General features: G+C 45.7%; 3 protein-coding genes across 4 annotated transcripts; 2 read left to right on the top strand and 1 right to left on the bottom strand.

Annotated features, from left to right (window-relative positions):
• The first annotated feature begins 16,624 nt into the window (after positions 1 to 16,624).
• On the top strand, positions 16,625 to 27,567 carry LOC146050210 (protein kinase C theta type-like). The gene is made up of 9 exons (XM_083167123.1): positions 16,625 to 16,934; positions 17,242 to 17,403; positions 18,790 to 18,881; positions 18,991 to 19,053; positions 20,320 to 20,458; positions 20,631 to 20,822; positions 21,330 to 21,458; positions 26,293 to 26,375; positions 27,211 to 27,567. The coding sequence occupies exons 1-8, from the start codon at positions 16,632 to 16,634 to the stop codon at positions 26,368 to 26,370; spliced, it is 1,158 nt and encodes a 385-aa protein (XP_083023249.1). The 5' UTR covers positions 16,625 to 16,631; the 3' UTR covers positions 26,371 to 26,375; positions 27,211 to 27,567.
• A 47,536-nt stretch (positions 27,568 to 75,103) lies between these two features.
• On the top strand, positions 75,104 to 130,163 carry PCNX4 (pecanex 4). Of its 2 annotated transcripts, none has more exons than XM_083166882.1 (12): positions 75,104 to 75,258; positions 79,040 to 79,092; positions 79,428 to 80,174; positions 80,820 to 80,999; positions 82,778 to 83,277; positions 86,853 to 86,953; positions 96,759 to 96,881; positions 107,706 to 108,069; positions 113,808 to 113,911; positions 118,253 to 119,301; positions 124,232 to 124,418; positions 129,593 to 130,163. In XM_083166882.1, the coding sequence occupies exons 3-12, from the start codon at positions 79,486 to 79,488 to the stop codon at positions 129,842 to 129,844; spliced, it is 3,549 nt and encodes a 1,182-aa protein (XP_083023008.1). In that variant the 5' UTR covers positions 75,104 to 75,258; positions 79,040 to 79,092; positions 79,428 to 79,485; the 3' UTR covers positions 129,845 to 130,163. The 2 variants fall into 2 exon arrangements, with proteins under 2 accessions (XP_083023008.1, XP_083023009.1); XM_083166883.1 differs by lacking the exon at positions 75,104 to 75,258 and adding an exon at positions 75,522 to 75,638.
• Positions 130,164 to 132,029: 1,866 nt separating this feature from the next.
• DHRS7 (dehydrogenase/reductase 7) lies at positions 132,030 to 141,985 on the bottom strand. Its single transcript, XM_083166884.1, has 7 exons — positions 141,540 to 141,985; positions 139,715 to 139,867; positions 137,636 to 137,742; positions 136,468 to 136,707; positions 135,920 to 136,042; positions 133,974 to 134,189; positions 132,030 to 132,776 (listed from the first exon to the last, which is right to left on the bottom strand). The coding sequence occupies exons 1-7, from the start codon at positions 141,670 to 141,672 to the stop codon at positions 132,735 to 132,737; spliced, it is 1,014 nt and encodes a 337-aa protein (XP_083023010.1). The 5' UTR covers positions 141,673 to 141,985; the 3' UTR covers positions 132,030 to 132,734.
• Between the last annotated feature and the right edge of the window lie 2,194 nt (positions 141,986 to 144,179).

The raw sequence follows: 144,179 nt of genomic DNA, 5'->3' as shown, positions 1-144,179 counted from the left end.
GCCTTTCCCGGTGAAGGTCTTGTGTGTGTCCCCCTCTAGCTCCAATGGCCAACGCGTTTCAAGACCACAATGGTCTCTTTTTCAAGGCATGTGGAGCTGTACATGAGTACACATATTTATACCCCCTTTCGGGGGAGCCTATTTCCAGACATGGATTACCTAGCAGCTAAATCCCTATGTGCTCCGCTGGATCAAAATGTCCATAATTTATCCCTCTCCCTCTGATCTTTATGTTACAATCAGCTGGCGCCCGTTACAGCTGAATTTCTCTGTGATGCGGGGCGGATGTGACGTATGCTTGTGTCCATCCGACTTGGAACGCAGCGCTGATTCTCCTGCGTTGGCGGAAGTGACGTTTTTCTCTCCTAGTTCCGCTGGCTGTATGTGACGCGATTTGCGTTCCATTTCATCTTACTTCCTGGTTAAACGCCAGTTCTGCGTTCCAGCTCTTTATAATGGTTCAGTTACGTCCAGTTAATCTCCAAAACATAAGGAAATGTGCATATTTCTCCGATGTTAATATAAAATGTAGAAGAAATATGAAAATTAGATACTTTCAAAACATTTTCTATAAGTATCTTAAAATGACTAAGTGCATCCACGAAATTCTTAAAGTGACAGCGTGCAATATAAAAAATATCCATGATATTCAGTAATAAATAAGTTAAAATGGAAAAAGGATAAAAACATTGATAAAAACCTTTTAAAATTTTTACTACATAAACCACTTTAGCTCGAAATCTTTGTTAATTAAAGTCATTTCACTCCTCGCTAATAGGGCTGCCATATCACCTCCTCTATTATTCCCCTCTATTTTTTTTAAAATATAGAAATTTGTTATACCTTTTAAAGTAAGGATGGGCGAACACCTCCGCAATATTCGCAAAGGATTGGAAACACATGCACTACCTATGCACTTTAAAACTCAGCACCAATCCAACCCTGATTGTATAAAAAATTTCTATATTTTAAAAAAAATAGAGGGGAATAATAGAGGAGGTGATATGGCAGCCCTATTAGCGAGGAGTGAAATGACTTTAATTTTTAACCTACAAACCCTTATCCCAGGTGGTCTTAACAAAGATTTCGAGCTAAAGTGGTTTATGTAGTAAACATTTTAAAGGTTTTTATCAATGTTTTTATCCTTTTTCCATTTTAACTTATTTATTACTGAATATCATGGATATTTTTTATATTGCACGCTGTCACTTTAAGAATTTCGTGGATGCACTTAGTCACTTTAAGATACTTATAGAAAATGTTTTGAAAGTATCTAATTTTCATATTTCTTCTACATTTTATATTAACATCGGAGAAATATGCACATTTCCTTATGTTTTGGAGATTAACTGGACGTAACTGAACCATTATAAAGAGCTGGAACGCAGAACTGGCGTTTAACCAGGAAGTACGATGAAATGGAACGCAAATCGCGTCACATACAGCCAGCGGAACTAGGAGAGAAAAACGTCACTTCCGCCAACGCAGGAGAATCAGCGCTGCGTTCCAAGTCGGATGGACACAAGCATACGTCACATCCGCCCCGCATCACAGAGAAATTCAGCTGTAACGGGCGCCAGCTGATTGTAACATAAAGATCAGAGGGAGAGGGATAAATTATGGACATTTTGATCCAGCGGAGCACATAGGGATTTAGCTGCTAGGTAATCCATGTCTGGAAATAGGCTCCCCCGAAAGGGGGTATAAATATGTGTACTCATGTACAGCTCCACATGCCTTGAAAAAGAGACCATTGTGGTCTTGAAACGCGTTGGCCATTGGAGCTAGAGGGGGACGCACACAAGACCTTCACCGGGAAAGGCTACAGGGACGCCTGGTTTAACCATCTGCCTACTTTGTCTGCATGCCTTGTGGACATTCGGAATCGGTGAGAGTCTGCTGATTTGACCCCCCTTACACTGTTGTTTTTATTATTATTTGCAAATAAAGCGGTATTACACCATACCAGCTTTTCTTCTCTTTTATATACACCACTGGTTGTGAAATTCGGATGAGGTCCGACGGTGACTAACCGCTCCCCCCCAAAGCAATTGAGGTCTGCCGTGAAAAGTAGACCAAAATACACGGTACGAGGCTGCTTGTTATTGTGTATATAAGAAATCAATACATTGTATCAAAGCGATATCACACCATGCCAGTGTATTAATTGTTTTGCATGTGGAAGCGAAATTGAACACCTGTGGATCTGTCGGTAAAAAGAACCGCTCCCCCCAAAGCCTGTTCGGTCTACCTATTAGTAGACCAGAATATAGGGTACGAGTCCTCCTGCATTTTATTTGGAAAAGGATAATTCTGTGTATTGTTTTATATCTCTAACGATAATGCACTATTGTGGTTTTATTTTTGTGTTTTGGGTACCTACCTGCTGAAAGACACATATAGGATCAGCGCTCAAGAACATTGTCGGTACCCCCTTTTTTACAAATTGTTTCTTGTATGTAAGGTGATACATACTATCTGACAATAATCTAGAGCAGCGATCATAGCGCAAGGTTAATCCAAAAACCATCTCTTTCTACTGTCACTGCGGCTGTCAAGCTGCAGAGGCAGTCCTGGCAGGCGCAGCCATCACGGCTGTAACACATGATGGCTGGGCACTAGGGACGCGGAGAGGCAGCAAATAGGGCAGGGAGGCTTTTTCAGACACCCGGATTCCGGGAGAATCCCGGAATCTGGGAGATTGAAAAAGCCTCCTGGAGGGTTGCCACCAAAATCAGGAAATTCCCGGAAATCCAGGAGAGGTGGCAACCCTACTTACAAAGCAGTCAGAACAGCCTTTGGCTCCGGAGTGCGCCGTGACCCTGCTGTGCACCGGTGGTGCCAGCTCCCCCCCGCGACCGCTGGGGCTGCCTACCCTTAGTTACGCCACTGTGCAGGAGGTACTGTAAAGTACAGGGGCGTAACTAGAACTTTGTGGGCCCCATAGAAAACTCTTGAAAGACCCTAACCCAACCATTGTCTGTACAGTGCCCTTTAGCAGAAGAAAGAGCAAGGGGAGTGAGTGACAAAGAGGTTGTTGGGCAAAGAAAGAGAGAGAGAGAAAAGAGAGTAGCAACAAAGAAAGCAAGAGAGGGGTGGAAAAAGAGGGAATAAGAGAAAGAGAGGGGCGAAGGAGGGGCAGGAGCAAGAGAGAGTAAGGGAGGGGAGTGAGCAGGAGTGAGAGAGAATGTCAAGGAGGGAGGGAGAGAGAAAGCAAGAGGGGAGCAAGAGACTGAGATTGCCAGGAAGAGAGACAAGGTGTCAGGGAAAGAGAGAGAGAGAGAGAGAGAGAGAGAGAGAGAGAGACAGTGCCAGGTAGAGGGGGGGGGGGGGGGGTGATGAAAGAAAAATAGAGGGAAAATAGTGGTGGGGAACAGAGCGAGAGAAGAAAAAAAGAGACTTTGTCCAGTGAGAGAGAAATTCAGAGAGGTGAAACAGAGATATGGAGGGGGAGTTAAGGAGGGTTGAGGAAAGAGGTAACAGGGTGAGAGAAAACAAAAGAAGAGAGAAAGAAAGATGAAAGAAAGCAGGGGAGTTCCGCTGTTCATCACCACCGGCAGTTGGACAGGCCAGGTGGGGAGGAGACAACAGCCACTGATGGGGTTGACTGTCACAATTGAAATATTCAAGAGGGTGCAGGGAATTGCCTTGCCCCCCACCAAGTCCCTAATAGCAGTTCAGAATAGAATAGACTTGAAAATTCAGCCAATCAGGGTCCGGTCCAGTCTTTTCAAAATCAGCAACGCTTCCCACCCAAATACCACTACAAGCTTCCAGTCGCCGCTGCACGGACAATAAAGGCGGCGGGGAGCTTGAAACGCTGTTTTTGAAAATACTGTCTGGACGCTGCCCGGATCCCTGCTGCCCCCCACCTGCCAAAGCAGCTCCCCAAGGCAGTACCGTCTTCCTCATAGGGTTTCCCCTACAATCCTTGGGCCCCTGGGCAACTGCCCATTAACCCCAATGGGACTGGGGATGGTCTAAGGTAGAAATATTGACTTAAGAATGCTGCTCTAACACCCGATGACAGACATGTCAATATGGTTTTACTCATTTTGCATATCACAATATGTGGTTATAATACAATAATATAATATTGTAAATGCATATTTTTGGTGGAATTCCCACTTCCTCTTTGTAACATGTAGGATATAAGAACAGAGAATACATCATTTTATAAGCTTTTCTAAAACGGAATCTAGTTTTCGGACTTGTGCCCGCTAGAAAAAAAATTCCAAGCAATTCAAACAACATTATAATAGAGCTTCAAGATAAAATTACCATTTTTTTTTTTATAAACCAATCTCAAGATTCATCAGCATAGACAATCAATCCTTTCACTTCAGCCATAATAGGAAGATTTCAAGCAATATCTCCTGATTGGAGTTGGACTTTAAAATGACTTAGCTGGGGGCCTTGCTTTAAATGTAACAAGCCTTGAATCTGAAGAGCAATTTTCATGCAGTCTCACAACAGAATGAGCCACTTGCCCCAGTCATCCTAATTGTCTGTGATTGCTGTTTGTGCTGCCCAGTTACTCCCCCATCTTCAAAATCACCTTCAAGGGCTCCGCTACTTTTTGACTGCTTGGTTTTTAATCAAGAACTTCTAAACAGCAAATCATTTGGCCATTACAGCAGTAGGGGCTTCTACCAGACTTTACATCGTGTTTATCTAATTCACCTTAAAGAGCATCCTGATAACATTGTAGAGGTCACATCACTGCTGCTTTCTGCATGTTAATTTTATGGTACCTTAACCATTTTATTTCTGGCACTTGCAGACTGCTGGGAGATGACGCAGAATAAGCCATAATCGCACCCCAAATTGCAGGCATAAAAGGCATTCACTAAAGATTGCAAAAGGACATGATAATAAAAAATGTGGCAACTATCGCAACGTGTGTATGATGGCACCAATGACATATGTGCCAGCTTTACACTATTCATACATAACATACACATGCTTACAAAATACTCATTTGTTTTACATTTGAACAGCTTCAGGATTACAGTAGACATAACCAGTGGAGGCCATACCTCCCAACTTTGTGAAAGGGGGTGGGGTGTATGTAAATAAGGGTGTGGTTTATGCAAATTAGCCATGCCTCCATTTTCTGTCGCGAATAGATGCTGTGCGCATGCGCACAGCGTCTATTCTGTCAGATTGGGGGGGGGGGGGGACTCCCAACTGCCCCCCCCCCCCGCAGTGGGACACTGCCGGCCGTGGGAGGGACGCGGGAATGTCCCCAAAAACCGTGACGTTCTCGCGCTTAGCGGGACAGTTGGGAGGTATGGTGGAGGCTGCATAGGTGGGGCTCCAGCACAGTTCAAAATTCATACAGGGGAACCACACCTCCTGCAAGTGAGTCAGTTGGAAAGGCAGCACTTAACAAAGGGCCTCATTCAGACCTGTTTGCTAGGCAGCGTATTTTTGCTGCCTAGGGAGCAGGTAAACACCTAACACCCATCCCTCCACCGTGCAAATCCCCACACAAATAGATGAGTAGGAGCAGGTAAACACCTAACACCCCCTCTCCTCCCCTGTGACGTCAGGAGGTCCTTTACTCCACTACAATTTAGACCTAACCTTAGAGGAATCGCCGGATTAAGGGCCTAATGGGCCTGGAGCTAAAGGGCTTATATGGAAAGTGGGGGAGTTGAGGCCATTGCCACTATACACCCCAATGTCTCCCTAATTATATAACAGTACACATCTGCCCCATTGTTAATCTGGCCCTGAAATAATAATAATAATAATAATAATAATAATAATAATAATAATAATAGTATAGAATTTTCCAAGCATATTTCTTTAACCACTCAGAGGTAGAGACAATGGTTCTGGAGGATAGAGTGTGTACACCTGGAGTTGGGAAACTAAAACCACTCACCACAGGAGAGCTGGCCAACCCCTTAGAACACAGGACAAAAAATATAAGTGGGAGGGGCAGAAAAGTAAAAAATATATATTTTTTTATATATTTATTATTATTATTATTATTATTATTATTAATACTATTATTCAGGTTTTAGCATGCTTAACAACAGCAAATAAAACATCATACAATAGATGCATGCAAAAATGTAAAAGAATATAGTCATACTGTATATAACAGTAATGGTGGCCATACACTACTGTAACTTTTTGCAGCATTGTATGGCCATCCGATCCCCCTTAAGACCGGCCGGAACAGGATCACATGCAATGTATCCCATCCCATGCAGTCCTTTTGCATGTGATGTATGGCATGCGATACCATTCCCTGAGGCCAGGAGGGGGTCTGAAGCAGAGGTCAGACCTGCTTGAGGGGCTGCGCCATGGATCAAATCAAATTACAAACAAATGCCATTTTGGCCCAAATCGCATACATTGCATAGTTTCATGGCGGCCCGCTCTGCATACACTACTTCTGGGTTCGCGCCTAAGCGGAGATTACGCCATGTTCGTACCACTCGTTTTAGCTATTTGCCGCTATTTAGCGTTCGTTTTGCCGTGACCCGGTCCCGACGATTCTACATACCGGATTTTGCCACTAACCGGCATTGACAATAGTGGTTTTTGCTCGGTTTTCAGTGTTTTTTACCCCAAGCACCCGCTTACGTGACGTGGACAGTGGGGGCTGCACCACGCTTTGGGCTGATGTCGATAGTGGGGGCTGCGCTGTCAGCGTAGCTAACGGTATTCTCAGCGCACCTGGAAGAAGTGCAACACAGTGCCGCCGTGAAACTAAACAAGTAACGAAAAATCTTTCTGTAAGATAGTAATTGAAATTAATCTTGATTGTTAAACAAGTGCATCTTCGCTTTTCTTGGTATATTGGAGCAGTTGAAAGTGCTAAAGGGTAAGATGCAGTCCTTAAATGTCCCAACGGTACTTGTTTCCTAGCACGGCACCCAGATTTTCTACGTACGGCACCGTAAGGAAATCGTATCACATGCGATGGGATGTGATTTTTTTTTTATTTATCTTTTTTAATGTATTCACTGACTTTGACCATTAAAAAGATAGGATGGTAAAACGCAAAACGCATCGCATGCCATACAATAATGGCATGCAATGCGATTTCACTACCCTGAATAGCCCACTACGCAAATGGCGTAGTGGGCGCCGTGCTAGGAAACAAGTACCGTCCCAACAATAATAAGTCTCCAGTGGGACTATATAGCAAGTGCGTGCAATAATGCTGATTTTAACAAATCCATCGACGTAGTCGCAATATAGTAATCAAATAGCGGTTGTTACCCACCAATGCCTGATGTCCAGACAGCCAGAGCCAGATTAAGGTCTAAATGGGCCTGGAGCCGAAAATGATCAAGGGCCTATTATGCGCAATAATAGGGGTTGTGGTCAGCACCAAATAATGTGGGGGGCGTGACCAGTGTTGTGGTTGGGTGGTCTGCTCATGGGTGTGTCTCTATTTATGTAAATACTTTCAACTAATTATATATGCCTGGAAAAGGCAGGGTGCTGGCATAGGGAAAATGTAAAGGGTTTAGTATAAGGTGTAAAATGGCAGGGAGGTTGGTATATGCCTGGCACAGAAAAGAGGGAAAATAGAAGCCGCAGATATACTTACCTTCCAGCAGCGTCTGCAGACTTTGGGCTTCACTGCCGACCATGTATCGCCAGCACTGAGAGCATCGGACGATATATATGCACACTCCCTCCAGCAAAAGAGTGCAAAGAGTGGCTTGAAAACAGTTAAAAAAACTGAAACGGCGCCAGATGGAGTAGTCATCTCTTTTATTCGACCTGTTTTGTTAGTCTGAGTGCCGCACCTCTACCTTGACTAATATATATATATATATATATATATATATATATATATAGGTCTCGGCTAAGTAACAATCAGCGGCACTCCAACGGACTTCAAAGCAGCAAACTTTTATTGCACAATAGTGACTTGGTCACTATTGTGCAATAAAAGTTTGCTGCTTTGAAGTCCGTTGGAGTGCCGCTGATTGTTACTTAGCCGAGACCTGCATTTCCCCCTGCCAGAAGGCACCCACGGCAGATGTACCAGCACCCCGGGAGTGCCAGGCTGACACCTTGAGTATATATATATAAATACACTTACCCCCCCAGGGTGAAGGAGTTCAGACCAGCACTCAATGTTGTAGTGAAGCAAAACAAAGGTTTATTTCAGGTACATCAGAAACAAACAGCAGCTGTCCCGACAGCTGTCTCTATATATATATATGAATATGGACTAATAGCGGTGGAAAGAAAAACATCTTCACAGCACAGCAGGTGGAAGTCATCATTAAAATCTTCAGACTTATTCTGTTTAATAAGTTTTTTATCTCTGTTCTGCAAACACGGGGCTGCGCAATGGGATCTAGCGCAGCCCGTGTTATGCTAACATTGTGATGTTTGCTATAGAAAAACTGTTTTTGAATAACATTGTTATGGCATCTAACATGCTGTCAAATAGTCGTTACATAGACGACCTGTTTGTGGTGTGGAAGGGACCCAAAGAATTATTTGAACAAATTATTTTTGACTATCATGCCAAGGAAGGTCCTATTTCCTTCACCTGCTCGATGAGTCAAACAAGCATGAATTTCCTAAACGGTCAAATTTTTGTCAAAGAAGGTATCATAGATACCACTGTATATACCAAACCAACAGACAGAAATTAGTTGCTCCAAGCCAACAGTTGTCATCCTAAAGCTCTGATTAGGGGCTTACCCATCTCACAAATGATATGCATCATGCATATCAACAATAATATTGAAGCTGCCACTTTGCAAATAGACAGCCTCATTGTCAAACTCAAAGAAAGAGGCTGTTCCGATACCATACTTCAGAATGCAAAAACCAAAGTTTTTAACAACCTTTTAGTTCCTAAATCTCCAGCTCCCCAGACTGTGTCAGTTATGCCCTGGGTGAATCGGTATAATACCTCTTCCCCTAACATACAGTCTATTTCTCAAAAGCATTGGCCCATGATTACCACAGACGCAGGGATGGATCTGTCCAATGCCAAGTTGATGCCATGCTACTCTAGAGGGAGAAACTTGAGATCATGGTTGGTCAAAACCGATATAGCCAGTTTAAAACCCAAAAAAACACCACATTCTTCTTCCTTTTTTCCACCAAAACGGTTGGGTTGTGTTCGATGTGGCTGCGTCACCTGCCAGTTTTTATTGGCAGGTGACACTTTTCAGCACCCGCATACAGGGCAAACTTATACCATAAGACACCGTTTCAACTGTGATTCCACTTTCACTGTATTCCAGATCATATGCCCATGTTGTATGGTGTACATCGGAAAAACAGAAAGAAAATGTAAAGAACGGATAGCAGCGCATCGCTCTGCCATCCGTAACGCCATCGCTGCAGGCAGCAGTGATCAGCCTGTAGCAAGGCATTTTGTGGCAGCAAGACATCCCCTCAACACCTTAAATCAATTGAATGATTGATACTGTGCCATGCTCACCTTAAGATATTGGATGATTGATACTGTGCCATGCTCACTTAGGTGGCAATAGAGGTCTTAAGCTAATACTGTGTGAAAATCGCTGGATCGCAAGATTGGATGTGTTACATCCTAGAGGTTTAAATGATCAGATTCATATAGTTGCTTTCAATGAGCACACCTCTTTGCATCCTATATATTTGATCTATATACTGTTTATTAACCTCTTTAATGTCTTATTAAGATGTACTGTTCTCTATTTTGTTTCTTATTTGTACTGTATAATGACTTTGTATGTTGCTGTTTATATTATGCATGTATATTTCACTGGTTGGTTTGTTTGTATTTTTCCTTGTAGATGTTGCAGCAGTTATTGGGTGTGCCAGTCTCAGGATATATATATATATATATATATATATATATATATATATATAGAAAACTGTATATCAAAAGATATAAAGAAGCAGCACTCCTTATTTGATTTTTAAAGTCCCAACAAACGGACAATTTATTCCAGTGGCAACTGAGCGTCAAACTTTTTGCAGCTTATCAATCGGCATTAGCATGCCTTTAACATTAGCGGGGGTCACAAACATAATCACCCATCCTAGTAGTGTAGGGAGAACACAGTCACAGTCGACGAATCCGTTTCAGTTCAACAGAACCTTTCTCAGAGACTGACTATATATATATATATGTGTAGAAAAAGTATAGAAGGAAGCGCTTCTTAGTGCATCAACGTTTTTATTAAAAGGCAAAATCGCCACTTAAAAAGGACAAAGGTAGACAGGTACTCGTACCCAACAATTCCAATAGTTAGCAACTCACCGTCAGTCTCCTCTGGAGTATTAAGAGCTGGGGGGCCACGCTGGTCCGTGCGTCTCTGTTTTCAGGACCTTACAGCAGGGCAGCGGCTCTCCCTCTCCTGGCCGGCGTCTGGTTGCAGTTAGCGTCTGGTGAGGCAGGCCCAAACGCGTTTCGTTATGGACTTCGTCAGTGGACTGTCTATATATATATAGCCAAGGTAGAGGTGCGGCACTCAGACTAACGAAACAGGTCAAATAAAGTCGATGACTACTCCATCTGAGGACGTTTCAGTTTATTAACTGTTTTCAAGATATATATATATATATATATATATATATATATATATACACACACAATATTTTCCTCGGCACTCCGGTGTCCCAAATCTGGGTTACCTCCTTAGGGGTGAGTCCATTCTATACGGTCGCAGGAAAGTAGGCAGGACACATAAGGCTCCAAACTGTGTATATATGTATATATGTCAACACAAAAAAACTCAAACTGCGCACACCGTATGAATAGCAGCACCTCTGAGGATCCCCTGTTAGATAGGACCCAAAAGAGTATTAGAGATAGAAAGAAAGAATTCAGAGTGCGCTATGAGTAATTACACACAATTAAATCAAAAATTAATAAAAGGACGCCTCATGGGCAATATAATGAAAACAATAAAATGTTTAAATTTTAAGATCCTTCAGAGTTTTGGTCTTTCCAATGGAGTCACAGGCCCAACGCGTTTCATCAAAGAGTTGACTTCATCAGGGGCTTTAAAAGCATTGGATTTAGCACGACTGATGTGCACTGTAAATTAGAATACAAATAATACAATTCAATAAAATACATATACATAGAGTGATTTCAGAAAAAACAATATGTAGGTAGAGGGTATGAAGAGGACAACAGGGGGTTGTGAATAATTCATTACTTTAGTAGTGAACTTTATTTACAGATCATTTAGGTTATAAAAAAAAAATTAAACGATTAAATGGTCAAAAATCGTATACAAATAATGGTACTTGTTTCCTAGCAGGGCGCCCAGATTTATTACGTACGCAAACGTCGTGAATTCGCATCACGTATAGTAGTAGCATGCGATGCGATTTTTCCCGTTCCCACTCCCTGTCATTCCTGCCCCCTGTCAGATCCTCTCAGAAATCACAGGTGATATTCTGTCGTGAGAAGAAGCATACCTCAGAGCTGGTGGTGATTTTTGGAGATTATTTGCTGTTTTATTAATATTATCGAGATGGCTGGATTTATTAATGTGTTCTCGCTGCTGCAGACGGAGGAGGAGGTTGGTGCCTTTTTCCAAGCTCATGATCTGCTTCCGGTGGCACAGAATTGCGCAATTGGGCACGCCATGCGCCGTTCTTTAAAGGAGTCGATGTGGCGCTGCCATGTGAAAGTGTGTCAGCTGAAGGTGAGCCTGAGAGCGGCACACTGGTTTCCAGGCTGCCGCTTGTCATTTGTCACCATGCTGCGGTTCATTTATTCATGGGCCCAGGAGCAGAAGTCTATCGAATATTGCAGCCAGCAGCTGGACATATCCAAGAAGATGGCTGTCCTGTATAACCGCTGGATGCGTGAGGCATGCGCCATGGATATAATGGGGCAGCCCCAGCGGAGGATTGGTGGACCTGGCCACATCGTCGAACTGGATGAGACTCTTTTTGGGTAAAGGAAAAACAATGCTGGCCGCATTCTTCCACAGCAGTGGATATTCAGAGGGATATGCCAGGAGACAGGCCAGTGCTTCCTGCAAATGGTGCCCAGGCGTGATGTCACAACGTTAATGGACTCCATCCAGCAGAATATAGAGCCGGCCAGGACAATATATACAGACTGCTGGAGGGCATATTCTACCGTCCAACTTGAACTGGCTGGATATCATCATTTCACGGGGAACCACTGGTTCAATTTTATTGATCCGGCTACAGGGATTCACATCCAAAACGTGGAAAGACTTTGGGGCGCATGCAAGTGGCGGAATAAGAGCCAAAGAGGCACTGCGCGTCATTAGCTCCAGTCATACCTAACGGAGTTCATGTGGCGCAAAACTTTGGGAGCTGAGGACCCTTTCCTCCATATAATTGAGGCCCTGAAGCTCCTCCCAAAGGACGATTAATCATGTTTTCATTTATTATTCTTGTTCTTTTTATTATTCTTGTTCTTTAATCATTACTGTTTTTGATTTTAAAGTTGTTAAATTTGAATTATTAATAAATGTTCTTAATTATTTATGCTACATTAATCAAATTATTTAAGTAAATTAGTTATTAGTTAACACATGTCATCATTACTGTGTCAGCTGAATGAATTTGCAGGTGTGAATGTGAACACCAGCACTATCCACGCCACCCCAAGGGGGGTGAGCACAGCGAGACCCGTGAGGGGCGGCGGAACGCGTCCTCCGACCTTTTCATACCCCCACTATCCACTTCGGCGTGGAGTTGATTTCATGTAGTGTGGCGAGCGCAGCAAGCCACCGACCCCAAAGCGTGGCGAGGAGATGCAGATTACTTTACATGTATTGCGCGTCCGCTCGCCACGCTTCGGGTTCGGTGGCTTGCTGCGCTCGCCACACTACATGAAATCAACTCCACGCCGACGTGGATAGTGGGGTCAGAGTACACGTTCCGCTGCCGCTCGCCACGCTTCAGGGTGGCATTGATACTGGGGGTGACCATACTAACCCACTCCTCTGGTCAATTTACTTGAAGTATCCCATTCCTCTACTAAGAGAAATGTATTAACACATTCAGTCATTGCAGGCCGCACATGGAGGGCAAACATTGTTTTGAAAAGTAACATTAAAAAACTATTATATATGATTCTTCCCATGTGCGTTATTTTGCCCTGCATGATTTTGCTACATGTACACCCTTATCACATAACTGACTTTATCCTGTTAACACAGTTCTTGTCACATTTAACAGTAGTCGACATGTGTCAACTCTCATACCTGTATGCAAAAATAAGCAATATGTCATTATGCATCTATACCATCAGACCCATAAGGCAACAATGCTGCCACTTACAATGCCATGTGTTCTGTGTGGTGGCACTGTTTGCCACCACAAAGAAGACAGCACAGCAAACCTGATTCAGGTAAATCGACACATTGACTGATATTTGCTGTTATGAGTGATATGTAGGTCTGATCCGCCAGATCGGACAACATACTGTATGTATATACCCAGCTTAAGAGGTCATTATGTATGTTAACACCTGCCATGTGTAACTGCTGCGTGCATGCGGTGTAGTTATCTTCCCTGCCCAAATGTGATGATGCAGATACTTGTATGGGTGTTAGCTGATCTTCTGAGGGTATTAGTTATCTTCCCTGCCCAAATGTGATGATGCAGATACTTGTATGGGTGTTAGCTGATCTTCTGAGGGTATTAGTTATCTTCCCTGCCCAAATGTGATGATGCAGATACTTGTATGGGTGTTAGCTGATCTTCTGAGGGTATTAGTTATCTTCCCTGCCCAAATGTGATGATGCAGATACTTGTATGGGTGTTAGCTGATCTTCTGAGGGCATTAGTTATCTTCCCTGCCCAAATGTGATGATGCAGATACTTGTATGGGTGTTAGCTGATCTTCTGAGGGTATTAGTTATCTTCCCTGCCCAAATGTGATGATGCAGATACTTGTATGGGTGTTAGCTGATCTTCTGAGGGCATTAGTTATCTTCCCTGCCCAAATGTGATGATGCAGATACTTGTATGGGTGTTAGCTGATCTTCTGAGGGTATTAGTTATCTTCCCTGCCCAAATGTGATGATGCAGATACTTGTATGGGTGTTAGCTGATCTTCTGAGGGTATTAGTTATCTTCCCTGCCCAAATGTGATGATGCAGATACTTGTATGGGTGTTAGCTGATCTTCTGAGGGTATTAGTTATCTTCCCTGCCCAAATGTGATGATGCAGATACTTGTATGGGTGTTAGCTGATCTTCTGAGGGTATTAGTTTCTTGATTAATGGATTCACTGCTTTCATATGCAGTAATACACAGAGCATTAGACGTCTGCTACATTTCATATATTTGCTCCAATACATTTTCAAAGGTTATTTCCAAAAAGAAAATAACTAGTCTAGTAATGCACAAAAACAAAGTACAGGGATACTGGACTCAGGTGTTTTTAACTCAAGACCTATGAAAAATGTTCTTATATTGTATAAAAAGTACTCTAATGGTAGCATACAACAGATACTTAGAATATTACTGTTACCTAAGAAATCTAAATAGGTTTTCATTATAATTCTAAGACATTCATGCATCTGGTAATGCTACATATTTCACTTAACATTCCATCGTGGAGGGTTCTTGTGACCGTATGTACTTAGTTCTACCTAGTTTGATCCCAAAAATAATAAAGGTTGAGGACTACAGATGCCAGTAAGGCCATTAATAGACGAGGAGGCTTTTAATACAATGGTCTCAAGCAGAATTATTTAGCTCTAAAATAGGTTTAACTATGTACAAAGGAATAAATAATTATTCTTCTATTTAGGAGGAGGCTAATGTTTACACCTTACACCTCTCTATTTGTCATATCTCACACAATGATTCAAGGACAACGCTTTGGCCTTAGCACATTGCTATCCTTTGTGACACCATTCATGTATACTTTCATGAATGATCTTTCCTTTGTGATTGCAAAGCAATGTTAAAATTATTCTGTTTACAACATAATGCAAACATGAGAGAGTTACATCTTTCTTCTTGAGATGTTAGCCCATTAACTGACATTATAACACCGTGTTGCTAAGTCAGGTCACAAAAAAGGCAGTAGGCATTGCTTGGTTTAAATTCCTTCATGGCTGAGTGAGTGGTATTGTTAATCTTTGTATTATTCTCGTTAGTGGGCAATTTGGAACACATCCATATTGTGTGTCTGACTAGCTATCATTGTAAGATTTTGTGCTTATTTGTTTCAGCGTCAATGCAATCGGGAAGCCAAGGATACCAACTAGCATATGATTGCATCCTTCCCCACATTTCACTTCCCGCTATTGGGGACCTCCTATGCATTCTTGTTAATAAATGTCAGATGGTACTTATGGCCCGATACAGCTTGGTTTGCATAGGATACGTTGCTCACAGCAGCTCATCCTAGGTGATCCTTTACAATGCAAATGCAGTAGGAGGTGCATATCACCCCCTGCCTGTATACCGCCTCCTGCCTGTATACCGCCTCCTGCCTGTATACCGCCTCCTGCTTGCATACCACCTCCTGCCTGCATACTGCCTCCTGCCTGCATACCACCTCCTGCCTGCATATCGACTCCTGCCTGCATACCGACTCCTGCCTGCATACCACCTCCTGCTTGCATACCACCCCCTGCCTGCACCCCCTGCCCGCATTCCACCCCCTGCCTGCATTCCACCGCCTGCCTGTATACCATCTTCTGCCTGCAGACCATCTCCTGCCTGCATACCACCCCCTGCCTGCATACCATCTCCTGCCTTCATTTGAATTTACATTAATCTGCTATGCGATCGCAGATTAAGAGGAACATTGCTACCATCGGTTCTCTGCGACTGCAGGCTGACTTGAACCTTACTCAGATGCAAGGCAGATTTCAAGGCCAAAGAAACTGTGCCTCACAGTGCAATATTTGACCTGGCCACTTCCAGAAAATGGGGAAGACGCAGAAAAGCTTCCAGAAACGTTGGCTTTACTTGCTATGCAATCGCAGGACCCATCCTGCACATTCATAATGGCAACATAATCATAATATTGACATGCTTGACATGTCATCATGTCAGTAATAATGACATGTTGACATGATTATAATCTCAACAAAATGTTCCTGGTGACTTATCTGGTTTGGCAGGTCCAGGGGATCCAGTGGTCCTGCCAAACCAGCCATGTCTATTGGTGCTTCCAGCGGTAAGCATATCCCTAAATCCTAATACTAATCCTCTCTGTAGTGCCTAATCCTAACATTCCCTCCTGCAGCCAAATCCTTAAGGTGCCCATACACTAGTAAGATTTATCTTCAGATCTGGCTGGTGGGAACAAAAACATGGTTATGGATGAGTGACAGTTTGTCAGTTTTCCAGCATTTCCAAGCAAATGGTCAACTGTCATTTGCTCTCATCCATAATCATGTTTTTGTTCCAACCAGACAGATCTGCAGATAAATCTGCATGTGTATGGCCACCTTAACACTCTTCCTTTAAGATCACAGAATGCACTGGCATATGTCTGTGTTGTCATGTCTATGACATCACAGTCCACAGCCACAGCAAATCTGCATGTGTTTGTCTCAGTCTATGGGTAAGTCTTGAGTGAGCGAGTCGTACTTGGTGGTTGTCGAGACTGTAGACATTGCTATACATTTAGCAGCGCTGTATTTTATCTCCAAACTAACATCTTGGAGCTTGCCATGTCTGATTATACAGACAGAAAAAAAATAAAAAGTCTGTGCCCCAAATCCACCCGGGTGCACCTGACTAAAATTGAGGCCATCCACAAAAGACAACATATGGATGCTCAATTTAATAATGCCAAACGGCATAGAGAGATTGATGGAGAGTGTGAGAAGGATAAAGGCCACAAGAAAGCCAGATATAGTAGCCCAGGGGAAGAGGGCAACAAGAGAGCTATAAATGAATCATCAACTGACAGGAAGATTGAGATTAAGGACATAGTAGTACATGCCACCCTTGGCAAAGGCTGTTTTGGCGAAGTAAGTGATGTTTCTTATCATAATAGATTAATAGCTACGCTCATTCCCAATAGAAAATAGAGTATAATTGTATATGTCTTCTTTACCCACCCAAATCACGTTGTGATTACCTAAACATATTTCAGGCTAGCCCAGACCAATTTCTATTACAGTCCTTCCTCAGGTATGGTGACTTATAGCAAATATGGAAATTGTTCTAATAGCAATAAGTGATAATAAAATATAAGCTAAATATCACATTTCATCATATTGATTAATTTATATCACTACTAGTAGTAGCACTAAACTCTCTCCTTGTCTTTCTCAGGTTGTCCTAGCATCTCACCCCTCGGAGAAAGAACTATTCGCTCTCAAAATAGTGAAAAAGGCTGCACATAACACCAGGAGCCTGCTGAGGGAGAGCCGAATCCTGAGGGAGGCACAGAGTTGCCCATTTGTCAGCAAGGCCTATTCAGCATTTCAGTCCAATGTACAGTAACTTCTCATTGCTCTATCATAATCTATAGGACATTGCTCAGTAGATGGTCCCCTAGTCTCACTGTGTCATCACCTTTTAGAATGTATGCTTTGGGGCTAGGGTGGGGACTCTGAGTATATGTCTCCGCGGTTGGGTGGGGTTGGGAATGTATGTCTCTGGGGTAAGGAGGGTAGTGTATGTCTCCAGGGGGGCTTTGAGTAGGGTAGGGAATGTATGTCGCTGGGGTAAGGAGGGTAATCTATGTTTCCAGGGGATCTGCGGGTAGGGTAAAGACCTACACTGGGGTTGAGGTATAGGGAGATGTACACCTCCAACCCCAGAGGCGCACTCCTCACCTTGGGGTAAGTGGTAGAGTATGTCTTGGGCTGCTGGTTATGTATATCTCTGGGGCCAGGGGAGTGTATGTCTCTGGGGCCAGGTGAGTGTATGTCTCTGGGGCCAGGGGAGTATATGTCTCTGGAGCTGGGGGAGTGTATGTCTCTGGAGCTGGGGGAGTGTATATCTCTGGGGCTAGGGGAGTGTATGTCTCTGGGGCTAGGGGAGTGTATGTCTCTGGGGCTAGGGGAGTGTATGTCTCTGGAGCTGGGGGAGTGTATGTCTCTGGGGCTAGGGGAGTGTATGTCTCTGGGGCTAGGGGAGTGTATGTCTCTGGGGCTAGGGGAGTGTATGTCTCTGGAGCTGGGGGAGTGTATATCTCTGGAGCTGGGGGAGTGTATGTATCTGGAGCTGGGGGATTGTATGTATCTGGGGCTAGGGAAGTGTATGTCTCTGGGGCTAGGGGAGTGTATGTCTCTGGGGCTAGGGGAGTGTATGTCTCTGTGGCTAGGGGAGTGTATGTCTCTGGAGCTGGGGGAGTGTATGTCTCTGGGGCTAGGGGAGTGTATGTCTCTGAGGCTAGGGGAGTGTATGTCTCTGGGGCTAGGGGAGTGTATGTCTCTGGAGCTGGGGGAGTGTATGTCTCTGGGGATAGGGGAGTATTTGTCTCTGGAGCTGGGGTGTGTATATCTCTGGGGCTAGGGCAGTGTATGTCTCTGGGGCTAGGGGAGTGTATGTCTCTGGGGCTAGGGGAGTGTATGTCTCTGGGGTTAGGGGAGTGTATGTCTCTGGGCCTGGTGGTAATTCTTGTCATAATTAAGATGCTGTTTTGCAAGTCTGTATATATGACACTTTGCACTGTGTACCACATGGTGATTACATGTATATGTGTTATATCTTTATTGTCTTTGTGTGGACATATTGTTCCTTTTTTTTCTCTTCATTATTGGCAAATGCACTCTGCAAATTTATGCTGTGCTCAATAAAAACATCTTTAAAACAATTCCGATTTGTTCTTTTGATAAATATTTTTATTTATGTGGATGTTTTCTTGTATTACAGGCGAATGCATACTTCATGATGGAGTACATCGGCGGAGGCAGCCTGAAAGGACTGTTGAATACCTGCGGCCCCATTGAAATGGATAAATTGCAGTAAGTAAATAATTACTAATGAGATAATGTAGTGAGGAGACACTGATGGGTAAATTTACTAAAGCTTCTAAAAATCACAGAACCTGACTTCTATTCTTCTCTTATTCAGGTTCTATGCAGCAGAACTAATTATTGGCCTGAAATATCTTCACCGCAAAGGGATTGTACATAGGTTAGTATAATAACTTATAGCTGGCGGCTACCTGCAATATCGGCAGTATTATTAGAAGTGTCTCATATAGCGAAGTTTAAGTTCTGTTGCACTTTACAATTAGAAAGAGTGATACAACAAACTGAGTAGTTACAGACAGTCAAGCTTACAATCTATAGGGAAATAGGCATTGATACACAAGGATAGGTGTTATCTATTGCTTAATGGTCCACCAGATCGTAAAGGTTCTTGGTGGGCCATATGATACAGTGACCCAGCAATGTTTGTGAGGATATATTTGGACTGATTTAATATCTTCATTTACTGATAGGAAACGCCCACATATATTTATGGCCCCTTTCACACCACACCTCGGACCTGGGAAATTGCCAAGTTGCTGATATAAAGATCCGGGTTGAGGGAATGTGAAAAAGCACCAAACCTTATAACCTGGGCCGAACAACCCAGCAATTTGACCCGGGTTATAAGAAGGGTTAAACCTGAGTTGCCTTCTGTATAATGGACGACCTGGGTTTACTGTGAATGCGCCTGACCCACTAGATCGTTCATGGAAACCGCACGTCGTTCAGCATTTCGTTCAGTGTGTGTACACAATATCGTTTGTCCAGGGAAATTGTTTAACAATATTATTCACTAAACGCATCGTCTAATGCAGGGGTCCTCAAACTATTTTGCTCTGGGACCCCATCAGACAATAAAAATAATGACAGGACCCCAGCAAGTTACTGCAGAAGGTCATCACATCACATGTGTAGTCAGCAGACAGCACATACAATGGCAGCACTGTGGAGGCACAAAATGATGAGAGGAGTCTAAAGTAACAGACAATTCAGCAGATATTTCAGACTCCTTGAATCACTGACTGAGATTAGAAAAATCATCAGCCTGATGGTCAGCAACATGGAGTCGCGACCCCATGCTGAGAAGTTCGGGACCCACTTTGGGGTCAGGACCCACAGTTTGAGAACCGCTGGTCTAATGTGTACAGGACTTTAGTATTTTATAGGGAACCTGACCGCATCACCTCTGGCCTATCGACATTTAGAAGTAGACAGTAAAGAACACGGAGCCTTGGGGAGCTGGCACTTTGCAGCCAGCATATGAGAAAAGTTGCATCGTTGTCTCCTGTGTCCTTGTACTTTCCTGTTTTTTCTCCATGCCCTATCTTCTGCCCAGCTCTCCTAGTGCTCAGCGATGTCACCTACCAGATATACCCAGTTGTTATATAGCAAACTCTCACACAGAAATCTCTTTATTTCACTGCAGGGATATGAAACCAGATAACATCATGCTGGATAAGGAAGGCCACATCAAAATAATCGATTTTGGCCTCGCCCAGGATAATGTAAATGAAGATTCACCCATCTACGGGCAGGTTGGCACATATCGGTATATGGCCCCAGAGGTACGATACAAAATATGAGAGATAGTTAAAAAGATATTTAGCAAGTGTATATTCCTACTAGGGGTATCCCCTGTTCCCCTTTGGGCCAGTCCAGCCCTGCACACAGATATAATATAGGAGATGTGATTACAGATAGTATTATGTATAATATGATCTATCACTTATTTCTCAGATTCTTCTGGATCAGTCATATGGATGTGCTGTGGATTGGTGGGCTTTGGGTGTCACACTTGCCAAGATGGCTACTGGAAGGCATCCATTTTACAGTGGCTCAAACCCTCAGAAATTATTGAACTCTGTGGTGCATAAGAAGCCAAAATACCAGCCAGGGCTGAACCCTGAAGCAACAGCCTTCCTGAATAAGGTGAGGACTTTTTTTTATATGACTGTATATTGTGAGGACACAGTATTGCAGCCATTCTGTATAAACAAATGGGCACACCACAAAAAGTCATTGAAATGGGTAACTTTTCATGTATTTCATATTTATACACACCACCCCCAGGGGGTGCGAGCTGAGATGCCGGCTCCAGCAGCCTAAGGTGCCCGAACAGAGCTACAAATGAAAAGAAAGATAAAAATACAGTTAACTTCATATCCAGTGGCACTGAGAGGGGGGAACAGGTACTTTTTACCTGGGCCCAGGTCTGCTGGATGGATGCTGGTCCTGCTCACCCTTCCCCTTTGCAGGATGCCAGGCAGAGGGGAGAGAGGTGACAAGCTGCCGCTGCAGCACAGCGTCTCTCCCCAGCTCAGCACATGCTGAACAGTGCCGTGTGCTGAGCTGGGGAGAGAGACCGCTGCAGCCGCAGTACAAATAATAATTGTATACAAAATGTGACGTGCCGCATCTGTTGTTTTACATTTACAGCTTCTGATGAAGAAGGCAGAACATCGCCTCAAGGCAGCACGGCACATCCGCAGAGACCCATTTCTGCGCTCCATCAACTGGAGGGATATGCAGAGGAGATCAGTACGACCCCCATTCCAGCCAATTGAGGTATGTAGATACTGCTTACAAAGAGAATTACCAATAGATGTTTATTCCAATGTGCAACCAAAAGAAACTATTTGTGCTGCACATGTGATGTGCATTGACATCAGGCAGATCCAGTAATGTGGCATTGGGGCATATAGTGATAGGTGATAGTTGCCTACTTTCTTGAAGAAACTGTCAGCTGCACTTTGAGAGGGGGGGGACGGAACCAGACATCATCAAGCACGCTATTTGCGTCATTTTAGCCATACACTCTCTGAAAGAGTCGCGGATCACGGGATTTAACCGGCGTGGTGTGGGCGGATCTGGGGGTATACTTGAGGCTTGCACTCAAATTTTTGTGTGTGTGTGTGTGTGTCTGGGGGGGGGGGGGTAGAAGGGGGACACAATTTTCGGGAGCTCCCAAATTTCGGGAGCTCCCCAGCCATTTCGGGAGATTAGGCAAGTAAAAGCGGGTTGGGATCATTCGGTCTATAGCATGATGGTCGACAGTCATTAGGTCGACACCATTAGGTCGACATGGGTCTAGGTCGACATGGGAAAAGGTTGACATGGTTCGAGGTCGAACGGTCATTAGTTTCACAGGTCATTAGTTCGACAGTGTCTAGGTCGATAGTCAAAAGTTCTACATTGGGTTTTTCACTGTTTTTTGACTCGAAATGTCAACACAGTCGATATGGACACAGTTTAAAGTGCACCGCATCCCCTCGCATCGCTGCTGCGCTTGCAATGCTTCGGGCACGGTGCCTCACTATGCTCAGCACACTATTTTATTCTCCCACCATGCCCTAGTGGATGGTAGGGCATGAAATACCGCCTGTCGGCACATATTGGCTAAAAAAAACAGTGAAAAACCCCATGTCAACCTAGACACAGTCGAACTAATAAGCTTTCGACTTTTTCCCATGTCGACCTTTTCCCATGTCAACCTAGACCGATGTCGACCTTTTCCCATGTCAACCTAATGATGTCAACCTAATGATTGTCAAACATCATGCTGTAGACCAAATGACCGCATCCCGTAAGAGCTACTGTAGTAAGAGGAATACATTGTATGCTGTGGTTTAAAATTTCATTTGTATTTATTGAATATCCCACACAGAAAATTGTGTACACAAAAGGGAAAAGGGGAGGGGCTAAAAAGACTGTGAAGATAGATAGATAGATAGATAGATAGATAGATAGATAAAGAAGGGGCCCGGCACTCAGGACTTATGGTGGAAGCTGTCATGTAACTGACTCCGGTGCCATCAAACGAGGTGGTATACCTCCAACATGTAATAGTAGAACAAAGCTGCACTCGGAGACTGGAACTTGGTGAAACAAGCAAATTAATTTTTATCCATGTGCTGTGTGTGAGAACGTTTCAGAGCACGGCGGCTCCGTCATCAGCGCAAGAATAATGCACTTTTCTTGGGCAGATGACAGAGCCGCCGAGCTCCAAAACGTTCTCACACACAGCACATGGATTAAAATGAATCTGCTTGTTTCAACAAGTTCCAGTCTGAGAACTGCTTTGTTTTACTAATATATATATATATATATATATATATATATATATATATATATATATATATATAGATTCCACTGCTGGTCGGCACTCGTTTCAATAGCAAAGTCCAGGTGCACTCTGCATAAGCAAGTACAAATCCAAAGAAAGAGGCACTCCGGTATAAATGGTCAAACGGGTTGTATTGATAGCGCCCATGGCGCTATCAATACAACCCGTTTGACCATTTATACCGGAGTGCCTCTTTCTTTGGATTTGTATATATATATATATATATATATATATATATATATATATATATATATATATATATATATATATATATATATATATATATATATAGCAGTGGGAAACAAGCGGCAATCAGGAGACTTGAGAAGCGGTAAAACAGCCACTTTTATTCACATATCCAACATGTTTCAGGTTCAACCCGTCGTCAGGTTGAACCTGAAACATGTTGGATATGTGAATAAAAGTGGCTGTTTTACCGCTTCTCAAGTCTCCTGATTGCCTCTTGTTTCCCGCTGCTGTATCTGGTTATCTATTGACCTAGGAGGGCACCGGAGCGCTTCACCTGATATTGGGAGTCGAGTGCCGGGCATTCCTGCTGTTTATATATCTATATCTATATCAAAGAAATAGCAGTGGTACTAGCGCCAAGAGATTCTCCCTAAAAGTTTTTGTTCAGAAATGAGTGGCATGGATCAGTTCCAAATAAATCCGCACAGTTCCTCTTTTCCTATAGAGTGGCAGCTCCATCTCCTATTGGTTCCTGTTCCAGGGAACCTTTCGGTGAGATATTTGATAAAAAGGATGAGATGGGCGCCTCCTAGTGCAGTATGTTGAAATAGCAAATCCCTTCACCTTTAGCGGAAAAAAAACACCCCACTAATTACAAGTGTACCGTTTTTAGTGGCCTCTAACCACTGTATTACGAGCTGAATCACAGAATGCCCTCGGATATCAGGAAACCTTGGTCTTTTTCAGTCCAAAGTTGTTATTCTCAGTGACCATATATGCAAGATAGGATAAGAATAGAGTAGCGTAATATTGCTAAAACAATTTATTATGCACGCCAAAATGACAAAAGTTGCCTGTACAATGTATTAAAAAAAACATGTCCTTATCTGGTGAATATGCAGTCTGTCATTCGTCACCATAGAACAGAGTCCCCTCAACGCTTTTCATCCAATTGCCATTAGGCAGGACTTCCTCAGGAGTGTGACTCTCTAAAGAGCTCCATAGTTTATATTTATACCCCTCTTCATGTATCGATTTCCGGAGTGGGAATCCCGCCATCGCAGATCGACAGATTCCGGCTCCTCTCGGGTTGGAGCTTCACTCCTCCCCTCTACAACTTAGGGGGGTATTCAATGTCTGTCGAGCTCCTTATTTTTGTCGAGCTTTGTTGTTTTCTCGACGAGAGGTTGGTTATTTACGAGGTCGCCTATTCATTGTCTAGTTTTCTCGACTTGTCGAGCAGAGCTCACCTGATTTGTTTTTTTCGGTTTGCTCGACTGTCAAGTTGAACATAACTCGGCTTGTCGAGTTATTTTGGGTAAAATCTGTCGAGATTATTCCTGCATCCTATTCAATGTCAAAGAATTCACCTGACCTCGACTGTTTGAAATCACTCTTCCCTCAAATTTAACTCGACAATTATTTCTGTCGTGACAAGGGAGTTTCTCTTGTAGCATGTTCATAAATTGTGTTAAATGTATATGCAGGATTGTACTAATGTTTGTAGTGCTTATCTTGACTTCTGTCTTTGTGATATTTTGCTAAATATTCCTCTTTTGAATAACTTTACATTTGCTGCATGTTTATATGGTATGCTTTAACCCATTATTCCATTGTCAGCATCAGTTTTCAGCTTGTATTATTACGCATTTGTTTAAATTATTCCATTTGGCATATAAGTAGTATTATCTTTTTTTCTGCTCACCTTTCACGTTCCCTGTGCTGCATTTTGCCCATTGAAAGTCTTCTGTATACATGTCTATTTATGTCTACTGGTTTGATCAAACACCTATGTTTAGGTCCCTTGTATCCATGCTGGGGCAGAATTACTCAGGATACAATGTTTGTTTGTTGCCATTCTTTTGTTTACTTCTACAATGCAATGCATTGCAATTTACCTCAGAGCTCTCATTCCTGTACTGTGACTTCAGGGAGATACCAGCATTGTGCAGTCTGCTGATTTGGAAATGGTTTTTATAGGAGAATTTTCATTTTTAACAAGATATCTACTTTTATATAATTGACTATAAAAATGAAGCCTATCTCTGACAATTGCCACTTTCCTCTCTAGGGGAGAACTGGACTTGTCGAGCAGGGAAGAACTCGACTTGTCGAGCAGATGAGAACTCGACTTGTCAAGCTAAATTTTCAATTAGCAAAATGAGAAAAACAAATGCAAATGCTCGACAATTCGGACTGTTACTGTTGGGATTGAAATTACAGTTTGAATAGGCGAGAACTCGACTTGTCGAGCTCAATATTCATGTCGAGCAAAACGAGAAAAACAAATGCTCGACAATTCGGACTGTCACTGGTGGGATTGAATACCCCCTTAATGTTTACATCCCAGTCGTCAGGGCAACTGCTCTCACTAGTCTTCCCTGCGACGGGGAATGTGTTTAATACTGATTAATATCGCGCATTTTTTTGCTTGGGGTCTGGCATGGAACACTTCTTTATATCAGAGAATTACTGTATAACAGAAAAGGGTCCTTTTGTTTGGCATACTGATGAGGTTTCTAGGTCACAGTGCCCTCCCATCAGGATGTCCAAACTTACTTTGACCATTTCTTACTCATTCCCTAGCAGCAAACATTAATTTAGGAAACAACAATTTAGCAGCGCAGAAAAGTAAATTCTTTACATATAATATTTCAAAAACACCTAAAAATAGAAAATACCTAAAAAAATACCAGTGCTGAGGTCATGGGTTTAATCCCCACCATGGCTCTAACTGTGCCAAGTTTGTATATTCTCCCCGTGCTTGCGTGGGTTTCCTCCGGGTACTCCGGTTTCATCCCACAATCAAAAAATATACAATTAGGTTAATTGGCTTTCAACAAAATTAACCCTAGAATGTCTGTGTGTGCGTGTACATGTGGTAAGGAATATAGATTGTAAGCCCCACTGGGGCAGGGACTGATGTGAATGTTAAAATATTCTCTGTAAAGCGCTGCGGAATATGTGTGCGCTATATAAGAAACAGTTAAATAAATAAATAAATAATATATACATACATTAAAAAAAAACTAATAATGAAAGTAAATACAGTGCATCTTTCTAAATCAATGTTTCCTATTTTTGTAGCACCAGGTGGAGCTGCAGACACTTCCTGGGCTGGAGAAAAGCAGTGGAAGCCGCCCAATACCAGGATTTTCCTTTTAAACACAGTAAGTCAGACTTTATAGACCTTGCAGTCTGGCCCTCATTAACAATGTCCTCCATCATCTCTATATGCAGGATGACGGAGGACATCGTTAATGACCAGCGCATCATTAACTACATAGTGCGTATACACTGGATGATATGAATGGTGATATTATTAATTATATCGTTAATGATATTGTTACTGTACATACCGGTAAATTGTACTATGTAGTGTGCACCTTGGGTCTAATTCAATAAGGCCTGCAGATCTCCTAAAATCACCATTCCAGAAGATCCGCACATGCACACAAATGCCAGTGCGCGTGAAAAAGCACTTAAACGGCAATTGTGTCATGATCGCAGTTTGAGTAGCGATGGGGGTGGAGACTTAACTGTTTGCGGGGTGGGATTGAGAGTTTTGTGGGAGCAATCAGGAATACGCAGATATGTCCTGATCTCTCGTGGGGAGGGCCACGTTGTGACATCACACGCAGCTGCTGCAACCAGAAACATGAATGACCTGTGCCTGGCTTTCCTAGGGGGCTGCCGGTGATGTGTGAGCATTTTGCTGTGTAGTGAAACACTTACAGGGCAGCCTTGCCCATTGCTGCCCCCCCCCCCCCCCCACACACACACACACCTACAGCCTAGCACCAGCAGTTGTAGTTTTGTGAAGTTTATCAAAACTGCAATTGAATATTAATTGGAATAATAACTGCACCTAATCTTCCATGAAGCCGTTAGTTACTGAGAGGGGGAGAGGAGTATTGCTAGGCGATTGTCTCACCCACTAGTATAGATTAGCCAGTTTCTCTACTGTTGTTTGTTTGTCTCACTGCAACTCTCTTTTTTTTCAAGTGTATAAAGGCCATCAACTGGGCAGCCGATTGTTCCCCTAATACCGCCTCAAATCGGCCAGCTCAACACACCTGAAGGCCCCTGGGAACATCCAGATAAAATCTTCTCTGTGGAATAATAATAAAAATAAAAAAAATCACGTCCTGGACCAAAAGTCTCCCGATGTCACCTTTGGAGACCACAAGCACCTGGCCTTAGTCTGACTGGCCGCCCTTCTCCTCACACATCGGCCAGATTGAATGAACTGAAGGCACCAGGCATTGCTTAGAATGCATTAAAAACGTTATTCTGCACCTACGGTTTTTGTGAAATATTTACAGTGAAATGATAAAGTAATATGTTGCAGTCAATCTCCACTTTTACAGAGGCCAAGCCACCTTTTTGGGGTTTATTTACTAAGATGGGAGTTCTATTGAAGATGGGATGTTGCCCATAGCAACCAATCATATTCTATATATTATCTTCTAGAAGGTGCTAAATAAATAAGATGTACAATCTGATTGGTTGCTATGGGCATCCCTACATCCCAACTTCCTTAGAACTCCCATCTTAGTTTTACCTCTAGGCATGCCTAATATATGAGAGTCACAGAGTGCGCCTTTACAGCAGGCATGGCCAAACTATGGCTCTCCAGCTGTTGTAAAACTACAAGTCCCATCCTGCCTTGCCACAGTTTTGCTATTAGGCATGCTGGGATATGTAGTTTCACATCAGCTGGAGGGCCACATTTTGCCCATGCTTGCTCTACAGCATTTATGTATATGTATTACTTCAGGAGCATTGGGCACCAAGCTCCAAGGCTTGTCCAGCCATAACATACCCATTTATTACAACCAAATATTTTCATTACCTTCTTTTTTACAGATCGACAGTGTCAGCAGCGTTGGTGTGAAAGCACACTGCTATAGAATTGCTATATCTTAACCCTATGGATGAATTAAAATTGGGCTTAAAGATTAATTTCTCGGTTTTGGTGGTCCATCAGCTCAGAACAGGGATCTTATGGAAGGGGATATGTTTAACTAATAGGATTGCTCACTGTCACCTCCCCGCAGTCTATCGCACAGATTCATGGCAAGATTCAGACCTGCTAGACTGCGTTCACTTGCTTGCATGCGAGGGGATGTGTCCGAGAACACATCCTATCGCAAGTGGCCGAATGGGAGACAAATCATTCCATGGTCACCGACCATAGAATGTGTCACAACTGAAGGGCTGGATGAAGTCGTGTGGTGTGTAGCAACCGGAGACGGACCAGAGGAGGAAGGATTAAATCGTGCAGGTTTAATAATAGAATTCATAAATGGAACAATACACACTTGAATACTTTCTTTAAGTGGCAGTTAGTGGTAATAAGAATTGAGCCAGCACGGCACTTTAAAAGAAGAAAAAGTTCATTTAAACAATGACAGTTCAAGCACTGCGGACTGCAGGTTGGGGTCTTGAGAAATGAAGAAATCCAGAAAGAGAATGTACTTGATGGTAATGAGGGACCCTTGAAGACTGAAAGAAGATGGATGATGACAGAAGAATGGGAAGTTGCTTGGAAGCAGACCGCTTGAAGAGCTTAGGCCAGGAAGCTCAGGGATGCAGGCAATGACCAGACTGTGAAGAGAACTGGCAGCGATGGGGTTAAGCTGAATCGAGACCAACACAGAGCACTGAAGCAAGGCACCAAGTCAGGAAAGGTGAGTCAGAGAGCCGGAGTTAGCTGGGAGCTGTGAACGCCTCTGGAGACTCTTTGTACTGACACTGAACAGGCCTAGGCAGATCCCCTATATCCCTAGAGGGCGGCTGCCATTGGCTGTCAGGTCAGTATGGGCGGAAACCTCAGACAAGGACCAATCTGCTATTTGCCCTTAACCAAGATAGTGGCGCCGGCCTCCCGGCGCCCCTACAGCACATACCGCTACACTTGCCGGCGTCCCACGCTGCCTGCTGCCCACCAGACTGCCGCTGCCTGCTGCCGCTGACCTGGAGACCACTACACGCTAGCCGACGGCGGGCGCGAATGGGTGAGTAGTAAGCCCGCCGCACACCGCAGCGGCTGCGTGTGACAGAATGATTTCTCTCCCCTCCGGTAATAAAAGTCAGTAAGAAAATACTTTTATTTCCATCGGAGATTGGTAAAAAGGCGGCGGGTACTAATGTCATGTGACGTCAGTTGCACGCCCCGAGCAAGAAATGCCATGCCTGCATTCCCAGTGGAACACCCAGTGTTTTCATGGGGACGCCCATTCAATGCTAGGTGTTCCCCTGATGCTCCCAACTGCCCACCCACCTCCATCCCCTACCTGTGCGAGTGTGATACTTTTACTGAAGGCATTCGCACAGGTGACCTGCACAAATACAGTACCCGCATGCACCGACCCCTAACATTGGAACAGGGCCGATTTTGAGCCCTTAGTGCAGTGACTTTGGCAAAAAATATATAGGCCTATTTCATACCTGCCTACTTTTTATAATCCCAGAGAGGTGTGAAAGGGGGGCGGGATGAGGATACATGTCAAGGCTGATGTCACCAAGCCCCGCCCCATGACAGCCAGCCGCGACAATTCATGGGTCCATGGATTGGGGGAGGGGCTAAAATGCCACAAAATGCAGTGATTTGCGACACTTAGCCCGCCCCCTCCACACTGCAACAGTGATGCGGGAGACTTCCCGATTTGCGGGACCCTCCCGGCCATTCCAAAGTATGGCTTATTTTGGTATAAACATAACAGGAAATGTATGGGACTTAAGTAGGACTATTGCTATTGTAAAGGGAATAGTTGCCATTTACTTCATTTAACAAATTTCTATAAAATAAAATGAATACTGAGGCTTTTTTTAATTCCTCCTGGCACGTCGTCATAACTTTTAAAATGTATGAGAAACACTATATTTGTCTGATTTAAAAAATAGAATAGAGTGTTTTCTTTTTATACGATACAGAGAACAGTTTTTTATGTCTATAACATTAGTTACAAGAACATCTATTTTATAAATATTAAACACCATTGAAACTCAGGATATTTCATTTATATACAGATGGAGCCGGGCTCCCTCTTGCTGGTGAATCGCCAGACTGTCTCCGCTGGCAATCCGCCAGCAGCCCGGCGTCCATCTGACTGAGACGCGCGTGCGTCTCACGCGCACGCGCGCCTCAGTTTCTGGGCGGCGGGGCGACGGGAACCCTGTCCGTCCCCGCTTCAGATAGACGGTCAGGGTTAGGGTAGGCGGTGGGGGGGTGCGGGGAGGCGGTGGGGACCCCGGGTGACCGCCGGCAAGCCAGCGGGGACCCGGGGAAAGCGCCGTCGGAAGTGGACGCGCGCGCATCTCGTGTGCGCGCGTCCCCTTTCGCAGAGCAGCTGGCGGCTGGCGATTCTGCCACCATTCCCTGCAAAGATAACCCCGGCTCCATCTGTAAATATGCCAGCATTATCATATGTAGTGCTGTACTAAAGAAAAAAAATTTACATTAACATACCTCCCAACTTCCGCAGATCAGCAGGCGGGACACTGCTGCTGCGCGCCGCAGGCGCGTCAAATTTTTCGGGGGCGTGGCCTAATTTGGGGCGTGGCCTATACTCACGGCTCCCCGCGAGGTCACGCCCCCATTTTGCCGCTATGGGGGCATGACCCAGAGGCTCTGTGAGCCTCTAGCCATGCGCCCAGCCCCCTGGCTGCGGGAATAGATGCTGTGCGCATGCGCACAGCGTTTATTCCCCGCTGCTTAGCAGCTGATAGGGGGGACTCCCAACAGCCGCCCACACCGCGGGACACTGCCGCCCGCGGGTGGGACAGCGGGACAGGCCCTGACAATCGGGACTGTCCCGATTGTTAATGGCGATTAAATATGACCAGAGAGACAATAAGTGAAAAGCGCAGGTTACGTAATAAGTCCGCAACCAACGTACCCTTTATACCTAACTACGTGCGAACAAAGCGTAGCGCAGCGTAGCGTACCTTTTATTGTATTATGTACACCAAGAACCAATACCTTAATCAGAGATTCCTTCGCAGTACTTTGTCTCTAATCTGCGAATATACCTTATCGGACAGTGTCCGTAATATACCTTATCGCTATTATGCGAATAAACAGATACGACCACTGTATAGAAATAAGGAGATAAGAACTCCGTAAAAAGGTTGTATTTAAGTCCCTAATGGACAAAAGGGGGTTACAGAAATAAGAATAAACAGGTATAACAAGTGATACAATATACTAACAATGAATACTAAACAGGCTCTGCTAGGGGGAAAGAAGACAGATACAAGACACAATCAGCCAATCAATACAATAAGAATAAATACCGTTAATGCAACCGTTACCGTTCTCATCAAATATGCGAAGCGCAGTCCGGTCAGAGCTCACTATCGTTCAGGGATGAACTATAGTCCGGTGGAAAGTCAGGGAAAGGTAGATGTGCCGAAGAGCCTTTGGCTGCTCTGGGTCGCCTATCTTATAGGGTCAGAAAGGGGAGGTCAAAGGCCGTTCTCATTGGTCAGAGGTCGTATGTCAGGTCAGCTGTGATTGGGGGGTAAGATGATACACCTGGTTTGGCTAGGTCCAGGGGAGTGAACTTTAAGAGTCCTTTGTCTGATGGTTTCGGCGTCAGCAGTGATAAGAACCGGTTTCATCTAGATTCCTTTGTTACATACTTTCAACAGAAACTGTCCCTGGAATATGGATTATGTCCATAACTATCGAGCCGTGTATATTGCGAAATATTCGCAATGACCGGAATACTACGCATAAGAAACGGAACGGAACGGTACTAAACATGATACAGACAGATGTGTGCAGGGCTAACTAAGCTATGTGTGGCGTTCTAAACCTTTAACTATATTTCATTTAGTGTAAGTGTGTTATTATGAATTTATGTGTGATAGTATGGCTACTCTTCTGGTCCACTTTGTCACACATACTCGGGTATGGAAACTTTATTTGCGCAACTCTGCGAACCAAAATGCTGGCCATACTATCCTAAAATGGCGTGTGTGTAACTCGACTTCCATAGTCCACCCTTTAACAGTAAATATAAAACTGTTACATTAAAAAAACATTTTACACGACAATACAGAAATTCATAATCCTAACAAAGAAATTGGGATTCATGAACTAAACATATAAGGGGAGTAAACCATCTGCTCTTGGCCGATCCAGGATCACGGATAAACGATGGGCCGCATTTATCGAACAATCTACTCAGGGTCACGAAGGATAATGTACAATTTTGGGATAAAAATAAAAACAAGGGTGGTTACAACATATACACGTTCACAAATATGGTTTCTTTAAAGGGAGGTGGTTTCGATTCTAAGGTCATATACCAAACCCTGGTCTTCCTCTGTATCTCTCGTTCTTACACTCAGGATTTCGGTACGTTTTGTCTTTCCCCGGGTCACCACCTTTAAACATTTGAACAATAGCACAAAGACTATGATGGCACCACCGATACAGAGAAGGAGTTTTCCTATGCTAGCTATGATCCCTTGCGCCCATTCTCCTAAACCAGAGAACCAGTGCATTGGATTCAACCAGGAGGTCCATTCGCTAACTTTGTTACCTATTTCTGCCAGGCTGATATTATGTTCCCTTCTAAATTCCCATTTAAGCTGAAGAATCTCATCCATCCGATGATCGATGATTTCTTCTGGGTCTTCAGTATTGTTGGTGATATATGTACAACATTTCACCCCAAACTGTGTAGAGAGGGTGACACAATATCCTCCTGTCATAGCTGTCAGATAGTTCAGCACCATCCGGTGTTGGACTAGCTCTCTTTTATATGCTTGCAACTCCTTCCCAGTGTATCTAAAGGTGTCATCATAAATCTCAGTGATGTTATCTACCAAGCTGGCTAATGCTTGTATATATTTAAAATTTATGACTCCTCTGGCGGTATGGGTGATATCTAAAGCAATGAGGAGTTGGATACCGAACGACTCGTGTATCATTTCAGAAGCTAGGGGTTCTTTCTTGATTGTTAAATCCCTTTTATGGATTTGATCATAATGGGTATGAGTGTAAGGAGGAGGTATACCTCTGTGTATGCTCACCATCTCATCATGTGTGAGGGTCATCACTTCAGGTAACACTCTGCCTAGGTAACAAATTCCAACGTAGTTCATGGAGAGCCATTTGTACGCCCTTCTACCACAAATATAATAAACATCGTCAGGGAGAAAATAAGGGACAGAGTATTTCATGATCTTGTCACACATTATCCATAAGAACATTCCCGTCCCCTGCTCCCTGACTTGTTCCTCACAAGTTTCTGGCTGTAGGGTCATATTACAGTAGCCGGCTGATACTCTGCCGGCCATCATTTTACTTTTCTTCACCGTGTAGACATATTTATAGTGTCTCCCACTGGTTCGGATCTTTAACAACAATTCTTTATCAATAGGCTCTCCATCTGGACGCTGGGAGTAAGTTATTGTCTGGTTATGCCATGTCACTTCCCAAGTACCAATCGCTCTGGAACTCGAGAAGTTCATACATACCAGGGATTTATCCACTTGGTATGGGTGTAATCTAAGACTAGGGGACCTGGTATACAGGTATCTCTTATCCAATGGCCTCCCCTTATTTAATACGCTTATCTCTGAAATATTAAGCGGGTATGGGACTAGGCCTACACTACTCCTTTTATGTAACACTTGTGAACACACCCAGCATTCTGTTTGGTTTAAGACCTTACCCACTAGTGAGTGGTAATCACTCAAAGGATGTCGGCCTGTAGTTGCCTTACTTGTCGACTGACATCGCTGGATGCATTCTTCTTCCATTTTAGGTTGACAATATCTACAGACACAGTACTCACCAGACAATAACTCATCACATAGCCCTTGAACTACGTTTCCCTCATACCTTTTACCTTCTCCTGTCATGGGCAAAGTTTCAAGCTGGTTTAGGGATTCTACCTCACCCATATCTGGGTCCATTATTACACTGTCAGAACTCCGCTCCGATCGCTCTAGAATGTGGCAGCCACCGAGTATCTTGGGATGAAGAAAAGAACACAGAAAGAAAACAAAGAAATATATGCATAACTGTGAACCTGTTGCTTGGAGTCCTTCCATCATCTCTACCAGGGGACTTTTATTTTGCTCTGCTCTTGGACCTTTGTTCGCTCAGGTTGCTCGACCTTGGCTGCTTCTCAGTGTTCCCGAAACAATGCTTCTAGCGACACTTCTTCTCTTTCGCTCTCTGCACACTGGGATTCTGGGTTACTGGCTTTCTTGCAGTGGGACGAATGTATCCAAGTCTCTCTCTCTGCGACTTTAATTGATGTAGTGCTGGTCAACAAAACTTGGTACGGTCCTTCCCAACGGTCTATCAAACAACCTGAGCGTAAAAAATTTCGGATCATGACAAAGTCTCCTGGTTTAAGATTATGACAATTCTCGGTAGGCATATCAGGGTTTAGTAAATTCAGCTGCTTTTGTTGCTCCCTTAGCTGTTTGTTTAGCTTTAGGATATACTGTACAGTTAGCTCATTGTTACATTTGAGATCATCCTGTGGGTCTATCATGATGTGTGGCTGCCGACCAAACAATATCTCGAAGGGGGACAAGTTGAGCGGAGTCCTGGGAGTGGTCCTAATGCTATACAACACAATAGGAAGTGCCTCTGGCCATAACAACCCTGTTTCAGCCATAACTTTACCCAATTTGTTCTTAATAGTACCATTCATTCTCTCAACTTTGGCGCTCGCCTGGGGACGATATGGAGTATGAAGTTTACTATTAATCCCCAGGAGTTTACACATGATTTGGAAGACCTCTCCTGTGAAATGAGTGCCTCTGTCACTCTCAATGACCTTTGGGATACCATATCTACAGACAAACTCCTGACATATTTTCTTTGCTGTAAATGTAGCAGTGTTGGAGGCAGCGGGGAAAGCCTCCACCCAGCTGGAAAACATGTCAACACAAACTAATACATATTTCAAATTTCTACAGGGTGGTAACTGTATGAAGTCGATTTGTATTACCTGGAAAGGGCCTTCTGTAGGAGGGATGTGGGATGGCTCTGTTGGGATGGCTTTTCCAACGTTCTTCCTCAAACAGGTGAGGCATGACATTGCCACTCTACCTGCTTGAGAAGCGAACCCTGGTGCACACCAGTAGGCCTTTACAAGCTTGCACATACCTTCCTTCCCAAGATGTGTCAGCCCATGGGCCGCCTCGGCTAGACTAGGAAGGTATGCCCTGGGGGCCACTGGTTTCCCGTGTCCATCTCTCCAAAGTCCGGTAGACTCTTGGCCACATCCCTTCGACTTCCATACTGCTCTTTCCTGTGGGGAACACAAATTCTGCATGTCTATCAGTTTGGATGTGGATACCATGTTCAGTGTACAAAGGTTGGTAGGATGGGTGAAAATATTTACAGGGCATGCGGCCCTTTTCGCTGCCTCATCAGCGCGGCTGTTACCAAGTGACACCGGGTCCTTCTCTGATGTGTGAGCTTTGCACTTGATAACAGCCACTCTGTGTGGAAGCTGAATAGCTCCCAGAAGTCTCCTAATGTATGTCGCATGCGCCACTGGTGTGCCAGCCGCCGTCATGAAATTTCGGAGGCGCCATAGGGCTCCAAAATCATGCACTACTCCGAATGCATATCTGGAGTCGGTATATATGTTAACTGCTTTTCCCTGGGCCAGTTCACATGCTCTGGTCAGTGCCACCAGTTCCGCTACTTGTGCTGAGTGAGGTGGTCCCAAGGGTTCAGCTTCCACAATACCTTCTCCATCTACTACCGCGTAGCCTGTGCACAGCTCTCCCGTGTCCGTCTGTCTATGACAGCTACCATCTGTGAATAAGGTTATGTCTACCTCACTTAGGGCCTTATTTTGGTTCATTCTTTCTGTCAAAATCCTTCTTAGATGGACAAAACCATGTGCACTGCAGGGGGGGCAGATGTAACATGTGCAGAGAGAATTAGATTTGGGTGAGTAATTTTGTTTCTGTGCAGGGTAAATACTGACTGCTTTATTTTTACACTGCAATATAGATCTCACTTTGAAGTAAAACCCCACCCAAATCTAATTCTCTCTGCACATGTTACATCTGCCCCACCTGCAGTGCACATGGTTTTGCCCATCTAAGAAGGATTTTGTCAGAAAGAATGAACCAAAATAAGGCCCTTAATGGGCTGTCGCTTATGTCAGGACGTGCTGTGAAGGTCTGATTCAGATAGGTCATGCAATCATGTTTGTCCTCACCCTCACTAAACTCTGCTTTACCATTTTCAGCAACATTCCCATCACCCTCCACCCTTTGTGCCTTGGAGGGCACATGAGGAAGGAATGTGGCTGGGTTTAGTGTGTTGCATCTTTTGATGGTAATATTTACTGGGGCCATCAGCGCCAGTTCCCACTTAGTGAACCGTGCTGAGGACACATGACGTGTTTGGGCAGAATTTAGGAGGGCAGAGACAGCATGGGGAGCATGAACAGTTAAATCGTGTCCCAACACTACGTCCTCACTCTTAGGCCCTTATTCTGATTGACGCGGACTTTACCGCGTACTTACGGATCGCGTCTTTACGGCGTCTGCGCATGCGTGGAGAACGCTACGCGCATGTGCCACGCCTTGACTCGGTACCAGTTCGGCCAAATCCCGTCCAAAACTGTTCACCGCTATCAGTCGGGAAATAGGGGCGTATTATGGGCGTCATGCGGAATGACACATGGGCGTAGTTTCAAAGTGGGCAAAACGGGGCGGAAACATGGGCGGACACGGGGGAGTACACTTATGTTGGGGGGCGTACATTCGGAAACCACTCCGAATGCACGCGATCAAAAAGGGCAGAAATGTGCGGTGTCCACAAGTGTACTATTGCTTTGCGGACACCACTCGTTCATGCGGTAGGCGAACGTACGCCTAATGACTACAACCATTAACACCTGAACCCAATAGAATCTACTCCTTTACTCATTACTCACTAATAGGACGCTTGTCAGTGCTTTAATTGAAACCATTGCACTTCAATTGCTGTAAGGGTTAATGTGTGCAATGCATGTGTTAGGCATGCTTGTAAGGATATATTGGCATCTAATTGATTCCAATTCCAAATAAGCAGTTTTTTATGAGGATAGGTAATTGAATAAGTGGGTCATGTGATGTATTGCAGAAGATACTTAATAGTGGGTTGTTTGGCGTAAATACTCCGCTTACGGGCGGTAGCACCGCTTGGCTCCCGTTCGGATGCGGTATTTCCGAGCATACTCTGTAATACTCTGTAATACCGTGCAGAATCGGAGTGTTTCTCCCGCACACGCATGGTTTGTATGTCGTCCGTAAACACGCCCTGTTCTTAAAGAGTCAGTCCGTCCGAATGCGGAGGACACGTGGGCGTTTCTACGGACGATGGCCGCATGCGGCAAAACACCGTGGCGTGCGGACCGCTCCGTAAGAATGCGGGAATATCCGCACCGATCAGAATAAGGGCCACACTTACTAGTTGTGCTATTGCAGCCACACTTCGTAAGCAAGTTGGGAGTGAGCGTGCTACTGTGTCCAGCTGGCCACTGTAGTACGCTATTGGTCGGTTGGCATCACCATGTTTTTGTACAAGTACTCCTGCCGCACACCCACCTGATTCAGTTCCGTACAGTTCAAAGGGTTTCCCATAATCTGGCATTCCCAGTGCTGGGGCCTTTGTTAGGCTCACCTTTAGTTCCTCGAAAGCCAGCTCAGATTCCACAGTATGAGAGACCCGATCTGGCTTAGTTGAGGAAACCATCTCTTGTAGTGGTAATGCCAGAATAGAGAATCCTGGGATCCAATTGCGACAGTATCCACACATGCCTAGGAACGTACGGATCTGATGCTGGGTCTGTGGCAGTACCATGTTCTGAATCGCTTGGATTCTGTCGTCGGTGAGATGTCTCAGCCCTTGGGTAAGGCAGTGGCCCAGATACTTAACCCTGGTCTGGCATAATTGCAGCTTATCCTTTGATACTTTATGTCCTGTCTCTGAGAGATGCATCAGCAGCTGTCTAGTGTCATCCACTGATGACTCCAGTGACTCAGAACACAACAACAAGTCATCGACATATTGTATCAGTATCGAACCACTCATGGGTTGAAAGGATTGTAAACAATCATGCAAGGCCTGGGAGAAGATGCTGGGGCTGTCTATGAATCCCTGGGGAAGTCGTGTCCAGGTATACTGTACTCCTCTGTAGGTAAAGGCGAACAGATACTGGCTGTCAGGGTGCAAAGGGACGGAGAAGAATGCTGAACACAAATCAATGACTGTGAAATGAGTACAGTGAGGTGGGATTTGCATTAGGATGACAGCTGGGTTTGGCACTACGGGGAATTGGCTCTCAACTACTTTGTTTACCCCTCTTAAATCCTGCACTAGTCTGTAGCCCCTCCCCCCGCTCTTTTTCACAGGAAAGATGGGACTATTGGCCGTGCTGGAAGTTCTAACTAGGATTTCCTGTTGGAGCAATCGTTGGATCACTGGGAATACTCCTAGCTCAACTTCAGGTTTTAAAGGGTACTGCGGTATTTTTGGGGCTATCCTGCCTTCTTTTAAGCGGATTTCTACTGGAGCTACATTTGCCATTAGCCCAGCGTCCTGTCCATCTTTAGTCCAAAGGGAACTCGGTATTTGTGCTGTAATTTCAGCTACCCTAGATGGATTTGATTCTACAACAGTGGAATACAACATTAGCCTCTGAGGACTGTCCAGCATATCTTGCACTTCTTGTGTAAGATTTTTAGGAGTGTCTAGGAATACCCCATCGGGAGTGCAATAGATGACACATCCCATTTTACATAGTAAATCTCTACCCAGGAGGTTAGTCGGGGCCGCTGCAGCCAACAGGAAAGAGTGTTTGGTATGCAGAGGCCCGATTGTAACCTCCTCTGGTTTCGTCAGTGGGTAATGTTGTATTTTTCCTGTTACCCCAATTGCTGCTACTGATTTGTTAGTGAAACCCAAGTGAAGAGGAGTGTTGAGAACAGATCTGGCCGCCCCTGTATCAACCAAAAAGGTTTGTCTTACTCCAGCTATGTCAACTTTCACCTGAGGTTCCTCTCTAAGGTGTTGTGTTAGTCTAACTGGCTGTAGGATACAGGTATGACCTGTTTCCTATTGTCTGACCTGGGTTGCCCTTAGCACAGTGTCAGCCATCAGATGGGGAGGAGGCATGTTGCGTGACCTGTCTGTCTCCTCCCATTGTCTAGGGGCTGGGTATCTTTGTGTCTCACCTTTGTGAGATTCCCATTCTCGCTTATGTGTCTGATAACTCCTGGGGTTTCCTGACCTACAATGAGCTGCGTAGTGACCTTCCCTATTGCAGTTGTAACAAATAATTGGCTTTCTACCTGTGTCCCTGGTGTTTCGTTGGTATGCAGCTTTGTTTGGGGCATTAGTAAGGGCTTGGATGCTAACCATCATCAGTTTGTCAGTTTGCAGTTCCCTGTGCTTCTTAATGTTGCGGTCGTGGTCCACAGCAGATTCCCGTAGGGCATCCACTGTCATTCCACGCCAGTTTGGGAAAGAAGTTTGGACTCTGGCTCTCAGGTTTTCCCTAAGCCCTTCCACCAGCACAGAGACAATCATCTCCCTCAGGTGGGGGTCGTCCTTAGGCTCGGAGACACCAGTGTATTTTGATACCTCCAGTAAGGCCTTAGTGAAATAATCAGCAGCAGTTTCGCCATCCTTTTGTTTGATGGTGAAAATCTTGCTATATTCCACTGCCGCAGGAAAATATACTCCCAATTGTAAGTTGATAAGGCGTATATTTTCCTGGTTGATCTCATCATTTATCTCCTTGTCCACTTTCAGTCCACTATCCTGAATGAATTTCGGGATGTCTATGTGAGTGGGGAGACAGGCCCTCAACATGATTCTCCAATCCTTGTTCGTGGGCTCATCAGAGTTTCCCAGATCCCTTACAAATTTCCGGCACAATGCTAGATCTTTCCTAGGATCAGGGAAATCTGAAATGATGGACCGCAGCTCTAACCGTGTCCATGGGTTTAGCATGGTCATCTTTCTGGTAGGTATCACACCCTCTCTGTCTGCCTTACCATAGGGAACCTCCAGTGTGCGCATAGGATATGTTTGTACCACATTCGCATTACTGGGACCTGCTTGGGAGTCGTCCGTGTCTGTGCTGTGTGGTGCATCATTACCTGAGTCCAATACTATGCTGTTGGCATCAGCCGTCTCCTCCTCCTGTGCTGGGGCCTCAACAGCGGGTTGAGCTTTTCCCTCAATCATATTAATTGCATGAGAGACGGCCAGTGCCAACAGCTGCTCGTTTTCCTCTCGGGTTTCCTTGTAAGGGGATAAGACAGGGTACAGGTTAGCAATGGATACATTATTACTTATGCCTTTCTTATGAGTCATTAACCCCTTCGGCACATATGGGGGTGGGGGAGCTGATTCTATTGTGGCAGCGGTTGCATTTATATTGTGGCTGATTGCGTCTGGTATTGCCAGACCTCTGATTCCCCATTGTTCCTGTCCTTCCTTCTGCCACAATTTAAGAATATCTATATGCTTCACTCTCTCCTTACGACTGGAGAGTAGGCATACTTCATCTTTTACTGCCGATAAGATTTCCGGATCGAAGCTACCAACACTGGGAAATTCTTTTTTTTTTCAGATAGTTTTTATTAAGTCAGAACAGTGAAACACAACACAACAAAGCAGTATGGTAAAATTGGATTACATGTAGTAACAGAAGATTAATACTATGTTCATTACAATCAGGTATCCAATATAGAAAAGGAATGAACTGACAATTTTAAAGGGCTATACAAGGGGAACATAAGAAAAGAAAAAGAAGAGAAAAAAAAAAAAAAAAGGGGAAGGGTGTAAGGGGAGTATACTTAACCCAACAGATCACAAAGACAGACACAGGGGGGACTAGACATAGGCCGGGGACTGTGGGGGGAGGGGGGAGAGGGCCCAAGCAACTCTACAGTCACTAATGTATCGAGCTAGGGGAAAGTAGCTGAGCGGTATCGACTTGAAACGAGACTCCAACAGGGAGGTTTTCTCTCTCCCTGTATGTGCACCACTTGAACCACTTTATGTGGATCGAGTTAGCCGAGGAGGAATATTTACAGTCTACTGTTTCAAATAGATAGTGCCTATGGATCTTACCCAGTATGTGTTGTGGGGTTGGGATGTCTGGGGACCTCCAACATTGGCCAATTGCCGCCTTCGTTGCAATCAGGATCTGGCTAATTAGGTACTTGTCATGTTTCGGAATAGATGGAGAAAAATGAAACAAGGCCGTCAGCGGGTCTAAGGGAAGCTGGATACCGACAATCTCCTTTAGGAGAGCGAATACGTCTTTCCACAACTGTTTTAATTTAGGGCAGTCCCAAAAAACGTGCACGATAGAGCCTACCAGACCACATCCTCTCCAACATAGGTTGGAGGTAGAGGGATAAATTGCGTGTAGTCGCTGTGGGGTAAGGTAAGCCCTATTACACAATTTGTAAAACATTTCCGCGTTGCTAAGGCATTTAGACATCCTGAAGCATGAGTTAATAATCTCCTCCCAGACCTCATCGGGTAGAGCTCTGCCAAGGTCCCTCTCCCATCTAGTCTGGGAAATTAACTTCTCTGGTTTTCGCGCCAATGTCTGCTCGGAGTACCATCTAGAGATTCCCCCTCGATGGTTAGGAGAGGACAGGGTGACAATTAGGTTTTTCGGGAAGGATAGAGGGATTGTGGACCCACCCGCGCAAGAGGAAAGCCAGTGCCTTACTTGCAAATATTTATAGAAGTCCTGGCGTGGAATGCTAAACTTCTCCATGATCTCAGTGAAAGACATAAGGGACCCTGCTGGGTATAAGTCTTTTAATGTGGATATGCCCCTGGCTACCCAGTTATCTAATTTCAGATTGGGTATAAGACCTGCTATAGTTGAGATAGCCAAGTTGGGACTGGGCAAAGTGGCTTCCTTATTGCTAGCTAGTAGTTCGTGCCAGGTAGAGATAGTATCTCTAATGGCAACACCCGGCCCATCCCACGAAGGAGTCTTCCCCTTAGGTAGCCAGAATAATTCTGATAGGGGAGGCCTAATCAGGAAAGACTGTTCTATCGCCACCCAAGGTTTCGTTTGTCCCGTTGCAAACCAGTCTCTTGCCTGGTTCAACAGGCAGGCCGAGGCATAATACTTCAGATCTGGGAAAGCCACCCCACCCAGGGGTTTGGGGAGAATCAGAATTTGCTTAGGGACACGGGGTCTAGAACCTTTCCAGATATACCTGGCGAACAGCTTGTTAAAGTCAGAAAGTAGTGACTTAGGGGGTGTTCTGGGGATGGCTCTGAATAGGTATAGGATCTTCGGCAGCAACACCATCTTAGAGGCAGCAATGCGGCCCAACCACGAGACTTCATGTAGGGCCCACTCACCTATCAATTTCTCAAAGGCCCCCAAGAGGGGTTTATAATTGCAGGCGAAGATATCAGAGGATCTGGTAATTTGTACTCCCAGATACTTAATGGAAGTCGTCCGCCAGGCATACCGGTATTGGTCTTTCAGCCGCCTAACCAACTCGGGGGGGATATTAATGGGGAGGGCTTCAGTCTTGGATGTGTTAAGCCTATAATATGAGACACTAGAGTACGAGGACAGTACCTTGTGCAATTCACGCAGAGAGAGTTCTGGGCTGGATAAGCATAATAGTACGTCGTCTGCGAATAGGCTAATCTTATGACTCAGGCCACCCAAGACCGGGCCCTGAATGTGAGGGGAGTTCCTAATTTTTTCCGCTAGAGGCTCCATAGCTAGGGCAAATATGAGAGGGGATAATGGACAGCCCTGCCTCGTGCCATTTGTTATTTTAAACATATTGGATAAACACCCGTTAGTGAATACTCTGGCAGATGGAGAGGAGTAGAGAGCAAATATGGAGTCTAAAAATCTGCCTCCAAAGCCGAACTTAATTAATACAGATCTCAGATATCCCCAATGCAATCTGTCAAACGCTTTTTCCGCGTCGAGAGACAGAATTAACAGGGGGGATTTTTTGAATTCGCAGACTTCCACAATGTTAAATACCCTGCGAGTGTTGTCTGGTGCTTGCCTACCAGGTACGAAGCCAACCTGATCCGCTGTAATAAGAGATGGCAGGAGAGGGTTCAACCTGTTAGAAATCATTTTGGCGTACAGTTTAAGGTCAGTGTTTAAAAGGGCTATTGGTCTGAAGTTTTGGACTGCTGTTGGAGGTTTGCCCGGTTTAGGGATGGTGATTATCCGTGCTTCAAGCATCTCCGCGGGGAACCTACCCGACCCCGATGCATTATTAAACACGTTCAGGAGGATCGGCGCTACGATTGATTTAAACTGTTTATAGAAATTAGTTGGGTACCCGTCAGGGCCTGGTGCTTTATCCTTAGGCAAGGCATCTATGGCCGCTTCTACCTCTCCTAAATTCCACGGGGCGCCCAGGGCGTCCACTACCTCGGGGTCCAGGCGTGGAAGAGAGACTTCCGCTAGAAACTCCTCAATCCCCGAGGCAGTGGGCTGGGGAGTATCAGTATCTGATTCCAGGTTATAGAGCCCCGAGTAGTAATCTGCAAAAGTGTTGGCAATTTCAAAGGGGTCGGAGACCTTGAGGCCCGACTTATTGAACACATTGTGTATCCTGGCTCTAGCTTGCCTGCCCCTGAGTTTTCTAGCCAGCAGGCGTCCTGCCTTATTGCCCAGAACATAGAATCTCTGGTTAAGTTTAAAGAGGTTTTTGGAGATCTCCCTAAGGGAGAGTGCATTATAGTTATCACGGGCTTTGCGGAGGGAAGCCGCAATCCGGGGATCCCTCGGATTTGCCTTATGCTCAACCTCAAGCTTGGACAACTCCTCTGAACACCGTTTGGCTTCCTCCGCCTGTGCTCGTTTGAGCCTAGAAGCAATTTGAATGATAGACCCCCGGACTACAGCCTTTAGGGTGCACCAATGGTTGAATATGTTAGTGTCGTCCGGGTTATTAGTGGTAAGGTATGTTAGTATAGAATTCTTAATGGCGTTGCTGGCTTCAGTGTTGGATAGGGTATGCGCTCCTAGACGCCAGGGGCTCGGGGGTATCCTGCGGGAGTTTGTATCATACTTAATGGCTAGTGGGGCATGGTCGGACCATGTCATTGGTAATATTCGCGCCCTAGTGATGGAATGTAAAGTACATTTGTCCGCCAGGACCAGGTCTATCCTAGAGTATGTGCGGTGTGGGTTAGAATAGAAGGTAAAGTCCCTCACTGAGGGGTTCCTGGCTCTCCACACATCGTACAGCCCATATTCCCCTAGCAGGTTACGAAAGCCTAAGGAATGAGAGGGAGAAGGGCGGGACCCAGGCAGAGCTCCCCCCCGAGTTGACCTATCAATAGCTTCATCTAATACCATATTAAAATCTCCCAGGATGAATACAGCACCCTTAGCATTTTGTTTAACTACAGAGCATAGTTTCCTGCAAAATTTAAGCTGTCCCGAGTTGGGAGCGTAGCACGAAACAATTGTTACCTCAACATCGTCTAGTTTACCAATTAGTACCAGATATCTACCCTCCGGGTCCGCAACCTGGGTCTCAACAGTGAAGGTGGTTTTGGAAGAGACCAGTATAGCCACTCCCGCCTTCTTTGCGGGGCCATTGGCCATAAAGCAATGTGGGAATCTATTGTCAAAAAATCTAGGAGGGGCAGATTTGATGAAGTGAGTCTCCTGTAGGGCAACAATATCAGCTTTCATTTTAAAAAAAGATGAAAGAGCTAGCCTCCGCTTATGTGGGGAGTTTAGCCCTTTAACATTAAGGGAAATAAGATTCACCATAACTCAGCCCAGGGGGTGCATATCGGCGCCACATACTGGTTCAGGCCCGGATACAGGTGAAGGGCAGAGGAGGAGGGGGGGGAGACATATCACAGTGGGAGGGGGAACACACACACAAAGACATAAATTTACGGCTCTATAAAGAGTCGACGTGGGACGCCCACCTAGAGGCGCCACACCAAGCATAACTACCGGGGGGTAGTGGCATTTCACCCCACGATGTCGCTCTCGCAGCATACTAGTGATAGCAATAAACCATACGACTCTTAGGTATTCTAGATATACATCTAACAACCAACAAACAACCCCCTGCCCGGGGAGAATGGAATGTATAATGATGTAATGGGAGACATTGTGCTTTCCTCCGTAACAGGGGGGCAGGGCAAACCAGCATAGGCAATAGTAAGACATAAACGGGTAGAGTGACCTGAAAAAGCCTAACTCAAGGCCATATAACACAGAAATGGAAGCATATTAAACCATGTATAAGAAGAAATAAAAAACTTGTGGAAAAAACAAGAGGCATCAAGGTCCCAGGGTAGGCACATCTTTGGGCTACAAACAAAAGCAACAGGCCTGTCACCCATACGTAACATTACTTAGTCCCCTCACTTCTCCACCACCGACCAGTCCTGCTGAAGTCGGCGGTCAGGGGAAGAGGGGGAGGATGCCGTCTCCAAGTTCCACTTACGGAGTAGTTTCACCCCCGCATCAACCTCAGATAGGACAATAGTAGAACCGTCTCTGGAGATGATCAACTTGGTGGGGAATCCCCACCTATAAGGAATGTTCGCTTTCCTGAGTGCACTTGTTACTGGGTGGAATGACCGTCTCTTGGTAAGAGTAGACCTTGAGAGATCGCCAAACAATTGCAGGGTACCCAAGGCTCCTGCCGTATCGGAGGACGGCCTAGCGGCCTTCAACAGGGCCTCTTTAATATGATAGAAGTGGACCCGCATTAGGACATCCCTAGGGGCCCCCTCTGGGGCACTCCGCGGTCTAGGAACCCTGTGGATCCTATCCAGGAGGAGATCAGAGTTAGGCGTCGATGGAAGAAGCTTCCTGAAAACATCAAGGGCATAATCATGGAGGCTACTGTTGGAGACAGTCTCAGGGATCCCCCTAAGTTTCAGATTATTCCTCCTCGATCTGTCCTCCAGGTCACTAACTTTGTCCCGCAGAGCCGCCACCTCCTCCTCCAAGGCCGCATGGGAGTCGATCAGCTTGTTATGCGACCCCACTACCTCCCCCATTTTGGTCTCCAGTGTGGCTGTACGATCTCCCAGGTCGTCTATCGACCTCTGGCACGCCTGGAATGAGGTACGAAGTTCAGCAGTCACGTCATCCTTGAATTGCTGGAGTAAGAGCTTGAGGGTCCCAACTGTGAGGGCCGCACTGTCCTCCATCCCGGGGGGTGCCGGGGGGCCTATCAGTGGTGTGCGGGAGGATTCATCCGTGCTGGTAGATGGGGGCCGCTCTGGGGTTAAATCGGTTGCGGTAGGGCCCTGGGCCTCAGCGCGTCTAGGAGACGGTTTGAAGAAGGGGACTTGCGGGACGGATTTCGGCCCTTTGATTTTTTTAGACGGCATAGTTAGACGGGCGTTGCGCCAGAGGTAGGTACGTAATGTGTGTCCAGAGCAGGATCACTTATAGGTGCCAGAGCCAAGTTTGGTCTTAGATGATTATTCAACAAGGGGCAGGATATAGACGTCAGATGCACATCATGCTGCAGGAGACACCGCGGGGCGTAGCGTGTTACGAAGCCATTACTGTAGGTGCCTAGTGTCGGCGGAACAGGTCATAGCAGATTGCCACCGCTGACATATAAATGAGCAACTCCTGCACGCTGGCGGGGGGCCCTGTGGCCTTTCAGCTAAGCGTCTCTCTCTCCCTCTCCACACAGAGGGCTCAATAATCAGAATAGGGTCAGAGGGATTCAGGAGGCTGCAGCACCACACCTGCCACCTCCAATATGGCCGCCGCCGTCTCCCAGCTGCAGAGGGCTGAAAGGGGGGGTGTATAGACTGGGGATGTAGGGTCTAGGGCAGGCGAGGGGATGCAATGGGGCAGCACAGAGTGGTGTCTGGGATCCCCTGCGCCCCCTGTACCGCTTGCAGGCGGTGGGAGAGCGCGCTCGCGGCTGGCCGGGCCTCCGCCAGTAACCAAGATGGCCGCCGCGTCTTCCCTGCCAGGTCCGCCGCTACTAGCCCCCTCACTCCTACCTCTCCGGCGGGGACAGCGAGCTCCACGCCCGGTGGGGGGGTCTCCAAGGGTCCCCCTGATCCCGGTGGTACCCTCCTCTCGCGCTGGGCTCCCTCGGCGGTACTCGGCGGTGCCGCGGGCCTCCTCCGGGCACACTGTAAAATCGAGGCCCCGGCTTCGGAGGGGTACTAGGCCGCAATCCGCAGAGGCCTCCTAATGAGGTCTCCCGACTCCGCGGCTTTTCCCACCTGTACCTCTGGGCTCCCTGAGTGTAGAATCGGCAGCAGATGGCTGGAGGTGCCGCCAGGAGCAAAGGATTGCTGGCGATTGTGCCTCTCTGTGCAGGAGCTCAGGAGGTAAGCGTCCTCTTTCTTCAGCGGCTAGGCCACGCCCAACACTGGGAAATTCTAACTTGCTGCCTTGTGTCATTTTTCTCCATTTATTTTGGTAAACAACTGCGCGTTCACCGTGCTTCCTGCACATAATAAAAGCCGCCGATCCTTTTGGCCGGCTTGCTTCCTCCCTAACATGCACGTTATCACAGCGTGACCCGTTATTACCCATAATTACAGGAATAAACGTTCACAGCTTAATAGATACCGGTGGGTTATTACTTGTCTGAGAGCTCCCCAAACACTCACTTCTACAGCTTCCTAGAACATCCCACAGTCAAGCAGGTGCGAAGGATACGAGGTATGATACTCAATCACCAAGTCTTTCAACTAGCAGCGAACTTCTAGCCAACTTGCAAGGTGCTGCACAATTTTTCCAGGGTACAACAAACTTGTTTTCCTGTACCCCCAAAAACTGGATTTCTAAAGTAGCTAATCGGATCACTGGGTTCCGATGTATCTTCTTGTACCCTCCTAGCGGATCAGTTCCACTGAAGGGGCAGTTCCTATGGGCACGTCGTCACGTACACCCTGTCCTAACTGGACTGTCCTACACTGGACTACACTGCGCTTGAGTCGTGCCGTCACACACCCGTTCGCCTCAGTTATTTTTCACACTGGGCGCTAGTTACACCTTGGTCTTATGCTTATTTTTGAAATATTTCTGTACAGAAAATCTTCCCAGGCCGGTAGCTTTTCACTAGATACTTATGCAGGTATAAATCCCTTATAATACGCTATAGGAATCTATTAAAATAATGCTTGAGTTGCTTGCTTATGAGAAAATGAACAAAAGAAAAAAAAAACTTATTTTCTCTTTATTAAATCACCGCCCCATCCACAGTATATTACTATACTGTTTTAAATAAGGCTAGTGGTTTAATACTGTTCACCTTTGAGTTCCTATGTGTGCTGCATGTGCAGTACCAATGAACAGCCACGTGTGTACGTGCGTTGCTCACAGGCCGCCGATGAATCGGCCACCCACGTGTTCTATAGTGTATTTGCAAGGTTGCGCTCGGGTTTCGCTATACGCAGTAATTGCGCCTAAATGTGGAATAAATCCCTTAACTCCGTCCGAAAGTTACGTATCAAGATGCGAAATAAATCCCGCACTTAATCCGTAAATCACGTACAAAGATGCGAAACTTCCCGATATGGGCACGTGCGCGCGCACCTTGCGTAATACACAATAGACGCTTTACGTTACTGCAAAAGGCCCAGGGCTTGTCGCCACGTGGCGGAGTCCCTGGTTTTGCAGTAACTAACAATAAAAGTTATAGTTTTGCACAGAGGGGATCCTCTATGTACTATAATAAACACAGACTCCACGTGTGCGAACCTTATCGCACGTGGTACATATACTGTAATGAACAAGCAACTCAAAACACTATACCCCGTTAAACTACTTGTGGCAGGCAGAAGTACAGTTTACTAAACACTTAATATATGCTTTAAAACACGTGGCTTTCACTTATTGTACTCCGGGTTCAGCGCTAGCACTTCCCGAACCCCGCACCGCCGCGGACTCGGCCTATCCAGCAATGGAAACAAATAAATACTTCCACCCTTTTGCTGGTATAGGTCGGGTCGCACGCCTGGTACTGAGTTCTGGAATGTGGAGCGGACGGACGATGCCCCCAATTGTTAATGGCGATTAAATATGACCAGAGAGACAATAAGTGAAAAGCGCAGGTTACGTAATAAGTCCGCAACCAACGTACCCTTTATACCTAACTACGTGCGAACAAAGCGTAGCGCAGCGTAGCGTACCTTTTATTGTATTATGTACACCAAGAACCAATACCTTAATCAGAGATTCCTTCGCAGTACTTTGTCTCTAATCTGCGAATATACCTTATCGGACAGTGTCCGTAATATACCTTATCGCTATTATGCGAATAAACAGATACGACCACTGTATAGAAATAAGGAGATAAGAACTCCGTAAAAAGGTTGTATTTAAGTCCCTAATGGACAAAAGGGGGTTACAGAAATAAGAATAAACAGGTATAACAAGTGATACAATATACTAACAATGAATACTAAACAGGCTCTGCTAGGGGGAAAGAAGACAGATACAAGACACAATCAGCCAATCAATACAATAAGAATAAATACCGTTAATGCAACCGTTACCGTTCTCATCAAATATGCGAAGCGCAGTCCGGTCAGAGCTCACTATCGTTTAGGGATGAACTATAGTCCGGTGGAAAGTCAGGGAAAGGTAGATGTGCCGAAGAGCCTTTGGCTGCTCTGGGTCGCCTATCTTATAGGGTCAGAAAGGGGAGGTCAAAGGCCGTTCTCATTGGTCAGAGGTCGTATGTCAGGTCAGCTGTGATTGGGGGGTAAGATGATACACCTGGTTTGGCTAGGTCCAGGGGAGTGAACTTTAAGAGTCCTTTGTCTGATGGTTTCGGCATCAGCAGTGATAAGAACCGGTTTCATCTAGATTCCTTTGTTACATACTTTCAACAGAAACTGTCCCTGGAATATGGATTATGTCCATAACTATCGAGCCGTGTATATTGCGAAATATTCGCAATGACCGGAATACTACGCATAAGAAACGGAACGGAACGGTACTAAACATGATACAGACAGATGTGTGCAGGGCTAACTAAGCTATGTGTGGCGTTCTAAACCTTTAACTATATTTCATTTAGTGTAAGTGTGTTATTATGAATTTATGTGTGATAGTATGGCTACTCTTCTGGTCCACTTTGTCACACATACTCGGGTATGGAAACTTTATTTGCGCAACTCTGCGAACCAAAATGGCGGCCATACTATCCTAAAATGGCGTGTGTGTAACTCGACTTCCATACGATAAAATCGGGACTGTTGGGAGGTATGCATTTACATCAACTATATAGAGATGAAGAAAATTAAATTCTAACAAAGTCTATTACTTTTAATCACTCATTAGATGTAATGTTAGTTACAGCAAGCTGTACCTGATGTTTGAATTACATATCAACTTTTTTTTCACTCATAAATACACATTAACTTCCACTTACCTTGTAATATTATATTTTATACTGTACATCTATTTTGGACTATGTAGTATTGTTCACGTAATGTGTGGTGGCCGGTGGGCGAAGGGAACGGGTTCCCCTTACTACTTCGGTGGCGGCGTAGGTTCGTCCGGTCTTCTGTCTTCCGGTGGCTGGAGGAGAGGCACCTCAATGAAAGAGGACAACGTTCGGTGGTACAACTCGAATTTATTAGAAGATAAAGGCCACCTGTGCCCACTGACCCTCTCGGCGGGGCAGCACTCAGGGACTTGAGGCACGTTCAGTGAATGGGAACAATATACCGCAATAACAGTGGAAGGGTAACTCAACATGTAACAGTCATAGATACTTAATCAGTATACACCCATACCCACTAGGCCTCTACCGACTCCAGGTGTTCACGGTACCGTGGCAGTACTCAGGGTAAAACACCCCCGCTTTAAGGCTACTATCGGGTTGACGAGTCGACATGATACCGTCAACACTGAAGTCTACCATCTGCATATTCAACTCACATTGTGCTTACACAAATTACAGCAGAGATACTTTTGAAATACTAAATTGGCTAACTGGTGCACCAGTGTGATTAACTTATTGAGGTGACGTCACCCTTGGGGAGCTCAGTCTCGGTCTACCTGTGCACAGGGGAGAGCGTGAAATCCACACAAGTGTCGGTGTAACAACAGAGGTGAATCCTTTAGGTGGAAAGGAACGTTAGCAATCAATCGACTGCATGAAGCCCTGGACAAGGGATTTCCTTGCTGGCAAAAGTAGATATCCCGCGTTTGGTCACAAGGTGGTGCTGTCCGCCACTGAGGTGTCTTATGAGGACCAGTATGTGAAGTCCTGTCCAACTAGAGTACGGGCAGCAAGGGGGTCCCTGGTGGTGACCCACCGATGTCACTAACTACTGTGGGCCCCAAACTGCTGGGAGCGGTTACTGATGGGGGAACACTGTTATAGGGGTCCCCTTTGCTTTAGAGTGCCTGTGGCACTGCGATCCTGAGGGCGGGTATTAACTGCCAGGGGGAATAGCTGCGGGTGAGGCCAGGACTTCAGGCGTGCTCCGGCACTGAAGAGGGTGTACGCTGGTGACCGGGGGAATGGCTGCGTGTGGGGCTAAGGCGTGCGGAGACAGTACCTTCAGCTGGTCACTGGTGCAGGCTCCCGCCCGTCACGCTCTGACTCTCCTCGCTGTCGGGATACCCGCTGGGCCTCGTCCGCTTCACCGGGCTCACTAGTGGGGGCGCTGCAGCCGCAGCGTTGCCCCACTCCGTGGCTTCCCCGGCTCTCTTCTTTTGGTCCTCTCGCCGATGGTACAGCGCTGCGGCGTCCAGTCTCCCTGCGCCGGGCTGTGTGAAAACGCGTCACTGCCCCCGTCTCCGCTCCTCCCTTCCAGGGGTCGGCGGGGGTCACACTGCCATGTGCTGCGGCTCCGGTGCCCTCTCACTAGGGCTGCGGCGAATCTTCCGACGCCGTCTCTCCCGTGGAGGTCGGCGGGGGTCACGCTGCTCCTGCACACCACACTTCCTCCCCGGTGAGTCTCTCCTTCCCGCTCTTCAGCCCCTCTTACGTTCTCTCCTCTCCGCCCATCACACGTTGGGCGTGAAGCTCCGAGGGCAGTCTTAACCCCTAGCGTCCCGGGCGTTAACCCCTGCATTGCAGGGAAGTGTTGGGGCACCACATTCACCCCTGCTTTTTCGGATGCGTGTCCCCGCGCATCATAACACCACAGTAACAATAACAGTGCTTTTCAGCTTACAATACATACATAACCGGTTATAGGCAAATATCTAATCCTGGTACCGCCGGGGGAAGTGTACCCCGAGTACTCCTTTCGGAGCGCCTTAGCTCAGGCTTGGGGGCCACCTCCTCGGCCGTGCGTAATTCAACTGGCGGCCTAGGCTGGGTCTGCCGTGGCATAATGGACCAGCCCACCGTCATTAATAGCTCGAGAGGGTCAGTGGGCAGCGGCGGTGAGAGGACCGTTTCACTCTTCGGCTCTTCATCCCCACCATCCTTTGGTGCTTCTTTTAGCTTCTGGTCCTGTCTTAGGCGGAGCCAACGCTGACTTCTATGGGCCGATGCTGGAGGGGCGCCGTCGAGCTCCGCGGTCTGGCCACCCGCCACTATTAACATGGATTCAACTGCGCTCGAGTTCAGCCCCCGTTTTGAGTTCACTTCGGTATGTGGCCGCTTCCTCTTCGTTGGTTCGCTTTGTACTTGAACCTGTGAACTCTGTTGGCCACATCCGTACGCTTTCCCGTTACTTCTTCCTACCCCATCTTCTGTTCCTTCGGGGTACACACCACTCCGTTGGGGCGGATCCTGCGGGGGGTAGTACCGTGGATGACTTCTGTGGCTCGGGTAATTCCAACGGCGCTCTCTTCTTGCAGCATATCGGGTGCCTCTGACTGGAACGCCACCAGGGCCAGTGACGTCGACTGCCCGGAGGCCCTTTCTTCCCCTGATGATGTCGAACTCCACCGGCTCCCCGGCTTCGAGGCTTCTGTAAAGATCTCTCGCATTCTTCTTTGGGATAGCTGTGAAGTGAACGAAGACATCCCTTTCTGTATCAGCACAATTGATAAAACCGTACCCCCGTCGTACATGGAACCAGACCACCCTTCCCTGGTTCTTTACGCGGGCTGAAGGGTACCGATCCGATGTGGCAGGTGATTCGCTCGCACTTATGTAGCATTGTCTGCCACAGGGCCGGCCTTAGGCATAGGCCAACTAGGCAATTGCCTAGGGCATTTGGAATGCCTAGGGGCATCAGCAGCTTCTGCTGATTAAAATGATATGCAGCATGCCTATATTCTGTGTGTGAGTGAGGCTGTATCTGCACATGAAATAGTGTATTAATGGAAATCACTGTAACATAGCATTCCGTATGCAGGTACAGCCACAGTCGCACACAGAATATAGGCATGCTGCATATCATTTTAATCAGCAGAAGCTCCTTGTGTGTGCTGGTCATAACAATGCAAATAAGACGAATTTTCAGCAAAAAAGGCACCGAATGGATGTGCTGGTTCTATTTAAAATATTGCGGGTAGGGACACCAAAATGATGACTGCTATGATGAGGGTTGATGGTGCTGGGAAAGGGGAGACGGAACTAGTGGCAGTGCTAGGGGGCAACAGTCAAAATCTTGCCTAGGGCGTAATTTAGGCTAGGGCCGGCTCTGGTCTGCCATAGCAAGCCTGCCCATCTTCTGGGGCTGGACCTAAGTTTCCCGTGCTCCCCGAGGTTCGGCCCTCGACCTCGGGGCGTTGGTGTTTAAATCTTCGTCCCGGTTGCCGTCTCTCTCTGTGCTTCCGGCCTCCTGGCTTCGGTAGTACGTTGGACGTCCCTGCCCCTCCAACCGGTCGGGAGGCTGCCGCCCATACTCTCGGGGCGGTTCCCACCTGCTTCGGGCCGGACTTTGTCTTTCGGTTTTCCATCTTGGTTCTGCATAGCTCGGTGCCGGTGCCCTCGCCATCCGACGCATTTCTCTCTGCATCTCCGCCATCCCAGCGGTCAGTTCCTCCATTTGCTTCTGGAGCGTCTGCATCGCCTCTCTGTCGGCCTGCTGGCCACCTTGCATCGCCAAGCCTTGGGTCTGTTTTGCCCTGTCGGTGGAACTGGCTGTGGCTCCGGTTGCGTTCGCTCCTTCTTTGAAGCCGATCAGTTCTGGATACCCCTCTTTCCTATTTTTAGGGTTACCAATGATGGCGAGGGCCGCCGTCTTGAAGTCCCGGAAGGTCTTGCCAGGTATCTGCGACCTCAACAGCCGTAACTGGACCTTGACATTTTCTTGGGCCACCCCTTCGACAAATTGAACTGTTAAGGCCTCGTCGGCGTTTCGCACCTCCTCCGGGTCCACTGCTTGGATAGCCTTTAACGTCTCCTGTAAGCTCAGGGCGTAGTCCCGTAGGGACTCATTTGGCTGTTGCTTGCGAGCATACAATTTCATCTTCAGCTCAGGGATGGTCTTTCGTTTCAAATGTCGTGAAGATTTTCTTTAGCATGTCTGTCGCACTTTTTCTATCTTCCGTCGACCATGAGGCCACTTCTCTGCGCGCCGATCCAGTCAGCTGCCCCATCAGCATTTCCACCTTCTGCCGTTCGCTAGGCTTATACATCCGGAACGTGGATTCTATGTTGTTCCTGAAGTCCGCAAATGGGGTTCTCTGTAGCTGGTCATCGTCTCCGCTATAGGTCAGGAGCCACGGGGCTCCGAAATAGTACGGTAGGGTGATGGCCGCGGCCGGTGTCGCATCTTCTGCGTCTTGAACGTCCTGTTCTTGATTCGGTGGGTTTGGCGGCTGTGCCGCCCTTCCGCCTTGTTGCTGCTCCATCTTTCACCGAGCTGTCACTCTCCTGATGCACCCGGATCCTGTTCTGTGTGACGCCAAAAGATATGTGGTGGCCGGTGGGCGAAGGGAACGGGTTCCCCTTACCTTACTACTTGGGTGGCGGCGTAGGTTCGTCCGGTCTTCTGTCTTCCGGTGGCTGGAGGAGAGGCACCTCAATGAAAGAGGACAACGTTCGGTGGTACAACTCGAATTTATTAGAAGATAAAGGCCACCTGTGCCCACTGACCCTCTCGGCGGGGCAGCACTCAGGGACTTGAGGCACGTTCAGTGAATGGGAACAATATACCGCAATAACAGTGGAAGGGTAACTCAACATGTAACAGTCATAGATACTTAATCAGTATACACCCATACCCACTAGGCCTCTACCGACTCCAGGTGTTCACGGTACCGTGGCAGTACTCAGGGTAAAACACCCCCGCTTTAAGGCTACTATCGGGTTGACGAGTCGACATGATACCGTCAACACTGAAGTCTACCATCTGCATATTCAACTCACATTGTGCTTACACAAATTACAGCAGAGATACTTTTGAAATACTAAATTGGCTAACTGGTGCACCAGTGTGATTAACTTATTGAGGTGACGTCACCCTTGGGGAGCTCAGTCTCGGTCTACCTGTGCACAGGGGAGAGCGTGAAATCCACACAAGTGTCGGTGTAACAACAGAGGTGAATCCTTTAGGTGGAAAGGAACATTAGCAAACAATTGACTGCATGAAGCCCTGGACAAGGGATTTCCTTGCTGGCAAAAGTAGATATCCCGCGTTTGGTCACAAGGTGGTGCTGTCCGCCACTGAGGTGTCCTATGAGGACCAGTATGTGAAGTCCTGTCCAACTAGAGTACGGGCAGCAAGGGGGTCCCTGGTGGTGACCCACCGATGTCACTAACTACTGTGGGCCCCAAACTGCTGGGAGCGGTTACTGATGGGGGAACACTGTTATAGGGGTCCCCTTTGCTTTAGAGTGCCTGTGGCACTGCGATCCTGAGGGCGGGTATTAACTGCCAGGGGGAATAGCTGCGGGTGAGGCCAGGACTTCAGGCGTGCTCCGGCACTGAAGAGGGTGTACGCTGGTGACCGGGGGAATGGCTGCGTGTGGGGCTAAGGCGTGCGGAGACAGTACCTTCAGCTGGTCACTGGTGCAGGCTCCCGCCCGTCACGCTCTGACTCTCCTCGCTGTCGGGATACCCGCTGGGCCTCGTCCGCTTCACCGGGCTCACTAGTGGGGGCGCTGCAGCCGCAGCGTTGCCCCACTCCGTGGCTTCCCCGGCTCTCTTCTTTTGGTCCTCTCGCCGATGGTACAGCGCTGCGGCGTCCAGTCTCCCTGCGCCGGGCTGTGTGAAAACGCGTCACTGCCCCCGTCTCCGCTCCTCCCTTCCAGGGGTCGGCGGGGGTCACACTGCCGTGTGCTGCGGCTCCGGTGCCCTCTCACTAGGGCTGCGGCGAATCTTCCGACGCCGTCTCTCCCGTGGAGGTCGGCGGGGGTCACGCTGCTCCTGCACACCACACTTCCTCCCCGGTGAGTCTCTCCTTCCCGCTCTTCAGCCCCTCTTACGTTCTCTCCTCTCCGCCCATCACACGTTGGGCGTGAAGCTCCGGGGGCAGTCTTAACCCCTAGCGTCCCGGGCGTTAACCCCTGCATTGCAGGGAAGTGTTGGGGCACCACAAATGGACAGTAGATAGTGTGGTAGAGACAGCATCTCGCCACATGAGAGTAATGTGGAGGATCCAGACCAGGTTTTGGAGCAGTAGCAGCAACAACGTTGTGTAATCAGCAGCAGCTGTGATTTCTTGATTCTGTATACTGGTTTCCAGGGCAGAGGGAAAATGCTCTTGATGATGGATTAGCTGCAAAAGTGATAGGCCATGGTGTGGACTACGCACAGTTTTGGGCGCCCCGTCAAGGGGGGTGCCCATACCCACCCCCCGCCGCCGCCGCCCCGTCAAGCACCCCCCCTGCCGCCCCGTCGCCTATGCTAACCCCCTCCCCCGCAGTCTTACCTATCGCGCTGTGCTGGTCCCGGCAGCTCCGTTCTTCTGCTGAGGACCACCACAAAATGGCCGCCCCCATACAGCAGACAGTTTCAGAGAACAGTGTGCTATATGGGGGCGGCCATTTTGTGGTGGTCCTCATCAGAAGAACGGAGCCGCCGGGACCAGCGAGAAACGTAAGTCTGCGGGGGATTGGGGGGGGGTAACTATAGCACCGCAGCCCCCGGCGCCCCCACATGCACAGTGCCCCCCCGCGGTGGCGGGGGCTGCGGTGCTATAGTTACGCCCCTGACTACGCAGTGGTGCAAGTAGAAAAAATGTCTTAGTGGTACTGTGCCTCGTGGTCAGGGGTGTGGTCAGAGATGTGGTCATATGACACTAGGGGGAGTGGCTACATGACAAAACTTTAGAACACGATGACATTTCTGTTTGGGCTTGTGCATTGCATCCTGCACACAAACTGTAGGAGCCAGATAAACTACAACAGGGATATTGCACGTCAAAATTTACACAGCAATGCCTGTTACGCGTCACACACCCAATACTGTGGGGGCATATCTGGCACTGTGGCGGCATATTATTAATGGGCATCAATTGTGCGGCAGCGGCGCAATGTGCATTATGGTGTGGGGCATAATGTGTAATGGGCATTATGGTATGGGCAGGGCTATTTTTCTGCAGGCTCCAGCAGGAACTGAGGCCCTTATTCTAGTTCACTCTTTCTGACAAAATATTTCTTAGATGGACAAAACCATGTGCACTGCAGGTGAGGCAGGCGTAAAACCCCACCCAAATCTAATTATCTCTGCACAAGTAACACCTGCCTCACCTGCAGTGCACATGGTTTTGTCCATCTAAGAAATATTTTGTCAGAAAGAGTGAACTAGAATAAGGGCCACAGTTCCTGCTGGAGCCTGCAGAAAAATAGCCCTGCCCATACCATAATGCCCATTACACATTATGCCCCACACATTGCGCCGCTGCCGCACAACTGATGCCCATTAATAATATGCCCCCACAGTGCCAGATATGCCCCCCACAGTGCCAAACATATATGCCCCACCCACTGGGGTACATAGTTGGGCCCCTCACCCGCTGGGGTAAGTAGTCACACTACAAATAGCTGCACACTCATCCGCTGGGGTAAGTAGCCACACTACACATAGCTGGGCCCCTCACCTGTTGGGGTAAGTAGCCACACTCCACATAGCCGGTCCCCTCACCTGTTGGGGTAAGTAACCACACTCCACATAGCCAGGCCCCTCACCTGCTGGGGTAAGTAGCCACATTACACATAGCTGGTCCCTCACCCACTCTGGGGTAAGTAGCCACACTACACATAGCCTCTCACCTACCAGGGTAAGTAGCCACACTACAATGGGTAAGTAGTCCCTTAGGTTAATAGACTGGCCATTGCCCCCAGCCTCCCTGTTGGTCAGACAGCCCCCATATATAGTGCTGGAGGGCACTTACCTTCTGTGTGGGGGTCCCTATGGCCAGCTCCAGGTAGTAGCCTCTCCCTGAGTCCCCCTCCAAGTTATCCGCCATCACCATGAAGTTGATCCGGCTGCTGTGGTATGAGGCCAGTGAGAGCCCCACTATATCCTTGGGCGCAGCCGGGGACATGGGCCGGGGCTGGCTGACCTGAGCTGGGGAGATCCAGAGCCGGAAGGAGAAGGTGGCGGAGACGTAGCAGCACCAGGGCCCCCAGCATCGTATCGCGTCCCGGGTCTCACAGAGGCTGGCTGACAGAGGAACACATGCCTGCTATGGGCGCACAGCTGAAGATTCAGCACGCTCCTGTCACTGGGTCCTGTGATCCCCACCATGCAGCAGCCAATACCCGGGGCCAGAATCCTGACAGGCGGATACAGTGGGGAGGACAGGGAGAGGCCATGCCCCCTGCCACTTACATATGCGCGTATGCGCAGTGCAGCTTCGGGGGGTATTTGTTATGGCGGTTCGGGGTACCGCCACAATATGTTTTACCGGTACGCCGTACCACCCCGTACCGCCATACTTACAACCCTGGGACTACGGTAGGGACCACTGGAGCTTCCAGAAGTGCTTGAAGGGCTATTTGCTATGAAAATAAAGACCAAGACTGTATCTGATCCGGTGTATGTGCTCCATTTATCACAATATGTAACATTAGTTACTTTGAAATGTATCACTATCAGTGGCGGTTTTTACCTATGGGCTGCAGCCCCCCCCCCCCCCCAAGGTAAAATCCGCCACTGTCTCTGCCTAAGCACAGACTGCTCTGGCTTCAATGTGATTGGTAGTGACTTCCTATTGGAAGTCCGACCTGCCAGTTACTCAAGGCAGTCCCATTGGGAGCTTTTCCTTCCCCCTGGGATGCCTCACTGTGTGCAAATGCGCGGCAGCCCCCAAAATGGGTTCTGTGCATGCGCAGTACCGTGGACCATACTGCGCATGCGCCGGACCCGGGAACCACATTAATCCTCCGGGGGGCTGCTGCAGCCCATGGAGGTTTGTGCCAGCGCAAGCACAGTATGTATGAAGTTACTGCACATGCGCTGGCCCCCTACAGGGGACCGATGGCCGGGACCAGAAGGTGCGAGGAGCACGGCAGCGGAGGGAGAGGGCGTATAGCGGCAGCCCCCCTCCTCCAAAATGGTAAGAGCCGCCACTGATAACTATAGACTTGCTAATTATTGCAAGTAAAGCTGCCGCCCATAGACAACCACCAGAGCCATCGCAAAGTCCTTAGCAAATGCATACACATAAGCAAAATTGATGCAATAACGAGAAACATCGAATCCATATGAGTCTGTAGTCACATGGACTAACCGTGGCAGTAGCGAAGTTGGCTGTTAGTTCCTCTGCATACACGATCGCAGCTGAGGCAGGGCCGTCTTAACGCATGGGCTTTATGGGCAGTTGCCCTAGGGCCCCACAGCGTTAAGGGCCCAAAGCCTTCCAACACCCCCCCCCCCCCTCCGGAGTCCGGCCGCAACAACAAGACAGTGTCACAGTATGTGCGGTGCCCGGGTGCCGCCGATACCCAACAGCTACCGCACAGCATTACTGGGACTTGGAGTATGGGAGGAGACGCTGTTACGCAGTGGCCGCCTCCCCGCCATTGGATAGCGCGGCCGCCGCGTGACCGCGACCCCTCCCACTCTCCCAGTAATCCTGTGCAGGGCGGGCGCAGTCCTGTCGGCAACGTGACCAAGGTGGTGTCAGAAGACGGGCTGCTGCAGGCTGCTTCTTCGTTCTACTGCCCTGGCCCCTGCCCAGTGCCCTGCCCTGCCCTCAGCCCTGTGGCACCTCATGTGCGCTCACGCTGTGCACGGTCACCTCTAGGCTCCACCACTGCAGCACCACGCGACGCGGCTCCCGGCACCCTGACCCTTCCTCATGTGAGTAAGTGAGAGTGTGGCTTCTGCTAGGGATGGGACATCGAACGAAAACATCAAATGATGTTTTTAAACATTGGTACTGTGAACCCGATGTCAACCGATGTTTCGATATTTTTTAAAATAAACTGGTTACCAAAGCATAGAATACACTAATAAGCTTCTGAAATGATAAATATTCCCTCTATTAAGTTTATCTTGTTGGGCTGGGTGCAGTTGCACTCTCAAATCCACCACTTAAGTATAAAAGATGCAACATTGCCAACATCAAACATATGAGCAACCCTATTGTTGCTTAGAATAACCATCAGAACAAAGATGCTGGAGCCAGTGCAACTGCAAATTAATGTTTGAAACACATCTGCGTTTGACAAACCAGCCCCCATCCCCTCCCTCAAATAGAAACTACTGTACCTGTCACTCAGTATCTGCGTCCGCTGTTACTAATAAATCACTGCACAGAAAAAAACTGTGCAAATGTCTGCATCCACAACTGAATCAGGCCCTTTGTAAGGTGCTGTGATATGCTTGCTGCATAATAATAAATCAATTGATAGATTGTAAGCTTGTGAGCAGGGCCCTCATACCTTTGTCTGACTGTAAATACCCAGTTTGTTGTATCACTGTCTCCTATTGTAAAGCGCAAGTGAATATGCTGTGCTATATAAGCAGGGCCGGCGCCACCACTAGGCAAATCTAGGCATTTGCCTAGGGCGCGGCCACTGGAGGGCGGCATTTTGTGCCGCCCGGGTACCTGTAATACGTCACTGCCTATTTAAATCTGGCGGCGGAGGCAGCGGGGGTCCCTGCAGTCCATTAAAAATCACGAGCGCTATCCGCCGGGCTAGCGGAAGCGCTTCTAGTGTGAAAACTCTGGCAGCACGGCGCACGCTGATCTCAGCCAATCAGCGTGCTGCCAGTGTTTTCACACTAGAAGCGCTTCCGCATAGCCCGGCGGATAGCGCTCGTGATTTTTAATGGACTGCAGGGACCCCCGCTGCCTCCGCCGCCAGATTTAAATAGACAGCGCTGAACGACAGGTACCCACCCACCCACCCTCCCCCCCGGCACCGGGGCGCTAGTTGTTTAGGTAGGGGCCCCACTGCACCTCTTTGCCCGGGGGCCCATAATGCTGTTAAGATGGCCCTGAGCTGAGGGCATGTTAAGCCATTTGCTAAGCAGCAAAAGACAGCTGCTTAGCAAGCGCTACTGAATTGCCCCCTTAGTGAAGTCCTTTTATCGGCCAACTGCCTGAAGCAAAGGTAGTACAGGTGCTATAACCATGAACATGTATCTCAAATAGCTACAGATGAAATTCAAATGTTTCCCTCACCTCTAGATTGGAAGACAGTGTCATCGTTATACTCTGTTTCATGCCATTGTACTGAATGTCTGAATTTACTGCTGATTCAATGTACTGTACAATGTTGAGTATTCTGTTGCCACTATAAATAGAAGATTATAATATTAATAGGTCTGGACGCTTGGATATCTTTTGACTCAATGGTTTGCCAGTCTCTTTTGATAATGTGGCACTATTGTGAAGTAACATGTAAGCACCTATGTTAGCCATTTATTATTTTCTGATCTATAAAGCGACAGACAGATCTAACATCACTTTGCTTTTGGGATAGATTGTCCTTGGCACTCATAGCATTCAATGCGAGAATAGTAAGTGACTGCATCAATGGATCTGTTTACAGTAAATTGACAGCTTGAAGTCTCTGCATCCACCACATTGACATGTCTTGCAGGAAAACATTTATTTCCTATATGTTTCGCACAGTGCTATGACACTCACACTATAGCCTAACATTTTTTTTTGGGTGGGGGGGTGGGGGGGGGTAGGGATATGGGAAATAGAGAGTGCAATAACATGATAAAAATTATATATATAAAGTGGCAATGCCATGGATCGGGGAAGGTCTTTGGGGTAAGATCAGAACATGAATCATGTTGAGGTACTAGAATGTGAACCTAATGCTTTAAATACAATCGTCTAGGGCAGGCTAGTGGCACACCAGCTGTTGTGAAACTACAAGTTCCAGCATTCCCTGCCAATGTTTTATTAGAGAACTAGCTGAGGTACCCAGCGTTGCTCGGGTTTTATTGTGCCATTGGCATTACTTGAACTTTATCCTTCTCTTGTTCTAAGCTTGACAGCTCTTCTAACAGACCCAGGAGATGGCTGCCTAGTGTTATCTGAAGCTCTCATCCAAATCCATTCAGCAGAAGGCCCTGAACATGCCCCCCCCCCATGCCCATGGTGTGCCCGGCATACACCGGCTCCTGGATCTGACCACATTTTTTAAATTAAACCCTTATGTCCTTTACCCCCTCCATGTTATGCAACGTTTCCATATTTTGCTTCCCTTACCCACTTTGTGTAGTGGCCAGACTCCTTTTTGGGCTTCTGGGATCCCCACACGGACCAGATTGGGAGTTCTAGTGGCCATGAACCTAATCTGGACCCACTCAAGCCACCTAGCATTGGTTTCGTCCGAATCGGTCCAACAGTGTCCGAATGCATACCGGACAAACAGCCAACTAACAGACAACATATATGTAAAAGATACTATACTGTGGCAATGCCATCTGGGATGTATTGTTCTAAAACAGCTGAAGACCCACATATTGGTCAGGCTTGCTCTAGCGCACATGAATCTATATGGATGTAGCATGCTCACTACATGGATAGACCTAATAAGCATGGCATAATTATTGTACAATATAGTACATGTACAATTCTATTCTATTATCCAAAAGGAATCTTCTATTTTATCTTCTTTTTAATCCTTGTTGACACCAAGAGTTTGATTGTTTGTAATTGGAAGAATCCTCTTCCATTGTCCTGTTCTCCGCTGAAATCGCAAATCTGGCATAGAGCAGCAAAGAGAAATATGACCTATTATCTTCATTACAGGGGTCATACATTTTATCAGGTGTGGGCTCTGTGTCTCTCCTACTAGGGTCCTCAATCACCTCTGCTCCTGCGCTTACTATCTCTGTTTGGCCCATGCACAATGGGAGGGATCTACCTCTTTGCTCTAATTCTTCCTTGTTGATCTGTACTTTTCTTCATTCTTCTTATCTTTTATCTTCTAATTCATGTGGCGCTTCCTTACACCCTCTAATGTTTCCTGCCCACGAAGCTTTAACTTCTCTGGTAGTCCTGTTCCCTGTTCCGATGTTAAACATTGTATCACAAATACTATGGAATAAAAAATAAAACCCTACTGTATGATTGATAATTTAGCAGTGGCAGAAATTAGGCAATTGCCAGCTACACAAAGAACAGGCGATGGACAGTTTTTTTTAAAGAGCTTTTGGTGTAAACACCATAAAATGTCCCTTGTAACCCTCTGGTCCTCACTCAATCAAGCTGTCATCACATCAATTGCCCCCTCTTGTCCACCAGCTGCCCTCATACCGTGATCACAGCAGATCCCCATGCCGTTGCTGTTGTCTCCCAGCTGCCTGATGACTGTGGAGTTCATATGCATGGATGGACAGGATGCTGGCCTGAGCGATTGCATTAATGGAGCTCTCTCTGAACCTGCGGTCAAACTCACCCCCAACGCAGCATTGTCCTCCAGGAGTACTCCCCTTCCCCCGGCTTTGCTTCTCCACTCATATACAGGGCGAAAGTGGCTGCTGCTGCGTTAGAATCTCCCCTTAAGCCTGAACAGATGCCTGCTACATCCTCCCAGCTGTCATTGCTCACCCTTGAGTCTGTTGTTCCCATTGCTGGTGCTGCCATGCTCGATTGGGCCCTTTTCTGCCTTCTACCATCTTGCCCACGTGGCCTCTGATCTCTGGCCCTGACCACTGTCACTATGCTTGTCCCACCACACCATGCCCATGATGCTTCTGAACTGTGCCTGCTTTTAAATTCCCTCTCATGCCTGTGGCTCCCCAGATCCACTCCTGGCTGAGCCTCCATGTGAACAGCTGGACCCACTCATAGTTTGCCGGAAACAATGGTAAGTGACCGTTATATATAGAGATTGGGGCAGACACTGTTCTGTGATTTTTTGCTACATAGGGACTGGATCTAGTGGAGCTGTATATTTAAATTCAAGCTCCTCATCGTTGTGTTGTTATTTTATTATTAGATGTATGTTTATGTTATAAAAAAAGTGATGGTTTCTACTAAGGGCCTAATTCTGGTTGGCTCAGTGTGCAGCGAAATTCGCTGCTAATCTAGTACTCCTACGCCACCCGACCAAATGACCCCCCTCCCACTGCCACCGAATCCCCTCACTACCATGAGAGGAACCCATCCCCCTGCATGTGGCCGCTAGCAAGGGAAATCATTTGATGGTTGCCGACCATCGAATAACTTCTCCTACCTTCGGATATGAAAGTCAGTCTGAACTGACTTTTATTTAATCCAGAGATGGCCGAATACAAGGCAGGCACTGGCAGCATGTGCCGTCAGCCACCTGCCCCAAGCAGGCATCGGCCTATCTGCGTTCCCAGGGGAGCACCCAGCGTTTTCATGGAGACACTCATAACACGCTGGACGTTCCCCTGCTCTAGCCCGGTTTCCGGAACCTGCCATCCCTCCCCACAATGAAAGGCACGGTTAGTGTGTAACTCGCCAAAGCCGTTCAGTGCTGGGGTTTGCACATGCACAGAAATGCGCATGCGCAAACCCCAACCATCCAACCACCTGGTTATTCAGTTTGTTGCTTTCACATAGCACCTCGACCCGGCAATAACCCAGGTTATAAATGGGACCTGAAAGGGGTATAATGGGCTCTACCTGGTGCAATGTGTACAAGTGGCACTACTATGTGGTGTGAATAACGGACACTACTGTGACACTATTATGTGTCCACGCAACTTTCCCACAAACTATACCCTACATTTTTGGTGCCCGCATTTGGTGCACACTGTTCCTATTTTAAGTATTTCAGGGGCCCTGAAGCATATTTTTGCACCTGGGCCCACAACTCGCTAGTTCAGCCTCTGGCTGGTATGAATGTATGTTGATATGATGCCAGCTACTGGTATTAATGTAAGTTTGAGTCTGTTGGCTTTGTGAAAGTTCTAGTAAGCACTGCGGAATATGTGTGCGCTATATAAATAACTGTCTGTCTGTGCTAATTTCAAAAACCACTGGACAAATTTCATAGTGTATAACAGGCTTAAGCCAACATTTTCTATTGGGGCATAGAATACACACAAAGGGTGATAAAGTCCCATTTTTAAAGGCCCCGGACAAATTGGACCTAGGGCCTGATTCTGGTTCACTCGCAAAAGCAAATGCTCTCCCTAATAGACAAAACTGTGTGCACTGCATGTGGGGCAGAGAATTTTTTAAAATTCTGCCACCGCTATCCGCACTGTCGGCTCAGCACTTCACGGACACAGCAGGCTGCCCACCCTGCCGCTGCACCCACATCCCCCAGGAGCTCAGCGCAGCCCAGACTCCACGCTGCGCACCCCTTTACATAGGTGTGTGCCAGCGGTGAAGCATAGAGATCAGATACAACACATCATGGGTGCTAAAAAGCACCCGTGATGTGCCGCTGATGGGTCCGATCAGACAGATCTGTAGGGTCCGACTCGTTGTGCACAGGACCGCGCATCAGGTCGGAGGGGATGTCAGACACATCCGATTTGGGCTGATTGAACCCATGAAGATGAAGGGGAGAGAGAGTGCCTACTAGTTCCGTTAATTATAAACAACACTCACAATTAATAATGTGTTTTGTAAGTACGTGTGCCAGGAGCACATAGTGCCGGCGTCCATTCTGTGCCTCTGAGGGGTGTGTATTCCGGCGACAGTAAATATAAGATGATGCTTGAAGGGTTAATCAGCCATCTTGTTTCCATTGAAGGGTTAATCAGCCATCTTGTTTCTCTATGTCTGTCCCTGCTGATTTCAAGGTGGTTATATCCTGGCTCTTTTCCAGTACTCGCTGCTATCATAAACTTTGTTATTTTCCTTAGACACTGTACATTCTGTGCTTTCTCATAACTAACGAATACTACACAAGGCGATGTATAAGCCACCCCACAAAGACACTGCTATTTCCCTACCTCTGCACCAAATATTAACCAATCATGTAATTGAACCAGCGTCGTTTGTTGTGTATAAATATGTTGTTTTCGTCATCATTAAATCAGAGTTCAACCTTGTATCTGTGGTCATCGTTACTGGTCATATCATATGAGGTTACACTCTCACGGAGCTCTAAGGGGTCTTCACACTGAGGTCAAATAAGGTAATTAATAGATCAGACAATCGATACATCGGCGTATGATCGATTCTCTTCAAGTGGGGGCTCGGCCACCGGGATGCGAGGTCCATTCCTACACAGATGTCATAAAGATTTTACAGTCTGCCTGAATCTGTTGTGAGGTTACGGACATACTCGATCCTGAACCTGTGACACCATGCCTGGGGTATGTTGAATGTCTTATATAGAAGTTAGAGTCTTCTATCATAGAAGTTAAAGTCTTCTATTTTTGTGCACATAACCTGATCTAGGATCAGATGCCGTACTTGGAGTACGAAGGAGACCTGGGGTCTTTAGTCTAAATAGTACCTCACTTTGAACGCCCATTCTTTATTGGCCAATTGTCTTTATTGTATTGTCTTAAAGTATAAGTTTTTCTTTCATTCAATATCCCTGTGTGATTGGTGAGTATACACACTCGTGATATCTGTATTTCCTTGTAAACCGTGCGGCTGGTAAGTTCACGCACAATAACTTCACCATTTGTCTAATCTGACTACTGTATGCCAACAGACTTGCGGACTTTATGCTCTCCTTCTCGGAGTAACGCAACGTGAGGCTTCACATACAGTTCTCAGCAACATAACAACAAGACTCTGTCCACCGTCACGTAGACGGTCTGTTGTTTCACTAACATTTTGTACTTTTATATTTAATGGGATGTATCTAGAGGAAATATAGTTCATATAATATTCAGATAAAGACCAACCCTCACAGTCTGCTGCCACAGGTCCCGACCTGCCTGACTGAAGACGGTGCCCCTGGTCTGAGTATTAAGAACTTTCCACGCTCCCATTCATAGTCAGAAATATTGATACACAATCATACCCCGACATGGGTGGAAATAATAGTAAGAATAAAACAGTCTATCCACCCCCATTACCTAGTGAAATATGTAAGGAGTATGTTGCCCACAAATTATTACCTTGTTAATCCATGAGGTGGACAATATAATAGATGGGACTGGAATCAAGTCCCCAGTATTAATACCCCGATCCCTGCAATATAGTAAACAGCTGCAGACTATCCCCTTAGCAAAGCACAGGAGATAACTGACATGTGGAATGAAATCACCGTACACCAGTTCAGCTTTGAAAGATCTATTTTCTGTTGAGCTCTCAGGGTGTACGGCGGATTCCTGCTAGGCTTCTGTGTCTTTGCTGGAAGAGGGGGGTCTGAGGGGGAAGCTGCAGTATTGGCCTCTCTCTCCCTAGCACTGAACATCGCTGCCTATTGCAGTTTCATGTAAATAGAAACCTACAGTCACTGAATTTTGGAAGAAATTTAAAAGATGCTGGACTGAGGAAACGGGACTATTTCTTGAAATATTCCCTTTACTCATTTCCACCTTTACCAATAACCTACACCCCTCCATTTCCACGCCAGTTAAACAAAGTGTCTCTTCCCGGACTTCAGACACCCTCCAGGAATTTGAGACCCATTTGTATGAAAAGGAGGCGGCTGGATGTTTTGATATGAAGAAGACTGTCGTCACTTCTACTCACAACTTCCAAAATAATAACAGAGGCCCACCAAATAGACCAAATAGGGGGATCCCACAAAATAACCAGAAAAGACCATATAGACCCCCTCAGGGTCCAACACCCCGTGCGCCTCCATACAACAGAGATTACAACAATACTGGTGCAGTACCAAGACAAACAACTTGTTTCAACTGTGGCCGGAATACACACTGGGCTAGGGACTGTCCACTCCCTCCCCAGAAACCACAACAACCTTACACTCCCAGACCCCAACAGGGACCATACAGACCACACTCAACATCAGTTCAAGACCATGTACGTTTCAGAGTGGACTGGTCTGACCCTGCACATTGACGGGGCCCGGAGGAGGGTATCCCATCTTTTGCACAGTTCACTACTCATTGGGAAGATTCACCCCTCATCACATTATATGTTGATGATAAAAAAACTGTCCTTTCTAGTAGACAGTGGGGCAACAACCAGTGTTTTGTGTTCTCTTAACTATGATGGTGAACTGCAAAAGACTACTCCTTCAATGGGAATCAACGGGATACCCACTGACACATACCTGACTGACCCAGTTATCATACGCTCTGACAAGGGAAAACACTTAGGGATACACCAATTCAGGATCATCCCAGAATGTCCTGTTAACTTACTGGGCCGTGACTTGTTTAGTAAATTCCACATCTCCATCTCACCCTCTCCACAAGGGAGTGGGCTCCAAGTCACCTCCCCACACTTTGTGTCACTACAAAATACTCTGGACAACTCACTTGATCAAATTGATGATAGAATTTGGGCCATTGGCCCTTATGACACTGGCTTCATACCTTGTACACCATACAAAGCCAAGCTCAAACCAGATACACAACCCGTGTTTTGCAGACAATATTCACTCTCACCAGAAAAGATTGAAGGTCTTAGACCTATGATACATGACTTCCTCGAACAAGGCATACTCAGGTACATTGTCTCACCTTACTCGACACCTATCAACCCTGTTGCTAAGGCCGATGGCTCTGTTAGATTCGTACAAGACTTGAGAAAAGTAAATGATCTCATTGTTCCTATTGCACCCATAGTACCTGACATCAATTCACTCATCTCAGCAATCCCTGCAAACGCAACCCACTTTAATGTCATAGATTTGAAAAACGCATTTTTAGCATTCCTATAGACACAGAGACCCAATTACTCTTTGCTTTTTCATTTGAAGGTAAACAATTAACCTGGTGTCGTTTACCCCAAGGCTATATTGACTCTCCAGTGGTCTATAGCATAATCCTCCAAGCCACATTGGCTCCATGGCACCCCCCCCATAGTTCTGTCCTGCTACAGTATGCAGATGATCTGCTTCTCTGTAGTGTCACCGAGGAGACCAGCCGGTTAGATGGAATCTCATTGTTAAACTGGTTAGCAGAATGTGGACACAAAGTGTCAAGAGAAAAATTGCAATGGTGTAAAACGCATGTCAATTACCTGGGTTTTGTACTCTCTGAGGGAGAAAGAAAAATCAGTCCACAACGCATACAGTCTGTATTGGGCCTGGTCACCCCAACTACCCAGAAGGATATGTTGTCTTTCTTGGGTATGGTAAGTTACTGCAGACAGTGGATCTCTGATTGTTCCTACTATGATAATATCTTGAGACAATGCACACTCAAAGACAAACCCAAGGTTATACAATGGTCAGATGAAATGTATTCTGCATTTAAAAAATTGAAAGAAATGTTAGTACAGAGTCCCGCGCTTGGTCTCCCGGACTATATGTTATCATTTCACTTGTTTGCAAGGGACACATGTACAACTATGGCGGGTGTACTGACCCAACTTCATGGAGGCAAAATGCGCCCAGTCGCATTCTTCTCAAAGGTAATGCCTGTCACTGTGCAAGGAATGCCAGCTTGTCTTCGAGCACTGGCTGCCTGTGCAATGGTTGTTGAGATGTCCACATCACTTACATTAGGACATCCTACTGTGTTACATACCACACATAATGTCCTCTCCATCCTCAAAGGTCTACACACACAACACATGTCTGCCCAAAGACTCAGCGGCTATGAAGTACTCCTACTAGGGAACCCTTCTCTCACTGTAAAATACGCAACAAACACAGAAGGACCTGTCCCTGTACTAAACGCACTTTTAGGTCTTAAAGGACCTGACGACGAGGCGCCGCCTCAACATGACTGTACTCTGACAATTGACTCAGAAACTTCACCCAGACAAGACATGTCGACTGTGCCTATCCCCGATGCCGACATAATATTTGTTGACGGCTCCTGCAGCCGTCCCAATGACAACACGTACCAGGCAGGATATGCAGTGGTTAAACTTCCAAACACCACCCTTGAAGCAAAGACAGTCCCCTTACAGTCAGCACAAGCTGCAGAACTCATTGCACTCACTCGAGCTTGTCACATTTACAAAGACAAACCTGTCACAATTTACACAGACTCCAAATACGCTTACGGAGTTGTTCATGATCATGGTATGATCTGGCAACGCCGAGGCTTCACTGGCGCTGATGGGAAAGGCATATCACATGCGCAACTCATCACAGATCTCTTACACGCAATTACATTACCATCTCAAATTGCCATCCTTCATTGTAAAGCACACACTGGAGGAAAGGATGATATCAGCAAAGGCAACGCTCTTGCTGATACCGCTGCTAAACGTGCTGCCACTATAGCAACATATAACCTCACTCTTGCTGTCATCTCGCCTCCTTCGTTAGATGATACATACCTACTGACAGAATTACAGGCTGCTGCCTCTAATTCAGATCTATCCGATTGGACATATCCAATACTGCAGAAGAATCCACGGACTGGATTAATCTGCAAAGAGGGGAAACCATGTATACCCCAAACCAGTGCTTCACTGTTTATAGCACATTACCATGGAATAGGACACCATAGTATAGTCACAACCACCCTACTCCTCTCAAACGATTTTTATATCACAAATGCAAAAGATCTCATTAAACAATACATCAGTAGGTGTATAATATGTCTCAGAAACAACCCAAATAACCCAGACAAAGCAAGACACCAGCACCTAGAATACCCAACCACTCCATTCACTCACCTGCAAATAGACTTTACACACATTAACAATGCAGGCAAACAGGAATACGCCCTCGTCATTGTCGACATGTTCTCACGATGGCCTGAGGCTTATCCCACAAAGTCAGAAGACGCAAAAACCGTAGCCCGCATACTCACGCGAGAAATCATTCCGCGATGGGGATGTCCGCTCCAAATCAATAGCGATAAAGGTTCAGCCTTCACAGCCAAAGTCACAGCAGAACTAGTCAAAGCACTGCAAATAGAATGGAAATTTCACATTCCCTATCATCCCCAGAGCTCAGGTATCGTGGAACGAATGAATAGGACTTTAAAGGATAAATTGAGAAAAGCAACAGGCGGCACCTTCAGCAAATGGAAGACAGTCCTTCCTATCATACTGGCTGAAATTAGAATGACGCCACAAAAGACTCTAGGTTACTCCCCCTTTGAAATACTAATGGGCAGACCTTTTCCCACGCCCTGGGCAAAGAAACCACTAGTTACAACTGAGGGAGATCTAGACGTAATAAGAGAAGAGTACATTAGATCCCTAATAGAGAAACTTAATGAGTTAGAACAAAATGTTATCTTTAAGAATCCTTCTCATCCACAGATACCCACTCACCCATTCAGGGTTGGAGACAAGGTCGTAGTGAAAGTGTTGCCGAGAAACAAGCACCCCGGAGATTTCACCTACGGTCCAGAAACAGAAGTGGTCGCGGTTACCAGGACGGCTGTCCTCACCGACGAAGGACCAACGTGGATCCATGCATCCAGAGTAAAGAAAATTCCACCTCCACCACACGTCAACACAGAGGTCGACACCGATCCCGAGACTGACACAGACGGGACGAGAGAGGTAATAACGGGAGCCAGTGGCTCTGACCTCCAACTTGGAGAAGACCTGCCGGCTGGAGGTGATGAGGAATCAGGGGTACAACATTCTGAAGCCGAGGACGACGCTACAGGATATGACTCCCCCCACCTTAGCCCTAGTGATTTTATTCGGGCTTGTTCTTTATAACTGTTTTGCTGAAGTTGATATTACTCAGAATGATGGACGTTTTACCTTCTGGTATAATTCTTCTAGTACAACTGTTGCTACTTTCATATTTTCTTATTGTGATATTGTATCTTGTTCAAACAATCAAGGCGGGAATCGAGAAGAACCACCGCTGCCCTGGCTGTGTAACATCCAACACACACCACACGCTGTAAGTCACGTATATATCTGTGTCACTAGTACTTACTGGGGAGATTCTTGCAACTCATGGGGGCTGTTGGGTGGAACACTAGAGCAGATACCACTGCCTTTGATATCAGCCAAGACTGGGGATATTACCCCGATGTTGGCATCCATAAATGGTCCAATGGTCGATCCTTACTAGCCCGTATGTCCCTACGAAAAAAGGGCACCTGCAATGGCCAATTTATCATTAACTTAGAAAACCCGGCCCCCGGTGATGCCGGACTATATGTCTTGGGTAAATATCAATCAGGGGAAAACGGGGGCCCAAGAGGAAAATTCCATTTAAAGGACATGTACGATAACCCAGAATACACCGCCCTCAAAGCCACTGTAAAACCTAAAACACCACCATCATTCCTTAAACCACATGTCACTACTTTTTATGATATGTTAGCCATTGATAATCCCACGTATGAAGATACCATGTCTATGGAAACAGGTTTCTCTGATGTAAACTATTGGTTAGAATGGATGAAGTATAATGCCCGCAAGGTTAATCAAACTGATTGCTATGTGTGTGGAAAGTCCAGACCCCATTTAGGTACTGTACCCATACACATACCACCTGAACAGGATAAATGCTTTTTTTTAGTTTATACACTGACACTGTAATAGAAGAAGCCAAATGTGAACAATGGAAAAAGGAATACCCCATTATGACAAAGAATACCAACCCTGGTAGTACTATAACTATTTACCCCGGCAATTACACTTGTTATTTCTCTAATAGTACTGATCAAAATGTTGTACAATTGAAATTATTTCCTGATGGGTATTGTGCTGAAAGAAGACATATCACCATACCCACCATGAAGAAATCTTTGGGAGATATCTATTTTATCTGTGGAGATATGAGGCTGAGGACAAAACTAGACAACCCTTGGAAAGGAGAATGTGCCCTGGCAAAGATTATCATGCCCATTCACATCCTCCCAGCCAACCTTCCTCGGCCTCCTCCCACAGGTAACACAAACACACACTCTAGAGCTAAGAGAGATGCCCCCAAGGAAAGTTTCGATCCACATGTGTATATCGATACTATTGGTGTCCCCCGGGGAGTTCCAGATGAATTCAAGGCTCGAGATGAAGTCGCTGCTGGCTTTGAGTCTCTGCTTCCCCAGGTGACAATCAATAAGAATGTGAATTGGATAAATTACATATATTATAACCAGCAACGTTTTGTGAATGATACTAGAGATGCTTTAAAAGGTATAGCTGAACAGTTAGAAGCCACTTCTCAAATGACTTTTCAGAATCGTATGGCTTTAGATATGATGCTTGCCGAGAAAGGAGGAACCTGTGTGTACATAGGTAAGATTGATGGATGCTGTACTTATATCCCAGACAACACAGGTCCTAATGGGAAAACTACCCTAGCTATTAAACATCTAGAAGATTTATCCATCGAACTCAAGAAGAACTCAGGTGTCACGGACCCCTGGAGTAGCTGGTTTGGATGGCTAAACGATTGGAAACACGCACTAACACAAATAGGCATGTTTATTCTCATTATAATTATTGTACTTATGATAGTAGGATATTGTGTCTTTCCCATATGTAAGAAGATTGGTTCCAAGTACCTGGATAATGTAACACCTGCTATGTACACTGATCTCGCCAAAAGCCTTCCCTCACCAGAAGATTATAGTGAATATGTTAAAATCCATCGTACCAAACAAGATGCCATCTACAAGAATCAAATTGTCTAAAAAGGACATTGATTCTAAGAGGGGATTGAAGGGTTAATCAGCCATCTTGTTTCCATTGAAGGGTTAATCAGCCATCTTGTTTCTCTATGTCTGTCCCTGCTGATTTCAAGGTGGTTATATCCTGGCTCTTTTCCAGTACTCGCTGCTATCATAAACTTTGTTATTTTCCTTAGACACTGTACATTCTGTGCTTTCTCATAACTAACGAATACTACACAAGGCGATGTATAAGCCACCCCACAAAGACACTGCTATTTCCCTACCTCTGCACCAAATATTAACCAATCATGTAATTGAACCAGCGTCGTTTGTTGTGTATAAATATGTTGTTTTCGTCATCATTAAATCAGAGTTCAACCTTGTATCTGTGGTCATCGTTACTGGTCATATCATATGAGGTTACACTCTCACGGAGCTCTAAGGGGTCTTCACACTGAGGTCAAATAAGGTAATTAATAGATCAGACAATCGATACATCGGCGTATGATCGATTCTCTTCAATGCTAATGCTCTCTGCTGATGGCTCTATATAGTCGCTCTTGTGTACAATGGAGTTCGGATTATTAGAACAGTTTTGCGCGCTCCCGCACTTCTCTCAGTCACGCGCTTCTGCTCGTCTCTCGTGGGGCACACTCCACCCCACCTCGGATGGGGGATCAGGAGGAGGAGGAGGTGGTGAATACCAAATTAGAGATGGTCAAAATGAGTCACAAAAAAGAGCTGGGATCAACTGAACAACCGAAAAAGATCCGGATCTTTTAGACTGATCATCGACTCACTTTGAAAAAGGGGGAAATTTGATAATAACGAAGCATAATTTGTTTTACAATATATTTCTTTCTTTCACTTGCAGTCACAGCACTGTACTGTCTCCGGAGTTAGTACATCTCAGCTGCCACAGGTGGCAGTGCTGAGCTCAGGCAAATGCATTCCAATGAAAAACGAAAATGAAAGTAAAGGAATGACGGTTCACCATTTTGGAATCGCCGGATCACTCTCTCTTTCGTGGGATCCGTCAAAAAAAGAACCGCTTCGTACGCGAACGACCCATCTCTAGACCAAATGCATCCTGTGTCCGCACCACCGGGGCTGGGAGCAGCCTGATGAGCGCCTCGGGCCTGAGGGGGGCGGGTGAGTGCAGCCAGGATGAGGGGACGGGGGGAAGGTCGGGGTTCCGATGTAGAGGCCTAAATAATACCTGTACGGGGAAGGAGGGGGTACCAGCCACAGCGCCAGCTCAGGCCGCCATTACTATCCTCGTTTAACCTTATGCATGCCAGAAGAGCCTGCAGAAGATTGCCATGCACTGTCTCCTGGGAAACCGAGAGAGCGTGCAATGATGCAATATGTGACATGCACTCTGCAGTCCCCATGCAATGTGTCTCCCCCCCCAATGGTTACCTGACATGGTGTACAGTGCAGCTGGCAAACCCACCACCTTGATTTCTATTTCTGGTGTTGCCTCCTGAGCTACAATCGTGTTTATTGTCGTCTATACTGCCATGTACCTAGTAAGTGCCACCCATTTGGTTTGTTACTGGTACCCAAGGGCAGTTCTTATCACTCCCCTGCGAGGGAATCATCTAAAGATGATTAATCATCTAAAGGTGACTACTGCTGACTATGACTCTGTTCCTGCAGAAAACTGTCTTATTGTAATTTTGCTACATGCTACAACTGTATCTATGAGGTTGTTCTTAGGGATGGCCAAATTATACAGACCTGAGCCAAACATCTGTGTACTAAGGTTTTCATTACCTAATGCTCTTTAATGTAACACAATGTTTTAACATTGCATTAAATCTGCCTACACATTACAGCTGTTATTGTCCTATTAGCCTTGAGTCCGCTATTTAGCATACCGCTAGGAGGTGGCCCAGCTGCCGTGCCATTGCCGACATTACCATGCTGTTGCAACTGCCACTTGCACCTAAGGGTATTGACCATTTTATTATGTTTATGTTCTACCTAAATGACTTGTCAGTTTTCTTGATGCTGCAAGTATACATAGGACATAGAGGAATATTTTTAAAAAATATTAAAGTTTGTGGGAAATTTCCCCCAAAACGTGATGCCTGCAAAATATATTGGATATATTGCCCCCATTTATTTTTGCAATAGCTGTCCCTAAGTGTTTCTTTTGGGGTTGTTATATTGGGAGATTTAGCAAGTTTTTAGCAAAGCACTGTGGAGCTTGGGGTTTATTCAGAGTTGATTGCTGATGTGCAAATTTGCATTCTGTTCTATTATTGAATGAGTGCATATGTTACGAAATGTAGCGCACATTCGCGAGCTAAAATAGCGACAAAAATAGCAAAAGGATCTAACTGCAATCCTCTGACAAGAAGTCGGAATTTGGTGGGTGGAAAGAAATCTGCCATTTTCTGGGAGTGTCAGAAAAACGCAGACGTGCCCAGGCATTTTTAAGGAAGGGTGTGTGATGTCTGCACCAGCTTTGATCAGCCTGTCGTAGAGTTGTGGAAGGGTAAAGCCCGGTACACACGGGGGAGATATATTGCTAGCAATATATTGTTCAGCAATATATTGCTCTGTGTCTCCTGTTCATCAGCGACCAGAGATGGTCACTGATGAAAAAGAAACTGCCGGGGGAGCCCGGCAGTGGAAATCAGCTGGTCGCAGGAGCATGTTCCTGCGACCAGCGATCACTACAGGGGTAAAAACGTGAGCACGCACCTGGCGATATATCGCCGGTGCACACTCCCATCGCGGGCAATATGGTCGCTCAGCGACCATATTGCCCGCGATATTACACAAAATCGCCCCCGTGTGTACGCACCTTTAGACTTAAGCTTGCCATACACTTGCCTGATTTGGCTTCTTTTCACCCGATTCCATCTGATTGGGCCGAGAAATTGTGTGAAAAGTGTCCAAATCGGATGTGTTGGGCATATACGATACGATGCATGGTTATGTGCTCATCGGATCATGAGATTGCAAGTGCTGCACATAAGATTGATTGGATCAGGGAGGATCTGGCAGCACTTGCTAAAGAACCGCATGCAATGTATCGTATGCGATCCAGCGAGCAGTTGCCGAGCTATTGCATGCGAGGCTGCATGCGATACCCCGTAATAGTGTGGTGCCTTTACTCACATTTGCACAGAGTGGAAAAATCATTTGATGGTTCCTGAATTGCATATGGATGTGCGACAGGATAGCGATATTTTGGCAGATTGCACCGGGCGGGTTTTCTTTCTGCCTGGGTGGCGGCTATCTTACTGCAGTGTTCTGCAACTTTGCAGATGAGCGACCAGGTCTAAATCCGGTACCTAGTAGCTACGTTTATGGGCTGCTCTAACACCTATATCGCCCTGCTTCCAGCTCTAAATTTACTTGTTATCATATCCACTCTGCACTGATAAAAACCCTGAACATGATACAGGTCCCCTAGCGTTAGTAAATAGTGTTGACAATATTGTCTACAGCAGCGTCTACCAACTTCCACAAGTCATAATCCCAGAAAGTCTCATCATTTTATAGGATGACACCGCCAGGTCTTAAAATAAGAAAATTGTACTTACCTGTATTCCATAGGTTCAGTTATGTGTTGGTGGACATTGTTGCACGTGTATTTGTCCACATAGCCTCTGATTGGCAACCACTAGCACTTGCTTTGCCAGTTAACAGTGGATTGTGGGACTAGATGAGTGAGACACAAAAGGAAAACAGATGGGATAGGGGGCCAATAGGAGGCATGCGCCTATGAGCAGTTACCATAGAGCTGGTGAACATTTCGTGCCATCAGTGGTGTATCTAAAGATGCAGAAATCGATATTTCAGCATCTGCTGACAGTGGGAATCTCAGCCCTTGTATATATGGACGCAACATATGTGCACTAGGGAAGGGCAAAGTCACAGGCGGGCAATGTAAAAAAAACGGATTCAGCTTCATCCAAATTAATCTCATGATTCTGCCTGTGGATGTTATGTATTGGCTAAACCTCCGTTCTTAGAGCATAATCCTAACCCTCCCCGCCAGTATCTTATCCCAAACCTCCCCCACCAATCGCTAACCTTCCCTGCATACTTACATTCACAATGCTGGCAGTCAGGTTTTCAGCGTCGGCATTCTGATCAATTCCCAGCGCAGGTCTTCTGCCCGCTGGTCAGGATGCCAGTGGCTGTATTATGACTGCTAGAATGCTAAGCACTTCTTATCTGAAACACCTGTTTATTATCTGAAAGCGGCTGTTCAAAAAAAGTTATTTTCATTATTTCTAATTTGACCCAAGAAAATATAAAGGGCTAGATTTACTGAGCAGTGACTTTTACGAGATGCCTTATTTTTTATTTAAATTTTTTTTTTAATTTTGGGGTCAAAACTGCCCTACATCAGCCATTTGCAAAAGCCACCTCTTAGTAAATATAGCCCAAAGTGTCTTGTCATTTAAGAGGTCTAGTAGATTAATCCTTTGACTCCGCAGACCTCTGTGTTGTCCCTAGTGCTATATATGCCTATGTGTTCTGACTCAGACTGATCACCTGAATGCCTGGTGCACAGTGTCACTGTTTGAGGTTGCTAGGTCTTTCGTTTACAATTACTAGGGGAACGCAGTGTCAGAGACAAAAGATTCTGAAACTTGAAGACAAAATTTGTCTATGCAGCGGAAGGGAGGAAAGTTTTTGTGTTTTATTTTTGTTTACAGCTTATTATTTCCAAAGAATACATTTTGCTTGAAAAGAACATCTCACATTTCATGTACTAAGTTATTGTGCACATCCAGGTATTTTTTTTCTGAATTAATTGATTTCTTCCTGTGTATATATACATTTTATTCTGTACTCCATTTTTATTTTATTTTTATAAAACTGATGCAATTTAGTTATGTGGCTTCCCAATATTAAACAGAATTTTTGGTGTTTTGATTTTAATCTCGTTTCTTTTTGGCAGGAAATCCAGAACGTGTGATACAAATGAGAAAAGAAAGTCTTTTTGTTTGGCTGGTAAATATGGAATCCGTTCATGTGTTTTTAGTTTTCACATATTCCCAGAAGGTGTAACGTTCCCCTGACTAGGGATTTCCTTACCTGTTGCATCTGTCTGTATTTGTCATGCTGGCTTGTTTTGGCCACTCGTTTAGGTGTCGTCAGAATGAAAATAACAATACAATTTTTAGTATTTCCGGGGTTTTGTTTGTGTTGAGATCATGTTTTTTGTTCTTTTTGGGGGTTAATATTATTTTTTATTTTTTTACCATTTATTTATTATATTCCATTTTAAAAAGGCTGTTTGTTTTTCTGCTTTCTCTTACCTTTATTATGTTTTTGCTATCATTTAGAGATCATCATTTCACTGCGTACAAAATGAAATCATACTCAGAACTGTGATTAAGAAGAATGGGTCCTGATGTTCCTTTACTAAACGATTACAAGCAAGAATTTTTTTGGAAACGCTTTCCCCAAACTGTTCTCGGTGGTCCCCGATTCAAATTGGGTTACAGTGTGCCTCCTTACATATACATCAATCAAGTCATCTTATTTCTGACGCCATGGGTCTTAGGCGGTGTGGGCACGGTGCTGAGCGAAGTAAAAATCTTAGAAGACTACTATGCAGCCATGGTCTCGGGAGGACTAATGCTCATTGCTTCCTTTATCATTCAACTTTTAAATCGATATGCCAGAAGGAAAACCTCTACCGTAGAAAGGCTGCAGAACCAAAACACCCTCACAGATGAAGACGATTTTGACTTTTCAGGCTGCCTGGGATCAGAAACTGTGAAATTTATAATACCGGGCAAGAAGTTTATAGCAAACACAATATTTCATTCCATCCTTGCTGGGATGTTGTGTGGTCTGGGGACATGGTACTTGTTGCCATACAGAATAGAATTGCTGTATGGCAACATAGGAGGAACAGTTATGATCTTCATTTTTGGTTGGTTCACAATCTGTATAGGTGAATATTCTTTAATTGTCAACTCGGCCACAGAGACTGCCTCTTTCCATGCCCAAGACACTTATGAAATTACAGCTCTTCTAAGGCCTGTTTATATATTTGCATTTATCGGTGTTGACATTGCATACAGGTAAGCTTTAGTTATTTGTGTGCATTTTTATGTTCGGTTTCTTTACATGTTAATACAGTAAATTGCATTGAAGAAATATAAAGGTTTCACAGACGTACAGTATATGCTTTTTGATCATTCGACCGATTCAATCTTTTCGATTGTCAGATAGCCCGGGGATTGGCAAAAATGGCCACAGTTCGGCAAAAACAGATATCGACAATGTAGTGGCCAAATTTTAAAACATTGGGAGTACTTGGTGGCCTTTTTGTGGACCATAGTTTTGGGAAAGAATATTAATGTGTCCTTTTTTTTTCCAGACTAAAACAACTTTATTTAAATTGTTTCTTAAATTAGATAATGCATGCTTTATGTAGTTATCGCACATATTTCAACTTGACTTTGTTTCCAGTGCATTCTTATGTGTATGTATGTATGTATGTAGGTAGGTTTGGAATCTGTTCTACTATTCTCTGAAAGTCAGGCATGTCCAACCTATGGCCCTCCAGCTGTTGGGAAACTACACATCCCAGCATGCCTTGCCATAGTTTTAGCAATCCCTAATAGCAAAACTGTGGCAATGCATGGTGGGACTTGTAGTTTCACAACAGCTGGAGGGCCACAATTTGAACATGCCTGCTCTAAGTAATCTTTCTTTCTGTGTAGGTTTGTCACGACTGTGCCAGCTTTACTTTGGGCCAACAAAGTCTTGCATGTGTTATTTCTGTTTCTGCCATTTCTGTGGGCTTTGGGCATTTTACCACCTCTTGATGCACTAGTCCTTTGGGGAATGGAGCAGACGCTGGAGTTTGTCTTGGGAGGATCACCGATGTCCAGTAATCTACGGTACTTTTTATATTTTTCTTATTATTAGTACATTATCCTAAATCACCAGAGCCATATTAATGGTTCCAGTTTTAAAACTGAAATGGGTTGTCACTTTGGGCCTATTCAAGTTTGACCCGGAAGGGGACGAATTTGGCCCTGCTCCAATGGTCGGGGAGGTCATGCACACGCGCGTCTTTGTGCATGTACAGCCCCCCCATCCGAATGTCTTCAGCGAGTAACGTAACACAATTCATGTACTTAGATATGTTGTTTTCACAATGTCCTTATTGTGTAATTAAGGTTTCTATATGTTCTCAAAATGCAGGCAGCTGGACACATATATAGGGGGTCATAGCTGGATCTATCTGGGCTTAATTTGGGGCTTGTTAGTGAGGTATATTAATGTCCAAACGATGGTAGAGATCCACTTCTGGTTCCAGTTCCATCATTCCCAACATTTAGCTATCAGATTCCACTTGGCTCCGTCAATCACTATGGGCCCAATTCAGACCTGCTTGCTAGGCTGCATATATTCCTAGCAAGCAGGTGAATGCCGTTGAAATCCGACTCTGCGCTACAGTGCGAGCGGATGCGTACGCTTACACTTCCGCTCGCATGTGCCGCACAGAGGAAAAATCACCTGATAGTTACTCACAATCTAATGGTATTTCCTCTCTTCGATGACTGGACGCACCCCAAGTAGGCGGGGGCACTCCTGCATTTGCAGGGGTCCACCCAGCTTTTCTATGGGTTCGCCCACTGTTTTTGTAAGCACGCCCATGAAACGCTGGGAAACCCCAGCGACTGCCCCCTTCCTGTCACTCAATTTGTGAACGCCCCTGCGGGTGAAACACTCACTGAAGGCGTTTGCACATGCTCATTAGTGACTCGCCCCCATTGTGGGAAACGGGGCTGAAATCGGACCTGTATGAACAGGTCTGAATCTGCCCCATAGTCAGTTTGGGAGGCTTCATACAGTACAATATTGGAACATTTGTTCAGTGTCTTAGGCCTGGCCAGTGTTGCATGCTGTCATTATTCATATTCCACAGATTAAGTGAGGGCTAATGCCACCTACTAAAGGTGCCCATACACGCTGAGTTTTTTTGGTGCGATGTGCGCTTGTGCACAAATTCCATTCTATTGCTGCACTAGACTTTTTGAACTAGGTTTGGATAATGCGATTGTACCGTGTATGGGCACCTTTACACCATGATAGCATGAACACAATCTTTTGGGAATAGCCATCTATGAGGTTTAGGGGCCCATTTATCATAATTTATCGGGGGTTAGCCACAAATATTAAGTATCCCCCGAATGTATCAGGAGGGATCACAGCAGGAATTTCCAATCCCTTCTGCTATCCCTAACTGTACCGCCGCCGGCCGCCTCCCCCATAGATTTATTTTGGGGATGCCATGCTGCCCAATGTATAAACATCGGGCAGCAGCACATCGCATCCCTGGGCTTCTGCCATTCCGAGATGGCGGTAGCCCATTGTAGCCTATGGGCTACACACCGCACTGCTGCTGGGGCAGTGCATTTGGCGGGGAGTCAGCGCTAACCGCGCATGCGCACGCCCCCCAGCTTCCGGCTGAGCGCATCGCAGGGACTTCTTTCAGAGCCCTGTCCCTGTGAGCGGGGGGATGATAGATCTCGCGGTAATATTCCGCCCAGAACGCATTATAAAAGCGATCACTGATTAATGGGTCCTTTAGTCAGATAATGTTTTTGTTTTTTTCTTGGCTTTTCCTCTCTCTGTAAAATGTAATTTTTTTTTTATGTACTTTTTACAGATTGCTACTTACATTTATCATATCAGCTGGGGTAACTATATCAGCCTATTTTATTCCCAACTCTATTGGATTAGTTTTATTCATAGCTGGATTTGGCTTCATCCTCAGTCTTAATTTAACAGAGATGGGACTTGCCCTCAAGCACCATTTAAAGAAACGCAAGTCCTCAAATGACTGTGATCCCTTCTACTGGAAGATGACGTGGCGAGAACCTGTGTTTTACTGTGTCTTCCTAATCTTGGTCTTACTAGAGTCCAGCCTACTACATCACTATTGTTACTCTACGTTTTCCTTACAAAGTCCTCAGGCCATCATTGGATATTGCCTCATCATACTTTTAGCCTTTTTATGGATTTTCAAAGAAATTCAAGGTGCTTATATATTGGGAATCGTAAGGAATCCATTTTTCCAGAATGACATTCGTATGTTAAATGTCTTCATGAAGAAGCAAAACCGATTACAGAAGGCAGCTTTTATTAGGAGAATTCTGCTCACATTGGGTTAGTACTTATATAAGTTTTATGGTTCAGTTATCTTTTTATAATGGATTAATGGGTTACGTTTTCAAAATGCAGTGCCCTTAATTATACCCCATTCACACCAGCCTTTTTTCTGGGTTGACCCTGGGAGCAACCCAGGTGTAGTGTTGGTGTGGAAGGGTCCTGAGCCAAAATCCCTGGAGCCATGCATTTTAACCCTGATATCTACCAGGGTTGCAACCGGGATCTTCCTGGTGTACTGGCCAGTATGGTGCGGTGTGAGCAGGTGACCTGGGTCCCGTTCAAAGTTTGGAGGAGGCAATGCTGTCAGCTCCAAGGACTGCCTCCTCCCCCGCACCTTGGGGACACGCCGTTGCTCCAACCCATCGCTCCACCTTGTCCCGCCCCCCCCCCCCCCCCCCCGTGTGATGTCACCAACCCGGCAATAACCCAGAGCTTTCAGATTGCAAATGCCGGGTCACTCTTGCACTCTTGGAATAGACCTGTGTCCTAATCCCAGGTGAGACCCCGACATTTGCTGTATGAAAGGGATATTAGCCACTTTATGTTGGTGGTCCTTTCCCCAGGTTCCCACCTGTTTTTTATGCGGAAACTCCTCATAAAGAAAAGATGGGAAGCTTTGGTAGAGGAAGAAATCTGACTCCTTGCACAGGTACAGAGGCAGAGACTGCATATTGAATGGGATTCGCCAAAGCTTTTATATGCCCTAAAAGGCTCTCTTTCATTTACCAGATCATTTCATGGACACAATACATAAAATTAAATTTAACTCAACCACAAACATTTTAGTATATTTATGCTGCTAAAAGAGCGTAGCAACTTCAGCATTGTAGTTAATGTTGGTGACCGTTTCTATGTTAAATATGATGAAAAGAGTTACCAGGTTGAGATCAGGGACCTCGAGATGGTGAATACTTAGTGAGCATGATGTAGCAGGCTGGTAGCAATTGAACTTGGCCATCATCACCAGATTACCAATATTTATACATCTTCATGTATAATAAGGAAGGCACTTTGACTGGGGATAAAAATGTAACATGAGTCACATTTGTATTTAACATGTCATCTGTCAAAGTGATTTTATGTATAGATTGGTGAACATTTAGTTTTTGTTTGTGTGTCAATCATAAGTTAAGCGTCATAGAAGTGTATACTATAACACCTATTTTATTATTCTCCCAGAATGACCAGGAGACACTCCTGGTTACCCTGCCCACTCTCGCCCTCAAGCTGCTCACCCTCATTCACACCCTGACTCCTCAGCTCATACATGAGAAGAGGGCCTTGCAGTAATGCAATTGCACTAATTTACATGATGATACACATAAGTATTGGCATTGTAAAGAATGGCTACATTGACGGGGGCGGGCATTGCTTATCAGGGATTTATTTTTGCCTGCCTCAGGCAAGCAAAAAGAAAATGCTTAAAAGTAGTGCGGTTTTCAAATCAAAACAAGGCTGTGTCAGTGAAAACACAAAGGTTTCCCTGAACCTGTATGAGATTTTTACAGGCGATCAAATTAAACACTCCAGGACAAACCATGAAACACTGATCATTTTCACACACGTTGTTTTAGAATGCCTAACTGCATACCCCCTTAAACGTTTAGGAATAAATGTGAGGCCAGTGGAAAGACCCCCACCAGTTGCAATTCTGTTAGCTAGGATATTGGCATTTCATGCAAATCTTTATTTTGATGCCAGCTTAAATGTCTTCACAATAACAGAATAAACTAAAGCATACATATATTTCCAATGGATGTCCTTTATATCCAATTTGAATATTGCCTTGATGGTTTGTACAGATAAGTAAATGTGGGCCTGTCATTTTGCATTTTGGTGCGCACTTCAGAATTGAGACAATTAAATAATCTGACGGTTTATTTTTTTTTATTTTCAAATTCCTTGGTAGATATTATATGTGGGTTAACACCTTGGTCAGTAGGGATAGGAAAAAAAATCCCCCAGAGGGTATATATTGAGACTCCTTCCCCTGGTGTCTATTTCCTGTCAATCAGCTGGGAAAGGCAATATGTCAATGTAGCGTTTATATTTTTTTGGCTAAGTGGGATGTATTTTTTTTGGTCCCCAAAACAGTTTGATACTATTCCCAAATAGCAAATGCAGGGCTGGAGATTCAGCCCGCTCCTATGCTCACTGGCAGATTGCTGTTCCGTGTGTGACGAACTTTCGAAAACCTACGAAAGGCTGTGTTGAACAGCAGAAAAGTTGTACACAGGGGTCATAGCTAAAAGGGTTCAAGTTCCGAACAAGGGACCCTTGCCTTAACACTGGGGTAGCCAACCCTAGTCCTCGAGAGCTACCAACAGTGCATGTTTTGCAGGTCTCCTCACAGAATCACAAGTGAGCTAATTAGCTCCATCTGTGTATCTTTTAAAATGTGGCAGTGATTAATGAATGCAGCTGTGCAGCAGCTAGGTTGTCTGGAAAATGTGAACTGTTGGTAGCTCTCGAGGGCTAGGGTTGGCTACCACTGCCTTAACATATCTCTATTGCTTCAGAACCTTATTAAACTTGTTCAGAATATTAAAAAGTGTACCCTTGCGGCCACACAGGTCCCAGGCAGCTCAAGGGGGACTGGATGTGACTAGGGGAGAACTCGCATAGGCCCTCATTCTGTTTGACCCGCAAGGCTGTGAAATTTGCAGATTTGCGTGTCCTATAAATGCTGCCTGCTGTCCACATGAACAGCCGCCCTCCTCACACGCCGATTTTCCCGCACGCATGCGAATGGGTGTTTAGCATAAACATCCATATGCAGCCTTGCGCGCAGAGACAAAATTATTCGATGGTCGCCGACCATCGAATGATTTTACAAGCGCTCGCAGACATAAGAAACCTCTTGGTGTCTTAGATCTTCGGAGTCCCTTTATGGGAAGAGAGTGGGCTGATGTCAGCTGCCCGCACCCATGTCATGGGCGCATTAGCGTTTTCATGGGGACACCCATGAAACATTCCCATGGCAACAACCCCTCACCACCACACCCGCACTGCTAGGTCCATAGTATATGTGTGTAAAAAAAGTTTGTTCTTATATCAGTTGGTTCTAGTCACACAAACCTCAGCAAATCATTTATGCAAAGTACTCTACAGACATTTACTGGGATGTGGTCATTCGATCGACAGTGTCTAGGTCGACAGTCAAAAGGTCGACAACTATTGGGCGACAGTCAGTCGACACATCAAAAATGAGATTTCATGTTTTCTTTAAAAAAAAAAAAAAGCAGACTTGTTCATACTTTACCATCCCAGGGGGAATAGTGAGAAAATAAAATAGTGAGCCGAACGCTTCGAGCAATGCGAGGGGATGTGTAACACTTATATGGTGTACATGTCGACATAGGAAAAAACATGAAAAACTCATATCGACCCTTTTGCATGTCAATCTTTTGCTTGTGTCGACCATTTGACAATGTTGACTTGTTGAATGCATGTTCTCAAAGAGAAGCTATGTTTTTTTTGCCATGGAATGACCCGTAAATTAGTTCAAGCATTTTCTATTATTGTAGTTCTGTGTCCCCATATTGATTATGTTACCTCCCTTTTTTTTCTAGTGTCTCCTCTTGCAATGGTAGCTTACCTCTCTCTGGACACTTCACTGTATAACTTAAACTCTGTATCAGTCTGCATTGGATTTACAAGGGCTTACCGGATGGTAATGTATCATTTTGATTATACTGAGTATGCATATTCTGTTGCGTTTTACAATTGGAGTGTGTGACATACATGTATAAGGAGTACTACTGTGTAGCAGAACTTGAATAAAGGGGCACAACATGTGGTCAATATGATTGTGCTGTGTGGCATAATTTAAATTGGGGGCCGGCCCTATTGTGTGACCACACGACTCCCTAGTGCAGGGGTGGCCAACCCGCGGCTCTTGAGCCGCATGCGGCTCGCCCCCTGCTACAGAGCGGCTCGCCGGCTCCTGCTGGGTTTCCACCCGTCCGGGATGGCGTTCCCGGACTATACATTGTCCGGGAACAGAGCAGGGCGGGTCGGGCAGCCTCGCTGCCGTCGCCGGGGATCAAGCTCCGGTGCTGCCGGTGACCCGACATCACAGAGGACTGTGTGCGTCTGACTCTATGGCTATTTTAAATCTCGCGCCGGCTCACGCAGCTAATCGGAGTGGCGGCTCCTGATTGGCTGCCAGTGTCGGACCGTGTGAGCTGGCGCGAGATTTCAAATAGCGCGCAGACCTACTCTCCTCTGACAGCTACAGCGGCTGGGGTGGGCTGCGCTGCCGCTGAGAGTTCTCTGCCCGGCTGCCTGGCCTCACTGATCCCCCTGCCTGGCCTCACTGCTTCCCCGTGCCTGGCCTCACTGCTTCCCCGTGCCTGGCCTCACCTCTCACTCCCCCCTTTGCAATGAGCATGTAACCCCTGGCAGACCATATAACCCGTGGCATAGTGCATGTACCCCAGAGCATGCAATCCCTGACATCGAGCATGAAATAGGAAACCCTTGGCATCAAGAATTAACCCCGTACCAACGGGCTTTAGGTAAGCAGCTCTTATATGTAATTGGCTTTCGGGTGTGGTATTATATATAATGGGCATTAAAAAGTGTGGCATAATGTGTAATGGGCATCATGGTGTTTAGTGTAATGGGCATTATGGTGTTTGGTATAACGTGTAATGGGTATTACGGTGTGTGGCATAACATGTAATGGGCATTATGGCATGTGGTATACTATATAATGGGTGTGTGACATGTAATCAGCATTACGGTGAATTTGGCGCGCACTGTCCATGTTATCCCTACTTAGAAATAAATTGAGTCCTGGCATAATGAATAATGGGCATCACAGTGTGTGGTATATCATGTAATGGGCATTACGTTATGTGGCATAACATGTAATGAGCATGGCATGTGGTATACTATGTAATGGTTGTGTGACGTGTAATCGGCATTATGTTGTAAAATACCCGGCACCGCAGGAGCATATGTATCTGGCACTATTGGAGGCATATGTGTATTACACCCATCCAAGGGGTCCAAATAGACCACGCCCCTTTTTTTGGTGCGCCCGCCTTCGGCGGGCACATGTTGTTGGCTCTTTAGCTAGACTACAGATATTTTTCGGCTCTTTACCTCTGACCGGTTGGCCACCCCTGCCCTAGTGAGACCACTGTCCCTTTCAAAGTATGGCAGGTAGGGCAATTTGCAGTTTGTAGGGTATGCCGAAAACCCGGCACTGACCCTGTTAACGCTATGCATCTGGCAGGGAGGGTTAGAGGGGTAGGGGGAAAGATTAAATATCCTTACAGAGGCCCTGTCTGGATTCTGAACATCGGGATGCTGCTGTCAGTACCTCTGACCTCCAGCCATCCTTATTTATTTACATTTTCTTATATAGCGCATACATATTCTGCAGCGCTATTACACAGAAGATTTGAACATTCACATCAGTCCCTGCCCCAGTGGAGCTCACAATCTATATTCCCTACCACATGTACACGCACACATGTAGTTTGTTTTCAGAAATGTTTCCATTTGTGTATTTTTTTTTTTTAATATCATCTTTAATAAAGTGGAGAGTAGAAGGGAAAGCACAAATACTGCTGCAACTCCCAGATGCTGGTGCCTGGACCTATCTACCCATCCCTTGCTGATGCTGCAGCTCCCCGGGGATATTGCATGCAATTTAGTGCCAAATCGTAAGCGAGCCTCCCTGGGAGCTGCTGAGGGGCTCTTAAGGGCAAACTGGTCCTACTTGTCCTTAGGACAAATCGGACTAGTGTATGGTGGCCTTTAGAGGATTTTGATAAGAGGGAGAGTTTAGCAGAATGCATTTCCTTCTAAGAAGGTTAAAAAGATGTAGGCTGCTATTTATAAACTCTAGCTAAGAATTAATTTGGCAACTGTGTGCGAAATGTCATGTGATCCTTCAAACTTCATCCAAACCATGTGTATGAGAAAAAATAGCTGTGTTTATAACATAATTGTAAGTAAAGCTTTTTTTGTATTTGAATAGTTGCGATAAGAGTGGTTTCATGGTATTTTCAGACAACTTCCAGAACAGAGCAATGGGTTCACATTCTACCAGACACATACCTCCCAACTTCTGTGCTGATGAAATAGGAAGTCGCGTGAGCGTCCGAAAAGGGGGCGGGGCGTATGCAAATGATGGCTTATGCTAATTAGCCGCGACCTCATTTTCATACGAGAATAGACGCTGTGCCGTGGGTGGGACAGGACCCGAAAATCGGGACTGTCCCGCTGTAATCGTGACAGTTGGGAGGTATGCAGACATGATAAAGGGATCCTGGCCTTCTTTTGTACCTCCCCCGGAGGTCAATGAGACCACCCGGTAAAACGTACAAGGTTTCTGGGAACTTATATCATGTTGCCAGAAATATATGGTGTGACTACTTAGATACGTAGGGAGCACCCATGCGTAGCTTGGATAGTGAAGGTAACTTGGGTCATTGTGGTCCCTAGGAAGCAGGTTTTAAGCTTAGATAGCACATCTTATAGATGGTAGCTATAGTGTGTCCACTTGGTGTCAGGAGTGCAAAAAATAATTTAGGTCCCGTTTTAGACTCCATAAAAGTTGTATCCCCAGAATTCATACAGAACTTCTTTAGTAGATCTTAAAGACCACATGTGGAATGTAATTTCGCCATTTGAACTTGGATGATTTTTTTTAAAAGCGCATCAGTTAGAAGGCATGGTTTTGTCTCGTAAGTGATTGCCCCTTTAAAAAAAAAAAATCCGACTTCGGCCGGCATCCCGCACTGCATTAAATTCTGCCCCACATCTCCTCACTAGTATTCCGGCTTTGTTCGGAAACCGAAATGCGAGACACTGAGTCTATAAAAGCTTGGCATCCCGAGAATTCGGCGCCATTTCACAGTCACGCTTCCAGCTGCGCATAGCTCTGCTCATGGCGGGTCTAGGCGTTGTGCAGGAGGGGTGTTGAACTTGTCAGACTCATCATTAGTGTGCAGAAGGGTGTTGTGCAGAGGAGTGCTGTGCAGTGCAGACTGCAGAGGGGTTTGTGTTGTGCTGTGCAGAGGGGTTTGTGACAGTGCAGTGCAGAATCAGAGCAGAGGGGTTTGTGCTGTGCAGACTGCAGAGGGGTTTGTATATATTTGGCTACATCTGTCACTCAAAGTGTGTGAGTGTGTGTATAACGCTGGGTGGAGCCTCTGACTCACATGACAGAGAACCAGCCCAGTTAGTCCATAGACAGTGCCAGACACCCTCTGCCTTCCCATGCTGCCCAGCACTGCTACTCCACAGCCACCAGGTGAGCGCCCCCCGCGCCCCCCCTCCCGCGATTTGCTGCAAAAACACCCCCCCTCCGCGACCCCCCCCCTCCCGCGATTCGCGGCAAAAGAACACCCCCCTCCTGCGCGATTCGCGGCAAAAGAACACCCCCCCCCCCCTGCGCGATTCGCGGAAACCCCCCCCGCGACCCTCCTCCCGCGTTTTGCGCCCCCCCCCCCCGCAATTCACAGCAGCCCCAGGATTAAATGGCACATGCAAAACAGACATGGCTATGGTCAACAATGAAAAAGGTTGACATGAGTTTTTTAATTTTTAAAGTTTTCAGATTTATTCTCATGTGTCGACATGGACACCAATGAAGTGCCACACTTATGTCAACATTTACATGTGTTGACCTTTCTGTGTTGATTTTTTCTTGTGGCGATTCGCGTCACACCCCCACTCCCGCGATTCATGGCACACACTCCCGCGATTCGCGGCACACCCCCCGCGACCCCCCTCCCATGATTCGCTGCAAACCCCAGCCTCCCGCGATTTGCGGCAACCCGCCACCCCACCTCCCGCAATTCTCTGCAACCCCTCCCGCGATTCGCAGCAAACACCCCCCCACCCCCTGCAACCCCCCCTCCCGCAATTCGCAGCAACCCCCCGCGACCTCCCCCCCCCCCGCAATTCGCGGACACCCAAGTTGCAATACAGGGCATCTTTCATACAATTCTAACTATATTTCTCATATACAAACGTTCACAAATTAAGGGGGCGCAGCCCCTTACGACAGTGAAGATATTTAATTATATTGTACTGGTTGTGTATTAGGCAGGCTGTCAGTCAGAGTAGTGGGGTACAGTAGTACACAGGCAGGTTTTTAGTCAGCTTTTCATTGTAACACATTTTTTCGTTGTGAGTGGTCACTGTGGTGTGCTGCACTGCAATCCAATACACCATATACTGCTGTCAGAAGCAGAACAAGTTATGTGTGTGATTGTTTTGCCTCCACAGTCCATGCAGTGTGAGAATATAACAGTGCGCCATGCACAGTGTCCATGTTGACATATTAATAATAGATTGTGTATGTTATTTCTATATTAGTTTTTTCTGTGTAGGTATAGAAATATATTTTTTTCTTAACCCTTTATGACCCCTTTTGCATTTAAATGGACATTATTAAAAATGTACTGTGTAAAACTGTATTGTGACTATGGTTCCATTTTAATGTACGTAGATAATGTGAACATTTTCAGGCAGATGCTAGAGTATACAAATAATTAATTAGAAGGAGTTGCATGTTTTGGTGTACAAGCTCCAATGCTTTATGTAGAAAACCTGACATTGACCAAACCATATTTTTGGGGGTTACTTAGGGCCTCATACTACTACTTCTTTAATTGTGTCATCAATGGGATACAAGTGAAAGATGAAGTGGTGGGTCATAAAGGCTTAAGTAAAGAGAAGCATCATGTAGTTAATATTCGCAAGCAGATTTATTATCATTAAAGTCATTTATCCAACACTATACCTTTTTAAGTGCAGTCAGATTTTTCCCTTCAAATATAAAAATGCACTTCATATATTATATTGGCCTAGTTTTATATTTTTCTGTATATTTTTAGTTTTTCAATTAGTTTATTTTACACCACTGTTTTAATCAAAATAATGTATGTATGTGTCTTTTTTTGGCTTATGTTCTCCTCTGCTGTATACTTTACTTATTTATTAATTAGGTTGCTAATATTCTGTTAATGACAAGAATTAAATATTGTTGCCACCCTGCTTAATATTAATTTTATACATGCAATTCTCAGCTGGATCAGCAGATTTATGAGTAAGTGTGTATAGAGGGAAACACGGCTGGCAAGATTGTGTTAGTGTATTTAAATGTAGTCTGGTTCTTGTGAGAGTCCTACACATGGTCTTGTGATCTAGTGTAGTATTGTATGTCTAAAAATATGCTTTATGGTGCCCATAGACGGTCTGTTCCCGGACCGTCCGTTCTGTACTATGAGATGCGCGCTCCCACGCATCTCATCGTACGGTACAAAAAGTATGTGCTGCACATACTTTTTGTACTAGGTACACATTGCATCGGATCACAGTGCATGCACAAGGCATGCACTAGGGATGCGATCAGATGCGATGCGTGCTAATTAAGTGCCGAACGGATCCGTTAAACGGACCGTGTATGGGCACCTTTAGGTATATTTGCACTAATTACGGGAGAACATGGAAAAAGTTGCACGTTTTGAAAACTTTCAAAACTTATATTGACTGATTTGTAATGGGGAGCATGGTTATTACTGTATATATCCGAGTATAAGTCGACCCAAATATAAACCGAGACACCTAGTTTTACCCCAAAAACCCAGGAGAAATCATTGACTCGAGTATAAGCCCAGGGTAGGAAATGCACAGGGTCTAGGGGCATACTGAGACACACTGTACAGGGTCTAGGGCAGTGGTTCCTGGTCCTCAAGTACCCCCAACAGTGCACGTTTTCAAGGTCACTCGGCAGGTGCACAGATTATTCAGGCACATTTTAAAAGATCCACAGGTGGAGCTAATTATGTCACTGATTCTGTGTGGAGACCTGCAAAACATGCACTGTTGAGGGTATTTGAGGACCAGGGTTGGGAACCACTGGTCTAGGGGTACACTGACACACCCTGTACAGGGTTTAGGGATACACTGACACACACACACTGACACACAGACACCAGAGGCCTGACACCCCCCTCCTCCCTCCAAACAGCAACAGTACCTGCTGTATCCAGTCGGCAGTGTCTCCGGTGGCCAGGGAGAGCAGGGGTTAAAGTCTCCGGTGGGCAGTGTCTCTAGCGGCCAGGGGGAGCAGGGGTTAAAGTCTCCGGCAGCCAGGGGGAGCAGGGGTTAAAGTCTCCGGCGGCAGTGTCTCCATCGGCCAGGGGGAGCAGGGGTTAAAGTCTCCGGCGGCAGTGTCTCCAGCGGCCAGGGGGAGCAGGAGTTAAAGTCTCCGGCGGGAAGTGTCTCTGGGGCGAGGAGCCGCAGCTTCATGGGCGGATGGGGGAGAGAAAGCTTCCGCCGCGCTGGGTCTCCTATTCCCCCATTGCCAAGTCTCCTGCAGCGGCCCCCACCACAGCAAACTACAGTTACCGTATACACCCGCGCATAAAAAAATGTGCTGAAAAAGTCAGCTTATACTCCAGTATATACGGTCCATATTGGAGAGAATTGTGTACAACCATGTGTTCTACTACTTTGTTCATAAAAACATATTAAAACTCGTATGAGTCTGAAGACCGTTATCAAATACAGGCCTAACCCGGCCATGGATAACTCTATGATTATCATTGATGACTGACTGTGTGCATATGTATCAACGCTGGGCGTTCTCATGCTAATGGGACCTTGATGGACATGTGGGGGGCAGGCAGCTGACATTACTGGATGTCAGCTTCCTGCCCACTTACCCCGAGCGTACACACATATGTAAGGTTGTTCAGAGCAACCTTACATATACGTTCACGTTCACATCATTCGATGGCCGTCGACCATGGAATGATGTGGGTTACCCCACAGGCTGCCAATGGATGTTTATGTAAAACATCCATTCGCAGCCAGTGCAAACGTACGCACCTTGCGAATGTTCGGCCGGCATACCACCAATCACAAGGCAGGATCTGAGTCACTCGCAAGGATGTTATTTCGCATCTGAGCGGATGAACCAGAATACCCCCTGTGTCCGCCACTGAAACAGGCCCTTAGTTTTGGTAATGTTTACATTCTCTAGGGGAATACAATTTAAATGGTGCAGAAATGCTTGGCTATTTTGGACAGAAAGACCTGAGGGTTTTGCTGAATGTGAATCGGTAATGTTAGGCAGCGGCTGTAAATAAATCAGGAATATTTACATGCTTGAGACATTCCACTCCAAGTAGAAAAATGCCTTGTTATACATTGGATATTTACCAAATAATATATAGATACTGGGGAATGCATAAGTAATATGTGTAAAGAAATATTCTCATTTATTTTATATTGCGCCACCATATTCGTTCCCATAAATAACTGCAGTGTACAGAGCTTACAGTGTAAATTCCCTAACACCCATGGGATCCGTTTACTCTGGAGCCAAACAACCCACACACCCTATTTTTTGGGAGGGTGTGTGAAAACATAACTCCACACAGGTAGTGCATTGGTCAGGAAATTAACTTATCTACCAAGTGCAGCAAGGAACAGTGCCAACCACAGTGCTTCCACAATTTCTAAATGTCTTACTTCTGGAATGTTGAGGAATCGGCATTGACTGGCTGTTTTTTTTACTAAACAGTAATACAATTACCATCACCAATCTATATTCAAAAATGTCTGGTAAATGTTTCTGAAATTTGTAGACCACTAGGTAGATAGTCATTTCATGTACATGTCTACTGTAAGCTCCCGAATAATTATTGTATAAAAAAAAAGAAAATACATCGCTCCACCAAGACGGCTGCTGATGTCTGAGAACAGGTGCAGTGTGAAACCATTGATGTTCCAAGGATTGGTAAGAGTTTGGAAGGCAGAAGGTGGTCAGTAGACATGTCAAGCTATGAACTTCTGCATTTCTCCATTTAAAGGCTTCCTTACTTAAATTGTGTATATAGTGGTCACTGTTGACTATATAAATGGCAAAGCTGTGGAAAAGGGGTATGCAGTCCCGGCAAGAGCTCAGTTGGGCCTTGGTTGCTTTGTGGGGGTGGAGGCATGGAAAATGGTCATGGCTATGGTCAAGGCACTCCTTGGATGCTCATGTGGCGTGGCCATGCTTTCTTGGTGGGGTGATATTCTTTAATGTATTCTATAAATATATACACAGCTGCTGTCCCTGATGACGTGCGGTAACCTCGACATCTACCTACCTATCATCTATCTATTTATCTGTGTGTGTGTGTATGTGTGTGGTATTTTTAATTAAGAATGTTTTTAATGCAGCATAGGTCCATTTATCGTTATTATTGATATATTGTGTATGCAGGGGTGGGATGATCATCCGGCTATCCCTAACATGCTGGTAGAGTATACACCAGGCCAAGCAGTTAGGAACCACGATATTCAATAAGAGCCCTTTACCCTCAATACCTCCCTCAGCAGCAGGGTTGGGATCATTTGGTCTACAGCATTATGGTCAACAGTCATATGGTCGACATGAGAAAAGGTCATTAGTTTGACTATGTCTGGTTTGACAGTCAAAAGGTCGACATGGGGTTTTTCGCTGTTTTTTGAAGGACACAGTTTAAAGTGCACCGCATCCCCTCGCATCGCTCACTATGCGTCGGGCACGGTGCCTCACTACGCTCGGCACACTATTTTATTCTCCCACCACGCCCTAGTGGATGGTAGGGCATGAAATACCTCCTGTTGGCACACGTCTGCTCAAAAAACAGTGAAAACCCCCATGTTGACCTGGGCACTGTCACTGTTGACCTTTCGACCATCATGCTGTAGACCAAAGGACTGCATCCCCAGCAGCATTGCACCCACTTTCCCTGTTATAACATGTAAGTAGATGGGTATCATTTGCTTTTGGGCAATGGGCAGGACTGGTATGGAATGGAGAGCACGTCACTGTTGTTGTTAAAGCTTGTATTTGAGTTCAGCTGCTCAGCAATGGGAGCCAATCCATGAAGCTCTTGACAAAAGCAGTTTGGGACTCAGAAATGAGTGTGCAACTGAGGACAGATGAATTTAACACGTAACAGGGGCAGATTTATTAAGCTCAGTGAAGTGATAAAACGTCTGTTTTTTATCAACTATGCAGCACCCGATCCTGATCCGATCCCAATACGCAGCCCCGCGGCATGATAATCAAATGTAGAAATAGACTGTGCAGCAGTCTATTTCTACTATCTTAGAACGAGGGCCATGCTGCAATGAGTTCCCCCCAACTGCGCCTTCCCTCCCTCCCTGCCAGCTAGTGCTAATGATTGGGCTATCCAATTAGAGGTCCCGTTTTTGGGTGATAATGCTTGGGATCCAGGCCTATGTTTTATCCCAGAGCTATGAGCAGCATATAGGGATTACGCTTCGGGTGCCTGAGGCACCCAAAGTATAATCTGCGATAAGTGCTCTGTTATCGAAGCCAATTGGATAGCCCCAGGTGAATATATTCGCTGCAGGAATTTACTGCAGCTAATTCGATAGTGCCCTGCGTCTCATGGTAACTAATGGTTTTCTAATTATCACTTCTGCTCCTCCTTTACCTTTAGATCTGGCAGAACACAGAGAATGCAATGCTTGAGATGGTTTTTGTATCCATTATTCAGCTCTTCGTGTTTAACACAAATGTCTGGTGGAACATTAGTCTAGATACAGGCATAAGACTTCTACTGGTAAGTCCAACACATGAAACTGCTTTGCAGGATGTAACATGTTTATTTTATTCTGAATATAAAAAGTAAATTTCATTCTGAATGGCAGTTGAATATTTCATTCTTCTGGCACTTTTCCCCGAAAGCTCAAGCTGCAATCCCATCACTGCCATGTCAGAACCATTGCTTTCAACACACATTTGTAAGTGTAAATGGTTATATGCTTCAATTCTACAGTTGATGTGGAATTGTGCTCCATTTTCACTGACATTTGTATTTCGTATCCCTAGCGAAGCAGAAGGGTATATTACTGATGTCAGCTGGTCAAACTTAGTAATTGTGTAAATCAGCTACTCTCCTCTCCATTTCTCTAATTCAGGCATGTCCAACGTTGGCCCTCCAGATGTTGTGAAACTACACATCCCAGCATGCTTTGCCACAGTTTTGCTATTAGAGAAGGCTAAAACTATTGCAAAGCATGCTGGGATGTGTAGTTTCAAAACATCTGGAGGGCCAACGTTGGACATGCCTGCTCTAATTGGTCACATTTTCTGGATTTCAGGTGAGCTCATCTATTTTGCTGGCTCCATAATTAACCCTCAGATAGAAATCCAGAAAACCTGACCTATGGGGTATACTTGAGGACTTGAGTTGAGAAACCCTGGTGTAATTAATCCAGGTCTAGTACAGATATGACTTTAACCCCTTCACGACATATGACGTATATATACGTCATATGTCGGTTGCGGGGGAATCAAGCCAGCTCACGGAGTGAGCTGGCTTGAAAGAGAGCAGGTAATGGCTGTATATTACAGCCAGGTCCCTGCTCTCACGGCCACGAGCAGCGAGTTCGCCGATCGTGGCCGTTTAACCCTTTAAGCACCGCGGGCAAAGCGCCCGCAGTGCTTAAATAGCTGATCGGAGGGGGGGCGCCCCCCTCCGGCGCCGATCGGGGCCCCCCGCAGCGAGATCGGAGGGTGCCGATTGGTTGCCATGGTAGCCAGGGGTCTAATGTAGACCCCTGTGCTGGCCGTGTATGCATACCTATTACATCCTGCCTCAGGCAGGATGTAATAGGAAGTGCATAAAATCACTACGTTCAGCCATAGAGCTCTATGGCTGAACCTAGTACAGGCGATCGCGCCCCCTAGTGGTCAAGTACACTAGGGGGCCTTGTAGTAAAAGTAAAAAAAAAAAAAAAAAAAAAGTAAAAAAAAAAAAAAAAAAAAATATTAAAAGTTCAAATCACCCCCCTTTCCCCATTTCCCAAATAAAAATAAATAAAAAATAAAAAAAATAAACATATTTGGTATCGCCGCGTTCCTAAAAGTCCGATCTATTAAAATATAACATTAGTTATCCCGCACGGTTAAAGGCGTAAACGGAAAATAATCCCCAACGCCAAAACTACGTTTTTTGGTCGCATCGCCTACCCAAAAAAAAATAGCTAAAAGAGATCAGAAAGTCGCCCATATCCCATAATGGTATTAATTAAAAAGTACACTTCAGCCCGCAAAAAATGAGCCCTCACCCAGGTCCGTAGGTGGAAAAATAAAAAAGTTATAAGCCGCAGAACATGGCGACGCAAATTCGAAAAACCGTAACATATTCTATTTTTTTTTTTTAGTCGTAAAACGTAACGAAAACTATATAAGTTTGGTATCACCGGAATCGTAACGACCCATAGAATAAAGATAACCCATCATTTTAAACGAACTATGAACTCCAAAAAAACCGTAACCAGCGCAAAATTGTGGAATTGCGTTTTTTTTTCTTTTTACCCCACATTGAATTATTTCCTGATTCCCCAGAATATTATACGGTATAGTAAATGGTACCATTAAAAAGTACAACTTGTCCCGCAAAAAAAAAGCCCTCATGTGTCTATATAGCCGGAAAATTAAAAAAGTTACGCTTATTTGAACGCAAGGAGGAAAAAAAAAATAAAAATTACCTTAAAAGGCAATGTCGTGAAGGGGTTAAAACAAGTCGGATCTGTTTTGTGAGAAATGGCAGCGGATTGTCAACTTCACAGTCCATGGCCGTTTTTTTTGCCAATCCTCGGACGTTCCGACACTCGACAGCTGGAACATTGAATTCCGACGGTTGAGTTCAGTCAAGAGAAACAAAATTGGCCTAGGATTCCGACTGTTGGAACGTTCCAGCAATTGGAATCCCGGATTGTATACCCCCCATAGTGAGAATATTGCGTTTGATGATAGTAGTAACTCACCTCATGAGCTGCGTCTCATCTGACACAATTTCCTTGTCAGGGTCCATGGGTCCCACAGGGGACATCGGGGTTGTAGGCGGATCCAGGGGGTCCGAGGCACCAATCAGCGAAGCTCTTAAAGGTTTTACCCAGCATGCCCGGGCCCTCTCCCCTACAGCCCCGCCTCCAGGCTACTGCCGCCAGTTTTTAGTTGGTGCCTGCAGGAAGCAGACGCACCTGTAATCAGCAGGAATCACCTCTTTGAGGTGATTCCAAAAGAAGCTTTTTTATTTTTATTTTTAAAACAGCTGCTACGGCGGCAGAAGCCGCCTTGCGGCAGAGTCACTCCCCGCCGTCAGTGATTGACAGCGGAGTGAGCGTCTCCTTCACTCCTCCCGGCGCCGACCTCCTCAGAACATCTTGAGGCAGACGGCGGAGGCGACGTCAGCGCCTAGCACCGCCGGACGTCGCTCTCCTGACAGCGTGGCCGGACCAGGAGCAGGTAAGGCTTCCTAAGGAAGCACTAATCGCTGTCCTGCCGCGGCGCGCTGGGAGACGCCCGCGGTGGCTGGCGTGGGCACTCGCTTCGGCCAGGGATCCCACTAGACCACCGGGGACAGAGCAGCAGGCTGGACCTGGGGGGGACCCATTTTTAAGTAGCTCTTATGCTCCGGTGGGGGAAGTCCAGCAAGGGGAGGTGGCGTTTGGCCTGCAGCCCCTCCCCCAGCTTTGGCGCCAATCTCCTCGAGGTCTGCCGTCCATTAGCTGAAACTGTTTGTGCCCGCCCCCCCTCTCTTGGACCAGCGCCATTGCAGCAGCACGCAGGTCTCCAGAGGTCGGGCACATCTCTCTCCCCTGTGAAACCGGCTACAGGCTAAGTAGTGCTTTTCACAGCCACCCTCATTCCCACTTTGCTCTATAGAGTACTGTGGTTGATCTAGGGTGTGTTAACTCATCTATATTGCCTAATATAGTGTGTATGTGACTTTGTGCTAGTACTTTCTTTTCCTCTGTCAGTTTTTTTCTCAAACTGTCCACTTTATTCTAAGTGAGGTTTTTACCTCAGAGGTCACATACTGTCAGTGAATCACTCTAGGTCCTCTTGTACTGAGTTACCTACTGTGCACTGCATCCCCCCTATTGGGAGTGTGTTCACTATGTCCAAACGGGGGCACAGCCAGACAGAATCTCCCTTGCTCTTGTCTTGCAAGAGCTGCGCTGCAGGTCTGTCTGACATGGATGTCATCCAGGATGGGCTATGTGTCAATTGCTTTACTCCTCCTGACCATCCCCAGCCCTCAGGGGCACCCCAGCCACCATGGGCAGCCTTTCAACAGCTGTTGGGCACCCTGGTGGACCGTCTCCCTAATGCTATAGCACCCCCTGTAGTACAGCCCCCCCCTCCATGGGTGGATGCTTTGTCGACCACGGTGCAGACCCTGCAGCAGACTACGGCAGCTATGCAGAAGCTACTGCCACTCGCTGCACAACCCAGTAGATCAATGATAAATCCGTTGCTACCGGTAACCAGGGATGGGTCTGATGACACAGACGATGGCGGGGATGACCCCGATAATGCAGACCCTGATAATGGGGAGGACATCATACCTGATGACGATCAGGATGACCCTATGCCTACGGACCCTTCCGCTTCTCAGGCTGAAACTCCTGACATAGCAGGACTTATTTATGCTATCCGGGAGGTTCTTCTGTCAGATGCAGACGAACCTGAACCCACTGCTAAGACCAGGGACGTCTTCAAAAAGCAGAAGGTAGTCAAAGCCCAGTTCCCTCATTCTGATCATTTATCAGAAATCAGGAGAGATCAATGGGAGGCCTTAGGGAAGAGAGCCAACATATCTAAAAAGATGTTGGCTAGATACCCGCTACCTCCAGAGGATTGTACCCCTTGGGAAATCCCTCCCACAGTGGACGCGCACGTGTCCAGGCTGGTTAAACCATCCGTGCTCCCGGTAGCCTCAGGGTCAGCCCTGAAGGACCAGACAGACAGGCGTCTGGAAAACGCTCTCAAGGCAGCCTTTTCTTATGCAGGGGCAGTGCAGAGGCCTACAATTGCAGCTACTTGGGCGGCAAAGGCCATTTCTCCTTGGTTGCAAGTGATAGAGGATGAGTTGGCCCCAGTCGCATCTGAGGATGCTAGGCTGTGTATGCAACACATCAAACATGCAGCAACATATATTATGGATGCTATGTCGGACGCCGGCACTCTAGCTGCCAGAGCCTCCGCCAGTTCAGTGCTGGCACGCCGAATTATCTGGCTTCGGTCATGGAAAGCGGACCTAGAATCCAAAAGGACTCTGGAACTCTTACCCTTTAAAGGGGAAAACCTGTTTGGGGAGGAGTTAAATAAAATTGTGGCCTCCTTGGCGTCAGCTAAGACAGCCTGCCTCCCTACGGCTCTACCTCAAAGGCCTAGAACCCAGTCCTTTCGGCCCTTTCGCCCTCAAGGCAAGGCCAGAGGCCAGTCCTATACCAGACCCTCGCCCGCTCATAAAACTGGCAAACCCAAACCCAAGCAGCCTTGGGCCGCCAGACAGGCTCCCACCAAGGCCGACAAGCCTTCAGCATGACGGGGCCAGCCTCCCACAGACGGACCCCCAAGTGGGAGGCAGACTCCTGTACTTCGCTCACCAGTGGCTGTCCACCACAAAGGATGCCTGGGTGAGGGAGGTAGTGTCGCAGGGGTACGCCATATCTTTCTCAAAGCCTCCCCCAAGAAGGTTCTTTTGCACTGGTCTCCCAAGAGACCCATGCAAGGCAGAACACTTGAGGATCATCCTACAGACCTTACTTCGGTCGCGGGTCATTGTTCCAGTGCCAGGGCACCAGAGAGGCCTCGGCTTCTACTCAACCCTGTTTCTGGTGCCAAAACCAAATGGAACATTCCGTCCCATTTTAAACCTCAAAGCTCTGAACAAGGTGGTAAAAGTCACAAAGTTCAGGATGGAGACCTTGAGGACCATTATCCTGGCCCTAGAGGAGGGGGACTTCATGGTCTCTCTAGATATCAGAGACGCATACCTCCACATCCCCATCCTACCGGCCCACCAGAAGTATTTGCGCTTCGCTATTCTGAAGAATCACTACCAGTTTCAGGCCCTCCCATTCGGCCTTGCAACAGCGCCAAGGATATTTACAAAAGTGATGGCTATAATGGCAGAAATCCTGCACAAGCAGGGGATCAGGGTCTTCCCCTACTTGGACGACCTGTTGATTGTAGCCAAGTCACCAGAGGTCCTAACATCCCACTTGCAGATAACAGTCTCCACATTACAGGATCACGGGTGGCTCCTCAACTGGGAGAAATCTTCCACGATCCCCTCCCAGAGAATGTTGCATCTGGGAGCTTTACTGGACACCAGAGCCCTGCGTCTGTTTCTCCCAAACGACAAGGCCAGGGACTTAATACAGAGAATCCAGATCTTTGCTCAGAAACCAAGAGTCTCGGTTCACTGGGCCATGAAAATATTGGGGAGGATGGTGTCCACATTCGACATGGTCGAGTGGGCCCAGTTCCACTCCCGTCCGCTCCAGGGCCTGGTCCTGGCGAAATGGGATGGCCTACCACAACACGTCAAGTCGATGTTTCTCACTCTAACACAGGAGGTCAAAGACTCGCTCCTGTGGTGGGAACAGATGGACCACCTAAACCAGGGGAGACTATTCTGGTTCAGAGAATGGATAGTACTAACCTCAGACGCCAGCCTGCGAGGCTGGGGGGCAGTAGTAGGATCCCGGTCCTTGCAAGGCGTCTGGACCGAACCAGAATCTCGATTATCCATCAATGTCTTAGAGATTCGAGCAGCCTACAATGCCCTTCTTCAGTCTCAGGATCTGTTGCAGGGAAAACCTGTTCAGATCAGGTCGGACAACGCCACGGCGGTGGCATACATAAACCGCCAGGAACACGAAGTGTTGCCGCCCTCCGGGAGGTCTCCAGGATTCTCACCTGGGGGGAAGAACATCTCCTAGCCCTGTCGGCAGTCTTCATCCCAGGAGTCCTGAACTGGGAGGCGGACTTTCTGAGCCGACAGGATATCCACCCGGGGGAGTGGTCTCTACACCCGGAAGTGTTTGTCAGTCTGACGCAAGTCTGGGGCACCCCAGATATAGACCTCATGGCGTCCAGACACAATTTCAAAGTCCCATGCTTCGGAGCAAGGACCAGGGATCCGCAGGCCTACTTCACGGATGCCCTGTCCGTACCGTGGAAGTTTCATCTCCCATACGCGTTCCCTCCGATAAGCATGATCCCCAGGGTGATCAGAAAGTTCAGGCAGGAAGGAGGAACCCTTCTTCTCATCGCGCCAGACTGGCCACGCCGACACTGGTACGTGGACCTACAACAATTGTCACACCAGCCCCCCTGGCCATTGCCTCTTCGTCAAGATCTGTTGAGCCAGGGGCCGTGTCTTCATCCAGACCCTCAGCGCCTGTCTTTGACGGCGTGGCTCTTGAAATTGCCTTATTAAAGGGCAAGGGTTTTTCTGACAAGGTGGCTAGGACGATGATCCAGGCTCGCAAGCCAGCATCTTCAAAGATATACTACCGGACTTGGCATTCCTATTTTTCTTGGTGCAATTCTAATAAATATGATCCCAAGATTTTCAAAACAGCCAGGATATTGGCCTTCCTTCAAAATGGATTGGATTTAGGACTAAGATTGGCTTCTCTGAAGGTCCAAATCTCAGCCCTTTCAGTATGGTTTCAGAGAAAGATTGCATTCTTACCTGACATTCGCACATTTCTACAGGGAGTAGTACACATACAGCCTCCCTTTGTCCCTCCCACGAATCCTTGGGACTTATCTTTGGTGCTTCAAGCTTTAACCAAACCACCGTTTGAACCACTATCATCAGTGGAGCTTAAATGGCTGACAGTCAAAACTGTCTTCCTCCTGGCCATTGCCTCCGCACGCAGGGTGTCGGATCTTTCCGCACTGTCGTGTAAATCACCCTTCCTGGTGTTCCACAGTGACAGGGCAGTGTTACGGACAAGGTCTTCTCATCTGCCCAAGGTGGTGACAAAATTCCATGTCAACCAGGAAATCGTGGTACCTGCATTCACCTCAGATGACCTTTCATCTGATGAAAAATTGCTTGATGTGGTCAGAGCTTTGACCGTCTATATCGACCGCACTACATCGGTCAGGAAATCAGATTCCCTCTTTGTGTAATATGGCTTTCACAAGAAGGGTTGGCCAGCGGGTAAACAAACTATTGCCCGCTGGATCCGCATGGCTATACAACAGGCATATCTTCTGTCTAACAGGCCCATTCCGGTTGCTATCAGAGCACACTCTACTAGAGCGGTTGGGCCTTCATGGGCAGCGAGCAGGGGTGCTTCTGCCGAACAGCTGTGCAAGGCTGCAACGTGGTCATCCGTCCAGACATTCATTAAGTTCTACGCCTTTGACACGTTCGCCTCCCAGGATGCCTCCTTCGGTCGTCGGGTTCTGCTGACACCTCAGACAAATTCCCTCCCTTAATTACGGCTTGTGACATCCCCGATGTCCCCTGTGGGACCCATGGACCCTGACAAGGAAAAGGAGAGTTATGGTAGACCTACCTTTGTTAACTCCCTTTCCTTGAAGTCCATGGGAACCACAGGGCGCCCACCCTTTAAATTTGCCACTGAGGTTCACCTTTATGTGATGTTCTGATACTGTGACCTGTTCTGACCAGTCCAGAAGTATGTATGAGTTCTGGGCATATGTGTTCTCTGTCCTCTTCTCTTCTCCGCTTCCTGCTCTCGGCTTGTTACCAAAAACTGGCGGCAGTAGCCTGGAGGCGGGGCTGTAGGGGAGAGGGCCCGGGCATGCTGGGTAAAACCTTTAAGAGCTTCGCTGATTGGTGCCTCGGACCCCCTGGATCCGCCTACAACCCCGATGTCCCCTGTGGTTCCCATGGACTTCAAGGAAAGGGAGTTAACAAAGGTAGGTCTACCATAACTCTCCTTATTCTCTCTATATGTGGATATGGCACTCATCCTTAATATTTGGGGTGATGGGGAAACCAGAAGTTTGCCGAGCCAGGCACATGTAATATTTAACGTAATGCTTTTCGCTGTGAAATGTGAGCAAGGACAGAATGCGATTTATAATCGGTACTGGCTGCCAGTAGATGGCGCCCAACAGAGTTATTTAATTATTTCTCCATTTGAGCATAATGAACTGCCAGCGCAGGCATTTTAGCTTGCTACCTCCTGAGGTTACGAAGAGTAACCAATGTGGGCGCTCAAACAGGCATTCTGGCTGAGTATTGCCCCGTCCCATCTACCGTCAATTTAGGCGGAAGTTCAGGAGTGATAAACAATTGAATTGCCCCTTGAATCATTCTCCTAACATTAGTATTTATTTCATCAGCACCACCATATTGTAACAGCAGGCTGTTTTGCCTGCTGCTGTACCTTGCTTATCATTCTGATATTCTATTAAAAGTTTGGACCGTATTCAATGCGGCCGGCGAAGGGGGGTTAAACAGCGGGGATAGTAGAAAACAATCGATCCTCGCTGTTTAACTCCCGCGCCGGCCGCTCACTCTATTAAATGTTTCAGGGGAAAGCTCGCGGTCACAGGGCGGCGAGGTTTCCCCCAAACACCGAGGCTTGCGGCTAATGCAGGGAGCCCGCTGCATTTAGCCGCACGTCTCACTGTTACTGCGGCCGCATACGGCGATTTCCCCCTAGCTCCAAAAACAGGGCGAATCGGCGTATGCAGGGGGGGTCAGTTGAATACTGACCCTGTGAGCTGTGACAGCGAGCAGGCAGCACTGCTCCTCCCCGGCATTGAATACACCCCTTTCCCTTTCTGAATTTCATAACCTAAACCACAAGAGATTTAGAACGTAAACGGATAAAACAGTAATATGTAATGCAAGAATATTACTCATCTGTTGCCTCATTTTGTAAAGGATATGTGGTTCTCTAGATGTAATACCAACCTCACCGCCCCGTTTCTGGATCCTTAGCTCTACATCAGTGTATGCACAGTCATATGTCTGTAGTAATTAGTATGTTTCCCCACAGCTGAAATTGTTGAGATCAAATAAACTAAATTAGTGGGCAAGATTCTCTAGAATATTTGGAAATCCTTAAACAAAGTAGACTATATGTATAGGTTAAAGTTAACTGAAAGATTTGATAAAATTGTTTTACATATTAATATAAAATTATGAGCCAAGAAACAATCTCAAGAGCGTTCTCAGTAGTGAATTATCATTTCGCTCGAATAATAATTTCTTCCAAAGATCATCATGTTGATATCATGTCCCCTGATTTATGCACGGTCTCATAATCATGCTGAATTATTGGTAGTATTGTGAGACAGATTATTGGAAAGTCCTACACACTACATTTTCAGCAGGACCTGATTAAAGGTTCCAGGTGCCATAGCTAAAACACATGTAGCTCCCCTTGTAATGCCGTTAAACACACATGTATAGGTGCTGAGGGACTTGCTAGTTATGCTGCCCATGTGCATGTAACAAAGTTCTATACAACTGGCATGTAGGATCTAATGCTTGTGCCATGTGAAGGAGACTTTGGCTTTAGGTTGCCTAGTCGGTGCTGTAGCACAATGTACATAATGTAATGGATCCATCAGTAAGTTACATTGGCACAACCATCTGGCAGTCACCTTAAGAACGTTACCCCACAACATCGGGACGGTGATAGATAACAAGCATGGTATAAATTCGGTCTTCATTTTATTCCTTGGCCGCCCCCAACCCCAGTCCTGGCTCCCTAGCCTACAGCCTAATCAGCCTATTGCTTAATCGGGCATTGATTCCGGCGAATGTTGTGCAGCTGGCCAATCAGGTGAACAGAATCGACTGGGTTTTTTTAGAGGATAGTCTGCTTTGGATGCTGCAAATATACTTTGAGATTTTCTAATTGAATGTTTATAAATCAGCTGTTATTATTATTGCATAGATCAGTGGTTCTCAATCTGGGTTGGTACTCTGCTGGTTGGGGGTACTTAAAAAATAATATTGTTAATGGTGGAAGAAGACTAAGTCTGCCCATGGCGGAAAAAGTCTCCCATTGCCATGGAGGCAAGCTACGTTGTGTCACTTCCGGTTCCATCAGCAGCATCATTGTGCTTTTACCCGACCAGCAATCTACTGGGAGCTACCCATGCTGCCCTCAGACACCAGTGATCATCTGCCCAGTGCTGACACAGGTGGAGGAAGCAGCGGCATAACCCACACAGCGACCGGAGGGACCCGATTCCTGACTGCACACTACTCCTCCGCTATGCCTTACCATAAAGACTTGCATACAGCTCGCTTCCACTCCACTCATCAGTACTGTGGATATTTCACATTGAGAGGAGGAGGGTACTTCTAAATGAAAAGCCTAATCATGGGGTACAGGAGAGACAAAAGGTTGGGAACCGCTGGCATAGATAAGTTATGAATTACATGAAAATAAATATTCAAATAGAGTATAACCAGCAAAGAAATGGTGTACCTTACTATAATTTACCTTTCTATTCCTGTCACTGGATGTTGCTAATAGTTCCTATTTTAATGAACACATCTGCCAGAGCAATTAATGCAGATTTTGTCACATTGTATACATGTAATTTTTGCCTTTGTCACCATTCCCAGGTTGCTATCATTCGAGATCGATTATGTCAACTAGTGTCTAAACTGCAGTTTGCTATAACTGTTCTGCTGACGTCCTGGACTGAGAAGAAACAAAGGCGGAAAATGACCAGCAGCCTAATTACAGTGAACATCATCTTCTTCCCACTGGTGCTGACTCTCATTATCCTCTCTGCCCTGCTCTCCTCTCCTGTGCTCGCCCTCTTCACTCTCCCTGTGTTCCTGGTCGGATTCCCCCGGCCTATTCGCAGTTGGCCGGGAGCTGTAGGCTCTGCAGCATGCGTCTGCTCTGATACAGTCTATTACCAGCAAATGGTTCCAGGATTTGCTTTTGCTCTGCAATCTGCGTTCGCTTCAGGTAGTCTCGGTAGGTGTGAACACTTTATAGAAAATATGTCACAATATTTTTTCATCTACTTGTGTTTCCTAAGTATAGGTCATATTAAGGGGGTTATTCTGGTTCACTCCTTCTGGCAAATTCCTTCTTAAATGGCCAAAACCATGTGCACTGCAGGTGGGGTAGATGTTACTTGTGCAGAGAGAGTTAGATTTGGGTGGGGTTTTACTTCAAAGTGAGATCTACAGATTCAGCACCTCTCTTCCTTGGCCGGGGATCGCCAGAATGTCCTCGCTGGCAATCGCCGGCGCTCCATCCGACTGGGAAGCGCGTGCGTCTCACACACATCCCAGCTTCAGGACGGCGCCGCTGCGGGTCCCTGCCAGTTTCCACTACAGGGAGACGGGCAGGGATAGGGGGGACAGTGGAGTGCCAAGGGGCACTGGGGGAAGCGGCGGGGACCCGTAGACCGCTCCATAGCCATCACTAGCCCCTGCAAGAATGAGGCCAGCTCCATCTGTATATTGCAGTGTAAGAATAAAGCAGTCAGTATTTTCCCTGCACAGAAACAAAATAACTCACCCAAATCTAATTCTCTCTGCACATTTTACATCTGCTCCCCTGCAGTGCACATGGTTTTGTCCATCTAAGAAGGAATTTGCCAGAAGAGTGAACCAGAATAATCCCCTAAATCTCTTGTATATTAAACAGAAACATTCTAATCGATTTTGCTATATAATCGGTTACAATACCTTGGTCTTATGGTGTGTTACGCCTGGCTTGTGCTGCAGTGGGCCTGATTCAGACCTGATCACACTGCTGTGAATTTACATGCCGGGCAATTATCAATAGACTGTGCATGCTTTTGGCGTATAGCACGCATGTGCACAGTGAACAATGATTAGCCAACAATGACATATAACCGTCCATACAAACAGAAGTAAGCATCTCTCGGACTACAAAAAAAAAAAGGGGGGGGGGGGGTGAATTGGAGGTATGATGTCTCTAGGGGCAGAAAAGTAGAAGGTATGGGTCATAGTACCGGGAGCCCATAGTAAACGGGGTAAATATAAGCAAATACAATGACCTGTTTTATGTCGACATGGAAAAAAAGGTGGACACAAGTAGTAGGTCAACGTGGCAATGATCGACACATGAAAAGGTTGATATGAGTTTTTTGTGAATTTTTTATAATTTGTTCATACTTGACGAGTCCACATAGACACCAAAAAAAATTTAAAAACTCAGCAAACTTTTTTATATGTCGACCATTTCCATGTCGTACTTTTTGTCTGTATCGACCTATTGCACGTTGCCCTTTTTAATGTTGACCAATATCGGTCAACCTAATAACCTTGTTACTGCCGACCTAATGATCCACACCCCAATAGTCAGGGCTAGAAAAGAGTGGGGCCATAGAGGACCTCCACATTATACCCGTCCACAGAGAGTCTGTGTCAGTTTGAGGGAAGTGTATGTACATAGGGCAGTCAGATATATAAAACCTTTTTTAGGCGCTCCTTGTTTAGCGATTTATCAGTCTGCTCCATCATGCATTAATGGTGGCGGGTCAGAGAAAATCTGCTGTTATAGTATGGCTTTGTTGGTCACCTCAGCCAGCTTGGTTAAGAGCATTTTTGGCCCTTAGGAAGTTGGTATTATTGACCTCATAATGCACATTCCAGAACCTTCCCTTTTCTTATAAGAGCTACTTCAGCAATTTCTAGTAAAGTTTGCAAGCAAACGGTATGTAATGTAGACTTGAATGTTGGGGGACAAATGTCGGCATTCACACACAGAGAAATACTGTCCTATAACGCGCACTCAATCACTTACACACTGTGCTGCAGCAGGCCATAGAACCAAATGAAAACTGCTTATAGAAGTGCTAATGGTGACATTTGAACCCATTACTATGAGGCTTTTTCTCTGCATCCCAGTATTCTTGTCTGTAAAGGGGCATACACACGGTGAGACATTGGCTATGGCTGATTTTGAATATGCAATTTCCCTTTGAAGTGCATGGAGAGGATTTTGGCTATGTGCACTTACAATTTTGAGTGGGCCTAATTCAGACTCACTCGTTGGATTTTCAAAGGACCATGCATTGGCACGGTATGCAGTACACATACACAAGCCGTCCGTCCGAAGGCTAGCCTTCCCTGGCTGCTTGCAGGGTGATTTGCGCTCTGCGGCGTTTGGGGACGGTAATGCATCATTTTATGGGCGTGCCCCAAATAATGCAGGTTTACCAGACGTTAGGAGGGTGGGCCGCAGATGTCATCAGTGGCCTCCGTCTCCCCACCGCCTACGCAGCGCCGAATGAGTCTAGACTTACTCGGCACTTGCCAGCAGGGGGCAATCCATTAATTGGTTAATGATTTTCCCCAGTGTGCACGGCTGTGAACATGGTTCGCAGATGTGCACAGAGGCGGAGGTAGGTACTCAGTGGGACGGTGTTTACTTGCTCGCTGGGCTTCAGATACTTGGTGCCCAGCGAGCTGGTCTGAATCAGGCCATATGTGCAATTTGGGCTATGGCCAAATACATTGTATGCAACATTGTCAAAATTGCCTTTCCTGCATAGTCTATTTTTACTTGCAATACCAACCTCGCAGGGCTGCACATGGGTATCATGGGCAAGCATTTATAATTTGGCAAATTTGGCTGTGATTTTTAATCACTTTTCTCACAATTTTGGACTATATAGTCAAAATCGTAAGCCAAAATCACACCATGTGTATTCAATGTCCAACGTCCCGCCAGTCGGATTCCCGGGCTGTTTTAGGTTGATCTGACAGTAACTTGACAGACGGAATTCAATGTTTCAGCTGTTGAGTGTTGGAAAGTCCGTGGATCGCCGAAAAAGGCTACAGATTGTCCCAAAAAAAATTTGTTTCCAACAAAACAGATGCAACTTTTAAAAAAATCGGATCTGACACCCTTCAACGGTGTCGGTATCTGCAGCATTGAATAGGCGAGTGACGATATTTCCCCTGTCGGAAAATATCAGCACAGATTGAATAACCCCCTTAGTGTATTAGGATATAGGGAATTGCATGTCAGGTTCTATGACTCAGTGCAAATACTGTATAGCCTTAACTAGCCAATAGCACTGCAGGTTACAGTTCTCTGCCTTTTTTGTAGTGTGCATTCAACCTACAATGGGGACAGCAATAACCAAGCAATCAGTACTCAGCATTACACAGCACTTTTTATATGCACGAGACATACAAGCCAGTATACATCAGGCATTTCTTGCATGTTGTCATTTTTAAAAGCAACATAAATGGTCTTTCACACTGAAGTTGAGTTTGAGGCTCTTAGGCTTGTTGTTTTCTAACTGGTTTACTTGCGTCTCCATGGTGTGTTGTCACAGCACATGCAGGAAGTATGACAATCAGGCACGAATGCCACTCTCATATTTCATGTCCTGTTCTCAATGTTAGGAATGGCAGCTTCATAGATTATATTACACACAGATCTCTCTAGTCCCATAAGAAGTAATGTTGCATTTAAACAGTAGGGAGGGTTTTGTAACCCCTTCCTTCCTGACCTGCTCCTTCGCAGCAGTGTGAAAAGAAATAAAATCTATTCAACAGAAGTCTGTCGGTCCAGCTGTTTTGAACAAGGCATGTAGTCTTTAAAGTGGAGAGGTGCCAGTATAGTCACACGGTTGCTATTTATAGTGAATGGGTTGACAAAGGGAATTTTCCCCCCAAACATTGCACTTGTGTGGTTGCTGAATAAATATAAAGGGCTCGACGGGCAAAAGTTTATGCTTATGCAATTCTTGTTCCACCTACCCTTCCCAACCACAGCATGGCAGGAGCTGCAGCAGCTGTCAGAGCAGGTCTCCAACTATCCACCTACCCTTCCCAACCACAGCAGGGCAGGAGCTGCTTCAGCAGCCAGAACAGGTATCCAGTTATCCACCTTTCCTTCCCAACCACAGCAGGGCAGAAGCTGCTGCAGCAGTCAGAGCAAGTCTCCAACTATCCACCTACCCTTCCCAACCACAGCAGGGCAGAATCTGCTGCAGCAGTCAGAGCAGGTCTCCAACTATCCACCTTCCCTTCCCAACCACAGCAGGGCAGAAGTTGCTGCAGCAGTCAGAGCAGGTCTCCAACTATCCACCTACCCTTCCCAACCACAGCAGGGCAGGAGCTGCTGCAGCAGTCAGAGCAGGTCTCTAACTATCCACCTACCCTTCCCAACCACAGCAGGGCAGAAGCTGCTGCAGCAGTCAGAGCAGGTGTCTAACTATCCCCCTTCCCAACCACAGCAGGGCAGAAGCTTCTGCAGCAGTCAGGGCAGGTCTCTAACTATCCACCTACCCTTCCCAACCACAGCAGGACAGAAGCTGCTGCAGCAGTCAGAGCAGGTCTCCAACTATCCACCTACCCTTCCCAACCACAGCAGGGCAGAAGCTGCTGCAGCAGTCAGAGCATGTCTCCAACTATCCACCTACCCTTCCCAACCACAGCAGGGCAGGAGCTGCTGCAGCAGGTACAGAAGATTCCAAAAAACCCCTCAATGAATGAGCAAACAAGAGAAAAAATAACTGGTGATCAATCTCACATGGATTTCACAATGATCTCTACATTGCTCGATTCACAGACCACTCTGCCGATGAGTCGCTTATTACTTTCAGTTTGACCAAAGTTTTGTAAAGCAAAATTTTTTGGGAGCATTTAATGGCCCTTATATGCATTTAAGAGTCCACATAAGGGAGTCTGTTTATTGTGTTGTATTCAGAAAGTCATAAGCTTTCCAACAATGCATGAAAACAACAGAAATAGCATGGTCACTTATGACAGCACCCTTAATGGTGCCCATACATGGCGCATTTTGCGGGTGCGATGCATGCTCCCGAGCACATCCTATCGCACAGTTTAAAAGTATGTGCTGCACGTACTTTTTGTACTAGCTTCAGATCGCATCGCACGCAAATCGTATGGGATGCGATCGCGTTCAAAATGCATGCAATGATCGCACCGTGTATGGGCTCATCCGATTACACCCATCTTCGAACTTAGATCGTCCCTTAAGATGATAAGGTAGTGTGCAAAGTTTGAAGATGATTAGTTAAAGCGTTCGAGAGTTATTGTGGAACATCCATACATACACACAAACATTGTTCAGTTATACTTATGTAGGATCCCTCTATTCATGTTAATATATGAATTTCCACAGTGTAAGTTAGTCTCAGAATAAATATCTGTACAGCAGTCAGATAGTAGTATATTAATCAGCACCATACTAATATTTTTTATTTATATAGCGCTCTTTCGCCAATAGGACTCAAGGCACTTAACAGATAGAATGAATGTAATACAACACAGGAACAATGAAGTACAGAAAAGCTTTTCAGAAACTATACTTAAAGGAATTACGGAAATGCTTACGTAAACAGGAAAGTCTTGAGTCTGTTTTTAAAGGATTCTGGAGTGGGGCCTCTTGAACTGTGTGGGGAAGTGAGTTCCATAGAGTCGGAGCTGTATGGCTAAAAGCTTGACCCCCAGTTGAATTAAAGGAGACATTTGTTTTATGAATGCACCAATGTTTAAAAGCAGACCCCCCCCCCCCCCCCCCCCCCCCACACACACACACACACACTATTAGGTATATTGTGCGACCAAACCCGGTTTGATCTTGCAGCTCACCATCTACCCATAAGTAAATTATCTGTTGATCTAGAATACTGCACCTACCAATATACTGTAGTTGTTAGTAAATGTTAAAATCTATATCTCCTCTCATTACAGGGATTGTTACTCCAGGATCCCACTTTCTTTGCCGTTTTCAAGATCGACTGATATGGCTGATAGTACTTGAAAGGGGCTACACTTATTGTTGTGTAAACATTAAGGTAAGCATTAGTATATTAAATATTTTTTTGTGGGTAAAAAAAAAAAGTGGCAGATGTATTAAGGTTTAACAAGAGATAAATGCAAGGGTGATAAACAGATAAACGCCCAGCCAATCACCTCCTAACTGCCATGTTACAGGCTGTGTTTTAAAAAAGGGTACTTGTTTAGTTTCACGGCGGCCAATATATCGGATGCAATATCGGCCGATCCGATGCGATTTTTTTACCTGTTCATAACCCCACTATCCACTACGCATGGAGTAGATTCTATATAGTGTGGTAAGCGCAGCGAGCCACCGAGCCTGAAAGTGTGGCGAGCGTAACGGATTATTGCGCTCGCCACACTATATAAAATCAACTCCATGCGTAGTGGATAGTGGGGTTATGAACCGGTAAAATATTGCATCGGATTGGCCGATATCGCATCCGATGTATCGGCCGCCGTGAAACTAAACAAGCACCGAAAAAAGTCAGTTAGGAGCCGATTGGCTGGACATTTATCTCACTTTATCACCCTTGCATTTATGTCTTGTTAAGTGATCCTTCTAAGCGATTTGGACTACATAGTCAAAATTGCTGAGAAGGTTGGTAAAGACAAATCTCCCTATAATATCGCTTAGTAAAAAAGAGTTGCCAGGCAAGAATATTTTGACTAGATTGCTGGCTGTCTACTCAAAATCGCTGATATTTACTGCTGAGGGAGATATTCACTAGGCGATCTGCAATAAATACCAACCATGTTAATTCTAGTATAGTCAAAATCACCCATAGACAAAATCGCTTAGTTAAAGTCGCTCACTAGCCAAAATCGTTCCGTGTGTACACCCCTTAAATACATCTGCCCCAATGGGAGACAATGGGTTGCTGGGAGAGTCAGAGGGTAGCATCCCTGCCTCCCTTTGTGTAATTTAAAAAAAAAAACCGGTACTTATGTATTATCTGGGCTCCCATGTTAAATAAACCCCATTTTTTCATACCCCTACTATCCAAATACGCATGGAGTTGATTTTATATAGTGTGGCGAGCGCAGCGAGCCACCGTGCCCGAAGCGTGGCGAGCGCAGCGAGCCCCGCGAGGGGAAACGGTCTCATAAGAAAAACGGGAGCCCAGATATTACATAAGTACCAAAAAAACCTGACCACAGATGTGTGGAAGTAGACCGATTGATTTAACACGTATAATACCCCTTTTACACTGCCGAAAAATCCGGGTCAGCGGCGCGTCAGACCCGGATCTTCGGCGGTGTAAATCCCTAACGCCGTGTCCCTTTACACGGGACTTCTACCCAGGTCCTGACCTGGGTAGAACACGGCTAGGACCTGGGTAGAGGGCGGTGTAAATGGGAACGCCGGGTCGGATGACCCGGCTCCCATTTACATGAATGGGGAACGTCCAACCTGCGGACCGCAGCGTCCGCAGGTTGGACGGATTGTCAGTCTGACACTGACAGCCGGCACTGCAGTCTGCTATACTCTGCAGACAGCAGCGGCGGCGGGGGAGGGAGATGAACGGATGCCTGTGTGCGGCATCCATTCACCTCCTGTCCAATGGCGGGGGGTGCGCGCGGGGACTGGGGGCAGCCTAGCAGCTTACCTTAGTGCTGGGCTGCCCCCAGCAGCGTTCCGGGTACGGCGGCGTCGATCGGCGCTTGAAGATGACATCGCGCTGTCATCTTCAAGCGCTGGGAAGGGGCGGGAGGGGGTGCGGGCGTTTAAGCCCGTCCGGTGTAAATGCCCCTAAACGCCTGGTAGCACCCAGCTTCAACCAGGGTCCAAAAGGCCGGGTGCGACCCAGCGTTTTGGTCTAAAAGGGGTATAACTGTTGAAAGCTGGTCCCTCCTTGGGCTGCTTAATTAAATGCTTAACAGATCAATTGTATTCAGTTTGAAAAGGCATTCTGTATTATTTGCAAATACATATGCTAATATTCCAATACCATGACAACTTAATATGTCTGTTTTGCTGTGCAGCATTATGAAACTTACTGTACTTTTCTTTGTAATCAGCCCTTATGGTTGCTGAGTTATATTGCTCCTTAGAATTAAGCAATGATTATATTTTAAATAGATATCACTTATAATATCTATCTAACTCTGCACTCGCCATATACTTTATAAAAACTCCAAAGGGTTCTCTTTCTGTACATGGAATGGTAAGGGGCATACAGGCATTGCTGAGCGGTGTACTTCATCCGTGATGCTGTGTGCTGTGCAATCATGCTGAATAGGCAAAGCCCCGTGATCTAGGGAATGCCCAGTGCAAGCAACACTCCATTTCTAAGTGATCTGGTCAGATCGCTTAGAAATATATACATTCGGTGGGGGCCGGGGATGGTCGCATGCACATGGAGGCATGACCACCAAATGCGGCGAACACCATCAGCCTGAAGGATCTCCCTGATGAAGACCAACGGGTACATTCCGGCCCAGCAGGATCCCCGACTGCGACACCCAGCTGCGACAGCAGAGGAGATTTCTGGCCTGTAGTCCCTGGCCGTAGACCTCCAGTAGACTGCGGGAGCCCGTCTGCCCCACTTGATGTTCCAGCTCTGGCAGTATATGTTCCCCATGTCCGTGTCAATCACCCTCATTGGGATACATCTAGTGCATATCTGTACATGTTATATATATCTGTACTGTCACGGTTTACGTGCTACCCTACACTGGCGGTTGCACAGCAATCCAAATCTAATTCCTCGTATACACCAAATGGCCAAATAAAGCTGATTCTTATGTGTATAATAATTTCATGATTGGTGTAATATCTAGACTAAAAACGGGTTTCTATATTTTGATGAAACGGTGGATACCCAGCCACTGCAGTTAGCCAACATTGTATCATTGTATCATATTATCTGGAATATGAAGGTTATCAGTCTTCAATGGCACTACCTCCATTATTATATAGAGTGGAATTTGTTCACTTTCTTCTCTAACTAATAACACCTATTGCATAGACAAGGCCGTGTGCTGGGCAATAATCATACAACCCATATGGTAGTTTCTAGCTACTGAATTTTGTGGATTTTGTGTCCTATTTTATATTGTAGTATGGCATATTATAATTTTCTAATTTCTTAGCTTTTGTTTCAGGGCTGGCAGGTTGCAGGACAGAGCAGGATTTGTGTTATTTAGCGCAAAGATTTAAAACAGAAAAACGTTATCTATAAAACCAACCTCAATTTCATACCGAAATAATTACAACCACTTTTAATCTACAGATAAATAGCTGATACAGTGCTTAGGCAGCAAAGTCCGGGGCCTGGGACTGACAAAATAGGCAGCCCCCCTCCCCAAAAGTGCCACTTATTTCTATAATGCCCCTTTGGTGCTCACAAACCACCTGGCTTGCTCTGCTGGTCACTGGGGCCAATCAGAGCGGCTGGCGGTACGCAAGCTCTGATTGACTCACCAGATGGCGCCTCATTTTAAATGTCCACCAGCCTCCGGAGGTGTGGAGAAGCCTGTGCTTAAGCGGGGGCAGCTCGGCAAAGGCAGTCAGGCATGATTGCAGGGGGTGTGGTGGGTGGAGTGAGTGGCCCGGGACAGCTGTACCCACAGTTCCCCCTTGCTGGTGGCCCTGGTAAACTCTATTACATATGGGTCATGATATCTCTTGCACATACAAAGTTTTCCCCTAATATAGTTATTTCATAAATACACACAACAAGCATAAGCAATATATTAAAACTGTGGTTGCCAGCTCCAGTCATTGCATTACAGAAATGTAATATTATTTTTATTTGTAAGGAGGATTTAAAAGGCAATATAAAAGTTAGGTTAAGGAAAAGTGGTGAATAATAGGTGAAATATTGTAATAAACTGGTATAAAAATGGGAGGAGTTTTGTTTTCCCATCTTTTACATGACACAGATTTTATTTAGGAAATCAGTAGAGTAAATTAGAATAAGGGGATTAAAACCACTATTCCCTAATGAGGGAAAAATACAGACCCTTGGTTTCTTTCAAATTGTCAAGTAATTGGGCCTGGTCCATTGTCTTACCCCTCCACAACTGTATGCAGCCCACTGAGTACTGGAGGATTGCGAAGAATCCATGCCATGAGCCATGTGTTCCTGGCTCAATCATTATACACTGCAACCTTGCATAGCGCTGGATCTGCGAGCACTTTGCTCTGAAAGGGAAAAATAAATTGTACAGACCTGGACTGCTTTGTAAAACTTAAGTGACCACCAGGTGGATAGAAAAGCTTTCCTGTGCACTATTCTTCAGGGCTTGGGAATGCCACATAATGGGAACATAATACTGTGATGCGCATGCAATAATTGTTTTACGCAATTTTTAAGAAAAAATAATCAACATTCTGTTTCCTCTTCTTGAAGGGATTAGAATTACAAGAGACCTCTTGCCATACAGCAGAAGCTCGGAGAGTAGATGAAGTTTTTGAAATGGCATTTGAACAGGCTGAAAATTCTGGTCGACTTGCCCTGAATAACCATTTTGGGAATGTCTTAACACCATGCACTGTTGTTCCAGTCAGAGTATATTCTGATGCCAGGAACGTCTTGTCTGGCATAATCGACTCACATGAGAATTTGAGACAATTCAAAGATGATTTCATTAAAGTGCTGCTATGGGTGCTTATACAAACCTGCTACAAAAAGTGTAAAGAACAAGAGAACACAGATTCAGAAAAAAAGGAATCAAGCGAGATGGCCTCATCTGAAAAACACTATGGATCCGTGGATCCACATCCAGTCGAATATAATAAATCGGCAAAGGAGATGGAAAGTTATAATGAAGATATTGGCGATGAGTGGTCTGATGACGACATATTTGAAATTCTTCCCCATCCAAAGAAAACTGGAATTAAACCAATTTTGGCTGCGACTGCTGATGGGTTTTCAATCCCAGGCAGCATCCAGACACCACATGTTGATGTTCATGTAGAGCAAGATGTAGCAGTTGACAAACTTTACTCAGTGGTTGGGTTTGGTCTTCCCGCAAATAACAAAGGAAATATGACACATGTTGAACAATTCAAAATGATTGAATTCAACTCCCCTTACTCTAAATGTCTTCAAATACCTCAGGACTGGATTTTTGGTTCCTTACTGAATTTGGAAATGAACGAGATGAAACACTTGTTTCCAACAGACTGGTATGAATTTGTTTTGACTCGGTTAGATTTCCACCATTTAAATGAGAAGCCTTCTGTGCTACTCAAGGAAATTATCAGAGACCGATCACTAAGAGACCAGTATATTCAAACATTGACCTCGATTTATTTTGCTTTCTTCGTCATGGAAATTTCATCTCCCAGCTCTGCTTGGCTATTTAGAGCTTATTTGGGTGGGATGCCTTGGTCTATTTCGTTGGACTGGCTGACTGGAAATGCAGAATTATTTCAACTCTCACTCAAAGCTTTCAGGTAAAGTTTCGTCTCCAGAAATTATAATGTTTTGTCGCTATAAATGTAGTCTTTTTTTAATGTATTTTATGAATGCTCACAGACATTTCAGCCTTAGTAAATTGTCCATCTTTTGGGGTATGATAAATGCCTCCATTGTTCCCCAAAATGTCTAATTGGCTCATACTGTAGATCTATTATTGATTGCATGAGTTCTTTCTTTTTTGTTTTACTTTTGAGGCATTTAGCTACAGAAGTCAACTTTTTCTGCATTTTTTTTTTTATTTCTTGAGTGATCCTCATCCCTTCATAATAAATATTTCTATATCAGACAGTCCCCGAAGGGGGAAATAGCACTCACCAGTGTAGAAGTCCAAATACGTTACAGAAAAGTCCTCAGTTTTTTAAGTTCATTAATAGACCTGCCGACGTTTCGGTCTGGGTGGACTTTTCTCAAGGCAGAGAGTCAATCAACAATACGCAAATCCTCAAAAGTATGGGGAAACCATATACAATAATAGCTATATATATCCATTTAAGGTCCAAACGTTGGCAGGGTTCTTATTGAACCTAATAAACAGTGGACGTATTTGGACGTCTAGAATGGTGATTGCTCTCCCCTTTGGGGAATCTCTCTATGTATTAGTATTGCAACCCTTGCATTACTTTGGACAGCACCCCAGCAGTCGGCCCCCACTGGGTGAGAGTGCATGGCTGTGGTTATATAGAACACAAAAGCAAAGGTGCAGCACCACTTATGAGGGCCAATTCGGTCTAGATACAGTTAGGTAGACACTCCCAAATAAAAGTTTTTTTGGGGGTGTCATCTGGCCCCTAAATAGTGATGATAAATCACTAAGACGATTTTATTTATATTATAAATGAATAGGGGTATGAGCGACCACCAGTATCACATCAATTATATATAATACCCCTTTCCCACTGCAGCTCTTAAACCGTATATTGCCAATTTTTTTGCCTTTTTAAATGAGTAAAGCTGCAGAGGGAAAGCTCCAGGGTGCTTTACCCGTTTTACAAATACCGGTATTTGTTCAAAGGGTAAAAAGCAGAGTTTTACCCGTTTAAGAGCCATTTTTTGTTGGCAGTGGGAAAGGGTCTTAAACGGTATCCCTTGGTACCTGCCCTGCGCCCACCCTCCCCTGGTACTTACCTGTGTGGGGGATCAGGGCAGCGGGGTTCACGCATTGCTGGGGGGGCAGCGGGGTCTGGCATGGGCACTGTACTTCTGGTCCCTCTCTGCGGCTGATGGATGCTGGGTAGTGGGGAGGCACGGTGATGGTGGTGCAACGGGGTCCATCTGGGGTTAAGCTGGTGGTGCAATGGGGTCCATATGCATCCGAGCCGTCCCTACGGCTGATGGGAACTACTAGTTCCCATCAGCCGTATGGACCCCGCTGTGCCCACAGCACCATGCCCTTGCGGGATGGACCCCGCTGCCTCCCCACTGCCCAGCATCCATCAGCCGCAGGGAGGGACCCGAAGTACCATGACCATGCCGGACCCCGCTGCCTCCCCAGCAATGCGTGAACCCCGGACCCCCATGCAGGTAAGTACCGGGGGGGGGGGGGGGGTATATTACTGGTTAATTACCGTTTTGTACCTTTCACAACGGGTTCAATGTGAAAGGTACAAAAATGGTAATTAACCAGTAATATAACGTTTACTACATTCAGTGGGAAAGGGGTTAAAACCTGCTTTGACCCATTTAAAGAAACATTTCAAAAACCGGGTCAAAGCAGGTTTGGCAGTGGGAGAGCAGCATAAGAATAAATGAATCAGGTGAGCTAATTAAATAAACCATGGGTTTAAACCAGCCAACCCTGATACAAGGTCCAGGCCTTTAGAGGAAAATCATTGGCATGAATATGCATGCTCATAATCTGTGGAATTGTTAATATCTCAGTAATTGTTGTGTGTATTCTTACAAGCACACAGAAACTTTCTTGGCTGTTACTATTGGGAAAAATGCCTGATTTTAACTGCTGTATATGTAAGCATAGAATAAAGCGTGGTTCTCACCTCCAATCATCAAGTACCCACCACATGCCATGTTTTCAGGATTTATATCTATGGAACCTGTTGCCGTAATTATTGTACAAGCAAAATAGATCAAATCCCCTGTATATAATTCAAGACATTCAAAAACAAGACCCGATGGAGGAACTTAAGGTCTGAAGTGGAGAACCACTGCAATAAAGCATTTATCTAGTACCGAATAACACGACTTTTACTCAATTTAGATGAATATATGTACACAAATATTTACAGTTGTGCTCATAAGTTTACATACCCTAGCAGAATTTGTGATTTTTTTTTTGCCCATTTGTCAAAGAATATGAATGATAACTCACAAACTTTTCGTTCACTCATGGTTAGTGGTTGGGTGAAGCCATTTATTGTCAAACAACTGTGTTTACTCTTTTTATATCATATTGACAACAGAAACTACCCAAATGACCCTGATCAAAAGTTTACATACCCCAGTTCTTAATACCGTGTATTGCCCCCTTTAACATCAATGACAGCTTGAAGTCTTTTGTGGTAGTTGTGGATGAGGCTCTTTATTTTCTCAGTTGGTGAAGCTGCCCATTCTTCTTGGCAAAAAGTCTCCAGTTCCTGTAAATTTTTGGAAATGAACTGCAAATGTGAGATCTCCCCAGAGTGGCTCAATGATATTGAGATCTGGAGACTGAGATGGCCACTCTAGAACCTTCACTTTATTCTGCTGTAGCCAATGACAGGTCGATTTGGCCTTGTGTTTGGATCATTGTCATGTTGGAACGTCCAAGTATGTCCCATGCGCAGCTTCCAGGCTGATGTGCAAATTTTCCTCAAGTATTTTCTGATAACAGGCTGAATTCATCTTGCCATCAATTTTGACCAAGTTCCCAGTGCCTTTGTAGCTCACACATCCCCAAAACATCAGTGATCCACTTCCGTGTTTCACAGTAGGAATAGTGTACCTGTCATCATCGGCCTTGTTGATTCCTCTCCAAATGTAACCTGTATGGTTGTGATCTAAAAGTTTAATTTTGGTCTCAGCACTCCAAATGACTTTGTTCCAGAAGTATTGAGGCTTATCTCTGTGCTGTTTGGACTATTGTAAGCGGGATGCTTTGTGGCATTTGTGTAGTAATGGCTTTCTTCTGGTGACTCAACCATGCAACCCATTTTTCTTCAAATGTCTCCTTATTGTGCATCTTGAAACAACCACGCCACTTTTTATCTTATACCCCGTTCTCACTGCAGCCAAATTCCCGGGTCTAGCATGTCGACCTGGGAATTTGCCTTTTAATACAGGATTTTTGGCAGTGTGAACGGGTTGCATACCCGGATCTCATTCACGGGTAAAAAGTGTCTGAGATCCGGGTATGCAGACACGGGTTGACACGGGTAGAACTTCTTCACCCGGGAAATTGCCTTGCAGTGAGAACAGAGGTCCAGCTCGGCAGTCCCCGGCATTTAAATGCCGGGTAAAAGCCATGTCTTTCTCACTTGCAGTGAGAACATGGCAAGAGAGTCCTGTATTTCAGCTGAAGTTATTTGTGGATTTTTCTTTGCATCCTGAAATATTTTCCTTGCAGTTGTGGCTGAAATTTTTGTTTGGTTTCCACAGAATCCCTAATTTTCCACTTCTTTATTATACCCCTTTCCCACTGCAGCTTAACGGTATAAACTTAAACGAGGATCTGGGCAGCGGGGTCCGCTCATTACATGTGCGCATATGTAATGAGGCTCATTCGTATGCACTGCACTCATTACACATGCGCATAATGGGAACTACTAGTTCCCATCAGCCACAGGGACTGCCTGGATGCCGGATGGACCCCGCTGCACCACCAGCACCCACAGCACTGTGCCCATGCGGGATGGACCCCGGCTGCCTCCCCACTGCCCAGCATCCATCAGCCACAGGTAGGGACCCGAAGTACCGTGTCCATGCCGGACCCCGCTGCCTCCCCAGTAATGCGCGAACCCCGCTGCCCGGATCCCCCACTCAGGTAAGTACCAGGGGAGGGGGGGTGCAGGGCAGGTACCAGGGGAGGGGGGTTATATTACTGGTTAATTACCGTTTTGTACCTTTCACAACGGGTTCAATGTGAAAGGTACAAAAACGGTAATTAACCAGTAATATACCGTTTACTACATGCAAAGTAAAAAGGATTAAAATCTGCTATGACCCGTTTAAAGAAATGTTTCAAAAAGCGGGTCAAAGCAGGTTTGGCAGTGGGAAAGCAGCATTAGAGTTTGAACACTGCTGATTGGCAATCTCAAATGCTTGGATATATTTTTATATCCCTTTCCTGTTTCATACAGTTCAATTACCTTTTTTCCACAGATCCTTTGACAATTATTTTGCTTTCCCCGTGACTCAGAATCCATATATGTCAATGCAGCATTGGATGAAAGATGCAAGGGTCTTTCAGGAGACCAGAAGCTCAGTGAACTTTTATATACACACACACTGAATACAAGCATACAGATCACAGGTGAGGATGGTTACCTTTAGTAGCCATTCAAACCCGTTTGTGTCAACCTGTGTGCATGTTATCAGGATCTCCAGGGTATGTAAACTTTTGATCAGGGTCATTTGGGTAGTTTCTGTTGTCATTATGATTTAAAAAAAATAAACACAATTGTTTGACAATATATGGCTTCACCCAACTACTAACCATGAGTGAAATAAAAGTTTGTGTGTTATCATTGATATTCTCTGACAAATGGCCAGAAAATCACAAATTGTGCTAGGGTATGTAAACTTATGAGCACAACTGTATCTGAGTAGAAAAACACATTGGTGTTTCTCCACAATTCATAAAGCAAAAATAAAATCTTAAAATATATCCAATATATTTTCCCTATAACTTGCTTTTCCATGTGACATTGCATGCATTTACAGACTTTGTCCTCTCTGAAATCTGTCTTCTAGGTATACATTTAAGCTTATGGTTGATAAAGCGAGTTTGGGACCTGTAGAAGATTTCAAAGAACTCCTCAATTACCTTGAAGAGTATGATAACGATTGGTACATTGGTCTGGTGTCTGACTCGGAGTGGCAAGAGGCAGTTTTACAAGAGAAACCCTACCTGTTCTCCCTGGGCCATGATCCCAACATGGTATGATATTAGACTATTTTTACTGTAGTGCAGCGGTTCTCAAACTGTGGGTCCTGACCCCCTCAGCATGGGGTCACGACTCCATGTTGATGACCATCAGATTAATGTGTCTGTGGAGGGGAGGGGGGGGGTCAGGGGATAACTCATTAAGTAAACACCCTGTGCTTCCCTCTTCCATCCCCCTTTTACACCCCCTCATTACCCACTGCCTACCTATTAAAATAGCGGCCACTTAACTTCACTGACCACGCATGTGGCGGCCATTTTGTGGTAACTTGCTGGGGTCTTGTAATAATTTTTATTGTCTGACGGGTCCCCGAGCAATATAGTTTGAGAACCCCTGCTGTAGTGTAACCAAGTACGGACGGATGTTCCATATAGCACAGCAGTACTTACAGATGAACCAAGGCATTAGCACTTAGGTAGTGGTCTAAAACTCTTTCCAGTGATGGGTTAGTGGTACTCAACCTCATTCCTTAAGTACCCCCAACAGTTCACGTTTTTCAGGTCATCTGGCAGGTGCACAGGTGCACTCATTAATCACTGACACATTTTTATAAAAATCCACAGATGGAGCTAATTATTTTACTTGTGATTCTGTGTGGAGACCTGGAAAACGTTCACTGTTGGAGGTACTCAAGGACCAAGGTTGAGAACCACTGGGGTAGATGGCGGTACCCTTTAGAAAAGTCTTGTTGCAGGGTGACAGGAGGTCACACCGATTACAATATCATACATTATAACAGTGAACAGATACTGTATATAGTTTTCAGTGAATTGTCTCAAATGCAAGCCTTTAAAGACATTTCACATACATATGACACTACTCAGGAGCAGAGATGGGTAGCTCATAGCTGAGTCGTTTCAAAGATCCGGTTCTGCTAAATGAACCAATTGGGGTGTTGGAAGTGAGCGGCGGCTCCTGGAGTGAGACAGTTCTTCTTTTCCAATCACTGACTGTCCATGATTGGAAGAACCATCTCGCTCCAGGAACCGCCACAATCACACTCATAGGTCAATGACTCCTCCCACCGGCTCTCCTGGCTCATAGCTCGCTGGCCGCTCAGAGCCTCACTGCTCTTTTTTTTTTACATTAACCATAATACTGATAATATCAGTATTAAAATTTAAAAAAAAAATCTATTTCGTTTTGTTACCCAGGGTGCGGCCACGGCGTTCAGAAGTGTTTGTATGTATGTATATGTGTGTACATACATACATACATACATACACACATACATACCATGCAGTGGCACTCGGGTCCTCCAGAAAAAATTACTCCACACAAGACTTTCGTCTATCAACGTTTCATTTCCATATAGAAAATGTCATCAGGATACATTGGAATATATGGAAATGAAATGTTGATAGATGAAAGTCTTGTGTGGAGTAATATTACACACACACACACACACTCCTGAATGCTGTGGCCGCACCCTGGGGAACAAAACTAAACAGATTTTTTTATTTTAATACTGATATTATTATGATTAACGCAAAAAAATAAAGAGCCGCGCGTGTCGCCCGAAAGAACCGACTCTTTCCTGAGAACTGAGCCACTCAGAGACAAGTTGGCCATCTCTACTCAGGAGGCTTAAACCTCAAATCCCATCATATTTATCATCTGTTAAAGGGGCAAATGTTCAGTTCCTGAAAATGTCCAATAAAAGCAGCCTCCAGAACGGCCATGCTATCTGCATCAGTAAGCAGCGAATGGGAAACCCCAACTGCATATTTGGGTAAAGAAGCTTTTTGGCTGGGTCATTTGTTCCCAGTTTGTACTTTTATTAAGTGGACAGTGATAACAATGTCCTGATCCCACAAAGCCCCAGAATAATTATTACCAATTTAAAAATGATCCCATCACACTGTATAAACTGTCAACTGCACCCTTGATTTGGGACACTTGAGTGCTGCGATGCAGCAACACATACATAGAAGATAATAAGGGTGCCTTACGTGCAAAGAAGGAAGCAATCTGCTGCTTTACTTCATACAACTTTGTGTTTTAAAGAAGCAGTTTGTGAAATAAAACACATGGGTCTGATTCAGAGACGTATACAAACTCAGGGTTTTGTCTGCATCTCTGATGGTTACTATTCTGCCCACGCACAGGCTCAGCGCTGCCAGTGAGTGCAAAGACAAGGGCATGGTGGCGTTGTCGATGAATTTATAAAACGGAGTTGTCGGACCAGTTTAACAGGTATGCCGAGGCCATGGTCTGCATCTTCCCGACTGAGTTCTCCTGGCCTCCGCTGTGTAATTATGCACATGATCTGATGCTGTGGCTTTGAACCACAGCATCTTGTTTACTTAAGATTCCTCCAGCGGCATTAGCATCGTTTTGCAATGCAGCTGCATACACATCTGTTAGGAAGGGATGCAGTTAAAATCCCGGCGGTAGGGATCCCAGCGTTCAGAATCCCGACCGCCGAAATCCTGACACTTTCTCCCTCCGTGGGTGTCCACGACACTCCTGGAGGGAGAATAAATTAGCGTGCCGAGCGTAGCGAGGCACCGGGCCCGCTGCGTGGCGAGCGCAGCAAGCCCGCAAGGGGGGGGGGCGATTTCCCCCCCCCCTTGTTGGGATTTCGGCGGTCGGGATTCCGACGTCGGGATTTTGAACGCCGGGATCCCATACTGAATCCGTTAGGAATATTTGGATATTAAAATAGTTTTCTATTGTGCCCATAACTATAGAACAAGTACTGTAAAGTAAACCAGTAAAAAAATCTGTGTGTTAACTTTATGTAGCAGATGTATTGTCCGAAGAAAGATTGAATACTTGATATGGGGTAAAAAAAAAAAGTTCCTTGCCTCTAACCCAGATTGCACAATATATTTTTTACAAGGCTTGCCTTATGGTTATTACCCTAGATAAGCAGATACAGTCAATGGCTTCTGACCAGTCACCAGTGGAGTTAAGAGATTAAACAATATGTAACTACAAGACAGTAAAGCAGAGTTTATTCCTGGTCTATAGGGCAGAGTTCTGAAACCTGCAGGTCAGAATGCACTGCTGTATCTAGGTGGTGAGAATATATATATGGATGTGATAAGTAATCATACCCAGCAATAAACATTCGAAAAAAAAAAAAATCACCATAATTAAATGAATAACTTGTTAAAATAATCTTGTTGAAGGATTAAACCTTATTTATGTGATGATTAATTAGACTTTGCAGAGTTGACTATATAGTAAAATGATATTCTTATTTACATTCTCTTCCCCCCCCCCCCCCCCCCCCAATCACCTAATCCTCCGCCAACGATTACCTGACAATCCAATAGATATCAGACTGCACTATAATAAAATAGGGACATGGCATGTACTGTAGCTTCTTAGGTGAATGAGCCTTTAAAGGAAGAAGGCCTCTTATGTCTTGTGTTACGTGATTGCACCAGTAACATAGTAGAATGTTGTGAGACACCATGTATAGTACAGGTACACCACCGATTTTCCGGCATGATTGGTTCCAATGCCATGCCGGATTATCGATTTTGCCAGATTACAGAAGGATTTCTAGTTTTTACTAATTTTGCACCTTCAGTACATTTCTAAAGCAATAAATAGTCAAATATATGCTACAGCATAATATTAATGAATGAATAAACACAGTAGTGTATGCAAAACTGTTTATTACAGTGTACTAAGTGCTGTATAAGCAAAACAGGTATCAGGTATATTTTGAACAACCATTAACAGTAAGTGCAGTATGAATGAAAGTCTTGCTGGGACCTTGGGACCTTGGATGTCATATCAGCCCCACTGCTGCCTGCGGTGTCCTTGGAAGCTGTACCCAGTGGCACTTTCTCATGCTGTGTGTTCCGCCGATGTGTGGTACTTGCTTTGACCTCTGACAACATGATGCTTCCTGTGTCACCTGCAGTGTCCGCGGAAGCTGTACTCACTGACACTTGCGCCTATTGTGTGTTACGCCCATGCGCAGAACGTGTTCTGGATTAAAAGAGTTCATCAACCTCTTTTAATCCAGACAATTTACAATTTTGCTTTGTCCGGATTAAAGGAGGTCCCTAAACTCCTTTAATCCGGACAAATCAAAATTGTCCGGATTAAAAGAGGTTCCGGTCCAACGGTTTCCGGAAAATCGGTGGTGTACCTTACTATCAAACACTAATCAAATACTATCAAAACCTTCTTTCGAACATACCTTTCTTCAACCATTTTACTTGTCCTATGGTAGTACCGGGTTACAAAAGACTTGTTGGATGTGTACAATTTGCAAAAAAAAAGGGCGAATGGAAAGCGCAATAAATGCAGTTTATCCCAGTTACACCAGCTGCCCAAATCACATTTCTTGTGATCCGCTTAGAACACCTGTAGGAATCCTGGCAATAACTAGGCATTTATACCTGCTCATTCCTAGCCAATGCTATAAGTCATACCCCTTTTCCACGAGCAAACTGAGATTTTGCGCGGGGACGAGGTTCCCAGCAATCCAACCCGGGCAATTTACCTAGATGCCGGGATGCTCCCGGGTCCAGGGACAGTGGAGATGGGTAACATGGGTCGATGCTCTCATCTCCGAGCACTGCCCTGGACTCGCCGCTCAATGATGTTACTCGCCTGACATTATGGGGGGTCGGGATCAGTGTTCCCTCTAAGCTGTGCACGTGTGCGCGCGCACACAACTCGACAAGCGTGCGCACAGACATTACAACAGAGCGCACAAAGCAGCAGTGGTCCGTTTTTGCAGTTGTGGACTCAATTAATGTGTGTTTCACCCATTAAATGCATTGTGTGCTGTGTTTTGAATGTTCAAATGTTTAATATCATTTTGAAGTAAAGTTATCACAAATGCTGAACGTCATTTTCCAATTATATATAAGGGACGCACAAAAATTTTAATTTCCTTCCAAAGTTGCACAGCCAAAATCTTTTGCCGCACACAGCCTTCGTAAAATTAGAGGGAACATTGGTCGGGATGCTAGTGGGAAAGGGTTTGCAAGCCGGGTCGCACCTGGGTACAAAATCCTGGGTGCAACACTGCTTGTATAGAGGAAAAGGGGTATTACAGTGTTAGAGCAAGATGTGTTCTGGCCAAGGAAGACACATAAATGGCATCTTATTGCTACAACTGCTGTATATGTATATCTGAGGAGGTTTGCATGTAAATCCAGTTCTGCACTGCTAATATAATATTTACTTTCAGGGCGTGTACACTGGCAGAGTACTAACCTTACAGGAACAGCTGGTGCAGATTGGAAAACTAAATGCAGAAGCTGTTCGAGGGCAGTGGGCAAATCTTTCCTGGGAATTGTTGTACGCCACAAATGATGACGAGGAACGCTACAGTATACAAGCTCACCCAGTGCTACTACGGAACCTAACTGTGCAAGCAGCAGACCCACCTCTTGGATATCCAATTTATTCCTCAGTACCTCTCCATGTGCCTTTGTATTAAGCCCTTTGTATCGTGTTTCTGCATGTTCCGTGGAAAACACTAATTTATGATCTAGTTCCACAATAATAGATGCTGCTGTTGGACTGTTTTATTTGTTTTTTTAATTAAACTAGACGTACAAATTTGTTATGACGTTATCCTTCACATTTACCTCTGAAACAATTGATTCATTTTATTTAATAATTCCAATAGTAAATTGACAAGTGACTTGTAATAGGTCATTGCTTCCTCTGTAAATATGTTCAGTTTTTAAATGTTTGACCAAAATGTGTATACTGTATAAATAATTTTATAAAATGTTCTTTGCGTATCTAGTAAACCGCTTTGTGCTTTTTAACTGCACTGAAATATAAAATGTGTTTATGTAGGATATATAAGTGAGGGTCCTCTGCAAACACTAGATTCAAAGGGAATCGGGCATCTGCAGACTCTGGTCTAGGTCATGGGGATCAGGCTCCTATAGGTGCCAACCTGCATTATGAGGATCAGGTAACTAGACGAAGGCTTCAATTATGAAGATTGGGTGCCTCTGACACTATGGGGATTAAGCACCTACCTATACCAATCTGCAAATGTGAGGTCTAAAGCTTCCGCTAATGATAATCCGAGACTGAGACAGGCTGGAAGTGGTCAGCACTGACTTCACAGACCCTCCTTAAAAAAAAAACACCTGAAGGTGTTCACCCCCAAATGACGTTCATTTGTCAGCTCCGGCTTCATTGCGATTACAATGTGTATGCATTTTCAGTCACCAATGCCCCTCTTACATGCGCAATGCTTACGGTATGCATGCACAGTTGTTCGATAATCGGACAATTTGCAAACTCTGTAATTTGCGATCCATGCCGCATTTAGCCCCCCGTCAGTATATCTAGCTTCATAAAACTCACTGTGAAACCAGATCTTAAACAGAAAGTGAAACAAAGCAATACCATAACAGATTGTTCTAATCAGTGTCCGCCTAACAGGACAGTCAGAAAGTAAGCAGACAACAATTGAAACAAGAAAGAAAAGTGCTATAATTGATTGTCTGCAGGTCTTCTCTGAACTCCAATCCACAATACCCTCCTCCTTTATACTGATGAATGCTAGCACCGCCGGTAGCAACACACTTGAACCCAGCTGAAGCCTGAGAATGTGAGTAGGCAACAACCCTCCGTTACAACCTTGTATCAGTACGTATGACACATGCAGTTTCCCTTTGAAACACTATTTCCTTTTTAAGATACAGATTACAACAGATTCCTTGTTTGTTTGTTTTTTGAAAAAGCTGTAAAAAAAGGTTCTTTATTACAGGTATACCACTGATAATCCAGGACTGTGCTAATTTATCAGTGGTACATACTGTATAGCCGCATAGCAACAGCTTAAGATACAGAGCCCCCCGCAGCACTGCCTAGAACACTTCCACAGTCTAAATGACCTCTTCTGTGTACCAACCACATCCTGCAGCACCCAAAACTCCCCCTGGCACATGAGGTGTCATTAAAAGAGGTGCCACACAATGTTGTACCTGTAGTATTACAACAGTATTATTGTCCATGAGAAATAAATCTTGGAGATAAATTAGGAAACATCCAATGAAATGTGATTTAGGGACAATGCAGATGATGTTTCTACATCTTTGGGTGTGCAAGGTACAATGCTGCACTTTGCATTGTCCCTCATATCCCCATAGTAGTGAGCAGTAACCGTGGCATAACTATAAATTTTGCTCCCCCCTGCCAAAAAGTTTGTGGCGCCCTCCCCCCTCCTCTCCAGCATGTTTCCCCAGCGTGAGACGTGATGACGTCACACGCATAACGGAGAAGCTGAAGCAGGAGAGAGGAACAGAGACCAGCATACACTGCTGCTTCCCTTGACTCCGATGCATCCCAGGCCGCCCGCCCATCCTGTACACAGTAGCCAATAGCCGACTGTGTACATTCAATTGAATCAGTGGGGGAATTTGACATCTCTGCCATGGCCCCACATGTGCTGTGGCTGACTCACCTCCAGTGCTCAGTCAGTGGGCAGCAGCATGTCAGTGCGTCGAGCGGGTGCCAGCGCCCACACAGACCATGCTGCTGCTTGCTCCCCCAAGCGACTGCTGGGGCTGCCTTACTGTAGTTACGCCACTGAGCAGTAATATATTTAATGTTAAGATACCCTGTGCACCGCTGTACAAAAAACAGGAGCTCTTGCATTGCATTTAGTTGCCCTTATGTCAATTTTAATTTTGCTTCTTCCAGTTTTTTTGTGGTTTCTAATTTATAAAACTGCGAGAATACACATGCAAATAAACAAATCATATCCGTAAGTATCAAAATAAGTTCTTAGCGTTTTTTTTTATTTATTTATTTTACATTGAATATATAGGAACTGTCTATCTTGAAACAGTTTATCTATTTCCCTCTCACAAGCGACATGAAAGTCCATAAGGTGATCAAGCATATCTACTTAAGTTTCAGGTACGCAGACCCCATCAGTCTGCATACCCTGAAACGTACGTAGATATGCTTGATCACCTTATGGATTAAAAATCTTTTTTTTCACCATATAAAAAATTTTTCGAGTGCCTTTTTTTCAAATTGGATATATATGGAAGGGACTCACCCTCCAATAAAGAGGGCACAAGAGCAAGTTATCTCAACCAGCGGTAAGGCCTGAGTGATGGGTTGTTGTTGCTATATAATATATGCAAAGGAAAGCACGTTTAAACTAAAGCTTTCTTGCTCTTCCCAGGAATGTTGAAAGTCGATACAAGTAATTTTGAGGCTGAAATAGAGTATTTGATCTGTGTGGCTGACAAGTAAGCAACATTGGAAGGCCCACCTCTGCATACATTCAGTGAAGGGATGGTAGACTATTGGAAACCATTACTTTTGTAGTCCTTTGTGGAAAGAGGCTGTTAGGAGGTTTTTCTTGTTATAGAATAGCTAGAATCCGCATCCTGCAATAAAAAATAAAAGTTATGAATAACATTAGTGAGGAGATAAAGAGAAGTGGACAAGTTACCCTTACTCATCTAGCATTTCTGAAAGTATGGCTTAGGGGTGTATTCAATCTGCCGCTATTTCCAATGGGCAAAATATCAGCACTCGCCTATTCAATGATGGCCTTACCAACAGCATGTAGGCAGTCAGATCCGACTTTATTTTAAAGTCGGATCTGTTTTGTTGAAAACGGCTGCGGATTGTCGAATTTACGGACTTTGACACGGAACGGGTCGAAAACAGCTACGAATCCGACTGTCAGGAACATCCTGACAGTCTGATTCGTGATTGAATACCTCCCTTACACCTTTGAAGTTTAATTTTTTTTTCTGCAATTCAGTCTGGTTTAAATTAATTGTCATTTTTATAGTTTTTCTTAATTAAAAAATGGTCTACATTGAATGTTGAACGATGATAATGTTCTTATTTTAAAGTGTCTCACCATTGGTTCTGCTACTAGCGCTAGGGCTGTTTAGCCTGACTAGACATTGGACCTGAAAGGGTTAAGGAGATACTAGCAAAATGTAAATACATCCATTGGGTCCTATTCATTTAGCGATGGGGCTTAGCCCAGGGTTTAACACTCTGGGCAATACAGTTATAAGACCATTTCCTCCCAGGGCCAACACACATTAACCCATAGATTCAGGTTGTAGTGCCCATAACTATGGGTTATAGGAGTGAAGTGCCCTACTTACTTACCATGGATTTCTATTTGCCCCGCACCTAAATGAATATTCCCCTATTCTTGTGGCATACACTTGAGGCATTTATTTTCCATATCCCTCGTCGCCTTAATATAAGGGATTTATGGAACGGATGCTTTAAAAAAAAAAAAAATTCTCTTATCCTTATGAGAATGAATACAAAGTAAAAAATTAGCCACACATTTAACAATTGGCATTCAATGGTTCAGCATCAATGTTTTCTAATGCTTTGCCCTGTTCGCTGTGACAAGGTGTGTTTAGGACATTCCTATTTAACAGTTCCCTAATATCTCAAACATCTTGGAACTCCTAGCTGGTGGAGTGCTGCAATATTGATCACATGTTAATAAATATGGTCATATTCTCATTAACACATCTGTTCAGAACATAACTTCTACATCTTTAGGATCCATTGAAAAGGATAGGAGTTTCACATATAGCACTTACCAATCCACTTTTAAAGTTTTGTATTCTTTTCTGGCCAATTTTTGACGTTAACCAACACGCCCATGTAGGCGCATACTGCCAAAGGTAACATATAATTAAGAAGGGCTGGTCTGCAATCCAAGACTCATACAGGTTATTTGCAGCTGTAACCAAAATAAGGTGAGCACAGCGTTCCGTTGGCATTTTGTAAGACTGATCTCCAGTAGGACCAACTACCTACAACAGGAAAATGAAATGTTTTACAAATCAATGCTTATATCAGAAGTGGGTGTGGTATGGCAGCCCGACATTCGGGGTTCCGACAGTCAGTATATCAATATCGGAATCCCAAACGCCGGTACTCTGACAGGGGGACAAGCGTTACGAAGCACCTCGCGGGCTCAGTGGCTCACCACAGGTTCTATTCTCTATGGGGGTCGTGAACCCCCACGATGGAAATCCCGCCTGTTGGGCATTTGAACAGTCTGGATTCCAATGTTGGTATACTGGATCGAAGTAGACAATTGCATAATCCTGCAATAAGGATTCCCAGTTTCACCTATTTTGGCAAATAGACTGTTAAACCTCCATTACCTATGTGTTTGGCTGCTTTACTCTCCTAGGCGTTCTTTCTGTGTACTTTGCGAATACCTAATGAAACCTGGGTGCATACAGGTTTATAAAATGTAGAATTACACTATGATGCAGAGGGTGAAAACCGATAAAAGGGCCTAATTCAGCTTGGATTGCAAAACTACAACCTGTGGCAGAGCCCTGCAAGACGGGTCATGCCCAGCAGTGTGCCTGCAAAATGTTGCGGAAGTACCCTGGGTGCGAAGCCAGATCCAGGCTAGCCAAGTTTCGTGACGTAGTGGCTTCGTACAACGTTGTGCAGTTTCTGAGGCCGTTTCTCCTCCCCCCCCCCAAGGTTCAGGACTGCTCCAACAAAACGCTTGCTCACCGTCTGTCGCTACTTCAACTGCAGTTTAAGTGCTTGCACACTGGCGAATCAATGGATTTCCGGAAATCGACGATTATCAATTTTCAGAGATCTGCAGGGCTAGTTAAATTATTCCCTTAATTGGAGAACTTTCCTCTCCATGCTCTGTCCCCAGATAGCTGATATCCCTTTCAAGCCTGGGTCATTGAACATTGGTTTCAAGCCATATAATAGTGGCTTGAACCCCATTCACACCAAAGGCTGGATCTAGAATATTGCCGATGCTTGCAGAGGACAATCTCCCATCAATTAGAGTGATGCGCTCCCTGTGCTCGGAACAGGTCCCGGGTTACCCATTCATAATCTATTTCCCGGGTTGGATTCCCAAGTCACTGGACCTGCTTTAACCCTTTGACACCGAGCAGCAAACTTAGTTAACCTGGCAATAACCCAGGTTTGTGTAGCGGTGTGAAAAGGTTTTTAGAGATTGTGCTCTGTCCCCCAAATGACTGCCTTACAGTAGGTTGTTGGATAATGGCTGATAGAGATACTTTCATTTTCATATGTAGGGCTTAAAATTATACTGGCGGGGTATTGGAACTGATCTACCCCATCTTCCCCATTCGGAGGAACAAAGGTGCAGCTGGTGCCGTTAAAAAAAATACTTTGGAAAGAGAAATGTGAAATTGATCTGCTAATGGCCGACACATAAAAAGCTCAACATGAGTTTTTTTTCTCTAAACCGAAGCTCGCCATGTCAGGGGATTCGTACCACTAATTAGGGATCAGACAGACCCCCTATTAACATTTTTAAGTAAAGCAAGTCTACAAAATAAAGAAAGAACCAAGAAGTCAATTTAAGAGTGAAGATGAAATTGGGAATCCTTATTGCAGGATACTTAGATTATGATCTAATAAGCCACACAAGCCTGGAACTTGTCAGAAGTACTATGTTATGTGGACAGTTACCTGTAAAGTACATTACATACGGTATGTTAGCAAGTGGATGGAGAAGTGTACAGGTTACCTGATCCTTTTGATTCGAGAAAGCGTTTTCCACTATTTTGGATATAACCGGTCCTGGACATACAATGCTAACAGTAATGTCGGGATAAGCCCCCAGTTCAACTCGAAGACTATTGAAAAATCCCTGCAAGGCAAGAAACCACAGGATTATTTCATCATTATTATTTTTTTGAAAGCCTAAAACTTAAAGCGCACACGCACCAAAAATTTCAGCTGAGATTAAATAATATTCAATTAACTCAACGTCTTCATACATAAAGCAGGAGATGGGACTACGAATGGGATCCAAACAATTCAGACACACAGTAGTTAAATTTGATCATTTTGGTTTATCGGTATTTGAAAATAAATGTATTGCTGCGGGCAGGGTAAGTCCGAAGTTCAGAATCAGGGCATCTTTCTTATGCTTGGATCACTTATTATTTCTGAACCAAATTCATAAAACAGAAGCATGTGGGGGAAGCTTTTCTGCTAATTACACGCATGATTGACCTAATGCAACAGATTTACAGACTCAAAATATGCGGCACACAACTTAAAACAATGTACCTGCAAAGCATGCTTACTAGCAGCATATCCAGTAGACAGGGGTGCCCCAATAAAGCCTGTGACACTGCTTATTGCTATTATCTTTCCTTTTCTCCTTCTGATCATATGTGGCAGGACATATTTAGTTAGAGAAACTGTTCCCATATAATTAACGTCCATCAATCCCTTGTAAACATCCAATTCGGTTTCCTCAAACAGGGAGCGTTGGGACCGTCCACCATTATGTACTAAAATGTCAATCTGCGGAGAAAAATAAATAAATAAGAAGACAGGATATGATCATATAGATTTACATCTTTGGAGGGGTATGCAATCCCCGCCGGGGGAAATAGCCGCAGGCGCCTATTCCATGCGGTCTTGGCCGACAGCATTGAAGAGGCAGATGAACAGAACAGGGCCGACTTGGCCCGTTTTGTCGTGAATTGTCACTATCACGGCCGTATCTCGACAATTCACGGCTGTTTACACGGACACGCCCCCTTGTCACCGATCGCCAAGAGGGACATTTAATCCCGCCTGGCGATATGCTGCAAAAAGAACACGGCCAGGGTCACGGCTGTCAGGACGGAGCGACAGTCGTGACCCGGGATTGCATACCCCCCTAAATCTGGTAGACGCAATTAGGTATGGAATATCATTGTAGAAATCTGCAAATTGCCTCAATATGGCAGCGTGCTTGTTAGATCTCAGAATAAAGACAATGCCACCCCAAGATACACACAAAACTCCTTAGAACAGGCATGTCCAAACTGTGGCCCTCCAGCTGTTGTGAAACTACAAGTCCCATCATACATTGCTACAGTTTTGGTATTAGAGAATGCGAAAACTATGGCAAGGCATGCTGGGATGTGTAGTTTCACAACAGCTGGAGGGCCATAGTTTGGACATGCCTGCCTTAGAACTTGTTCAAAACTGGAGCGGTTATTTGACCACATCAATCCATGGTGTTGGTCCTGCCTGTCCTCTGCTACGCAGATTTGGATGCCTGGCGATCAGGCCAAAGGAACGGTGCTTGTGTGCAGCATAACAGAACATTTGCTGGCATCACAAAACGTACGCTGCGCAGTGCCAAAGTGAAGCTTGTTTGGCGAGAGACGAAGATCTTCCACGTGTTTACAGAATCTTTCAATGAATATGGAAGCGCTGAAAATGAGAACAAATCACTTACTCTGCCAAAATGTTCTATCACTTGATCCGTTGCGGCTTTGTGTGCACTTAGATCAGTTAGATCAAGGGGAACGATTAAAACATCTTTATCTTGTAAAGAGCCGATTTCTGTAAATAAGAAATAAAACAAATCATGTATGGAATTCCAATTTCGTAGCTAGGACAGCCACGCCTCTTTTAGTATGATATCTGACAGTTTACCAATGACATCCCATCATTTCTTCAATCTGCATTGTTTGTTTCTTTATTGATGTAACAGTAAATTTAAATAAACATTTTAAAACTAAACAAAATAGATGACCTCACCGTTTTTCCACACATGAATAGTTTTGAAATGAATTTGAGGATATAAAGGTGCATGCACACTATGCAGAGCGATGATGAGGAAAATTGCAAGCTAAAAATCACACAGTGCATACACACTGAGTGTTTTTCCCTGGGGTGGACGGCTTTCCATAGCAGGACGCTATGCATATCCCCACGACAGGACTGCATATTACCATCCTGGGCAGTAATATTCTGCCCAGATCGCATTGTAAATGCAGCCCTTATTAAATGGGCCCCTATATGTGCTAAGCAACAACCCCGCCCCCCCCCCCCCTCCACTACATGTTCAACGCTGCAGCCTCTGTCTGCATCCAAACACTTTTGCAGAACACATAAGACAGAAACGGTATCCAGACTGATCATAGACTGACTCATGATAGACACAACAAGCCCAAAGCATGGCGAGCGCAGCTGTACACTTAGACATAGGGATGGCCATCGACTATCGATGTTCCCAAAACAGTTTGATGCCATCGATGGATGGCATCCGATGTCACTATATATTTTTTTTACCCTGCTGGCCAGCTGCCCGGCTACTCCGAGAGGGGCTGGCAATAGAAATCTTGGGGCCCTGTACAATTATATTTCTGGGGCCCCCACCTAATCCCAAATCCACACAACCCTCTTCTGTACGAGCCTCATTTAACCTTTCGCTGCTCCAGATCCTGCTTTCAGGTGCGGACTTCTCTCGTTCTCAGTCCTGTTGGCCTGGCTCCTGCTGGCCTATCACTTTCACAAAAGAACGCCGAGCACTACAAGCAGGCACGGAACAGACTACCTGCGCATGTGCTATAAAGTACAGGAGACAGAGACGGAGGCTACAGTGGCAGCAGCGGGTATGGCTCTGCACCTGCTGCCACAGTCCATGTGCTCACACAGAGTAGATGGCTCTGAGCACCGAACGGCAGGGTGCACACACAGTACACAGCAGCGGCACACAGTGTCAGTCAGACTCAGCCACACACAGATGGTGCACAGTAGATGGCGTGGCCGCGAGGGTCACTGACAGGCCATGGGGCATGGAAGCTCTGGGGCCCTTGAGATTGCTGGGGCCCATCACACTTGTCCCCCTTGACCCCCCCCCCCCCTCTCGCCTGCCCTGACTCCGAGTCCTAGACTGTGCCTCACTTTCTGAATTAGAATTATGTCATCATGCAGCGCAGCAGCAGCGGCACTGGTGTGGGAGTCGGGACTATCTCTTGAAGTTATTTGTGTGCATGCGCGCACTGGTGTCTGGTGCGGTAGTGGACGGACTCCGGAGCAGGACAGAGTCATAGTCTACTACTTGCGCAGAGGAAGAACGGGACCGGGAGGCCGCCGCTGGGAGGTGCGCGCATGCGCGATAGAACTAACTAACCTGACGCGCTGGATAATAAGGTTACTTCTGCGAATGCGCACACACATGCGCAGAAGAAACCTTATTATCCTGCGCGTCAGGTATAGTTCTATCGTGCGTGCGCGCACCTCCTGGCGGCGGCCGCCCCCCGTTCTTCCCCTGCGCAAGTACACGATGGTGGGAACCATCGATGGCTGCTGATAGAATGGTTTATAGCCATCGATGGTTCCTGCATAAACTGCCATCGATGGGAACCATCCCTACTAAGACAGTGTCCATGTTGACCTGTCGACAGACACCCTAAAACATTAAAAACTCATGTCAACCTTACGGATGTTGACCTTTTACCTGTCAACCTTTAGACCCTGTCGACCACATGACTGTCTATGATGCATACCATAACCGACAGACACATACCAAGGCATTTTTGTTTCACTTTTAGCAGCTCAGCTTCTCTTCTGGATGACAGGACTAGTAAGGCCCCCAGTTTGGCTAACTGGTAACATAACTCCTCCCCGATACCACTTGATGCGCCTGTCACCCACACAACGCTGCCACAAAGTTTGCTTTCTGCAGAAAAAAAACAGGAATATTATATAGCAACACAAACAATGAGAGATTTTATATATTTATTTTGAAGGAAAGTTGCAAGTCTAGAATTACTACAAGAAACAATGTATTGCAGCAATAGATCAGGAACCTACAGCACTTAAACTTGAATATTTGTTTTTCCAACAACTAGAATTTATCATTTTGGACTATATAGTGCATACTGTACACATTAAACTATATAGTTCAGAGGGTTAAGTGTTAACAATATACTGTAGTGCATACACTTTAGCCCAGGGGTGGGGAACCCCAAGCCCGGCCCCCGTAGCTGGTCTGAGTGGCCCTCCCACCCGCCTTGCAGCTTTGCCGAGAGTCAAGTACAGAGGAATTCTCACGAGAGGTCGGTAGTTCTTGCGAGATTCCTCTTAATCAACAGCAGCCGGAGACTGTCAGTCCTATTAAGCAGCAGCCGCCAGAGCGTGAGACGGCTGCAGCAGGACAATTTGTAAGAGAAATGTTGGTACTTATGTATTAGCTGGGTGTCCGGCTACGCTGACAGCATAGCTTTGGCTACGTTGTCAGTGTAGCCATTGCCGGGAAGCCGACTAATATGCGGCGGGGATTCAGCGGCGGGCGGGCGAAGGGGCTTCGCTTACTGCATCCGGGATCAAGGCCAGGCGGCGGGGATCAGCGGCGGCCGGGCGAGATACAGGCGTCGGTACAGCAATGGACGTCATTGAGCGTAGTTACCGCTGAGGGAGCATCACATGGTTTCCCTGCTCCCCCAGCGGCACTATGCTAATAGCGTACATTGCTGCTGCCGGGGAGGACTGTCATGGTGGCCGCGATGCAGGGAGCCGAGTGCCGGGGACATCGGGGATGGTAAGTATAATGCACACTACACACACACTAACACAACATATCCCCACAATCCACGTCATCCCAGTGTCCATGTGGGCGTGGAGTTAATTCTAGAAAGCGTGGCGAGCCCCGCGAGGGGACGTGTATCCATGTGTGCTCGCCACGCTTTCTAAAGTTAACTCCACGCCCACGTGGGCACTGGGGATATGACGTGGATAGTGGGGATATGATCCTTTATGTATTAGCACAGCTTCAGTTACGTAAATTATGTAGCCAGCGTAAGTACCGAAAATTTTACATATGGCCCCCGAAGGATTTTTCCCCCATACAAACAGCCCTTGGCACAAAAGAGGTTCACCACCCCTGGCTTTAGCCGATATTCATGAAAATAGCGTTATTGTACATACTGTTAATGATAATCGGCAAATGTGTAAGTAACTTGGATTACATAAATTCATTGGCAAAATAAATATAAATGCTTGATTAGGTTTTCGCCTTTCAAGCGGTTTACACAAGTTGATAAAGGATCATATTAGGTCCATGCGGTAATTTTGTTGATGAACTCAGTGTACACAATATACCTGAATAAAGTGATGTTTCCTTCTTTGCCCTAGCAATGACAAGTTGGACTATGTATATATGTATGGATAGAGATATAGACATATGAAATGTATATAAGAAAGAGAAATAACATGTAAAAAGTGCTCATATAGATTTCATTGTATGTAACCCAGAACCAATACAGTATAAGTGGCTTTCTGAGACCACCTTGTAACCAGGTGCAACTAATACAGGTGCATGTGGGGCCGTAGCCCGCGGGTAATTACTGTACCTGGGGAATGACCAAAGCGCTCAGCCCACAACAGGGAGAGATCTGCATCAGCCCTAATAAGCCTGATGAGCTGTATGAGGCAGTACGCCAGGCAGCAGGCCCCCAGTAATAGAGCGGAGGTGAGCAGATCCATGTCATGCGTGAGTGAGGAAGCTGCACACCCGGTCCGTCACGCACAGCACAGGCAGCTCTGACACTGTGACCGTCCTCTAGTACACTCTCACACTAGTAATGATTATCAGAGGCGTTCCTTAGTTCCTTGTAAGTGGAAGGAACAGGAGGGTTCATCCTCCGTCCCGACTTCTCCCCGGCCCCTACTTCCTTGTTCCTTCTACATAGCGGAAGCCCGGTCGGACTCCGGAGCCATTGCTCCTCTTGTCATGCAGCCGCCCAGCAATGTCCTGCTCATGCGGGCAGGGCTGCTATATAACTGTTACTAACTACATTACGGAGCTAAGATGGCAGCAGCAGGCTGTGCTGTATTAATACAGACAGTAGTAGGCGATTATGCGTTCTGAAGATGGACAGACACTTGTTTGGGCTATGGGCTGGCCAGTTCCTTCAGGGATCCATTCATGTTAATTTAGATATTGGAGGTTATTCTGGTTGACTCGCAAGGCTGCCTTAGGACTATTTCACACACTCCGGCTCCTGCCGGACGGCGAAATCCCACACGGCCAAGTGCCGTGCTATGCTATTACTGAATGCCTGTCCTTGTGTTTCCCTCCTATATCCCTATAGATTGTAAGCTTGCAGCAGGGCCCTTTAACCCCCAAGTCTGTCTGTTGTTACCCAGTTTGTTTTATCACTGTCTACTATTGTAAAGCGGAATCTGCTGCGCTATATAAGAAACTGTAAATAAATAATAAATAAATAAGTAGTTGTCAATGGACACTATTGTGTCCATTCACATGGGATGGCCATGTTGCAGCCAGATCCCACCACTGGAAGGGACGGCTGCCTGGCTGTGGCCATCTCCTCCATTCTAAACTTCTTAGTGCGGCACGACTTCCTGGCCGTGCAGGATTTCGCCGTCCGGCAGGAGCCGGAGTGTGTGAAATAGCCCTTACGAGTCTACCAGACACCACCTGCCCCCACCCTCAAACGCCGTGAGTCCACACGCCGCCTGCCCGCCCTCCCACACTGCGAATCCCCGCATGGCTGCGAATGCATATCCTCCAACATGACCCTCTCCATTAGGTACAAAATGCTCTGTTCCTGGACTTCCCTCTTAATTTATGATTGACGTCACCTGTGTTGAACTAGTTTATTTATAAGAAAGGTGTGTCAACACAGGTGATAGCAATCATATAAGTAAGAGGGCAGTCCTCGTACAGAGCATTTTGTACCTAATGGAATGGGTCATGTTGGAGGGTATGCAAATGAATGTTTTGCATTAGAGGCACTGCAGCCAATCTGTGTCCACCATCACCAAGGATTATGTTGCCACCGTGCGGGCCTTATTTGTGGTGGACGGCAGGCACAATGGCCCAGTTAGAGAAGGAGGTAAGCATCTCATAGGGATCCGTACACTTGATGCTCAATGAAAAGCTTGTCCTGAGCAATGTTTCCGCACACTGGGTGCCAGAGCAGAGCAGAAGGAGGTTTTTGTGCCACAACATACTGGCCAGGTTTCATAGTGGTTCCTCAAAGTCTGTCTGAGAAATCATCAGTAGCGATGAATCCTGGATCTACATTTTTTACGCCAAGACCAAACAACAATCGGCTGAGTGGACCCCAGATCCTAAAATGTCTGTGGGTCAGCCTGAAGGGCCCACTGTTGCACCAAGCAGTCTAATACCCACCTGGTCCAGTGCAATTATTGCCACAATTTGCACTGCAGAGTTTGTATCCAGCTGCAACCAGGCCCAAGCCAGCCAGGCTAGTTTGGCCAGCTGAATCCTGGGATACTCAAAGCCCTCCAGCCACCAGTCATGGAATTCTTGGGCTTTGCTGGGAACTGTTACCTCAACCCTGCTGAGTATAGTCTTTGTAAGGCCAGGTCAGGAGTGTGCCTCAGCCACAGTTCTCTATGCCTCCCCTGTTAAACAGGAAGCCAGTCTATAAGACCATACCTCTGCAGGCCATTTTAAACGTGTGGTGGTGCGCTCAAATGTGCAAAGAAATGCCTCTATGTCAACAGCTGGAGTGAGCTTTGGTAATCTCACCCGCTCATGCCCACCTTTTCCCAGCTTCAATTCCTCATGAAACATCTGCGTCTGAGCTTGCTGTCCAACAGCCAGTTCAGTAGACCTTTTCAGTAATTCCTCCATATTACACTGCGTTCCCCCTTTAAGGGCAAATTTAGGAGGCATAATATAATGTGCAAGACTCACAAGACACCCGTCAGCTTTAATGTTATACTTGATGTTATACTTGAGGCCTCAGTGTGGATGTTTAAAATATGTGCCAGGCATCCTTTCAAATACAATTAATTTATTATAATACTTTCCAATTATACATCCATTTCATATCTGTGTAAATCTCATGTTGGTATACAATAATAATGGGACAATATTGTATAGAGCTTTATTATTGTTATTTCTTGTAACATTCAAAATGCTAAATTTTTATATGTACATAGTATACTTGTTTTCAATGCTTCTACCGCTGGCCGGGGGGGGGGGTTATGGAGAGCCA

This window comes from Crinia signifera, chromosome 12, assembly GCF_055691185.1.
Source record: "Crinia signifera chromosome 12, ASM5569118v1, whole genome shotgun sequence".
NCBI lineage: Eukaryota > Metazoa > Chordata > Amphibia > Anura > Myobatrachidae > Crinia > Crinia signifera.
This window is presented reverse-complemented; position numbering and strand designations above follow the sequence as displayed.

What these genes read in the sequence shown, in the direction of transcription:
- LOC146050210 (XM_083167123.1), top strand. Translation starts at nt 16,632, where the DNA reads ATGTCTGATTATACAGACAGAAAAAAAATAAAAAGTCTGTGCCCCAAA. An exon ending in CAACAGCCTTCCTGAATAAG is followed by an intron (nt 20,823 to 21,329) that starts GTGAGGACTTTT and finishes TTACATTTACAG; the next exon opens with CTTCTGATGAAGAAGGCAGA. An exon ending in CCCCATTCCAGCCAATTGAG is followed by an intron (nt 21,459 to 26,292) that starts GTATGTAGATAC and finishes CTATTTTTGTAG; the next exon opens with CACCAGGTGGAGCTGCAGAC.
- PCNX4 (XM_083166882.1), top strand. Translation starts at nt 79,486, where the DNA reads ATGGGTCCTGATGTTCCTTTACTAAACGATTACAAGCAAGAATTTTTT. An exon ending in GGTGTTGACATTGCATACAG is followed by an intron (nt 80,175 to 80,819) that starts GTAAGCTTTAGT and finishes CTTTCTGTGTAG; the next exon opens with GTTTGTCACGACTGTGCCAG. An exon ending in TTACAAGGGCTTACCGGATG is followed by an intron (nt 86,954 to 96,758) that starts GTAATGTATCAT and finishes CTTTACCTTTAG; the next exon opens with ATCTGGCAGAACACAGAGAA.
- DHRS7 (XM_083166884.1), bottom strand. Translation starts at nt 141,672, where the DNA reads ATGGATCTGCTCACCTCCGCTCTATTACTGGGGGCCTGCTGCCTGGCG. An exon ending in TGATAGAACATTTTGGCAGA is followed by an intron (nt 136,708 to 137,635) that starts GTAAGTGATTTG and finishes TTTTCTCCGCAG; the next exon opens with ATTGACATTTTAGTACATAA. An exon ending in TCTCGAATCAAAAGGATCAG is followed by an intron (nt 134,190 to 135,919) that starts GTAACCTGTACA and finishes TTCCTGTTGTAG; the next exon opens with GTAGTTGGTCCTACTGGAGA.